A 143,218-nucleotide genomic window follows, 5' to 3' on the forward strand; every position below is an offset into this window, starting at 1 on the left:
CATTCCCAAAAGAGGAATTGCTGGGTCAAAAAAATGTGCATTTGTCATTTAGACAAATACTGTCCTCTGAGAGTATTAAAAAAAAAAATACCCTCTCATGGTTTCTTCCAGCACTTCACCAGTTTGGGGTTTGTTCCATTTCATTTGTGATCCACTTCAATTTATCCTAGCTTAATGGATACTTAGTAAGAGAAACAAATTATTTAAAATATTAAACTCCTCGCTTATAGTGGAAATTCAAGCGCTGGTTGTCCCCATCTGTTAGATCACAGGACCTCGATGCAGATAAGGACATCTTGCAAAGGTTCAGCTTACGCAGGGAATGAGTAACATAGCCAGACCTCTGCTCTGCTGTGTGCCGGTTTGCTTCCAGTGTCACACTGGAGGGAAGAGGGAAGCCCTGAGAGCTTCAGTTTCACCCGCAAGTGAAGTTTTCCCTTCAGAACTCCAGTCGCTGGGTCGATCTTCTTTCCAAAATCTTGTAAGTTGCTTTAGTGATCTAAATAAAAAGAAGCGGTCTCCCCTGTAGTGCTGGGCTGTGTGGGTATGGGCTGCATGCACTCGGGTACGACAGTATAGAGGAAGAGCACTGATTTTATTCTCGTAGAGGTTCTCTAGACCTGTTACTCACTGGCAGACCTCAGCAGCTGCGCTGAAATGTCAGATGGATTTGCACAGCTGACTCAAGTTGCCAAAATGAGAGCAGCACAGTACTTTCATAAACTGACCCTATCCAGCCAAACCCTGCTTAATATAGATACGGCGTGAGCTTAGCTGCAGTCCCCCCTAGCTGCTCAGCACACGCCACTGGGATCCTCAGGGGGGAAAATCTCTTTAAGTACTGTGAGCCTGGAATGCTTTTTCACTGGGGGAATTCCTTGAGAGTTTTTGATTATTCTGGGAGTCTTTGATTATTTCTCCTTTTCTAGTAACAGAGAAAACTATAGGAAAAAACAATCATGTCAGAACACAGCAGGAATTCAGATCAAGAAGAACTCTTTGATGAGGAGATTGATGAAGATGCAATCTTGGCCAACTTGTCCCCTGAAGAGCTGAGAAAACTGCAGTCGGAAATGGAAGTGATGGCCCCTGACCCCAGGCTTCCTGTAGGAATGATTCAGAAGGATCAGACGGACAAGCCGCCCACGGGAAACTTTGACCATAAGTCTCTTATGGATTACATGTATTGGCAAAAGGCATCCAGACGCATGCTGGAAGACGAACGTGTCCCTGTCACCTTTGTGCCGTCCCAGGTAATCAGGGATTTGTATACAGCAGAGAAACGGCTGCCTGGGCCCCAGCGACAGGAGTCCATGGGGCAACTGTCATTTCTCAAGACTTCGTGTTTGGCCTTGTTTTGTTGCCACTGCTAGATTAAATCATAGCATTTAATCTGGTGCCGGATTGGAACTTCCTGAAACACTTACATGGTATAACTGGGAAGGAAAAGTGGTAGTTTTCTTGTAAATATCTCTCTTAAAAAAAAAAAAATGGCTGTGGGGCTCACTGTATGGGAAAGCCTGATTCTACAGACGTGGTACTTAATGCATTAACTCATAAACTATTACCATTTGTCCTTAACTCCTTTTTTGAAGGCTTTTAAGGCTGCTCTGAAAAGCTGATGAAAGCTCTGTCCCCCTCCTTCTGCTTATACATTCATTGGCAGTATTTCACGTACAACTGCAAGGGCGTCCGAGCCCTTCTCAAGTCCTGCCACATAACCTGCAGTTCAACCAAGTTAAAACCAAAAAAAATTCCATATTAACACAGTTTATATGGTATCAGTAATACATTTAGAAATTGACAGCTATTAAACAGTTGTAAAAGTTCTTTCTGAAATATATTTCTTATACGAACACTAGAATTGTGGTTGAATCTATGAATCTATTGTATATCAGCATACTTTTTCTTGATGTTCCACTTAAAAATGACACAGCCAAAGAAGACCAAGATCCCCGCAGGTAAAGACTCTTTTACTTATGCCTGCGGATACAGGTATGTCTTGTCACATTGCTATCACGGGGGCTGTAATTAAGGAAACTTATAAACTGGTCTAAATGTGTACTAAACTTAAGAAATTGCTAGTTTGGTCAGGTTGGAGTTTAAGGTACAATCTGCGGATATTTGGAGTGAATATATTATACAGTTGGAGTAAAACCCAATTCTATCTGAATGCAAATTCCAGAAAAAGAAAAGTGGGTACTTTGAACACTTTGTCGTCCCTTGGTATAATTTAAACAACTTGATGGTTGGCTCCCCCTGCTGGGACAGATGAAAAATGCAGAGGGGAAGGCTTTAAGGTGGTTAGGATGACTGCTGTCAACCGTCACTTCCAACCTACATATGTTGTAAGCAAGAAGATCAAGTTCTTGCTTGAAAATGCTACGCCAGCTTTTGAAATGACACCTGTGAGGTACACATGCGGTATAGGAAAGCACACTAACTGACGGGCAAGAATCTAATAAACATCATTGTTTAGAGACTGCCGATTTCCTTTCTAGACTAGGCAATTGTTTCTAAATATCTGTATAATCCCGCCCTCTTTTGTAGCTGGCACTGCCCCCTAGACACTTTGTTTCAAAAGAAACTGGACTCATGATCCTGTTCTTGGGGTAGTCAGAGCTGTTGTCATAGAGCCAAGGAGACAAAAAATCCAAGTCTAGGTCTTTATTATATTTCAGAGTATCAAAGTGCTCTCATTTTCCCCATAATATGTTACATTTCCAGGGAAAGTTGACATACACATTGCACTAGATTATCAGGTATGCTGGGAATGTAAATTTTGTTTAGGGCAATAAGTAACTTGTGTAACCCAGAAGTATCGAACACAAAAATGCCTATTTGGCTATATGTAAAACAAAGACTTCAGTGTACTGATAGATAACTCCATAAGGTTTTCAAAGCAAATAATTTTTGGACCACTTCTAGAATTGAACACCATTTTAAAAAACAATACAGAATCCAAAAACAAAATTAGGTTTCATTTTACCATATGGAATGAGATAAACACAACCAAAAAAATGTGTGTTTGTAAGTATCTGTAGTATGACTATAAAAGTTCACCTTTATTTAGATTATACTTGCTTACAAAACTAATATGTGTATTTTGTTCTTAGAAAACACTCAAACACTTTAGAATTACATAATGTAAAAACAAAATCCCCCAAAATGCATCCTTTCTCCAGTTATGTTTTTTTTTTAAGATTTTATTTTTAAAGTAATCTCTACACCCAAAGTGGGGCTTGAACTCACAACCCTGAGATCAGGAGTCACATGCTGCACTGACTGAGCCTGCCAGGTCCCGCTCCCTTCCCAGTTATACCTTAATGGTTTCCTCTCTTCCTAAGAGAGAACTACTAATCGGGTAAACATTATAACAGACTTGTTTTTCCTGTACATTTATAAGCTCTTATATGTTGTATATGTGTTTTTATATATTTATATGCATACACACACAAATGGAATACTATACACACCATTTATTTTGCTTTACTTCCTGGTAAATCTCTTATTTCCGGTAGCAACTGCTCTGTTTCCTGTTTCTCCATTGCCACGTGTCCTAACCCTCATAAACCTCTTCTTTTAGGTGGACCCTCAAGAGCAGCATGAAGAAGTAGGCAAAAGTAACAAAAGTGTGTCCCAGTATTTAAAAGAAAAGCTCAACAATGAAATAGCTGCAAATAGAAGAGAATCAAAGGGCAGCAACAATGTCCAGAAAACCGACAATGCTGATGGTGAAGAAGATGAAGGAGAAGACGAGGATGATGAGGACGAGGATGACGAGGACGAAGATGATGAGGATGAAGATGACGAGGATGAAGATGAGGAAGGAGAAGACGACAGCGAAGAAAGCGTGGAGAAGCCACAAAGAGGAGTGCAAGGCAGGGTAAAGGAGCAGATCAGAAACGGTGAGAGCAGCTGCCCACAAGTAGCTAAGAAGCCAAGTGGAGAACAGAAAGACAGACCAGAGGCCCAAGGAAAAAGTGAGAAAAAAATATCAAAATTAGATCCCAAGAAGTTAGCCCTAGATACGAGTTTTCTAAAGGTAAGTGCAAGGCCTTCGGGAAACCAAACAGACCTGGACGGGAGCTTGAGGCGCGTTAGACAGAATGACCCTGACATGAAGGAGCTCAACCTGAACAACATTGAAAACATCCCCAAGGAGATGTTACTGGACTTTGTCAACGCAATGAAGAAAAACAAACACGTCAAAACCTTCAGTTTAGCCAACGTGGGCGCGGATGAGAACGTGGCGTTCGCCTTGGCCAACATGCTGCGGGAAAATAGGAGCATTACCACTCTCAACATCGAGTCCAATTTCATCACAGGTAAAGGAATCGTGGCCATCATGAGGTGCCTCCAGTTCAACGAGACGCTCACCGAACTTCGGTTTCACAATCAAAGACACATGCTGGGCCACCATGCCGAAATGGAAATATCCAGGCTGCTAAAGGCGAACACCACTCTCCTGAAGGTGGGCTACCATTTTGAGCTCCCGGGTCCCAGAATGGTGGTAACCAATCTGCTCACCAGGAATCAGGACAAGCAAAGGCAGAAAAGACACGAGGAACAAAAGCAGCAGCAGCTCAAGGAGCAGAGGAAGTTGATCGCCATGTTGGAGAACGGGTTGGGGCTGCCACCTGGAATGTGGGAGAGGTTGGGAGGACCCATGCCCGACCCCAGGATGCAGGAGTTCCTCCAGCCTCCTCTTCAGCCTCCCAACCCCCAAGCGGCCCCCTTCGGTCGACAGAATGAAATGAAGCAGCCGTCACAGCCCCCGAAGTACCGGACGGACCCTGACTCCTTCCGAGTGGTGAAGCTGAAGAGGATCCAGCGCAAATCTCGGATGCCCGAGGCCAGAGAACCACCGGAGAAGACCAACCTCAAAGATGTCATCAGAACGCTCAAACCGGTGCCGAGAAATAGGCCACCCCCGCTGGTGGAAATGACTCCCAGAGATCAGCTCTTGAATGACATTCGTCACAGCAATGTCGCCTATCTTAAGCCCGTAAGTAGAGGGATGGAGAAATGGTGAACAAGCCCCAGTCAGTGTGGCCCACCTCTACCCCCTGCTCATTTTAACACAAGGGGAGTCTCACTGGTGGTGACTAACTGCAGGAAGCCCATCAGCGTTACCAGGGGACCGAAATTCCTAGTTATCCCCTAGGACATGCATCCATCTAGACAGCTTTTAACAATAATAGTCACAGCTAATGTTTATTAAGCACTTACTATAGGCCAGATGCATTGTATGAATTAACTCGTCATCTTAACAACCCTAGGAGGTAAGTACTATTCTCCCCATTTTATAAAAGAGAAACTGAGGCTTAGGGAAGTGCAATACCATGTATGGGAGATAGAGCTAGAAAGTGGTAGAGTTGACACTGAAATTCAGCTCCAGGTCCAGGGTCAAGCGTTTATTCACCCCGGCTGCAGAGCTGACCTCCAGAGATCTCGAGGAACCTCCTACAGGAATAAGTAAGGGCGAAGCCTAAATTAGGCCCATCGTTTGGAAATAACGGAGTGCTTCCAAAATGTTTAAAAATAGTTGGTTCTTTTTTAGTAGATGAAGAGAGACTACCTGTAATTGCATTTATATACTCTTTACTTTCTAGGTGGCCAGACAAATGGTAAACTTCAGGTTAGCAACACCATGAATTAATGGAGTTTTGACTATTATTTCACTTTTAATGTTCACAGTGATTCATGATTAACTGCTGCTGATACGTGAAAATATGTTATTCCTTGCAGGTGAAGTTGAAGAAATAGGTTGGGTTTTTTTTTTGTTTTGTTTTGTTTTTTGTCATTACTATGATAGCATTTTTGGAATCTGAAAGGTGTGAGTCCAAAGGTCACAGGTAGTTGATAATGAACTGTATTGTTTTAATACAGTTATTTTACCTAGTGTAAAATTTAGCCAAAATAGTCCATCTATTATTTCACCATAGGCAGTCACAATTTCTTCAAGATGTGTTATATAGATGTATGTCCCTTATTTCCATCTCCTGGTAATGCAGAATTGACAGCATTCCCTTCTTCTAAATCAAAGATGACTTTCCACTGTGTTGTAGAGGGATTCTAATTCTTCCTAGGGTAGAAGCCAGGGTGAGAACACTAGAGGTCCCCTGAGGTCAGGCGAGAGTTCTTTGCCTGCCCTTGGGTACTGCATCAAGACTTTCTGCACCTGCTCTTCTCCAGGCAGCCAGACCCCTGTAGGGGGGTGGATTGGGGTGTTGATTTGAGAGAAACTAGCTCTGTCACTCTGTAACCAGTCATTGGTAAAGTACATCCAAGCTGCGTGGGAGGCTGTACCATCAGAAAATAACAGTCTGAAAAGACTGAAGAGGAGGTTTTTTTTTGTTTTTTTTTTTTAATCTATTTTTTAGAGCGGGGGGGCAGAGGGAGAAGGAGAGAGAGAATCTTAAGTAGGCTCCATGCCCAGTGCAGAGCCCGATGTTGGGCTCGATCTCATGATCCTGAGATCATAAGTCAGACATGTGGGACGCCTGGGTGAATCAAGAGTCAGACACATGGGGCGCCTGGGTGGCTCAGTCTGTTAAGCGTCTGCCTTTGGCTCAGGTCATGATCCCAAGATCCTGGGATTGAGACCTTCATGAGGCTCCTTGTTCGCCGGGGAGCCTGCCCTGCTTCTCCCTCTCCCTCTCCTCCACCCCCATTAGTGTGCACGCTCTCGCTCTCTTTCTCTCAAATAAATAAAATCTTAAAAAAAAAAAAAGAGTCGGACACTTAACTAACTGAACCACCCAGGTGCCCCAAGAGAACAAGGGAAGTCTTTTTAAAATCTACATTAGAGGTGGCCTGTGGATTCAGAGTAGAAGAAAGAATGAAGTTCAGATGATTATCTGACCCAATTCCCTTGCCTTCCGAGGGAGTGTTCTTCTGAGCCATCTGCTTATCCTGGAGTCTGTTTCGTTCTACCCATTCACGTATTCGTTAATGCAGCACATACGTACGTAGTACGCCTGCGTGTCAGGTACTGTCAGAGGAGACAGGGATACAGCCGTGAATACGACAGGCACAGGCTTGACCTCACAGAGCTTACGGTCTTGGTTTTGTAATTTCCACAGTCAGGACACTCTGCCTTTTATTTTAGTCAACTGAGAACACTTCAACTTTGAGTCCAGATTCTAGGACAAAAAACATGAAAATAAATTCCACGAAGATAACTACGAAAACACAACCCCTGGAGAACTGCTACCTTTTCTATTTTCAGTTAGTTCTAAACTGCTGTCCATTTCAAGCTGTATTTTGTTTGTACTTAATGTCCACTAAGAAAAAAACAACTTCAAAGCAAACTCTGACATGATTTTTTGAATGATGGTCTCTCATATCAGCCTCTGCTTTGAAATGTCTTTTATCTGTTCCAAGGGATTGGCAATTTCTCCTGCTTTCACCCGCCTGGCCTGTGAGAGGCAACTCTTTGCATGTGCCTAAGATAGAGACTGTCACACAACTTCATCCTCGTAGTCCTATAGGGTGCTCTGCAAAAAAAAAAAAAAAAAAAAAAAAAAATATATATATATATATATATATATATATATATATATGAAAACGCATCATCCCACTGACCAAAATTCACTCCACTAATGTCCCTTTGCTCCGCACTGATCAAATTGTGAGCCTTGCTACATACACAATAAATTTCTGCTCTCACGCTGAATCATATAGTGTGATCTTTCTAGAAGATAGTCTTTTTATTTTGAAGTCATTTTAGACTTGCAGAAGTTCAAAAATAATACAAAAAAATTGTTATGTACCCATCACATTTTGTCAAGTTGGTTTTGTCGTTCTTCAAAAAGTAAATGGCAAAACATCTGCGTGTGTAGTTAATGGAGACGCTGATAGTGTAGAAGGCTGTGGTGTGTTTGTGCTTGAGTCTGCAGTCAACTGTTGTAAAGCACCACGGACTGTAAGGTGCTTTCTGATTTTGGGGCTGTGGAAATGTCACACAATGTGCCTCTTAGACTGAGTGAAATATTGAAAACGCCATTGGTGGTGATATCGCAAAATCCCAGCAGAAAGGGATATTCTTAGCCTGTCAAATGAGACCTAACAGCACTGACTTTGGAAAAGTGAAACTAAAGGTTTTTAGGTTTTTCTCCCCCCTATTGCGCTGGTGGACAGAGATGCCCTCCAAACCCCTGGGTTTTCAAGTATGAGGTTGGAATTAAAGCATAATTTGAAATGTGATTTTTTAAAACATTTTTAAAATTTAAATTCAATTAACTAACATATAATGTATTATTGGTTTCAGAGATACAGGCCTGTGATTCATCAGTCTCATATAACTCCCAGTGCTCATTACATCAAGTGCTCTCCTTAATGCCCATCACCCTGTTACCCCATCCCCCCACCCCTCCCCCTCCAGCAACCCTCAGTTTGTTGTTGCCTATGATTGAGTCTTTTATGTTTTGTCTCCCTCACTGATTTCGTCTTGTTTTATTTTTTCCTCTCTTCCTCTATGCTCTGTTTTGTTTCTTAAATTCCACATATCAGTGAGATCGTATGGTATTTGTTTTTCTCTGACTTATTTCGCTTAGCATAATACCCTCTAGTTCTATCGACATCATTGCAAATGGCAAGATTTCATTTTTGTTGAGATTTTTGTTTTTAACTGAGGCTCCTACCTGGAATCTTGACTGTCCAAAAACACACTTACAAATTATTTCATCTTAGTCTTGTTTTCCTTTTTAAGTTTTCTATTTTCCTCTCATAGACTTGGAAATAGTATTTTTGCATTTGCAAAACATATCCAATCAAGCAATCCGTTTATATTTTTTAATTGTATTTTTTCATTTCAATGCCTGTTCTCTCCCCATGTCATGCTCTGGGCACGGGCTCCTTGAAATGAAGTTGATAGCAAAGAATAAAGGAAAATCTGTACACTTGCTTCACTTAAATGCTACCTCTTCCAAGAAGCTGCCCATTTAATCCGTTTAAGAGAGATGTATTCTGTGCGCCAAGTATGGAGAACTGGCAGACCATCAGCCCAATCTGCAGGCCTGTAGCGTTTGGCTTGGATATTGTTGTAAAAAATTTAAAATATCACCTAATACCATTTAGATATCTGGCACCACTTGAAACATCAGAGCTGGCCACAATGGGCTTGCATTTGTATGGCATTCATCAGCTGGCTCTGGCATTGGCTTCTCCCTTGAGATAGGTAATGGACTCTCCAGTTTCTCTCAGTCTCCACCATGCCCTAATGGCCAACACTTGGCCTGTTTCACTCGTTTGCATTACTTATTTGGCTCCTGTAGAATTTTTTAGTTTGTTTTGTTCTTGTTTTTAGGTGTTTTTAAACTCTCTGTCTTGTCTAACAAAGTAAATTCATTCGATAATCACGAATTCATTTCCTGGTAAGTTAATAACTGAGTCATTCTGAGGCTTACCCCTCCCTGGCAAATGTATGATTTCCTTTTATCTTGAAAAATTTTAACATTCACTCAATTTCACTTTGGGTTCACCTATGTTTATCTGGATTGTTTCCACTCAGTTGCTAAAAGCACAGCTAAATTTCTCCTTTGGAAAGACTTCAGTTTAATAATATTAAAAGCAGCCTTAGTTAGCCAAGGACTCCATGACATATCGGCAGTTGTTACAATTATGAAATGGGACATTATAGACTCAAGTCTTCATCTCCATCTCTGGCCATTTCTTCTTTGCCTCATTAACAAGATCATCTTTCTGTTTAGGATTTCTGGATTCTGTACTTTTGCAATTTCCTTCTCTTTCCCATTTTATCTTCTCCCTTTGTTTCAGTTGTCACATAATCTAGGACACTCCCCGGATCTCTCTTTCGGCTTAGATCACTGAAGTTTTCTTAGCACCTTCGTTCAGTCTTTCCCCAGCCAACCTCTTGAGTTGAGGTCTATTTATGTTTCTGGTTGCCTCTGTTCATTGTTCTTTCCCTTCTCTCACGCATTCAGGTCTAAAGCCCCAGAGTTGTCTTCAACAAGTTTTTTTCCCTGCCCTGTTTTTTTGTTCCTTATTTTATTTGTTCCATCAGTTCCTTATGAAGGAAGTCTCCATGGGTAAGAGTTATGTAACATTTCAAACTCCTCCTGAAAGAGCAGAGCACAGGTTGACCAGAATTACACAGCATAAGAACTGCCTTTTCCTAATACCTAGTGGGAAAAAGAGTTTATGGTGTACCACGTTTCTGAAGTCTGTGATAGTGATTCTTAAATTTTAGCATCCATCAGAATCACCTGGAAGGCTGAGTACAGATTCCCGAACCCATCTCTAGAGTTCCTGACTCAATAGGTTTTGGACGGCGCCTGAGAATTTGCATTTCTCTGCAGATCCTTGGTGATGCTGACACTGCCTATGTGAACACCACACGGACAGCCATAACTCTGTGACAGCCACAGCAAACCACATCCCCTGATATATCCCCCTGAACGGGGGAATTTGCTTGCCTCCGTACCCTCTGCTCGAATGACCTTAGTTCTATTTCTATCTGTTGAAAGCTATCCAAACAGGCGTGGCTCAAATAGGACTTCTTACCGCAAAAGAAACCAAACAAACCATCAGTAGTGAATACGCTCCCTTTGTATTTCCACGACCCTTCATCGGTACCCCTCTTAGAGCATCTCCCACATTCTGCTTCAGGTTGAGCACCCTTATGGGTACAGTGCGGGTCTCCTGGTAGATTCTGAAGTCCTCGGAGTAGGCCTTCCTCCTCTCTTCCTGGACACCCACCGAGGTGTTGACTGAGAGCAATTCAACTTGACATGCCCAGTGAACTAGCCCCTGCTGAGATGGCTCTTCTCTTCCTGCCCCGGTCTCCGTGAGTGTATGTATGTGCGCGCCCTGTGTAAGGCTAGCCACACATGCTTTTCTGAAACTAATTTTAACCAACAAATGAAGGGGGAACGGGGCCCCCTAACAATACGGCAAGCTGATTCTCATGTGTTTGTAAGTTTTATGTAACATTGAAGTTAGCTCTCTTTTCCTTTCTAGTTTCTGTCTTTCGTGTTCTGCTTAAAATGGCTTCTTTTGAAGTTTCCTAAAATATTTGCCCATCTTTTATTGCCGCTTTTATAGTTTATGGTTTTTAAAAAAATATTCCATAATACAGATGAATTAAATGCTTAAATTTAGAAGTAAGTAGGGAGCAAGAAACCCACTTTGTTATTTCTTTTCCAAATAGCTGACCAACGATAGCTAACCAGGGATTCTTTTTCAAAGTGATCTGAATTGCGAGCTTGGTTATATCTTGAATATGTCAATGTGTATCTGGGTTTACTATGTTGAGTCAGTGCTGCATTTTGCTTTTTAAAATATTTCTCTTAGGGGCGCCTGGGTGGCTCAGTCATTGAGCGTCTGCCTTCGGCTCAGGGCGTGATCCCAGCGTTCTGGGATCGAGCCCCACATCAGGCTCCTCCCCTGGGAGCCTGCTTCTTCCTCTCCCACTCCCCCTGCTTGTGTTCCCTCTCTCGCTGGCTGTCTCTCTGTCAAACAAATAAATAAAATCTTTAAAAAAAATAAAATAAAATAAAATATTTCTCTTAATTTGGATCCCTCCCCTGCATATAAACGTATACGTGGAATAGCATTATGTGAAATGCTTTTTTTCCATTCAACAATAGAAAGAACACAGTTTTAATTATTTGTTGCGGTGTTGTAGTTATTTTAACTACCTGGCATTGTATTTTGGGGTCACTGGTGTTCGTCACTGTCGGTGTTCTCCATGGTTGAGCCCTACAAAAGTGTAGTCACAACCCTCCCATCTTGAAAGTCTGGTACTAGGACGGAGAGGGTCAAAAGCACGTGGAGAACCCCTTGGTTTGAAGGCTGGGCAGGCAGCAGTAACACATCAGAAGTCTCCCTGGTGGGAAGGATATTGGGAAATCTTTCCAGCCAAAGGCTGTGAGCAGAGAACTGGCTGCAGAAGGGGCTGTAACAGATGGCCAAAATGGCTCATCACATTGGCAGGTGGATATGGGGAACAGGAGGAGAAAAATTATTAGTCATTATTATACAAACTCTGAGTGTCCTCTATACTTCTTTAGTGTCCTCTGGAAGGTTCCTGCATGATGAATAAGTCACTCTCCTAAGATGTAACACCACTTGAAACTGCCTCCGGGCAGGCAGACTTAGGCTACTCTTTTGTAATTCTTTTTTTTGCCCTTGGGGCTTCTCCAAATACTTTGTTTTTAAAATTAAAGTGAGCTTCAAATTAGGAATGTCCTTCAAAAAGAAAGGCCAGTTTATAAAACAGCATGTATTTTATACTCTTGTGGTGTTACTTTTTGTGGTTAAGGCTTGGGTACTGAAATCAGGCAGATTTCAGTGGATTCAAATCCTGCTCTGGCACTAACGAGCCGTGTGCGAAATCCCTTCTCCTCTCTGAGCCTGTCCCCTCTCTACAAGGCTATCGTAGAATAAAATGAGAAAATGTTTTTGAAGTGTGGTGTTGCTTACTAACTTGTTTTATATCATATAATCCTTAAAATAGCCTTGTCCGTTAGTCACATACTGTTACTGTCATTTTACAGCTGAGACAACGGACGCCCAGCACCACACAGCTAGTAATACTAGAACCAGGATTTTAACCGGGCAGACTCCAGCATCTGCCCTTTTGTAGTTACGATATGCTTCACCATGTGCTTAAAGCCCTTAGATCAGTTCCTGGCAGCACTGAACGCCCCAGGAATGGTAGATGTGGTTGTTACTGTTGTTCTATTTGGGGAGGCTTTCTGGCTCAAATTCCTCATCCATTCTCAACTTCTGAGGCATGTAAGTTTTATCATTTTGGCTGCCAAACTCTTGAATTTCCAGGATTAATATTTTTTCCCCTTTTCTTCAACTACTCCAATCCACAGGTGCAACTGCCAAAGGAACTGGCATAAGTGGCAACAGAATAATCTAGAAGAACAAGGAATTGAGACAACGACTTGGGTCAGAGCTTGGAGACCGTCTCAGCAGCATGCTTCTGGAGCCAGGTGGTGGAACTGGGAACAAGGCTGGCATCTGATGGGAGTATATTGCAAAGGCAGAAGCAAAATAAGGGGCTGACAAGGAAGGGGGAAGGAGATTAAAAAAATTACTGTTCTGGGACAACAGTTTCTACTTCCGATCCGTTTGAGTGACTTAGGTAAAATCTAGTCGTGCTTCAGGCAGCAGAAGTTTAAAAAGAAAAATTTTTTTCCCCATAAATGTTTGGTTTACTATTGCTTTCTTCTGGTAAATAACAATAAACACTATAGAAGTGTTAAATGTTTTTCCTCTATCTCCTGCTGTAATTCATGGCACAGTATCGGGAACACATTGTGTTTCACTCTGTGGAAATGTGAGGGGTGCACTGAGCTCCAGACCCCACTGATGCTCTGAAATGGAAGGACTGTTCGTTAGCTCTTCTCTGGAGAAGCAGTTGGGATTTTCAGTCTCCAACCGTTTAGCTTGCTCTCCTGGCCGTTCCCCTGGTGCGTCGTACTTCGGAAAGGGGTATGAATCTGTGAGGAGCAGAGCAAGGAGGCATAGGACAAGGAGAACACAGTGTTTGCAGGAAAAGTCCTGGGAAAAACAAACCCTGCAGGTATATATACATATATATATATATATGTATCTCCTTCTCTGTTTCCATGTAGAGAGGGACAAAGGCAGAGAGCGTGTTGGTTTCGTTTAAAAATTTTTTTGTATAAATAAGGTAGTTAATGACAAGTTTTTAGTTTTAGCTAACTAAATATATATATATATGTTCAGTTTGTGACTCAATTTGATCTTGTGAGTCTCCTCAGAAATCTTCTAAAGGAAACTTGCTATAGGATTAAATTCCCTAACATATTATTCGAGGTCCTCCATTATCTGTTCCCAATTTAGTATTTCAGTCTGCTTTGCCACAGACTCTTTGTACTTCTCTAGATAAGACATCCTCATACACACTGTGTGCCTTGCTCTCGTTGACCCTCCTTTTTTAAAATTTTTTTAAATTTTTTAATTTTTTTAAAGATTTTATTTGACAGAGAGACAGCCAGGTAGAGAGGGAACACAAGCAGGGTGAGTGGGAGAGGAAGAAGCAGGCTCACAGCGGAGGAGCCTGATGCGGGGCTCGATCCCAGGACGCCGGGATCACGCCCTGAGCCGAAGGCAGATGCTTAACCACTGCGCTACCCAGGCACCCCTCTCGTTGACCCTTCTGTAGAACACCTTCCAAAACACCTCCCTTCTGCTCTCCGTTACCAAAGTCCTACCCCATCTTTAAAGCCTGGGTTAGGTCCTAACCCTCCATAAAGATCTTCCAAACAACTCCAACCCCAGTGGTCTTTCCTCTTTCCAAGTTCCCAGAGCCCTTAATTATCCATTCGAGTCACTAGATGCCTAGAATCTGAAATTGTGTATAGACGTGGCACAAACATTAGAAATCAGGAGATCACACATTGGTGCCTTTTCTGTCTTCTCTACCCGAGTGAATAGTTGGCACCTGCTTTCTTTCTCCTTTTATATAATCATAGGTGGTACATTACAAGCAAAACAGGCTAGCAGAGAATAGACTTAATGGAGAAAGGCAAAAAATACATTATTTAGAAGGACAAGTCATGGGAAAGAAATAGGGTGTTTCCATTTCTTCAAGGATAATTTAGTGTGTAGTAAAGTATTCAAATTTGAAGACCTATAGTTTCAATCAGGTAACTGATTTTACAATAGCCTATGGCTGAGAGGATTTTTCCTCCTGCGTTACTGTTTCTATAAAACATCCTTGCGCGCCAAGCAGGATAGTTAAGAAAGCGCTGCTGTAAATGAAACTTTCTAAGTGTCTAGCATATTCTACATCAAGAGGCTAACCGCTGATGGAACACAGTGCTCTAAACATGTCTAAAAGCCTACACTGTATTAGTAGTTGAAGTTCTTGAAAGCCCTTCTGCGTTTACTTGCATAGCCACAGTATTTAAAGTCAGGAATTTCAAAACGTGCTAATAGTCCTAAAAGAGGGCTTTAATTTTAGATGAGCAAAGAGAAAAGTTGATCCAAATTTATAGCTTACTTCTTCACTACAGATTTTTGTCAAGAGACAGGTGAAGCAGCTTACTTATGCTTTTTCCATCTACCCACTCCTACCCTAAAAATGTTAGTTGAAGATTTTAAGGTGTTTTTAAATTTTTTTTTACAATTTTATTTTTACGTAATGTCTACACCCAACATGGGGCTTGAACTCACAACCCTGAGATCAAGAGTCACATGCTCTACTGACCGAGACAGCCAGGCGCCCCTTGTTTTTATAATGCAATAATTTACAGCTCTTACATGCTACATTTTTATATTATTTTCCTTCCAGAACTGACCACCAACCGTTAGTAATATAATGAGCATATTTTTTCTTTAAGTTGTCACTTTTCCCAAATAGATTGTACTCGGTCTACAGAATTCATGTAGAAAATGGAGAGGGCTCAAATATGTCAGGTTTAAAAAAGGATCCCATTAGAATTCAATTTTATTCTGGCTGGAAATTAATAAAGTATTAAAGTATTATTAAACAGTACCATAGTTTCCCCCACCCCTTATCCAGTGGGGATATGTTCCAAGAACCCCAGTGGATGCCTGAAACCACAGACAGTACCGAACCCCCTACATATACACTGTTTTTTCCTGTACGCGTCTACGACAAAGCTTGATTCATAAATTAGGCACAGAGATTAACCACGAGAACTAATAATAGACTAGAACAATAATAATATGCTGTAATAAAAGTTATGTGAATGTGGTCTCTCAAAATTATCTTGTACGTACTCACCCTTCTTCTGTGATGGCGTGAAATGAGAAAAATGCCTCCTGTGGAGATGAAATGAGGGGAATGGCGTAGGCATTGTGATGTAGTGTTTGTCTACCCTGGACCCCCTGATGATGTGTCAGAAGGAGGATCATCTGCGTCTGGACCGAGGCTGACTGCAGGTCACTGAAACCATGGAAAGCAAAAGCATGGATGGGGACCTGGGGGGCGGGGAGAGACTACTGTATTTGAAGCACCAGCGGAGTGCTTTTGGCCGTATAGCACGTCCTCGTCGTTTAGAGGGCTGTCACCACGTATCCCAGATAGTTAGCAACAGATGTGCATTAAACAAAGTCTCACAAATAAAAAATCTTTGATAAATTTTATTCTCCGTATTTGGGTAAGGTACAAACTTGACACCACGTCTACGAAGTCATGGTGCTATCACTGTGCTGGAGATGAAGGCTGCAGGTTGGCTGAGAAATTAAAACGCAAGACAAATCAGGAGCAGCATATGCTGTTGCCTCTTATTTTAGGGCGTACAGAGAGTCTTCAGTAAGTACTGCTCCAGTTGTCTTCATAATTCAGTGTTAGGGAAACCCAAATGTTTTCTGTTCATCTATGAAATCACTCAACTGGCAAGCAAAACATTGTGTATCTATTTCTAAATACATGAGAAATAAAAGGGAGAAAGTAACAGGATATATAAACTCATGCTATCTTGATTCTAATGCCTATCCATGGAAACATACGGTTGTAACCAGTGCTATCTAACATTTTTATGAAGTGCAGAAGCCACCGATGACTCCCATTTTCATAAGTCTTTTTGCTTGGTCATCTACAGATGCCTTTCAGATTTCAAAAGATCAACCATTATTGTTCTCTTTGTGCCCCTAAGAAATCAACACAATGTACATTGATTTCCTTCTTTCTAAACGTTCCAGTTAAAAACTAAACAGTGAAAAAAATATAGGAAACATTATCTTGGACACCTTTTTGTCAAGACAACACAAAATGTGCAATATAAACAGAACCCAAGTTTCATTTTTGTTGTTGCTTTTTTTAACAAGACTGTCAAGAATAATATAGGTTATGTAGCTATAACCTTAAGGAAGATGACATTTAGGTTGCAACAAATACCTGCTAGTGAAAAGGCATTACTAGCATTTTCAAAAATTTACAAAAATTGGACAAAGTATTCTCCTAAACAGCTATCTTTATATTCGTAAACAAAATAAAAACAACTGGTTTATCCAGTTTCCACTGCATGTCAAACAGGCGGCAAAATACAGATCATCTTTGATTCTAAAAGAAGAATAATAAAAGCTAAACTAGCTTAGACCGTACATATAGTCCCAGGAGTAGTTTTGGAGGAGGACGCTGGGGCGGGGTGGGGGGGGGATTAAAACAGGCCAACGTGTGACGTCTACTTTAACAGGTTTTTTTTCATTTACTCATATTGCATTGATACTTTACAATTAGTTTTTTCCTACAAGTTAACAGTACTGTTGCTGTACAATGCAGAATTCTGTTTATTTCTCTACAGAAATAAGTGTGATCCATTTCCTATCAGTTTGCATAAACACACTCGACACGTCAGGCATACTAGGAGGGTAGTTTTCTCATGGTTTCTGAGGGCTTCCCTCTGTCACGTCGGAGATGTGAACAGTTGGGCCTATACATGCATGCTGCCCCAGGGAGGTGGATGGTACAGGCACCTCCTATTTCGAGAACACAAATGGGAAGTAGGTCTGGATAAGGGCAAACCAACTTGACTTCTGCCGCAGCCCTGTCAGCAGGTCAGCGGTAGTTACTCCTTCACTTTGCTGATATAGTCAGCGATCCTGGAGACGTTTTCTTCCTGCTGTTCTAGGGCATCGAGGACAATGCCCATCGGTGTCCTCTTCAAGCCTATTCCCTCCATTTTATTCTCCAGTTTGTTCTTGAGGTTCCGAAGTCGCAAGGATGCGTGGATGAACATCACTGCGGGGAAGCGAGACCCGATTAGCACAGAAGCAACAACCTTATGCTCCCTGTCTTCACACTTTGGGGAAACCGCCTCAGTTAGCTGTAGAGCGGTCCGGTTCTCTAACGGGTTCAAGTCCTCAAATGGATCCTTGGACTTGGTCTGAAGCTCTTCTTCGTAAAGTCAGGTATTAAGTGTTCTTTGTGTGTGAAGGAAAAAGTATTCGGCAGGAAGGACCCGAATCTGGCAACCACACCCTCTCGCTTGATACCCCTGGATACCTTTCTGCTGCTACTTAAATGCCTTGAACGTCACAGTGAATCAACAGGATTCCAATGTACATAAAACCCGACTTACACCAAGTTTTCCAGAAAGGAACTCATGCTCTGCTCACAGATTATCTTCCTGCAGGAAGCATGCGGGTGAAGTCCACCTACGACGGGCCTCCGGAGGGGTAGTTTTCCAAAGTGCTGGGTATGGAGGTATAGATAAAAACTAACGGTTCTATAGATCTCAGGTACCCCAAGGCTCCCCAAATTCGCTTCATCACTTAGAATTACTCACGTTTGTTTACTAAGAAACATTCCCTGGCCCCTCTCCTGGACCTCCCGAACAGAACCATAAAGGGAGGGGCCTGGCAATCTGTATTTTAAACAGGCACAGCGGGTGATCTCCATCAGGGATTTTCAAACTTCTACGCACATATAATTCACCAAGAGAGCCTGTTAAAAAGAGGCAAATTCCAGGTCTCCACCACCCAAAATTCAGACCAGTAAGACTGAGGTAAAGTTCCCTGATGTAAAAAGCCAATATTCACTTGGGATGATTCTCACATATGTGACCTTGGACCCTCATTTTGAGAAATACTGATGAGCATTCTATCCGGAGACCCCCAGCCTAGACTGGCCTTTGCAAACCCCAGAGGAGCTTTCTAAAAATACAGGTTTGGGGAGCACCCCTGTCAACTCGCAGAATCAGCATCTCTAAGGGATATGGCTGGGTAATCTGTATTTTTTAAAAGTATCCTGTATGATTCTGACAATCATCAAGGACTAAGAGTCACTAATCCTGTCTAATTTCCTTATTTTATTTTTTTTTTAAGATTTTATTTTTTTATTCGACAGAGATAGAGATAGCCAGCGAGAGAGGGAACACAAGCGGGGGGGTGGGAGAGGAAGAAGCAGGCTCATAGTGGAGGAGCCTGATGTGGGGCTCGATCCCATAACGCCAGGATCACGCCCTGAGCCGAAGGCAGACGCTTAACCGCTGTGCCACCCAGGAGCTCCTAATTTCCTTATTTTATAGATGAGTGAACTGCATCCCATGTATGATACCTGATCCAAATCACATGGCTGGTTTCTAGCAGGTCTAGGAATAGAACTCTGGACCCTTCACTCTCTACCTATGATCTATTTCATTACACTGGCCTGTCTCAGGCCCTGATGTGGAAAGGTACTGAAGTTAACAAGCTGTGTGTCAAAGCAGAATCTTTAAAATACTAAGTCTCTAGCACATAAGGAAAACTTCATTTCAAAAAGTCTGAATTTGCTGAATCAAATATTTTGTCCAATAAGGAGCGCCTGGCTGGCTCAGTTGGAAGAGCATGGGACTATTAATCTCAGGGTCATGAGTTCGAGCCCCACATTGGGTACAGAGTTTACTTAAATATTTAAAAACAAAAACAAATATTTCGTCCAATAAGGTGTGGGATTCATCCATAAGTATTCTGGGCTTAATCTAACATCACCCCAAACAAGCAACTGATTTTATTTAATGAAATAAATGCACATGCGAAATGCTATTAAAAGTTAAAGGGATCTTCCTGTCACTTAGTACAATAGAATTTTAATTAGATTTCTGCTGATGAGACTGGGATTATATCTGTTCTCTATTGCAGGTTTCAAGTGTTTGGGATCTCAGTAAATGATGCATGTAAAATTTAAAAAACATCTAGTTCTTTCCACCAAAATCGGAGTATTTGGTAACTGTATTCTGGGCCAATTATTCTTACAGACTTAGGGCACTCTGACACTAAACATGATTTATGAGTAAGCAGAGACTAAATAGTTTACTTCCAAATGAAATACATTCATTCTGTGTCATGACAGTATGAATGGCACTTAAAGACTGAGAACAGACTCGAATATTCGACAAATCTGGAGGCTGTTGGAGGCTGTGCAAATTTCTTGCCATGGGACTTGGGACTTGTATTTCTTTTGTGCAATGTTGCATCCCCTGAAGAGTGTCTGGCAGAGAGCAGCCACTCAATATACACCTGCGGAATTAGTGAACCGTCAGGCCTTGATCTGCTGTGGCGGAAAATTCTGATACTTTTGCAGACATGCCAACACACATAAAGAACAGGTTAGGTAATTCCCAATGAACAACCTCTCCTACTTTTTTTTTTTAATGGCACAAGAAAAGAAGACTGAGGTTCACTTACGCAACAAAGGAAAAGTGATGCCAAACACGAAGACCATGACTCCCCCGAACATGGATATGAGGAAGTAGCTAGCCAACATGACCACCATGACAAATGTCGTGGGATACTGCTTCTTCATCCGGCGGAGGACGTCTTTGTTGTGGGCTGCCCACACGAACCCCGTGAACACGAGCACCACTACAATGCCTCCAAGGATCATGTTGAAGGGGCTCAGGAATCTGGAATAAGAAGAAAAGAGGGAGGCTAGGTCAGCACCGACAGCGGCAGGATGTGAAGATGAGGACGGTGAGGAGGAGTCAAGTCACACTCTGAGTACTTAGCATTTTATCTAAATTGTCTCATTTAATCCTCATAACACAATGAGGTAGATACTGTTAATTCATTTCTCAAATGAAGAAACTGAGGCATGGAGGTGAGAAAATAGTGGGAGCCAAGATTGACACTTGGGAAGTCGGACTCCCACCAAACTGGTCAGTCCATCTTACTGGAGGCCCACAATTTTCAAAGACATTTCCCCCCCACAAAATCCATACAGGGTTTTCATTGCATTTTAAAACATATCACAAATAAGTCTGAGGAATCATCTGGCATCTTGCTGATTCTATAGCTGGACAACTTCGGTCTTACTCATCACGGTGCTGAACGGTTCCTTTTTCATAAACACAGGTACCATCCAGACTTTTCGTTCGTATCTTTGTTTCCAACCGTTGCGGTTTGCTGAACCGGAGCAGCTGAACTTGATACATGTTCAATGTCGCTTCCTGCACGAATGAACTCATTCTCCCGAGCTTGGGACACTGACAAGCAAGGCCTGGCCTCCTCCGAACCCTGCGGATGTAGTTTTCACCCACGAGATTTTGGATTTCAGCATGAGAACCATTCTTCCGGATAACGACATTGCCGGGGAAGCCGCATAGGCGGAGATGCCCAGGGCAACGCCCTTGATCACGTTCTGTACGTGACCACAGATGGTGCGAACAGGAGCCTGTCCCTTTCTCCTCCCCCACGTTTGTCAACCCTGAGCCTCTTCTTTCTCCTTCCAAGGAGCCGGAGTGTCTACACTGATGTGACTGACGCCCCCCACAGGATCCTGTGGGGCCTTTCTCGATCACCGTGTGTCCCCGCAGAGCGATACTGACATTTGCTGGAACATCGACAGTCCGATTGCAGAGAACGTTCTTCATGCTCACAGCAAATGCGGCGAAGAGTTAAGCAACTTTTAAAATTTAAAAAGAGACCGCCTCTTTCGGAGGGGCTGTTTTGCTTCACTACATCACACACTCTGAACAGGACAGCGCTCACGTGTCTTCCCAGCTCTTCGGGTTTATTTAAATCCTCATAGAAGCTGCCACAACGGATCTATGTAGAGGTCCCATGATGGCCTCCATGGGCCAGACCCAGTCTATCGTCACATTGGTGTTTGGATGGTACAGTGTTTAAAAAAACTTTTATTTGAATCCCAACGTGTGGAAAAAATCCATACAACTTGGGATTTCTAGCTTCTCCTGTAAACGAGAAACTCTAACAACACTTTTCCACATGTCGACGACTGGCTGAAGCACCTTCTCTTCCAGATAGAACAGACGCTCTCCAATTAGCCCCGTGTCCCCACCCCCATCTACTGCATCGCTGACACAGAGGCCCTCACTGAGCCACCATTCATCACTGCCCGTCTCGCAGCTGCCCTGCACTGCTCTCTTACATAACCGGCCTGGCCCACGGAGGCAGCTGAGTCTACGACTCCTGGCACAGAGACTCCATTATAATTCTTTAAAAGGGCCGAAAGTGTCATTAGGAGGTGGGTCGTCACTGAGATTTCCAAGCACAGAGCCTCCGGCTTCACTGTTTCATAAGCCAAAGGTTACACTACTGTTGATAAGAAAGAGGAAAGCTACGGAGTATTTCGTAAGTGAGAAGGACTGGGTGTTGTGGCCTCCACTGCCACCCAAACCCACTGTGTACACAGAGACCTTAATATGACATTTGTGGTCAGCAAGTACCGTGAGTTACTAACCTTTTACCCTCACAACAGGCTTAACGAGCATTTTCCTTGGGAAGGACAATGAGGGTCAGGGTGTTTTCATCACACTCTGAATATCAACGTGACGGATTTGGAAATGAGGGATGGGGGAAAACGGGAATGGGAGGTGATGCCAAGAGCTTACTTTCTCTGAAATAGAACAGATGAAGGATTTACACTCATTGTAGGGTTCATATTCGGGATAACGAAGATTCTTCTTTAAAAACCCCTTTACCTTTTAGCTCTGATACTGCCTTCTGAAACACAAAAGCTATCTGAAATAGTTTCAAATAAGAGTAGAAGTATCAAGTACCTTCATGGGCAAAATCAGGGATACAATCCATGTGAAACTGCTTTGGAAAAGTTAGAAATTCCTATTACAGTGCATGGAATTAAACAGTGGTAAGAGTAGTATAGCAGGACATAATTTAGAGTTAAACCCTGTAATAGTAAGTTTCTTTAAGATTTTATTTATTTATTTGACAGAGAGAGAGACAGCCGGCGAGAGAGGGAACACAAGCAGAGGGAGTGGGAGAGGAAGAAGCAGGCTCCCAGCAGAGGAGCCCGATGCGGGGCTCGATCCCAGGACTCTGGGATCACACCCTGAGCCAAAGGCAGACGCTTAACGACTGAGCCACCCAGGCGCCCCAGTAAGTTTCTTATTTCATTCAAAACTCTTGCAAATATTCATCCCCTTCCAGGCAATAAATCTCCTCCTCAGAACAGAGTCGAAGGAAATAAATATACATGCAAAGACTGGGTTGTAACAATCTTCACGAGTGGTATTTATGATTAAAAACTTTTTGAAATAACGTATATAGCCACCAATTTGCTAGAGGTGGTATATGCAGCTCGGTACTCAATACTATGGAAAGATATTAGTAATATATCGAGTGGGTAAAAGTAATCAATCCATTTTCTGTTAGGTGGATTTATATATGTTATGTAGCCGAGAAGTGGAAATTTTTTATAATTCGTACATTATTTTGTAATCAGAAATAAACATATAAGGAAGGAAAATATAAAAATATAAAAGCAACTGCTCCCTAGTCTATGACCCAGGCTTGGCACAGGCCAGCTACAACCGCCCATCTTTACCTCCATCATCTCTCCAACAACATTAATGCAACTGCAATTCATATGCCACAGCGAAGCTTTTCCTTCTCCCACCCGAACCTTGGTTCCCTGCCAATTCTCCAGGTCCTCCTGTGGCAACGTGCACCACCCCCCTCCTGCAAGCCTTCCCAGCATCCAGCAATTGAACTATTCTGTCTGTCCTTCACCAGTTCTTTATCATCTAGGTCCACAGAGTCACTCTGTACTTTTTCTGTTTTAAAATTTTATCTGGGTTATGCCGTACCTTCTGCCAGATCTGGGAAAGACAATTATAGGCCTGGAGAAGGGAAGAACTGGACAGGGCAAAAGCAAAATCTTTTTTAGCAGGTGGTAAGGAAACTGAGTGGAGAGGCCCAGAAACTGTCACCGATTAATAAATCTCATTCCTAGCACTCAAAAGATTCCGAAAGAAGTTATACTGAAAGACTAGAGCAGTTATACTGGGTAGCAGCATCATGGGTAGTTTATTCCCATTTGCTTATTAGTTTCACCCAAATATTTTGAGCTGTAAAGAAAAGCAAAGATCAACATTAACGCAAAAAACTATAGAGTGGAAGGTTCAAGGTTAAGGAAACTGCTTTGCATAAACTGCAAATAAAAGATGGTTGATTGGTAGCAAACTAGCAAAGTATCCTACTCAGTTCTTTCTAGAATACCTATTAAAATAATTCGTGAGGTGAAGCATATATAATAAAAAGTATGCCAAGCTTTGTCTATTTTCCTCTGGACAAGCAAAGTAGGCATGTACGCTGAATGTCTAAATAAAACCCAGGACAAAGAACAACAAAAACTCCAGGCCTGACTCAAGCAACTCCAAATTTGCTTTTCACCTGTTCCTGTTGCTCATGCTCAAGGGAAAAGAACAGAGCACACAGCCCTATAGAACTGGTTTTAGCTTACAACATGCCCAGCCACAATCTATAATTAGAAAGTAACCAAGTTTCCAAGCTGGAAAAAATGAACAAAGTTACTCAGAGCAGAAATGGTTTTCTTCCTTATTCTTCTTAAGCGCCATTCCATTCTAACAAAGAGTAAAATTTGTACCACTCTAATGCCTTGGAACCTGCTGGCACTTGGAGGAAAATAAAACACATACACCACCCTCTAGAGCTTAATTTCATTTTCCAGTGAGTGCAGGAACTTGGGAGCCAGTTCTCGTCTGAGATGAGTGAAGTTTTTTAGGCAACAGCTGGGCTCTTAATCACGCCAGTCACAATAAAGCCCAGGAACTTTTAGGCAAAAACTCCCATATATATGCTACCCCAGCTATCGTGGGGACAATTGCCGCTGGGCTCTGATGGGTGGAGTTTCATATAGTGGTAGTCCCCGGATGAGAAAGGGTGGGAGGAAGGGAGGCAGGAAGAGAGAGGGAGGGGAGAAGGACAGAGAGGGGGAGAGGGGACAGAGGGAGAGAGGGAATGTAGTTTTCTATCCTTGATGGAAATAGGACCTAGTTTAACAAGTCAAAAGCATTCAATATGTTTTTCTATTGTGAGATAAAAACATATACCTACATACATATACATCCTATTCCGTAAGTAACTGAGTAAATAAATGTAATGGTTAAAAATTCTACTGGAAATATTGACAGTTGTGAAAAGGTTTACAACCCCATCACAGAATCCTGTAGCAGAGCGTTCAAAGATAAATAGCTTCCGTCCCATTGCACAGATGAATAAACTGAGGCCCGGAGAAGAAACACATTCAAAGGGGTCTAGGGGAGAGAAAAGGGTGACAGCTGATGTAAACGTGACAGTAATTCATAATATAGCTCCTTGTGTATTGTTAAGCAGCTTCAGGATTCCAACCCCCCCTCCCCCACACCCACTCATTCTCAATATTCTTCCAACTGGGGTCAGCAATGAAGGATCGTTCTGGGAGATCCCTTGGCATTCTGGTTTCTCTCCGAAGCAAGGTGGCTACCAGCAGGTGTGGACGTAGGAATGTGCCCGAATGTGCCAACATGATTCAGCTAGCTAGAGCTATAGTTTCAGCACAAGTTCCTGAAGGGAGGAGAAAAGCCAAAAAACTTGGCTGATCACAGAATTTTAGAGCTAGGACAGATCTTGAAAAATACATTTCAGTCTACACATAAGCAAGCTAGGGAATAGACAGGTTAGTAATTACGTCCAAACCCATCAACTGCAAGGTTGGCAATAGAAGTTCACCAAAACAGAGATCCTCAGATCGAGTCGAGGGCACCGTTGCCAATCCGGGCACCATGCAAGGCCCACAAGAGCCAAAAAGGCAGGGAAATACTTCCTGAGCAGCGGAAGCCGCTTTGCCCCGAGTTCCAGTCTTCTAACCCAAAAAAGGTATTTTCGTAGTTGGGTTCCTGAGGAAGCCTGACTCACCAAGAAAGGGGTGGGGGGACAATTAACTCACAGTGGATTTCTGTAAGTTGGTGATGTTTTTCTGTGGTCCGTAAACAGCCAGAGAGGTCACTGCAAATGTGAATCCGCCCATCCATTTTCTTGCTTCTCCTTGCTCTTACAATAAAAACACAGTTCGTTACACATGCTCCAAGGCCCCACAGGGTCTGGCCCCTGCCTGTGTGTAGCGCTAAGCCACCACACACCGCTGTGTAATTTGTACCTGGCACAGGAGGCCTGGCTGGGGTGGTAAGCGGGGGGGCTACAGTCCAGGCCACATTGGACTCACTCAACAATCTGGCTTAGGCTGCATCTGCTAGGAGTAAGGAGTGCTTTAAATAATCAGTCTGAGGGAGCCTGACGGCTAGCAGCAGTCCTGCCTGTGGTCTTTTCCTACACCGCCTCCCGATCCTACACCCCGTCCTTTGGGGTTTCAATCTCCCTGTAGACCTCGCCCTTTCTCTGGCCCCCACAGGCCTGTGCACAAGCCATTCTCTGCCTGACTCACTCCTACTTTCTTCAAAACCCAGCCTAATCAGCCCTTCTTGTGCCTCTCTGACCACATCAGAGCACCATATGCGTCTCTTTCCAAGCCTCATCACAGTGGTGGTGTTACATTTACTTGAATGAGGATTAGATGCGCGTCTGTCTCCTACTGGATTAGGCTCTATGAGGGCAGGGACTGTAACATTTTCTCCCCAGCATCTAGCACAGAGCCTGGTATGCAGTAGTTATTCAATATATGTGTGCTGAAAGAAAGAAAAAAGGTAGGCAAGGATCTAGCATATTTTTATATGACTTAAAGGAAGCTCAGCAACTTTCCATGGGTACGAATGAAGTGACAGGAGGTTTCTCTTGGACAAATCACTATTATTCTCATTGCACACTAAATATTACTGGAGAAATAGTCCCTGTCTTTGTACGTTCACAGAGTTGTGATGAAAAGAACAGAGGAAAAAGAAAAGTAGGAAATATCAGGCGCACGCCCGTGCAGATGTGAGGCAGAACGACTGGGACGTGGTCGGATGGGGAGAAAGGGCCCTTTGGCTGGCTGGCAGCAGGAACTTTGTAAGTCTTGCCGCTAGTACGTGCTGGGGGTCAGGAGGGAGAGTGTGGGAGCACTGGAGACTCATACTCCTGCAGACCTATCTATACAGGCCCCTCCTGCTCTTTGATTCCTCAGATAACCCCCTGGCCTTCCGGGGTTATTTTGGTTTCCCAGCAAGGCTTCCATCCTGGCAAGTACTATTTCTGACTATAGAGTAGAGATGTAAATGTACAAATCAGCTTTGAGTCAATATGATCAGGGTCACCTTGACCTCATAATCGCCAGATAAAGGAGACTTTGAGGCAGTTCGGGTGGGATGGGAGCCTGCCTCTTTTGTCACAGAAAGGGTGTAGTAACCTGACATCGAGATGTTTCTTAACCAAGTGAGTCAGGAAGACCCACAGTATTTATTGCATCCTTGCTGTACTGTCTGTTGCATCGTGTGCACTTGGCGCCATGAAACTAAACACTCAAATGACCCACGGTCTTGGCAGCAGTTGGCATGTTTAAAGTATTCACAGTAAGACATACCTTATGAACCTCCAAGTTTTCTTTTGTGTTTATGAAGCTAATCGCTTATTTTATTCTTAATAAACAGTGAGTTGGGCCTGGTTTAGAAGCCATCTATCTCAGACTTCCCATGACGATGGAGCTTCAAGTAACAGTGTGCTAGTATCTGATTAGCTTGCAACTGTTCCTTTTTAAAGTTTATATTCAGGCAAAGTTCTAACATACACGATGCGAGACAGAATGGTCTAATGGACCCTCATGTATACTCATCATTGCTTTCAGCAATTAGGAACCTATGGTCACTCTCATAACAGAAAATGTTTTGGAACCGAGGTGGAAAGATCCTTGTTTACAAACTGTTCTTTCTGAATTCTTTCGGTAAAGTAAATTCAATTGTTTTCCCATGCCAGGTTCTTACAGCACTGTGAAGGTGGGGGATGGGCAAATGCAAATGAGCCTGATGACACATAATCTTCCTTCTTACAAGGAGGCTCCTGTCTGCTTACCTCCCACCAACACCCAATTTCTGCATTCCCTTCTGTTTCTCTGAGACAGGGAGAAACCACGCTGATGGCGTACAGAAGCAGATGACAGAAGCAGGAACCAAAGCCTCGGGTTTCCACTTCAGATGGACTTTCTGCCCTCTCAGTGGTGTCTGCATTAGTGATTGCCCCACGGAAGGGCAGGCTGGGAAATCCTACCCGTTTATGGTAAATCCTTGCAGAAGGGAGAGGCAGCCTGCCGCTTTTGTCTGAGATCACAGGCATGAAAGTGTTCTCTGGAACAAGAAGCAAGCCCATTGCGACAGACAGAGGAGGGCGTTACAGGTATGTATTCTGAAGCTGAGTGATAAGGGATAGAATTCATTTGTCCAAAAAGAAAAGAATAAAAAATTTCCAGTAGCGCTGCACCATTTGGTATTAAGGTCAAGTTCATCTTTTAGAATTGGATTTCTTACACAGAGCTCTCAGCCCCTACTAAGTAGATTGAGAGCTTTTGCCTTCTAAGAAAGGGGCCAGGAATCCAAAATATTCTCATTTGCACACTTATCCAGAATAATTATAAATCCTAATGTGGGAGAAGGAGACAGAAACTACCACCCCCGGGCTGACGGTGGCAGGGCATGTTTTTTTTTAAAGTGTGTGGGGAGAAGGCGAGAACAAGGTTGCGTAAACGGTGTCCGGGGATTTAATGAAAGGCAATCCTTATTAGATGAAGAATGTTGAGATTAAAATTTTATTGAGTGTTGACAGACCTCTTAAAGTTCTGTACTCAGAAGCAGCACATAACCCATCAAGGAAAGACATATGCCCGCATTGCACGTGCCTGCCTCAAGCACAGATAAAGAGGGATGGGAGGGCAGGAAGCGATTAATTCTGGGAGGATTGGGAAGGCAGGGTGGAGCTGTATTCCTCCTTGTACCCTCTGTGCCTAGGAAGTATCTGATACACAGCAGGTGCTTAGCAAATACTTATTCAACTGAGTAAAAGACATCTGGGCTGCAGGGGAGGATGGGAAGGAAACATGTACTTATCCCCCCCACCCCCCTGTCCACATACTCAAGGCCTGTCCCATTTTCAACACCTGAGTTTTGAAATTTGGGATCATAATGTACAGGGGAAAGAAGGTAAGTCAGGTTGAAAAGATTGAAAAGAATGTGTTTGTAGGTGTGTATTTCCGTACACTCGCTATCCTTGTGTAAAAATTATGTCTGTAGTTTCATCTTGCTGCCCCTCTAGACTCCAAACACGACGAAAGTAGGAATCACAGCATCTTATTCCCCACAATATCTCTTAGCAGGGTGCCTGAGAAGTTCCTAAATGCTTCATAGTCTTTGTGTAATGAACGAGGCAAAAAAAAAAAAAAAAAAAAAGTAATATTGTAGCATTGGTGTGGAAATTGATTAATCTCAAAAACCTTTCCACTAGGTTTGGACATAAAAGCACTGCAATTAATCCCATCTGCAAGTGTGTTAATACATTCCCATCCACAGCATCCCAGGGCTCTCTTATCCTTTTCTTCCTGTATCAACTAGAAACTTGGGTTTTTCATCCTTGCAGCATTAAAAGGTAAAAACAATCTGACTATTTTTCAATACAAGGTACTGGCAGCCATAGCCTCAAACATATTATGGGACTACATTCATTCTGAAAAGACTGAAGTAATGCTCTTTTCAAACAGAAGTACTAGCCTTCCAGAAACGCCTTGCCATTTCAAGCAACTAGAAGCATAACGTGGCACCTGGAGTTTCCACCCTCTGGTATCACCTCCACAGGCCACGTGGTGAAGAAGCACTTTAAGACTATATGGGCTCATTCAGCAGCTACGCTGTGCTGTCTCAAAGGGGAGGCCTGAACATACACATAGGAAAACAAATGAGCCTTTTAGCTGGAGATGCACTGGAGGCATTTATAAGTTTGAAAATTCTGTGTGTGGTTGGTGCTTTCTGATGCCACGCCAGGAAATAAGACTCCTGATGGCAGGGAGGAATTTGTGAGCATAAGAAAGGCAAATAATACAAATGTGTGAGAGTCAGCGATGGAGCTGAATTTGGTTAATTAGGAACTTCAGAATATTTGCAATATGACTTCACAGCAAAAGTATTTTACTTCACAACAATAAAAGAGGCTACTACTTATTAGCAGTTTTTGCCCCCTAATTAGCCACATGAACTTCAGCCTTCACAATTGTGAACGTGGGAGTTTGATGGGATCAGTACTTCTCAACTTCAACCTGGAGGTGTATATCAGAATCACATGGGGTGTTAAGACCCTGGACCCACCCAAGAAGCATATGTTAAGAATTTCTGAAGTTAACACCTGGGCATACGGGTACATTTATTTAAATGTTCAAGTGGTTCTTTTGAACCAGACCAGACTAGTGCTTCTTAAATTTTAATGTGCCTATGAATCATCTCAGAGTCTTGTCAGAAAGCTGACTGTGATTCAGTAGGTCTGGGAGGGTGCCTGAAATTCTGCATTTCCAACAGGCTCCCAGGGTAAAAGATGCTGCTGTTTCATGGCCCATACTTTAGATTTCTCCAGCTCAAATCTTTTGGCATCTGTTAAGCCCAGAAATTTCTGTCCGCAACCAGAATGTATCACATACTGAGCACTTAAACTGTAATTGCAATTAGGTGTTGCCTTTGCTTTTCACTTTGAAAATAGAGGCAGAGACTTCTATTGCTGTGTCTGATATAAAAAGAATATCGAGGGGTGTCTGGCTGGAGCACATGACCCTTTATCTCAGGGTTGTGAGTTCGAGCCCCATGCTGGGGGTAGAGATTACTTAAAAAAAAAAAAAAAGAATATCTAGTGCCAAGATGTATTGTGTTAAGGATGGGGGAGGTAAGTCATATCTTCTTCAATCTTAGACATTTTTCCTTTCTTGATTTAAAAAATGCAAAGCCACTTTCAGCAAAACACACACTTCCCAGCTTGTTACTCATGCTGTTCCTTTGAAGTCACCCAATCTCTTCTGAAGTGATGCCTGAATCTCAAAAAGAAACTGAGGTCTTCAAGGGAAGCAATCCAAGTGTTTATAAGAAACACAAGTTACAATGATGACAAAACCACTAAAGTATATCCATCATCTCACACTTCTAAGAGAATACACAAGCTGTGAGAATTCCAAATATACCTGGAACCTAGGATTTAATAACAGCAGCTACTGTTTAAATATTATCACTTGCTGGGCCTTAATGTACTTTATATTAATTAAGTCACGTAATTCCAATTTTATGGTAGTGGAACGCCAGAGCATGTGAACTGGTAAGCAAAAACAAAGAAAAGCGATAGCCAGAATGCTGTCAAAAAACAGAAAGTGAGTCTATGGAATCCGTAGTCTTCCAGGCAGATTAATAAAAGAATGATAGCATAACAAATTTAATAAATCAAGGATAATGATCAAAGCCATGTAAGCTTCAAATCTGCTCCATTCTTATGTCTGAAAAGTCAGAAGCCAGGAGCTAAAATCAAATTGTTTTGCTAAGTAACTGCCAAGAACTCTGCTTTTGTAACTTGCTATAAACTAACTTGCATTTAGTGAAAGTGATCACTAAATTATCATGATTTTCTTGGCATCATAGCTGTGGTTCTCAACCAGGGGTGATTTTGACCCCCAGGGGACATGTAGCAATGTCTGAAGGCAGTTTTTTGAGGGCTTGGGTGCTACTCGCATTCAGGGGGTAGAGAGCAGGGATGTTGCTAATTCTCGTACAATTCACAGGACAGCCCTCTACAACAAAGAATTACATGATCCCGATTGTCCATAGTACTGATGTTGAGAAAGCTGGCAGGAGAGTATTTCCCCAAAATTCTACAAGGGCAATATGAATTAGTGAAGAGTTTGAGTTATAACCTTTTCTAAATTGAATTTTTACACAATAGTCATCTTAACCAATATGTAGCAAGTGCTGTCAGCAATGACCCAGTTAGAATCACTTTAGGAGCCTGCTGGTGCTATGTACTAGTGTGCTGCTATGTGCTTCAAAATAATTTGTTCCATTAGGTAGGTTAAAAGTTGCCCTCGTGATTACATTGAGGCCTCCTGTTCATTTATTTACTCTGCATTCACCAACTAAACATCTGCTGTATAGTAGGCCTCAGGGATACAGCGAATACAAGTAATGATAAGCACAACAGGAAAAAGAAAAAGCAATCACGAACAAAACCCACAGTCTCTGGCCTCGAGGCATTTATAGTCCGGAGTGGAGACAAGTAAACAGACAACTTAAAAGCCTGTGAGGTAACTACCGGGAAAGATATGGGCAGCCCAGTTAACACAAGGAAGGGAGGGACAAAGGGAAAAAACGCTTCCTCAAAAAGATGGTACCAAAGCTGAGTCTTGAGGTAGGAGCAGGAGTAGGTAAGTTGGCAACTGGAATCTGGGTGGATGGAGCTGTTGGGATCAAGACTCTGCCTTTAAAGACGCTGTTTCTCACAACAACAATGATAAAAAGTCATAATAATAAGTAACATTTGTGGAGCAAACACTAAGAGCTGGACGCTATTCTAAGAACCTTGCCTGTAGTAACTCGGGTAATCCTCACAGAAGCCCTGTGAGGCCGGTACTATAATTAGTCTCATTTATAGATGAGGAGGCTGAGGTACAGGCATAGTGGAAGTCCAAGGTTCCACAGCTGACGACCGGCAGTTGGGATTTAAAATTTACTTAATGTGGCTCTGGTGCCTGAACTCTTAACTACTACTTCATGCTATTTGAAGAGCCAGAAGATACGAGAACTACCTTCAACAAGGGCTGTTAGCTAAGAGACTTACTCAGAATTAATCTAAGAGGCATAGTAGACCTACTGAGTGGAAGTCACATGCCCGGTAAACCCTTTTAGGATGAAGCCCCAACTTCTCACCATGGATTACATGGTGATCAGGCCCTCGTCGAAAGATTTACCTCTATCGTCATCCCTCTTAATCTGCAACTTGGGAGAGGCAGCCCTTTCCCAAGTTGTTTCTGGAGCTAGATGATATCCACTTGGTCTTCCCTCTTCGCTCCTGTGAGCTGGAAAAGCAGGCTCTCTGCATCCTGACCCAAGCCAGTTTTCACCACAGAAGAATTCACAGTTGAGGCTAGAGCCCTCCAACAATGTCCTAGAGGCCCCTCCTCACTACTAGCGGACAGAACCAGTGAAGAACACCCTTTGAACATGGTCCCTTCCCCAGTAAACACCCAGGCCACATTTTCACACACACTCTGCCAAGATATGGGAAACTGTCAGCTGCTGTAGAAGATGCAGATAAACAGCCTCCAACACTGCTCTGACCCACTCACCCACTGACATCACCGAGAGAATTCTCTTTAGAATGAGAAATGTTCCACAGTCAACTAAGCTCTCTGACCCTGAAGGTATCTGGTTTCTTCCAGCTTTAAGAGACTGAACTTCATGACTCATAAGAAGATGGCACATTATGGCGCATTAGGGACGCCTGGGTGGCTCAGATGGTTAAGCATCTACCTTCGGCTCAGGTCACGATCCCAGACTCCGGGGATCAAGCCTGCCTGGCGTTGGGCTCCCTGCTCAGCCAGGAGCCTGCTTCACCCTCTTCCTCTGCCCCTCCTTCGACCCCTGGCTCGTGTTCTCTCTCTCTCTCTCAAATAAATAAATAAAATCTTAAAAAAAAAAAAAAAAAAGGATGGCACATTAGTTCAGAGCACAAGACTGCGTCTGTGACTTTGAGCAAGTCATTTATACTCTATATGAGCCTCAGGAATAATAATAACAACAATAATAATAATATCATCTCATCTCACTGGGTTGTATGAGATAATTCAGGTAAATTACCCAGCAAATACTTGGCACACAGAGCACTCAGTACTCAATAAATGTTTGCTTTTATTATTAGTAGATTATAAAGAAAGGAAAAAGTCGTTTGTGGAAAAATTACTGACTGTGTGTTTGTGGATGCGGAGAAAACAGTTAAAGGTCATACACCAAATTTTTACCGGGGTATGAAGGAAATCTCGTATTTTACACACATGTAATTTTCAAAACAATTTACTGCTGGCCTGTATCTTTTGTAAATTTTTTAAAATAAGAACAATAAAACGTAAAGATGGCTATTTTTTTCTTTTACCTTCAAAAAGTTCACTGCCAACCAACATTTCTTATTTGAAAAGGAGAATGGGAAGGGCCAACACTCCCAAAGTGCCTGAGTGAGTAGGCTAAGACACCATAATGAGGGAGCTATATTTAGTCAGGGGGCTGGACCCTGACCTTCACAGTGAAAAATGGATTCCATCAAAGCAGCTAGGCTGCCCAAGCCTGTGTCTAGTCTGGGCAGTACGCCTGTTTGAAAAGCAATCGTTTTCTCTGAACATTTGACTGGCCTGTATCAAACCTTGTTTGATATCTAAGTTTTGAGGGTTACCACAAAAAAGAAAAAAAAAAAAAGCCTCATATCTAGATCACCAGATAGTATGTCTGGCTTGCTTCTTTACTAAAAGGGAGAAAAGAAAAAGAAAGCAAACCAACAGATGCAATCCTATATACTATTTACTATCTTTAAAAGAAATTTTTTAGTGGTCCGGGAAATGAGCCTCAAGCATAAGGTTAGGGCAAGGTTCAGGAGGCAGCTGCCCCAGGCCTTAGGCCTGCCCTACCCTAACTAATTTTAACTTGGCTGCCACTCTAATTCAGAGTCGGCTCAGAGCCTGTGCCCTCCACACACCAAGTCATTCTCAGAGTTTGTGATTCCTTCAGCAACACCGAATGAGGATCTGAGCAACTATCTACTGAATCCCGCAAAGGAGCGTTGTCTTCTGCATGAGGGCTAGGACTCTGAACCACATCTGGAAATTGTGAACTCTCTCCTCTCTGCTGTGTTCCTGGTCCTATAGCTTCTCAACAACTGCCACACGCCCTTGGGCTAGAAGTCAGGTCTGATTGATCTTGGTGTTGTTTTGAGCTTGGCACAGAGAAGTGACTCAATAATAAAGAAGCCAAAGATCAGCAAATCAGCCTAAGAAACCACCCTGTTTGGCCTTTCCACACCCTCCAAGTTTGGATTTCTCCTCTTTCTCCCAGGCCAGCTTGTACTTTCCCTCTGTAATGACAAGCAAGTTACTTTATAAAATCTGAGGTTGGCTTTTTCTTTAAAGGTGCATAGAATCGGCAAGATCTAGAATACCACCATCCTGCAAAAGCGAGAGAAGCAGGTGTAGTTTACCCTTTAAGAAAAGGGTATCTCATACAACCTTTAAGAAAAGGGTAAACTACAAGAAAAGGTGCTTTCTAGAAGATCAGGTGTGTGTGCGGGAAGAGGGTGGAGTCCTATATAACAGAACACTTTATCTTACGATCTGTTATTGAGAAGGCCTTTAATACCATGAGACCACAGGCTAGGAAGTGAAGGAAATAAAGTTGCCACGCCTGACCACTCCTGGATGAAAAAGCAAGAGAACCCCGTTCCTAGAGACAGAGCAGCCTTTACCCCACACCGGGAGATGCGCCACCAGGAAACACCCACCCTCTTGCTCCCAAGCTCATCTTCCTCATATAGTGTGGCGGGCACTAGGCGGAGAAACCGACAAAGCGCGTCGCTTCTTGGGTGCCCTTTTTACCCTAAAACCCCCAGAATGCAGAGTTCGGATCCACACCCAGTCGCCCAAGTCTCCAAGGGCGGCGCCCGTTCCCGCCAGCCCCAGGATAGGGTTACACCGCTTCCCTCTTTCTTATTTTTAAAAGACTGGGACGCTTCAAATATCTACAGTAAGAGCCTAATCAGGGCACGGGGGGGGGGGAGTCATTTTTTTCTTGTCCGAAGCTGGCAAAATTTCCTCACCCCTAGAAATCCCCTCCCGTCTCCGCCCGAGGCACGGGAAGGAAAAGGGGACCCCAAGATTGCTGCGGCCTCGCCCTGACAAGTTTCCACTGGCTTGACCGCTTGCACTTGCCAGGGCGGAGGCTGGGCGTGGAGAGCGTTTCTACATCCCGGGATCCTGTACACCCGGAGCCCCACGGTACCGCCCTCGATCAGTGTCCGGGAGGGGAACCCCACTTACCCCACAACGGAAATCATCATGGCAGCCACCACCAGGTAGTTGGTCTGATAATAGAGCAGGTTGCTCACCACGCGATTGTTCCATTTGGAAATGTCCCTGAAGTCCGGTCGGGCGAAGCGGTCAGAGCCAGGGAAGAAATCGTCCCAGGCGCGGAGCGGGGCGAAATTCACGTCCATGTCTAGTCTCTCAGCTTCTTGTTCTTCCCCTCTGGAATCTGGCGGCGGCGGCAGCGGCAACCGATCAGCTGAGCTGGGTTGGAGGTGACAGCGGCTCAGGCTCAGCCGGCTCTGCGGTTGGTGAGCAGCGGAGCGAAGGAAATTGGGAGCGGGCGGGCGTTTTTCTCTTCTTTACTTCTTGATTGGCTCTAAGAGGTTGGTTACAGGAAAAGTGGGGCCTCGCGACAGAGCAAGGGGCAGAGTGCAAAATAGAGATGAAATGACAGAAAGAAACCAGCGGAAATCCCCAGTGTGAAGGGAGGTGGCAATGCCTTCCCTGAGAGTCCAAATACACACAGCCTCCTTTAAAATAACCCCTTTTGAGTGTTCACCATAAGAATGTGTTCTGGACTTTAGGGAACTTTTTTTGCAGCTGTTCAGATGCCAATCTAAGTGAATTGGAATGGAAGGCAACTATAGTGTTACTGGAAGATGAGCTGGTTTTGAAAACTAAGTAGTTACTAATCTCTGCACATCTGAATGCAATTTTCATGTTTTGTTTCACCATGAGTCACTATGAACGAAATCAGATTGGCAAAATGGGAAAGAAGGACGTGTAGAACGGAAGGGCTGGCTTGTTATTTCACTTCTCTTTTTTTGTTCTCCATCTCTGTCTTCTCCAGACAAAATATTGAACTACTGTGCTATTCTGAGGCAGTGGGCACTCTAGTCACATCAGCCTTGAGCTGGGATGTTGTTCACCTTAGAAAGCAAACAATGGTCTACAGTGACCAATAGTGTAGAGTAATTGCTTAGAGTTAGATATTACTGCTATGTTATTAATAATAGCACAGGCCATGATTCATCTGTATGGTATTAATAATAGTGCGTTAGCCTGATTTGTTTTCTGTGGTTTATAACGAACATCCACTGACTTTTCTCTATCTTGTAGCAATTTTATTGTTGTGGTTGTCTCTGAGTAGGCTTGATGGGGGACAAAAAGGGAGAAGATTTCAGTATGATGCCAATAGATATTTTAAATCCTTTCAAGGCTCTATGAAAGCACTCTGGGGGATAAAAAAAAAAAAGGTGAGAGGAATGCAGCCTTGCCCTATCTTCAAGAATCTTGCAATGCAGTGGAAACACTAACTTAAATATATTACAGTAAGAGGAGTGCTAGGTAGAGATGTGCCAGACCTTAGTGCTCAGTTACAGGAAGTTAGAGGGTGTGGAAGAATTCCCGGGGGCTTAAGAATTTCAAGAGGCATCACTGTGGGCAAGCTGAGAAAATGATCTTGGTCATGACCAGCATACCAGCGCCGGTAGGACTCCACACCTGTTGGAGAGATCAGTGAGCATTCGTAGCTGTGACCAAGAACCTTCCAATTGCTCAGGATTGCATGACAGTAAGCTGTCAGATGTCTGTTAGTAATAATATGATTCCTCATTGATCATAGGCAATTGATACCCAGTAAACATTTCTTCTGTATATTTTTATTTATTTGTTTAGGGGCACCTGGCTGGCTCAGTTGGTAGAGCATGTGATTCTTAATCTCAGAGTCTTTAGTTCAAGCCCCATGTTGGGCATGGAGCCTACTTAAAAAGAAAACAAAAACGAATGAATTTATTTGTTTAAACCTACAAAGAGGTTTAAAAATAAAGAAATGAAAAAAAGCCAGATATAACTGTATTTAGCATGATTTCTTTCTCCCTCTCTCACGAAATATTAACCATGCTTCTCTCTCTGGCTTCATTGGAGAGATTTTTTTTTCCCACTACACATTTCTATCTTCGTCAAAATGATTTTGAATAAAAATGGACACATCTGGAGTCCTTATTTGAGGCCTTCCTGTGGCTCTTACATCCACACTTGTACTTCTAGATAGACCCACCCCGAATATTGCTCTATGTACAAACCATAGTGGATAGTCTAATGGTTTATTATATATTCCTTTTGAAATAAAATAAATCTGTTGCATGTCTATTACTTTCATTGCTGGCAAGGGCAGGTGGCTATTTCTAATTGGTCTGTCTGAGCCAGTGGGGGTGTCTTGGTGTCATCTACCAAAACACCACCACAGGAGTCTAGGTGTTAGTCCCAAGGCACACAGATGAAGGAGTAGATGCCTTTGCAGGCCTCTTCATTGTCCATCAGCACCCTGTTCTCAGGCCTCAGCTTCCTCCCTATGAAATGGGTAAGTTTGGACTAGATGATCTCTAAGGCACCTGTGGGTCTTTATCCTCTGAGGGGGCTGTGGTGCTTGCTGCCACTAACCAGGTCTCCTGAAAGTTGCATTTCTGGGGCCCTGCCCACATGAGTTTTGAAATGCATGGGTTTAAACTCAGTGATTTCCATCTGCAGAGTAGTCTGGGCAAAATTAAAAAAAAAAAAAGTTTTCTGGATTGATACTGAGACATGTGACCCGAGAAAGTGGATGGTGTCTCCTGCTACAGACTGTGGACTGTGAACTCTGTCTTCTCCCATTTACTGCCTGGCACTGACTTTTAGCTCAATGAGTACTATTGAACTGAACCTGATTGGGGGATAATAAAAGACAAAGAGGAGACAACATCATAATTTATTAACAGCAGTTACATTTACTGAGTACCCATTAGGTAATTACGTACTCCATGTCAGTGGTTCTCAAGCTTTATTTTGCACAGGATCATCCAGGGCTTTGCAGAAGGTTGGGGATGGGGCCCGAAAACTTGCATTTATAACAGTTTCCCAAGTGATGCTAATATGGCTGATCAGGGATTATATTTGGAGAACCACTGTATTTCATTCAATTCTCAGTCTTGCAAGGCAAATATTTTACAAATGAAGACCCAGCAGTGCCCAAACTCTCATGGTTCCCAAATGGAGAGTTAAGAATTTAAACTGTTCTTCCTGACTCTAAATCTCACTTTTTTCCAGCTCCGAGAAAGGAGATAGATATATATATATATAAATATGATCTTTTGTATCCAGTCATCCAGACACCCCCCCCAACACACACACTTACATCTATCTATCTATCTATCTATCTATCTATCTATCTATCTATGTCTGAGTGTGGAAGAAAATAGCCCCAAATTTTATCATTTATCTTCAGATGCTGAGATTATAGGTGTTCTAAATTATTCTTTAATTTTTGTGTTTTTTTCTTTATAATTTTATCTAAATACATATTTTTCGGCAGAAAAAATGTTTGCTTCCATTCAGTTCTGCTGAACTTATCTGACAAAATCATGTGACATTAAAAGATTACCATTGATATTCACAAAGGAGGAAAATAATAATCTCTCCATCCCACCATTATAAACTGATTTAGATTTTGTTCTTAGAGTCCGTACTCTTAGGGAAAAGTATTTCCTGAAAAGTTAAAGGTGAAAACTACTCCGATGCTTTGCCTCAGAGAGACACCTCTGTAGCATTTGAGGATGGCTCTTCCAAGGATTTCTTTCACAGACTATACCATTTTTTATAATTATTAATTAGCACGTAAACTGTATAAACATACCAGGCATCATGTGTATATTTTCATGCAACATAACGTTATACACTGGATAAGATTTATGTAATTAAATGTAGTTAATCAAGATTATAATTACATGAAAAAGATATAAAGCCCAAGGGAGCATCGGCGCCGTCAGCTCCACCCCTTCCTCTGGCCCCGCCCCTTTGCCCCAATCCGCTCCTCCCCACCCCTTTCCAACTCTCCCTGTCGGCCCCGCCCCTTCGCTTCGTTCCGCCCCTCCGCCCCGCCCGCCGTGGGGGCACCTGGGAAGAGGCGGAGAACAATATGGCGGATGGCGAGGAGCCGTAAGTACTCGGGCTCTGCAGGCGTGCGGGGCCGGGCTGGGTTGTGAGAGAGCGCGGCGGTGGGCGGTCGCCGCCGCCACCCGGGGGCCCCCCACCCCCCGCCCCGTCCCCTCGCCCCCCATCCCCTCGCGGCGCCCAGTGTGTAGCGTGATGCTGACCCTTCTTTTATTCTCTCTTTCTTTTAGGGAGAAGAAAAGAAGGAGAATAGAGGAGCTGCTGGCTGAGAAGTTAGTGCTGCCGGGAGGCCGGGGCCCTCTCCGGGGACCCCCGCCTCCCCCCACCCCAGGCCTAGGGGACCAGCCGCAGCGGGCCCGGGGGGCTGGGAGGGGGGCACCCGGAGCGCAGGCCGCGCGGCCTCATCCCCTGACCCCCATCCCGGAGCCCCAGGGGCCCGGCGAGCCGCTCCTCGTCTTTATCTCGGGCGGGCGCCGGGCCCGAGGTCCACCGCAGCAGGCCCGGCACCGGCCCGCCAGGGTGGTACTTGACCCAAAGGTCTTGCGGAAGGACCCTTGAGCGCCACCCCCTCCTCCACCCCAAATTGTCATAGCCTTGACCTTGTGAAAAGGGAATCTTTCTTAAAACGTGAAACGGACAGTAGGCCGTTTTTGGCCTTTCGTAAACACTGAGACAATAGTATTAATTGCAAACTTTTTATGAGAACTTTATGTGTAAGGCATTGTACTAAGCACTTCAATCATTTTTGCAAAATATTTGGCTCTTAAGGGAGAATGTTGACTCCAAAGAACTTATTTGCCCCATTTATTCCACACCCCATATATATTTTTTTTTATCAGATGTTTAGTTTTGTGCTGGTGAGACAGATTTAAACAGTGTTTCCTAACCTGGCCCATGACACATAATTTTTCGCTCTTGCAGTGGGTGTGGTGAGTTAGTAATTTATGTGCCAGTTCCCAGTAGCGTCCATTAGAGTCTTTAAGTATCTCCCTCAGAAAGTTTAATTTCAATTGCAAAAGGATTGGAATGACAAGCTTATTAATTTCACATTCCTTCCCAACTTTCATTTCCTTTCCACTTTTGCTTAAAATGACAGCAAAGGTTTGAATGCTTACTATATGCCAGGTATTGTACTAAGGCCTCTGTGGATTATCTCCTTATCCTTGTTCTGACCTTAAATCATAGCTACAAACAACCTCCAAATGAGATTTATAGCCCTAAGTAATCAGCTCAAGGTTGCAATGTTGTTGTGGAACCAAACCCAGCTTGACATCAGATGCTATGGTCTTTATTGTTAGGCAATACTTTTTTGTCCCTTTTGTAAAAATTGGATATTACTAATCTATTTGGAGGTAGAAACTGTGGTATTACAGGAAATTTGAAAATTAAAAATAATCACAACTAAACATAAATCTTGCAGAGAGTAAAAAGTACATTTCTGTTAGAAAATACATTTTATGTTTTGTTAGAGGAGTCCCTCCTTATTCAGTTCTATGTTCTAAAAAGGTTTTAAATGATAATGCTATCTGCAGTGTCATTGTAACCCCAAACTTTTTTTGTGTTGAGTGGAAACAATACCTCATAGTATTAAAAGATTCTTTTTTGAAAATTACGATCTCTTTCAGGGAAAAATGTGTGAACGTACCTCTTATCAAAAATAATCATTAAATCACATCTTTCAAACTTGGATTCCGACACGAGTAATATTAGATTTGAAGCATCACTATTCTGAAAGTGGAGTTTCTTTTTTCTTTTCTTTCTTTTTTTTCTGATCCAAGTGTGTTGTTGGAACAAACTGGGAAAGTTTACAGTGATCTTTTATAAATTCCAAATGTAGAAAAGCCCATTTCTCACCAATTAACCAGTAATATCCCAAGTTTGATCTTGGGGTGCTTTTGTATCCCAGAAACATGGAAGCTGACTTATTTTATCAAACTTGTAGTTGTTAACATTAAATAAACTAGATAATAGCCAAGAGAAAAGTTAAAAGCATAAGCATAACCACATTGATATTTCCCTTTTTATTTGAGCCGGTCTGGTGTGGTTATTTTTTCATTTGGGGAAACCGTAATAGTTGTAGGTGTGGCTTTTTCCTACTGATCTTTGCAGCTGAATTTACTGTGTTCTGTGCAGAATGGCTGTTGATGGTGGGTGTGGGGACACTGGAGACTGGGAAGGTCGCTGGAACCATGTAAAGAAGTTCCTCGAGCGATCTGGACCCTTCACACACCCTGATTTCGAACCGAGCACTGAAGTGAGAAACGTTTATTTTTAAATAACTCCTCTAATAGTTTTATGTTTCAAAAATAATAAAATGCTTTCTTGAAACGTTTTTAAATAACTCCTAATAGTTTTATATTTCAAAAATAATAAAATGCTTTCTTTTTAGTTTGCTCTTTAATAAAACTAATAACAATTTTGTAAGTTACCTTGAAGTACTAAATTGAATATTTGCAACTGATTATATTTGAATGACAAATATTTGAGTCATTTTCACATTTCTCATGTAATATCCTCAAGAGTAAAATAACTTTATAATCTCATTTAAGATTCTAAGCTATACTTCACTGAAAATTAGAGTTTAAAATGACTTCTGAGACACATTCCCCTTTTTAACCCTACTATGAGAAATTAAATTTAATAGGAATATAGATGTGCTTGCTTAAAATTTTGAAATTTAGTTGAAATAAGCATCTTTACCTAGAATTGAAAATAATTAATTGCATGTTAAAAATTATGTGACTGCTATATAATAGAGGGATAGAATTTTGGACTGTTAGTGTTTGACATAAGACAAATGTTTAATTAGATACAATTTGTTTTTTACTGCAAGGTAGAAAATATATTCTTTATAGTTAATTCTTATGTCTTTTGTGTTTATAAAGAGATGTTGTTTTGAAGTAGTATTATGCTACTCATAAAACTAAGATACAGACTGTTGGGTTTCGTTCACTGTATCATCAGTATAACTTTTCTCTCCATTAATCTTGGACAGAATTGAAAGTATTTTGTGTTTCTTTGGATACTCTACCATATTTTTTTGTGCTTCTGAATTCTTTTTTTTTTTTTTTTTTTTGCCTAATAATTTAAGATACTGCTGTTAAATCATTGCTTTAAATTGTATTTCTGCTGATGTACAATTTTCTAAGAGTTTTACTCTATTTTTTTTCTTCCTGGCATCTCTTGTTTTGTAAGTTTCACTCACTGTGTTCAAAAGCAGCAATTACTCTGCTTACCTTTTACTTTAAGACCTTTAAAGACCTTGTGCAGTGTTTGAGCCTCTGTTCTTAAGGTTTTTATACTTTTCTCTTTTTAGCAAGTCAGTTTAATAAATTTGATGCTTTTCATCCCCTTTCAAAGTTTAATTAAAAGATGTCTTAATAACTAGGTATAGTAGTTTTTCTTGTTGGGAATAACCTTTTAATTTCATAAGATTAAAGTCAGTTTAAAAACATTAAAATTGAAACCCTCTGAAATCATTAGATTACAGAATTTCTGGTTGTACGTTGTTCATAAATTTAAAATAATTTATTAAATACAAAATCTGCTCTTTATCCTTAATTGCATTTTTCATGGAAACATCAGAAACTGTTTAATGGCTTATTGCTTTATTGATGGTACTTAATATCAACCAGATTTTAATATGCCTTTTCATTCTTTACAGTCTCTCCAGTTTTTGTTAGATACCTGTAAAGTTCTGGTCATTGGAGCTGGCGGCTTAGGATGTGAACTACTGAAAAATCTGGTAATAAATGTATATATATAGGTATAAAATGTATATTTTTTTCTCCTTGTGGTAATTAAAGCTTTCTCTTTTTCTGTTCTATTGCTAGGAAATTTCTTTATTATGATTGTTAACCTTGTTTCCTGTGAGCCTTTGTTAGATAAATTTAGCAGGTCAAATTCGAGATAGTAATTAAAATAATGATATAACTGTGAAAGTTTATACACTCTGAAGTCCTCAACTATAAAGTCACTGATAGAAAATCCTTCTGTTTTCTTCTCTGATCTTAATCAAACAAATCTTTGTGCTTCCTCTTGCATAGCAGTCATTAATTTCAGTGATGTAAATAACAAAACTGGTAATTCATATTTTAACATGTAATTTCAAAGAATTATTTCTTCTGTTCCTCAAAATAACCCAATTAGGTGGCTAGGTATTGTCTCACTTTATATAAAGGGAGAAACTGAGGTTTAGAGATGTTAAATCACTTGCCTAAGTTTTTCTGAATAGTGATGTCCCTAGAACCTAATCCGGGTCATTAGTTCTTAGTTATTAATGCTTTTCATTGAACCATTAGGTCATTACATGACTTAATCAAACATAAAATTTGGGGTAGCTAAACTTTTTTTTTTTTTTTTTTTGTCAATTTGTTTTGCTGAATATCATCTGAAGAGGAGGTACTCTTTAGAGAAGCTATTTCTCTATACTGGTTTGAAATCCATAATATGTGACTTAATAGTTTCACTGACTTCTCATAACCACAGATAACTTTTTATAAGGCTTTACTGGTTTATTTAATAAAAATGGATAGGAGAGGAATTGATGTAAAGGTGTTGTATGTCAGCCTTCTCACTGCTGTGTAGAAAATTGGAAATGATAGAGGAAGCTCCTTAGACAATGAATCAGGTCACATAGCCAGATGAATGACCTAAAAAGTTGGTCTTGTGACTATAGTTTAAATGTCAAGAGCTACATTCATTTTGCTAAGAAAACACTAATGTCAGTCTTAGTGAAATTGCAGAAACTTAATATGCTTCTTGGTACTTAACTGCTGTGCTCAGTTCTGAAGGGATTGTAGGTCATCATAGTCTATGTACTTAATGCATTTGAAATTTCATTGGAGAGACAAGGCTTACCCAAAACAAATAACATAATGTATGATATACTATGGGATGGAGTGCCAGAATGACCGAACTTTCTCAAATGTAAAAACCCTTGCAGTAGCAAAGAGTTCTAGGAGGGAAGGATTTATGGAAGATGGGTAGTGGTTTTGGTAGGCATTCTATGTAAAAATCCCCTAATGCTTAACTTTTTCTGTTATGAAGCTGTTACTTGCAAATGTGACATATAGTAATTTTAAATGTAAATTAATTGGAGATTAGATCTGAGGCTAGTCATCAAGCAACTTTAGGAATGGCCTTGTCATTTATTGCATTGTCATGTCTTGAAAGAGGAAAACTAAAGCTTTTTAATTACCACTTGTTACTTTGCTTGTTTCAGACATAAATATATGAGAGATATTACATGGTTTTTTAAATTGACTGTAAGTCCGCCCCAAGGGTCATTCTGAAAAAAGAATATGACATTAATATTATTAATTGAGCAAAGAGTTCCAGAACCTCCTCCCCCCTATATGCCAGGCACCATTTTGAAAGCTAAAGATAAAGCATTGAAAAATACTGACAGGTGTTTGTGTTTGTGGGGTTAGGGAAGGAAAAAGACAAGTAAAATACATAGTATGCCAGATGGTAATAAATGCTATGGGGAAAGGAATAATGCAAAATAGGTAGCCTGGTGGGAAGTGAAGTGGTTTACAAAAAGATGCTATTTGAGCAGAGAGGTGAGCAAGAATGTTCTAGGCAAAGGGAACATCAGGTGCAAAATCTGTGAAATGGGAGCATGACTTTTATGTTCTAGGAGGCAAGGAGATCATTATAGCTAAAGCAGAAGTGGGCAAGTGGAAGCAGTTGCCCACAGGATATCGAGAGGTGATGGAAAATGGAAGGGCTCAGAGTGAATATTACAAAGGGCTTTAGAGGCTACTGTAAAAACTTTGTCTTTTACTCTGAGTTAGGAAGTCATTGGAGAGATTTAAGCAGATGAGTTGATTTGATCTTTTAACCTGGCTTACTGTGCCTGATATACGGAGAAAAGACTCAAGGAAGAATAGAGCAGGAAGCTGAGAGGCTGGTTGGAAGGTTGTTGCAGTCATCTAGGCAAGTGGTGGCAATGACATGGAGCAAGATGGTAGCATTGGAGGTGGTGAGAGGCAGTCAGATGATGGATATGTTTTGAGGTTGGAGTCAACAGGATTCACTAGTGGATTAGTTGTGGGACATGAGAGAAAGAAGAGCCAAGGATGACTATGACAAGGTTTTTCCCCCGAACAACTGGAAAGATGGAGTTAGCATTCACTGAAATGGGAGACACTGGAAAAAGAATAGATTTAGTGGTGTTGGTGAGCAAGGATGATTGAGTTTGGTTTTGGAAACTGTTAAGTTTGAAATGTCTGTTAGATGACGCTTTATCTCACAAGAGTGTCAGAGATCACCAGCACCAACCAGAACTAAGCATAAGGGCACTCCAAATTCTGGCTAGTAAAGTAGGAGGTAAACTCCTGAGTAAGGTGAACTGGAAACCAATTTTTAATGTTCAGATTTCTCATGAGTGTAGTAACCAAGTGAAGAATGTATTTTAAGAAGAGGAATTGATCCACACCAGATACTTCAGGTAGGTAGTAAGATCAGAGAGACTGAAAATTGTCATTGGAAGTAGTAACATGGGAGTCACTGGTGACCCTGACGAGCAGTTTTCTGTGGAGTGGTGGGAGTGAAAGCTTGTGTAGTGTAAGTGTGAGACAGGAGTATGAGAAAGCAAGTATAGACAACTCTGGAGGATCTCTTGCTATAAGGAGGGGCTGAAAAGTAGGGAAATTATTGACACCTGATTTAATTTGACTTAACTGATCAAGACCAGAAAAGCATTGATTAATTATTGAGACTTGTTTTTTTTTAATCTTTTGCTTCTGCTGGTATATTTGAGCAGTAGTTGTACTGCAACAGTTTGTTGCTTTTCCCTAGCTTTTTTGATCGCTTGTTCTTGACTCAGTACTTTAATTCCTTTTACGTGTGCTGTGTACATATGTGTGTTGGTAATATACACCTTCTAGTAGTTATTTCTGAATTGTGACACACTTAAATGTTATGTAAACTAAGACAAAACTTGTAGGAATTGCTTTTTAACAGTATTCTGAAAAAGAATAGCAAATTCCGTTAATTAATAAGACTAGAAAAATTAAAATATCTGGCAGCAGCAAAGCAACAAACTTTATATATGTGTTTATGGGATATTAAAACAGCTGTAGAAATTTTGAGTTCTCTTTTGGTTATAGACTGTTTAAAGCTTAGTAGTTACACATTTTTGACCTTTACAAAGAACACTGAATTTATATACCTTGTAAGACTCTTTGACCATTGAATACAATTATGTAGAATTTATTATCGTGCATTTATAAATTTAGGACTACCTTGAAAACAAATCTTAAATTTCAAATGTGCGGAAACTTCTGCTTAATTGGATTTTTTTTATTCCCACAGGCATTGTCTGGTTTTAGACAGATTCATGTTATAGACATGGACACTATAGATGTTTCCAATCTAAATAGGCAGTTTTTATTTAGGTAAGTTTTAAGATCTTAGTTTAAAATTCTGATAATCACTTGAACTTGAGTACAATGCAGCTTAATAATTTTTAAAAACTATGAGAGGGTAACATTAATTTTATTTAAAAATAACTACCACTCCCTTTTTTCATAAAATTTTGCAAGAAAATTGTGAGAGTTCTGGTGAAACTAGTTTTATAAAACAAATATATGATTTTGTTATTTAAAGAGATTTCCAAATGGTTTATGTGATTGGGGGATGATGGTGCTCTGAAGACATGGAGTAGGGCTCTGTTCCTCCTGTTAATTTCGTAAGAGAACAGTAGCTGGAATATTAGGCCCTAGTGAGACATATTGGTGGGGACTTATGAGCCAAGATGGTGAGTTTGGTGCAATGAAGTTGTGAGAGTTTAAACTTTCTTACAGAAAAAAGTCAGGGAGAGAAAACCCAGGAGCAGTTGAAATGGAATAAAGGGATAATTACTGTAGACAAACATGAAATACAGAAAGCATCTAGGAATGGATTGTTAGAAATGACTTTAAAAACTGTGGGTGGGCCATATATGCAGACATAAAGAGAGGTAAGTGTCATTGGTCAAAGAATTATACATAGAGATAAGGACTTTTTATTTTTCTTTCTAGTGATAGGTTATTAGCAGAAAGTGCTCAGATAGTTGTAGGTATGCAGTATAAGATTAGGTTAGCAGAGAGGTAAATTTAAATTTTTGGATAGGCATGAAACCTCTCTTTGTGGAAGATATTAAAGAGGTTGAAGGATGGGTTAAACAAAGTCAAATTAAGGAAGTGTTGTAATAGCAGCGTGAACTCTCCATTTAATGTTTAGGCTTTATCTTTTGGTTGATTTAATTTTTTAACCCTTGAAAATACCCGCTTTGTGGATCTTGACACATTTTTAGTATATGAATGCTCTAACAGAGATAACAGGGAATTGATTGGTTGTTGGTAATAGGCCATGCCCTTTAGTTTGTAGCTAAAATAATGATTGAAGATCATAATGATGGTTAACATTTGTTGAATGCTTAGGTTGTAGTAAACATTTCCTAAACTCTTTATCTGTATTACCTCCTTTAATCTCAGAGCAGCCTTCAGGGTAGGTACTTGGTTTCAAGATTAAGCAATTAGGCTAGGGTGTCCTACAAAGATGATACCTGTGAAAGGCCTTTTTATTCAAAGTGCAGTTTTTAGGGGCGCCTGGGTGGCTCATTCGTTAAGCGTCTGCCTTCGGCTCAGGGCGTGATCCCGGCGTTCTGGGATCGAGCCCCACATCAGGCTCCTCTGCTGGGAGCCTACTTACTTCTTCCTTTCCCACTGCCCCTGCTTGTGTTCCCTCTCTCGCTGGCTGTCTCTCTCTCTGTCAAATAAATAAAATCTTTACAAAGTGCAGTTTTTAGGTGGAATCTGATCCCCTAATTCTGGAATGGTAAATTACCAGTCTCCACAGAAACCATCTAGGAGTTTTTTTTATTTGGGATCTACTGTGAAGGCACATACAATCCACAACATAAAAGAATTTCGAAAGTCTCCTTTCTTCCCTTTACCAAAAGAGCTCTGCCCAGAGTGGTTGAATGCAGTGCTGAAATCAGGTTCCTTGGTTTATAGCTAGAGCCTAGTTATAGGACAGTCAGAATAAAACTCTTATCAGAAGTTTTGAATCAAGAGAAGCACGCTGCTTCATTGGAAAGAAGAAAATTGACCTGTTAAATTACTTTTCTTTAAAATTCCAATTTTAAATAAAAAGTAATTTTTATTAGGAACATAGTTGTTTTTTTAATTTTCATTAATTTTTAAAGTAGTCTGTGCTTATATATGAAGGAATATAAAGATAAGAATATCGTTACTTTCTTCCAGGTGTTCGTAGTCTAGTGGGTGTGATAGACCACTGCATCTGTGTTGTGAAAAAGTAGTAATGAAGCACTTACTTTGTATGTGTGAGGGAGTGATTTACTCTGTGAGGAGTATGAGGAAGTACTACGAAAGAAAATACCATTTGTACTGAGGTTAGAAGAGAGACTTCCTTGTGTCCTTTTTTGTCTGTAGCTATGGTTCTTACCTAGGAATGATCTTTTGAGGTCTTCTGTTTTTAGTTTCTTAAGAATGTTGGCGTCATTTGCAATTTTAGATAACGCCTTCAGCATTATTTCTTCTTCACAAACATGCTTATGGCTTTGTCTGGGACATAAAATTTACTATTTAATCAGCACACATGGGAAGAAGAGGATAGATGAAGGTTCTTGTGTCCCTAGAATGAATTGTGTGTATATTTCAGCCAAGACCTCCATAGTAACACCTTGAGGTTCTGGGGTTCAGGGCAAATTTAGAAGGCTCTGGGTGTGGGATGATTTTTTACATTGGGAAATGCCACAGTGAGAAGTGGCCAGGAAACATGCCATTGTTAATGCTTTCCATGGGGGGGGAAGTCACTGTTTGTATTTTCATTTAAGAAATGATTAGACTTGTCAGTACTTCTAAATACTTCATTTGGAACCTCAGCAAGTGTTGACATTTGATGTTGAATGACTAATTACTCATCAAAAATATTTAGATAAAAGTGTTCCTTCTAAATAACCTCTAAGCTCACCATGAATATTTTTTATGTCTGAAAATACATAGATCATTTAGATTTATATTCATGAATGATAATTTAAATATAATTTTTCCTGTAGGCCTAAAGATGTTGGAAGACCTAAGGCTGAAGTTGCTGCAGAATTTCTAAATGACAGAGTTCCTAATTGCAATGTAGTTCCGTATCCTTTTGACAAAAAAGTTACTTAACTTTCTAAAGCTTTGTGTTTTCTTTATTATAAAAGAGGTGTTTAACAGAAAATACAGATAAGCCAAAAAAAAACAAAAAACAAAACCAACCATCAGCAGTAAGCTTATTCCTGAGGTACCTACTGGTGACATTTTGCTTTATATTCCTTCCAGTCTTTTCTTTAAGGTTATATAAATATTTTTTGACTTAATCTTTAAGCATTTACAGCCAGTGCAGTTGTTTATTTTGCATTATTTTCCTTAATTTTGGTTTGAGTTACGTATCTCTTCTGTTAGACTAGAAGTTCCTTGTCTGGCTATAGTTAATCTTTGTGTCTCCCTATAGTAGCAGACTGAATAGACCATATATATATTAACCAAATGGAACATGTGTCAGAGTAAATTTATTTTTCCCAAAAGTATGTTTTTAAAAAGGAGTGTTCTTCAGATCTGGAGAACTTCCAGTGTTTTATAGAAATTCAGGAGGTGAGCTTTGCTATTTGAGAAATGCCACAGAATAGAAAATAAACATACAAAAATCAATTGTATTTCTGTATACTAGCAATAGAGTGAAATTTAAAATACAACGAATGCCATTTACAACCTCTCAAAAAAAGGGGGGTAAATACTTAGGTGTAAATCTAATAAAATATATGACTTGTCTGCTAAATACTGTAAAATGCTGATGAAAGAAATCAAAGAATAAGTGGAAAGATACTGTGTTCAAGAATTGGGCAATTTGACATAGTAAGGATGTCATGTTTCCCCATATTTGTATACAAGTTTAATAACAATTTCTATCAAAATCCCTGCAATACTTTTTGTTGATATAGGCAAGATTATTCCAAAATTTATATGGAAAGGTGAAGGAATACCTAAAACAATTCTGAGGGGTGCCTGGGTGGCTTGGTCGGTTAAGTGTCTGCTTTCGGCTCAGGTCATGATCTCAGGGTCCTGGGATCGAGCCCTTCATGGGGCTCCTTGCTCAGTGGGGGGTCTGCTTCTCCTCCTCCTCCGCACCCCCCGCTTGTGCGTGCACGCACTCTCTCAATTAAAATCTTGAAAAAAATTAAAACAATTTTGATAAAGAATAAAGTGGGAGGAATCACTACATAATTTCAAGACTTACTATAGCTCCAATAATCAGGACTGTGTGGTATTAGCAGAGATAGAGACACATCAGTAAAACAGAAACCAGAAATAGCCACAGGCAAATATGGCCAATTGATATTTGACAAAAGTGCAAAAACGGTTCAGTGGAGGAAAGGATAATCTCTTTAATAAATTGTGGTGGAGTCATTGGATACCCATAGGCAAAAATAGGAATCCCAACTCAAACCTCAAAATTGTAAAAATTAAAGGGGATCATAGGTTTAAGTATAAAATGTAAAACTTTGAATGGCAGTGTAGAAAATCTTTGTGATTTAGGGCTTGGTGAAGAGTCCTTAGATTACATCAAAAAATGTGTGAAAAAGTGTGATCCTTAAAAGAAAAAAATTGATAAATTGGACTATATCAAAATAAAAACTTTGCTTTGTGGAGGGCCCTGTTAAGAGAATGAGATATAATGAAAATGGAATATAATTATGAAGAAGGGATCTGACAGAGGACTCATCCAGAATAAATAAAAGAATTCACAAAATTCAGCAGTAAAAAAACAATTCAATTAGGAAATGGACAGAAAATGTGAAAGGACATTTCACTAAAGAAGATATCAAAAAGCACATGAGAAGATGTTCATCATCAGTAGCTATAAGAGAAATCCAAATTATGACCACAATGAAATATTACTACATATTTCAAATAGCTAAAGTAATAAATAGTAATATAAAATCCTGGCAAAGCTACAGAAAAACTGGATCACTCATACATTGCTAGTAGGAAATGTAAAATGGTATAGTTATCTGGATAATAGGCTGTTCTAAAAACCTGAACGTATACTTTCCATGCAACTCAGCAATTTCATTCGTGGGCATTACCCCAGAGAAACAAATACTTAGGACTTCATAAAACTTGTTCTTGAATGTTCATAGCATCTTTATCTGCATTAGCCAAAAACTGGAAACAACCCAGACATCTGTCACTAGGTGAATTATTAAACTGTGGTACATCCATACTGTGGAGTAATGTTAAGCCGTAAAAAGGAATTAACAAAACACGCAACAAGTTGCATGGATATCAAAGACATGCTGAATGAAAAATGCCAGTCTCAGAAGGTCATATGTTGTATGTTTCTATTTATGTAATACTCTTCAAATGACAAAATTTGAGACAGAGAACAAATTAATGATTGCCGGGGATTAGACATCAGGGGACGGAGAGGTGTGACTCTAAAGGAGTAGCTGGAGGAAGAGCTTTGCTGTGATGGAATAGTTGTGTAACTATGGGGGTGGTTACACAGATCTATGCAAGTGTTTAAATCACAGAACTATACATACTCGTTTTATCAATGTCGGATATGTGGTTTTGATATTAATAGTCCTGTAAGATGTAACCACTGGGGGAAACTGGATGAAAGACACATGGGACTTCTTTATACTAGTTTTGCAACCTCCTCTGGATCTGTATTATTTCAAAATAAATGTTTAAAAAGGCAAATACAGCCTTTATAGGGAGAAAGAAAGAGAAGACTGCGCATACTTTAAAAGTTAGATCTGTGAATTTTGGGTATTTTATAGAAATCTAGGACGTGGGATTTCTTGGTATGGCTCTGGGGTCCTCCTATTGCTGTCTCTCTTTTTGCTCTGGTTCTCTCTCTCTCTCTCTCTCTCTGTCTCTTTTTTAAAATGTATTATTTGTTCCAGGGGTACAGGTCTGTGATTTCATCATTACAACACGTACCCTCCCCAATGTCCATCACCCAGTTACCCCATCCCGGCACCCCCCCCCCCCATCAACTCTCAGTTTCCTATGATTAAGAGTCACTTATGGTTTGTCTCCCTCTCTGGTTTTGTCTTGTTTCATTTTTTCTTCTCTTCCCCTATGATCTTCTGCCTTGTTTCTTAAATTCCACATATCAGTGAGATCATATGATAATTGTCTTTCTCTGATTGACTTATTTCGCTTAGCATAATACCCTCTAGTTCCATCCATGTTGCAAATGGCAAGATATCATATTTTTTTGGTGGCTGTGTAATATTCCATGGTGTGTGTGTGTGTGTACGTGTGTACATGCCACATCTTTATCCATTCATCTGTTGATGGACATCTGGGCTCTTTCCATCGTTTGGCTATTGTGGACGTTACTGCTATAAACATTGGGGTGCAGGTGCCCCTTCAGGTCACTACATTTGTATCTTTGGGGTAAATCCCTAGTAGTGCAATTGCTGGGTCGTAGGGTAGCTCTATTTTCAACTTTTTGAACAAACTCCATACTGTTCTCCAGAGTGGCTGCACCTGGTTCTCTTTTGACCTGCCTGTTCTAGCTGCAGCTTATGCCTCCTGTTGGCCTAGAATTCAAAAGGGGTGAGGGCAAGATTGAATTTATTTTTTATAGCTTTATTTGTAGGCCAGAATAAAAAATCTAGGACAAGCGTATTTTTATATTGTTCCTCTTTTCTCCATTTTGGTTTTTTAAAATATATGATGGATTATTTATTGTAATTTTAGAGAAGTATATATATTATTAAACAAAATTGCTCCATTAGAAAAATTAAAATTTTTTGTATACCTGTGCTGTTAAAATATTAAGTGCTATGATTGATGAACACCCATAGCCATTTTTGATGGGGTTCTCTTTGCAGCCTCCAGGCAAGGAAAGATTGCTGATTGGATTTGGTAGAGTAAAGAGAGATTTGGAAAACTGAGAGAAGAACAAAGAATTCATACCTCCCCTTACCCCCAAATAGCAAATCATATTTGTACATGAAAAAGCTATTGGAAACATTGTTTTTTTAAATTAGCTTTGCAGCAGTAACTCTTGTTTTTAATTGAAAATACTTGATATATAACGTTGTATAAATTTAAGGTGTACAAGGTGTTAATTTGTGTTTTGAGTCTTGCAGTCATCTGCCTAAATGGGAATTGTAATATGCTTGTTTCCTTCACTAAAATGCATTATTGCCTCTTTGCTTGGTGCTAATGGTTGAGGACACACAGTCTGCTTTCCCAGGACGTATGATTTTATATAAAAACTGAAGCAGAGTAGAGAGTATAACAGAGACGTAATTGTAACGTGGGGGTTCAGGGATGAGAGAAACTACTCTTAAGTAGTTAGGAGAGGAGTGTTTAGAAAAGAGGTTTTGTCACAAATTGGGGTTGTATTCATTTTGTCACATTCCCTGAATTCCACTGCTTTGAATATTGATGACTTATTTCTTGTTGTGTACATTCATAATTTGTTCCTTATGGCATTGTTAAATTCATTTATAAATTAAAAACTTAGCAGCTTAAGTTCCTTTACTTATATACAGACATTTCAACAAGATTCAGGATTTTAATGACACTTTCTATCGACGTAAGTTGTCCACTTGAAAGTAAATTCTCACTAAATTACTATATTGTAGTTGCTGGCTATTTGAAGGCTGTTTCTTCATTTGTTTTCATCTCTTGGTGTTTGAACAGAGAATGCCACTGTTTTAATTCTTAGCTAAATCATTAGCTGTATTTTTATATGCTGTCTTGAATAAGGATTACTCAAGGATTAGGAGCTCTGTGTGTTTGTGTTATAATAAAAGGTGGGGTTTTTTTGTTTGTTTCTTAGAAAGTGAATTATTTTGTGCAATGACATTTTTAAAAACTAAACTTGCTTTTTTCTTCCATAGAATTTCATATAATTGTGTGTGGACTGGACTCTATCATAGCCAGAAGATGGATAAATGGCATGCTGGTAAAGACTTTAGTGTTGTTACAGTTTTTTGAAATTCTTGCTGCTGCTTTTAACATACCCCAGATTAGAAAACCGTACCATATTTTTGACAAATCAGAGTTTAATTTTCAACTAAATAGATGTACATCATGATATATTGCCAGTCATTAATTTTCAGGTGAGACTATAAATTGCTAGTATAACAATCCCATGATTTGATAATCTAGTACTCAGTAGTGCAGTTGATTTGTGGAATTACTTGACAGCATGTTCCTTTTTTTTGAATTCTTACTCCCCTCTCTTACTTTTAAATAATTTTTCTAGATATCTCTTCTAAATTATGAAGACGGTGTATTAGATCCAAGCTCCATTGTCCCTTTGATAGATGGGGGGACAGAAGGTTTTAAAGGAAATGCCCGGGTGATTCTCCCTGGAATGACTGCTTGTATTGAATGCACACTAGAACTGTATCCTCCACAGGTAATCAAAGAAGCACCTGCATTTGTTTTATAGTCTCTTGGGGTAGAGTTAGGATTATCCTAATTATTAAGTCTAGTCAATATTTAGGATTTTTAATTAGGGGTAACCATATTTTAAAAATCATACTAAGAGAGAGAAAATACGAAATTCTGCTCTATTTGTGGAAAGATAGGAACTGAATATCATGGTACTGATACTGTTCTGTTCTCAATAATTCATTTGTATTTATTTTTTCATTTGGAGAGTAGGGATCAAGGGATCAATTACAAAGTTACATGTTGGGGTGGAGCTATAATCTATTTTCTTTGGTTTTTGCCTGTGGTGGTTTCAGGGAGATAAAGATACCAGGGATGAGAATGATCCTTCCAAAAATTAGACTCTTTAAGCTATATACCCACTTGAAGGAATAGTTAGAATTTTGATTTATAGATAATATTTTTAGTATTTACTTGGACCTGATTTAACTCTGTGAATTTGCTTTTGCTTTGGTTTATTTTATACCTTCAGATTTAAATACCATGTAAACATAATAAAATGCTCATGTTTGAGAACTTACTCAGCACTTCTCATGATCTTAAATTTATATACCCTGTAAATGTAGCACAAACCTACATTCCTGTGTGAATGTAAGTCAAGTGACTCAGATGCTGTCTTTTAATTTTAGAAACATTATTAGTGGTAAAAAATGTTTTGTTTTTGTAAGTGGAAAGCTAAGAATTCTAATCTACTATCTACTTTTACAAAGTAGTCCTAACTAGAAGTTACATTTTAAAATAATTTACTGTTTCAAATCCACTAAAAAACACGAACTGTGGTTTTAGGTTAATTTTCCCATGTGCACCATTGCATCTATGCCCAGGCTACCAGAACACTGTATTGAGTATGTAAGGATACTGCAGTGGCCTAAGGAGCAGCCTTTTGGAGGTAATAAACAGAATTTCATAATCTGGAATTATGTAAGATATATATTTATATTATTCATTTGTATAATTACAAGACAAGTTGATTTAGGTTGGCATGATTCTGTCTTACTCTTTTTGTTTTTTGTTTTTCCTAACAGAAGGAATTCCATTAGATGGAGATGATCCTGATCATATTCAGTGGATTTTCCAAAAGTCCCTCGAGAGAGCATCACAATATAATATTAGGGGTGTTACCTATAGACTCACTCAAGGTAAATTAGTGAATTGTCATGAATTATAACCTTGGGATAATCCCATTTTCAGGGGTTGGGATGCTCTGAAGGAAATAATGGATAAATGATTTCAGATAGTACCAGCCATTTGAGGTTCAGTCAGGGTACCATGGAAATGATAGTTTACAGGTGTCCTAAATTTGGTTAGAGGGAACAGAGTTTGACAGAGTCCATACTACTTAGGTAGGAGGAATTGTTTTTTTTAAAGATTTTATTTATTTATTTATTTATTTGAGAGAGAGCTTGTGCTTACGAGGCAAGGGAGGAGCAGAGGGGGAAGGAGTCTCAAACAGACTCGGCACTGAGCACAGAGAGCCCATTGCAGGGCTCAGTCTCACAACCCTGAGATCGTAACTTGAGCCGAAACCAAGAGTTGGATACTTAACTGCCTGAGCCACCCACGCATCCCAGCTAGGAGGAATTTAATAAAATCACTGAATCTTACTAGAATTGAAGAGGCCCTAAATTGTCTAAGTCAAACCATTCATTTTATCTTCCACTGAAGAGGAAGGTGTCACCTCCTGGGGCAGTCTATTTCACATTTGGATAAGACTGTTAAGACAATTATTTTATATATTGGGCAGAAGTCTCCATCTTTAGTTGGTTTGAGTACTGTCCCAGGGTACGTCATATATAAATCAAATTCCCTTTTAAGTAATAGCCTTTAGCATATACAGAACAGTAATCACATTCCCTCAATGTCACTGTCATCAATCTTTCTAGTTCCTTTAACCCTTTCACATGACGGTTGACATTAAGTTTCATCTTGTTGTTGTTGTTTTTTTTTTCTTTTTCTTTTTCTAACCATATTCCAGTTATCCATACTTCTCTTATCTAGGCTAGAATGCAGCATGCTAAGATTAAAATAGACTTCCGATAATTGATGCAGTTTTAGAGGAGAGCAGGGTTTGTTGTTTCTTTGTTTATGTTGATGCTATACTTCTGATTCAAGGTCACTGTCCACTAAAGTCTGGAAGTTCTCTCTGCGTGCAGTTGCTAAGCCCCATCTTCCCGTTATAGGTTTGGCAGTTTTTTGAGGTGGTAGTTTTGTCTTTTTATACTCGAGTATAGGTCTTTACAAGTTTATTCTTAAACCTGATGTATATACCCTGTTATGCTTTCCAGCTTATCTGTTCTTTCCAGCATCTTTTCCTCTGTTGTTTTGATAATCTTTACGTCCTTCCCAAATAATTAAAAATTTTAACAAGACTCAACTGCCTGAGAACAGACTTTGAATCATACTTCTGGTCAGGCCCTTTTAGGTTTATTTCATCCTCCTGACCAGGCCTTCTTGAATACTTCCTATTTCTTTGTCTTGTTCACAAGGATATCATAAAAGAATTTTCTGACTGCTCTCCTGAAGCCTGGATGTACTATCTTCCACATTTCCTTGGGTGGTCAAGTTACTAGTCACAGAAATGGAGTCCAATATGACTTGTCTCAGGGAACAATCATAATGCTCAGTCTAGTGATCAGTGCTTCCTAATCAAGGTACTCATAGTTCATCTTTCTAGAATTTTGTCCCAAGTTCATCACTGAACTCACCAGAAAAAAAGCTTTGTCTTCTTCTTGAAAATGTGCTGTTTTCTCTTCTGTGATTATTTTCTCATATTTACTGATTTCTGGTGATGTCATTTAAAAATTCTATTCTTACATGCTCCTTGTTGCTCCCTATAGTCCCCCTATTCCGACCTGCTTTGTTCTTGAACACATCAAACTCATTCCCACCTTAGAGCTTTAATACTCCTGATCCTTGTGCCAGGAATGTTCTTCCTTGGACCCCGTTAAGGCTGGCTGCTTATTGCTCAGGTATCAAGTTAACCAGTTTACTTGATCATTCAACTGAAAATGACTTCTGAGCTATCGATGTTTTTATAATTTTTCAGAAATAATAGTGGCCTCGTTTTTCTATGCAAAGAATATTTCATACTCAGCACTCTCATACATCCTTGCCCTGGGGCCTTTGCCCTCACTGTTTACAGAAATGCTCTTTCCCCGGGTCATTGTATGGCTGGGTCTTATGGTTTTAGGGTTCAGCTCAAATTACCTGCCTGAGGAGGTGTTCCCTGATCATCCATACCAATGGACTGCCTCCATCATTGTCAGCTCTACCATATACATTGTTTTACTTTCTTCAAAGAACTCTTCAGTATTTAAGTTTTGTTATTTACTTGCGTGTTATCTCCCTCAGCAGAAGGAAAGATCTGTCAGAGCAAATAGTTTTTTTCGCTGCTACTCTGCACAACACCTGGAACAATAGTCTAGCATACAGTGCACATGTAGTTACTGTTTGAATTAAATGATCTCAGTTTGTCCTGATCAGGAACTATAAACTCATTTCGATATGTAGTCTCATTCATCTTTCCATACTTTTTAGCAAGGTTTGGTGTGTACTTTCCAGCCCAATGATTGCGAGCCTTGACAAGGCGTACAGAAGCAAAATTGGAAGTGAAGTCCAGCTTTTTTAAGGCTAGGGGACAGGAGGACTCTTTTACCATTTTGGCTCTTATTGGGCACTGTGTCTTATACTCCTCACTGTGACTCCCTGTTCTTCCTTTCAGTACATCTTGCTCTGTGCGGTTCACCGGAGAGCTTCGGGTTTAACCATCATGAAGTTAGCTCCTGTTTCCCCTTCTCTGAAATTATCTGTGATCATATAGTCAGAATTAATATTTTAAAACAGCTTTCTAAACTTTTTCACTGTCTTCCTTTCTTGTCTTCTTAGATTATTTGGCTCTTTTCTGAAGTTTTGAAACCTGCCTACACCTGAAGCTATGACATGTCTTTAAGTGCTCCCCTACACCCCAAGATAATATGGCTACTTTTTTTCTGAAGTTTTTGTTTTCTAAAATGAACAATTCAAATATAGTTAGGGAATATTTATGTTTTACTTTACAAAACGCTGTAAGGTGGGGCTTTATTCATTCCTAATCTGTGAATACTGATATCGGAAAAGTGAGGTAGAAATAGAGAAATACAATTAATATTTCGTGCAGTCCATGTTACATAGTGAAACGAGGAGACGAGGGGCAGTTTTCCTGTTGTAAATTTTGGGGAATCAAATGGCTGAAACTATTTTATAAGGAAAGATAGTTAACTCTTATTCTCTATACTCTATTCACACCTCACTGAGTATAGTTCATATGTCATTCCTGTCACTTACTAGATACATTACTGTGGATATTAATTTGTCTCAATTTCATTTTCCTTATCTTTAAAATCAGAGTGAGGAGACTAACAAGGATGTTAGGAAAATTCTGTCCTACCTTATTTAATCTTCATACTGTGCCTGGGACATAATAAACATTCTAATTGTTAGCTATTATTATATTGTCTCATCTGTATTTGAAGCTTAGTGAAGAGTTTTCTATGCTACTGTAATTCGTTTAAGATTCTGAACATAAAACAAAATGATGGGAATGTGAAAGAAGATCATTTCTTTTTTTTTTTTTTTTAAGATTTTATTTATTTATTCGACAGAGATAGAGACAGCCAGCGAGAGAGAGAACACAAGCAGGGGGAGTGGGAGAGGAAGAAGCAGGCTCATAGCGGAGGAGCCTGATGTGGTGCTCGATCCCATAACGCCAGGATCACGCCCTGAGCCGGAGGCAGACGCTTAACCGCTGTGCCACCCAGGCGCCCCGAAGATCATTTCATTTTTAAACTTGAGTCTATTTTCTGACTTGAAAGCCTGAAAAATCAAGTTGCGAAAAATGATATTTAATAATCAGATTGTCTAATTTAAGATACCTTTTCTTTAAAAGAAGTGACCATATTTTAATCACTATATTTTTTTCAGGAGTAGTAAAACGAATCATTCCTGCAGTAGCTTCTACAAATGCAGTCATTGCAGGTAAGGAAAAATGGCCACTACTTAACTTTGGTTTCTTCCCTTAATTTTTGATTCACTATCTAAACTGACATTTCTGCAGCTACTTGGTTTCAGAAAACTGGTGTTCTAGGAATTTGATATTTTCTTTGGTGAGGGTGTAATTTTTAAGCTGTCCAAAAAAACAACAGTCTGTATATATTTTTGTCTTACATTGTGTCATAAAATGCACTGCAGTAAGGGGACATTTTAGTACCTTTTAATCAGTCTAACAGATTGCTCATTAATCTAAAGAAGAGGAAGGAAAAACATGTAATGCTATTCTATTACTTGGACTATACAAAACAAATATAAAATTTGTTACTTTTTCAGTGTTTAAGAGTATTTTCTTTATTTTTAATCAATCGCCTTATAAGTTTATCTTTAACTTCTAAAAAAACTTGAAATTTTAAATGTCTACTTTGCATTGAGTTGAAGCACCTTTATTTTCTTCCCCTGCAGCTGTGTGTGCCACTGAGGTTTTTAAAATAGCCACAAGGTAATGGATTTCATTTTTTAATATGTATATAAATTGATGTTTTGACTTGGCTGAATTATATAAAGATGAACCATTTTTCATTACAGTGCATATATTCCTCTTAATAATTACTTGGTATTCAATGATGTAGATGGACTGTACACGTACACATTTGAAGCAGAGAGAAAGGTTAGTAGTATTACACTAAAGAAGAATTTTTTGATCACGCATACTTAGATTTTTACATATTACTGATTAGAAATATGAATGAAATTGCCCACATCCTAAGTAGTTTCTAACTTCTAGAACCCTACTCACTATATATCTTTTGCACTATAGCCTGAAATAAATACTATGTAGCAAAATAATTTAGGAGATTTTAAAGCATAAAAATTTGTTCATAGGAAATATGCATGATTATAAAACAAGTTGATTCTCATTTCATCATTACAGATTATTGTTGGTTCATGTGCCACTGTGATTTGTTGTGTTTTATATATGTAGGAAAACTGCCCAGCTTGTAGCCAGCTTCCTCAGAATATTCAGTTTTCTCCATCTGCTAAACTGCAGGAGGTTTTGGATTATTTAACCAATAGTGCTTCTCTGTAAGTGTTACGGAGTTTTGTTCTGTTGTAGAAATATTTTTGTGATTTTAAAACTTTAAAAACTAGAATTGTTTTTTAAAAAGTGATCTTTGTTTCCTCTCTCATTCTTATATTTCAGGCAGATGAAATCTCCAGCCATCACAGCCACATTAGAGGGAAAAAATAGAACACTTTACTTACAGGTAGCCAGTGTTTGGTTGTTTTTTGTTTTTTAGGTTTTTTTTTTCCCCCACAAAATTATATTACAAGTTTAATTTCATTTAATGTGCTTTGCATTAAAATAATTTTGTTTTCTAGTCAGTAACCTCTATTGAAGAACGAACAAGGCCAAATCTCTCCAAGACATTGAAAGGTATTTTAAATGAGTATATTTACTAGTCCATTTCTTCTTCTTTTTCTCTTGGTAAAAGTAATAAATGCTTATTCTAGGTTTATTTTAATGCCTTTAAATGGTGATATCATTGTAATTATATTTTAGAAGCAATAATAGAATTGTTCTTTTAGTAGAATATTTAAAAATCTCTAAGAAATCAAATATAAATTACCTTCATTAAAGAGAACTAGATTTTGGGGCGCCTGGGTGGCTCAGCCGTTAAGCGTCTGCCTTCGGCTCAGGTCATGATCCCAGGGTCCTGGGATCGAGCCCCGCATTGGGCTCCCCGCTCAGCGGGAAGCCTGCTTCTCCCTCTCACACTCCCCTTGCTTGTGTTCCCTCTCTCACTGTCTCTCTCTGTCAAATAAATAAAATCTTTAAAAAAATAAAAAAATTTAAAAAAAGAGAACTAGATTTTGATGTTTATCTGGACATAAAACTGTATAGTTTGTGTATGTGTGTGTTATTGTGCTTTTTGTTGAAATTTTTTTGCTTGGGTTAATTATACTTTTTCTATTTTAGAATTAGGACTCGTTGATGGGCAAGAACTGGCAGTTGCTGATGTCACCACACCACAGACTGTACTATTCAAACTTCATTTTACTTCTTAAGGAGAATAAACCTGCACATAATAGAAAACTCATGGAAATATATTACGTGGATGCTAAGAAATTTAATGTCATTTTTAGCATTAGTGTTGCTGGAATTTGACTTTTTTTATATAATGAACCACTCTTTTTTAAATTTATAACTTCCCCTTGAAGACAGAATTTTTGGGTTGGTACTTGTAAGCATTTTCATTAATAATATGGTAAATGATGCCTGGAGAGAGAGATAATGAGCAAATGTATCACTTATTTCAGAGGAGGAGGCAAGCACTCTGTTGTGTCTGAATTTTGTTACTGTGGTCAAAGAATGCATTCCTCAGTTTTCATTTGAGCACCCACATACAGAAAAGATGTCCCTTTAAAGAAAAAAAGAAAGTTAAGTTTTAAATAACATTGAATATTACACCCTGACATCTAGAGCATATTGAACATAGCCTATTTCTTGCTTGATTTAATATTCATTTAATTGTGGTTGTCCAAATGAATATTAATTATTGCAAAGGTTACTTTGTCCATAATAATTTGTAAATGGTGTTACATAGCTGAATACCTGTGCATGGAAATGGAAACTATTTTCATGTTTACTTGTAGTGCCATAGAGGCCAGTATGCACAATATTAAAGCCAAGACATGTGGATGTTTAAAAGAATTTAATGTTCAGGCAGTTATCACTGATGCTTTCACACTATTTATTAATAAAATCATATATTGTCTACTTTTCTCAGTGTAATTTTTTGAAGAGTATATTAAGGATAATAATAAGTAGTTCCATAGTAATGTAGGGATACTTTTTAAATGTATAGCAGGATTACTAATACAAAGTTTTTATGGTACCTGAATTAATACTTTTACCACAGTAAATATCTCCTGATTTAATTCGCTCAAACATAATAATGTAATGAAATGGAATCTTTTTATATTAAGGTCTCTGAAAATGCCTTTTCCCCCCTAAAAAGCTAAGCCTTAAAAGAAAATTAAGTGTAAGTTTTGAAAAATGAGTTTTAGTATCTCAGTTTGGGAACATGCATTATGTATTTCAGTTTTTGACTTAGATGGCAATTTTCTATTCAAAAGCCTTGTGATTACATGTCACTGGGTTAAATTTTTATTTACTATTCTTTCTAGCTCCAAACTGGCAATTTGTTTCATTGTAGTCATATGAGATACATAGATATGCTTTATTTAAAAAGTTATAGATTCAGTTTAAATTTTTTAATATGAAGCAACTAACATTTAGCACCTCCTTTATACAAGTGCTCTTATTCTCAAAGTAGCCATGTGAGGTGATGGTATCTCCATCTGAGAGCTAGCTCAAAGGTCTTAGAAAGTTTAATCAGGAGCACCTGGGTGGCTGAGTCAGTGAAGGGACCAAACTTGATTTCAGCTCAGTTCATGAAATCGGGGTCCTGGGATTGAGCCCTGTGTCTGGTTTCCTGCTCAGTGGGGAGTCTGCTCTAGGATTCTCTCTCCTTCTCCCTCTGCCCCTGCCCCCTGCTCTCTCTCTCTCTCTCAAATAAATCTTAAAAAACAAAAAAGTTTACATCATTTACCCAAAACTGTACAATTAGAAATCTTGGAACAGGGATTCCAATCCCAATCTGCCCCCAACCTCTTCCGAGGTCTACTTATTTAAGCTTAATAAAGAGCCTACTACCTCATGGGTAATCGACTAACTACTTGTGTAGATTACTAAATATTAAGAATTTCAACACGCAAATTTTTATTGGTTAGATGAAATTATTGAAAGAACTTCTCAAGGGCAGAATTTAAATCTGATTTTGTTTTAAAGAAAAATAATTATCCTATGGCATAGTTGCTTACACTGGAGTAAAATACTCAAATATAGGGGACAGGCAGGTAATGTAAATAATCACAGCAGGGAGGTATAATAGGTTTAATAAGATTAGTGGAGTTTGTGGCAAATTGGAGTGAAAATTATCTGTCCAAAGGGGCAATGACCTCAGCTAACTGTTTTATGTTGGTATCCATATATTTCAAAATCATCTGGAAATGTCCATACAAAAGTATGGAATCCGGTTTTTAATGTTGACAGAATCTTGCGTTTAAGCTATGGAGTCCAAATCCCATAGCTACTGACCAGTTTAGGAAGGCCAGCAATTTGATTTTTTTCAAGTAGGGAAATGTTTGAAGAGTGAATGCAAAGTTGTATTTTATTTTATTTTATATTTTATTTTATTTTATTTTTAAAGATTTTATTTATTTGACAGAGAGACAGCCAGCGAGAGAAGGAACACAAGCAGGGGGAGTGGGAGAGGAAGAAGCAGGCTCATAGCGGAGGAGCCTGATGTGGGGATCGATCCCATAACGCCGGGATCACACCCTGAGCCTAAGGCAGACGCTTAACCGCTGTGCCACCCAGGCGCCCCCAAAGTTGTATTTTAAATAATGTGCACAACACACATTAATAGAGTAATAGTTATAGTGCTTCTCAGGTTTGTTTTGACTGGGGCCAAGAGTGGCCCTACACTGGTGAAGAGATGGTGCCTTCCGTACCCTTGTTCTAACTTTTAACACCTTGCGGAAGACGCCTTTTTAACACCGTCATGAGGTCGACTGGATCAGGCCTTTTATACAAATGCCAGTATTTTTAGGCAAACCCAAACCTAGGGTTCCTCTTTATGGCCACGTTAACACAGGACTGGTTAAATATTTGAAACAAAGCGCTAATAGGCGAGAGCCAAACTTCCTTTGTTTGCAATTCTTGCTGGCTAGGTGCTTAGTACCTGAGCTATTTTATAGGATGGAACTCACGTGAAAACTAGCTTTCCCACCCAGACGACTCTACCTCCGCTAGAAGCCACAGAGCTTCTCTGATGGCCAGGAATATGCGCGCTACGCTTGGAATCAGTATCAACAGAAATAGTTCCGCGTTCTCCGTAACTAATGGCAATCTTCGAGTCCCGGATGTGACGTCAGCGTTCCTGCTGTTCTTCCGTCTATTGACGGAACTCTGGGCTCCCGGATTTGGTGGTTGTGTACGTGGAAGAAGCCAGCTCATGCGCAGTCCGGGCCTTTCGTCTCAGCTGTGCGGGCAGGGCCGAGGGTAACATCCCCGTCTCGGGGGAGACTGTCGGGGTCATGGCCAGCCGCTGACAGGGTCCGCCGAGTGAAGACGGGGTAGAGGCCGTTCCGGTGCACCATTCCCCTGGCCTGTGGCCGGTCGGCCTGGCCCTCGGCCTTCCCGCTTGGTGCTGCCGCTGCCGCCGCCGCCGCCGCCGCCGGCTGGGGAGAGATGAGTTGGTTCAACGCCTCCCAGCTCTCCAGCTTCGCGAAGCAGGCCCTGTCCCAGGCCCAGAAGTCCATCGACAGGGTCCTGGATATCCAGGAAGAAGAGCCGAGCGCCTGGGCCGAGACCATTCCATACGGAGAGCCGGGTAAGGGAGAGAGGAGCGGGGGGCCCCGGGGGGCCCTGCGCTCGCGGAGGCAAACAGGCGAGAGGTGTAGACAGGCATTCCTTCCCCGCTGACAGAGTTCTGAGCAAGTTCTGTCTCCCCAGCCCGTCCACAAATGCTCGTTTTCTCTAAGTGGGTCTTCGCGGTTTTCCTGAGGGAAATCCCAGCCCCAGGGTCCTCCGTGCCTGTGGCCCCGGGTGCGGGTCCTGCCGGCCTCGAAAAACCCGGTCGCGATTTGTCGCGCTTGTGCCCCGCCCTCCCTCAACGTAGCTGCGAGCGCGAGCATCCAGAACCCGGAATCGCGGCGCGCTCCGGACGCTGTTGGGAGATCTGAAGTCTGTCGGCGGGGCAGGGGGAACAGTCCCTGACACTTAATGAGCACTCCGTGCTTGGTAGCGCGGAATGTGCTTTTTTTTTTTTTTTTTAATGGCTGTCTCTATCAGACAGCTCCTCCAGTTAGGTTCGTTATAGTCCGTGTTTTACAGAAGGGGGAAACCGAGGCTGAGTAACTTCCTCCAGGCTACACAGCAGTTGAGGGGCAGAATATGATGGAGGTATCACCCGTGGAAGCTGGCCCAGGAGTTTTGGGTTGCATCACATTGTATTTCAAAGAGCCGCGTCTTTGTGAGATTTCTTGAGCTGGATCTTTCAGGGATCTTCAGTTGCTTTGGCTGTAAGTCAAAGGAATAGTTCAGCATTTTGGTGTGAGGGGTAAACATTTGCATTGGGGCGGGGGCTCTGAACCTCTGTGAAAAAGAATAAGTGATTGTTGACTAATTCTTTCCGATTTCTTTTTAATTTTACATCTTGGGAAAGTCAGGACCTAAGTTGGAGGTACCTCGTTTTAAGATATTTTTGCCCCATGTCTGTATGTCAGGTTCTTACTACCTTATATAAGATGCTGTATGACCTTGTTGGAGTAGCTCAACTTCCTTTTTCACAGATACCCCACATTTTGAATTACTAAACTTTAAGAGAGAGTATAAACTTTAGATTTCATTTTATGAAATCTGGGGCTTGAATCCTCTATGATGTAGGGAAGATGTTAGGGTTTGGAGCCCACGGCCAAGAAAGAATTGAGACGCCTTTGGTACAAAAAGTTGTTTTTTTAATTATTTTTTTAAATTTTTAAAAGATTTTGTTTATTTGACAGAGACACAGCGAGAGAGGGAACACAAGCAGAGGGAATAGGAGAGGGAGAAACAGGCTTCCCGCTGAGAGGGAGCCCGATGCAGGGCTCGATCCCAGGTCCTGGGATCATGACCTGAGCCAAAGGCAGACGCTTAACACTGAGCCACCCAGGAGCCCCTCAAAAAGGTGGTTTTATTAAAGCACGGGGACAGGACCCATGGGCAGAAAGAGCTGCACTGGGGTCATGAGGAGTGGCCAATTTTATACTTTTAAGTGGGGCTAGCTATTGTTAGGAAAAGGTCATTTATTACTGTTTAGTAAAAACTCAGTCATGAAACTCTTCAGATGTATGTCGGTGGGTCATATCCTTGGGAGAGTGATTGCCAACATGTATCTCGGGGATAGAGATAAAGGAGGTTTACAAAGGAATTTTTATATGTTAAAGTAGACTTACAGGATCCTGGGGGGTCGGGCTAAGATTTCATTTTGCCCTTAGCAAAGTATTAACATTGAGGCAGCTGAGTTCCTAAAGGAATGTCACTCTCTCTGTTTCAAGGACTTGTCAATGGGCTGCAAGTAGTAAGGAAATTTAATAATTTTCTTCTGCCTTTGTTTCCCGTATCAGTCTGTATGATTCACTGTTCAAAGTAGGCTATACTGAATAGACTCAGATTTAGTGAAATGCCATGAATATTTATTGATCACCTGTGTTTTACATTGCCTTACTCAGAGATGACCAGTGGATATCAGATGACCCCTGGGATTTATAGAAAACATTCTTCAGGTTTTTCAAGAGGCAAATTTAACTTCTGTCATTCATTAAGATAACCTACTAAATTAAACTAATTAGCACACTTAATCTTGCTTGTTCATTTGCATCTTTATTTCTGCTTTTCTTTTTTTTCACTGTTTTCATATACTGAAACAATGGGTATAAAACTGTGTCCCCAAATTGAAGTTTCCTACATACTTCTGAAGTAGTGTTATAGGATAGACTTTAATTTAGGGCTTGATAGTTTTTAGGAGCTTTTTGGTGCTTGTTCTCTCCCCACCAACTTCTAATTGTGCAGAATTTGTGATAATTGTGCTCAGCCACTTTTGAATATAGAAAAAGAATTTGTTTTAAAACAAGTGCTTTAAATATTTTAGTAAATATGTCATTTTTTGTTTATCATTGGGTTTTTTAGTAGCATGTATTTCTGTGACTGAATTATCTTTTTTTACCCAGAATATAGTTATTTTCTCCTTAGTGTTTTTAAAAAGGTCTAGTGTAAACTACCATTTATATAAAAAAAATACTTTTTAAAAAATGCACATCTTTGAAATTCATATGTTTTTTTTTTTTTTTAGGTTTTATTTTATTTATTTATTTTTTTAAGTAGACTCCACTCTGGGCGTGGAGCCCAATGCGAGTCTGGAACTCAGGCCATGAGGTCAAGACCTGAGCTGAGATCAAGAGTTGGAAGCTTAATGAACTGAGCCACCAAGACACCCCTTTTAGATTTTACTTATAAGTAATCTCTACACCCAATGTGGGGCTTGAACCCCCAACCCTGAGACTGAGGTACATGCTCCACTGACTGAGCCAGCCAGATGCCCCTGAAATTCATAAGACCTTCTAAATTCCTCCTAAATTTGGAATTTAGAAAGGGAACAAAACTTTCATATAGAGTGGGTTTGTGACCTTGGAGAATGAGCTTGTCATTAAGTAGATAAAAATGAATTTGTCCTCTAGAAGGTACTGTTCCCATCAGTTTACTTTGATTTTTGGAAAAGAACAGTATGTTGGGTTTAGTTTTTGAATGTTACCCTCTGTCCAACTCATAACCATATTTTATTACTGATATTAGAAGAATAAAATTAATATGAAACTAACTGCATAGAAGGTCGGGTCAATTTGCTATGATTACGCATGCGTGATCTGTAAGTGAGGGTACTGCCTCTTGATGTGAGATGCATTGTGTGTGTCTTAGACTTAGCTTGAGTTATATAACATATACTGGTACTCTCTTAATTTGTTGTGTGAGGGAATAACATACTTGTTTCTGGTAGGCCGTGAAAAGAAAATAAACAATGATTTAATCTCTGGAAAGCATATTCCCAAATCCCCCAAATCTCTCATTTTGGTCTCTGATTTTTGCTCCTAGTTCCTTCTGGGTAGGTCCATACCAGTTTTCCTCTTTAAGACCCAAAGTTCAACAATGAACTAATTAGTTACACAGTAATCAGGGATCTTCACAGGTCCAAATTATAGGTTGTATTCCATAAGTTTCCTTATTTTAAAACTTTATTTATATTGACTTATAATGATTATAATATTAATGTAAAGTATATATAATTTTTTCTTTTAATTATATTGTTTTTTTCTTAATTTTTTTTTTTATTGGTCAAAGGAATAAGTACCCCTGTCAGTGGAGGATGGGATTCTTCAACCTGGGGATTAAAGTCAAACACTGAACCTCAGAGTCAGCCGGTAGCCTCTCCTAAAGCAATTACAAAGCCAGTTCGGAGAACTGTGGTAGATGAATCTGAAAATTTCTTCAGTGCCTTTCTCTCTCCAACGGATGTCCAGACCATTCAGAAGAGTCCAGTGGTATCAAAACCACCAGCTAAATCACAACGACCAGAAGAAGAAGTGAAAAGCACTTTACAGGAATCCTTGCACACTGGACAGTCAAGAACATCTGAAACAACTGAGTCAAAAGTAAAAGAGTCTACTCCATGTGTATCAGGGGAAACTCTGGCAGTGGATACTCTGTCGCCTAAAACTGAAGGCAAGCATGAAGAAACTGTTAATAAAGAATCTGATATGAAGGTATCAACTGTACGTTTGAAAGTGTCTGAAAGTGTAATTAATGTGAAAACAACTAGAGAAAACATATCTAATATGTCTACGGCAGAAGCAAAGGACATGGCTTTGGAACCTAAGGAACAAAAACATGAAGACAGACAGAGTAACACACCTTCTCCCCCTGTTAGTACCTTCTCATCCGGTACTTCTACCACCAGTGACATTGAAGTTTTAGATCATGAAAGTGTAATAAGTGAGAGCTCAGCAAGTTCGAGACAAGAGACTACAGATTCCAAATCAACTCTTCACTTGATGCAGACATCTTTTCAGCTTCTCTCAGCATCTGCCTGTCCTGAATATAATCGTTTAGATGATTTCCAAAAACTCACCGAGAGTTGCTGCTCATCTGATGCTTTTGAAAGAATAGACTCGTTTAGTGTACAGTCATTAGATAGCCGTAGTGTAAGTGAAATCAATTCAGATGATGAACTGTCAGGCAAGGGATATGCTTTAGTACCTATTATAGTTAATCCTTCAACTCCAAAAACTAAAATAAATGAATCTGTTGAAGGAAAATCTGAAGAAGTGAATGAAACATTAATCGTACCCACGGAGGAAACGGAAATGGAAGAAAGTGGACGAAGCGCAACACCTGTTAATTGTGAACAGCCTGATGTTTTGGTTTCTGTTACACCAATAAATGAAGGACATACTGTCATAGACAAGGTGGCTGAGCAGCGTGAAGCTGCTGAAAGTAAGCCAGAAGCACATTCTGAGAAGGAAGATGTTTGCAAGGTAACTCTAGAAACCGGAAGGGGTTTTGGGAATATGCTTTCCAGAGATTAAATCATTGTTTATTTTCTTTTCATTGTTTATTTTTAACATTTAGTATTGTATAATGATTTGTACTGATTAAAAAAAACAGGCATTTTGACACTTAAGTGTGGCATTAAGGATTTTAAAATTGATTTATTGATACTAAATTATTTGAAATTTCTCTGAGACAACTATGATAACATAAATCAACATTTCAATATAACTAAGCATAAAAAAGTTCCCATCTTGCGCCGTTACTGTTGAGTCCTTTCACCTTATAATTCTCGTATGCTGTGCTCACTAATTTGTCATTTTGCAAAGGATTGTCTAATGGTAACATATATCTTCAAATCCTTTGTAGGTAAAGGTGCTGAAATGAATATAAATATATGGTTTTTCTTACATCAAAAAAATTTTCGCATGTTCAAGTTATTGTAGCAGTTCTTAAATGAAAAATGTAGTCTTTAATTATTGATGTATTTCTGTTGTTATTAATTGTTTTCTCTTTTATGTTATTTTGATGTTTCCCTGATAGCTATCTTACATGAATAAGAATGGGAAATGTCCGAGGAACAATGGTATTGCTTAGGAATGATAAATTGCTTCTACCTAATACATATAAAAGGAAAGTGGTGTAAATTCTTTAACATGAAGTCACAGTTTTGGTTTTTCCTATGATTTTTAGATATAGAAATTGAGTTGGATTTGGCATCTTTAATAGACTCCTCTGAGATATAGGATGTCTTGAAGAAATGTCCTGTAAGTGCCATGTATTGAATTATTTAATCTAAAAAAAGTGTGCCAGATTCTGTTACCTAGGTTAAATATTGTTCACAAACGAAATGCCCTGCTCTAGCTATAATAGCAGTTTGAATTCCTGAAACCAACACTATTTAGTATCAGCAAGATATTTTTGAGTTACTTTCAGAAGGTAAGTGATTTCTAAATTAACCTAGACCTCAATCAGGTAAGACTATTTTTTTTAGTGCATTAAAAGCATCATTCCTCCTCTCATATACAAGTTTATCACTACTTCAGCAAGACCTATGGAGTAAGGTATTCTAACCATTCCTTTTTGTTTAGCTTTATGTTGGTATATTCTGGAGATTTTAAAGTTACATGCCTATGGATTTTCTAAAATTGCTTTTATTTTGTAAATGCAAAGTATCATATTAAAAAAATTATACGTTATGTATTTGGATTAAAGAATAAAATGGAATAACAGACATTTGTATATCCACTACCCAGCTAAGATACAGAATATTACTAGAGGCTTTAAAGCCCCTCTTTGATCTTTTTTTATTTTCTCTAGCTCCCTTCCTCTTTTGGGGGATGTGCACACCTTTCCTAGATTTTTGCTGTAACAAACTTGTAAATATTCTTGTATATTTATGCAAGAATTTTCTAAAGTATATCTAAAAGAATTTTCTATATTAAAGGGTGTGTAGATCTTCAACTAGATGTTGTCTAATTGTTTTCCAAAGTGGTTTACTTAATTTATACTCTTACCAGGTATGTGACTGTAATAATTTATACTCTCCTACCAGGTATGTATGAGTTCTTGTTCTGAATCCACTATGTTCTCAATATTGTTCTTCATTCTTTTTATGAGATAATGCTGTTTTATTTATTATAGTGATTCGGTTACCTTTACAACTCATCACCTGCATGTAGAAATGTTTTTCTAAGATTAAGTGTTTGAGTTTTGTGTATTCTCTTTATTCAGACAGTTGAATTTCTGAATGAGAAACTGGATAAAAGGGAGGCGCAGTTATTATCTCTTAGTAAAGAAAAAGCACTTCTAGAAGAAGCCTATGATAATCTGAAAGAGTAAGTATTTTACAAATGTGAATAATTTTAAATGTTTTGTAGAGGCCCAAATACTTGGTTATTATTTAAGAATGTTTTTTAAACTAAAATGTTTAAAATTTAACTTGTGTATAATTATTGAAAATGGAATAGTGGGACGTCTGGGTGGCTCAGCAGGTATCTGCCTTGGCTCAGGTCATGATTCCAGGGTTCTGGGATCAAGTCCCAGACTGGGCTTCTTACTCACTTGGGAGCCTGCTTCTCCTTCTGCCTGCCGCTCTCCATGCTTGTTCTCTCTCTCTGTCTTTGACAAATAAATAAAATCTTAAAAAAAAAAAAAAAAGAAAAGAAAGAAAATGAAATAGTTTTTCAATTCTCACCATAGAGATTTCTTTTCTCCTCAAATTATCTTTACCATATTACCTTTGGCATTGAAGAGAGGTATTTTGCAAAAACAAAACAAAAAACCAGTTTCCCTTTTAGTATTAGAGATTTAAAACGTGTATTCAAAGAAAACTATGATATTAAAAAAAAACACTGAATATTTGTTTGCTTTGGAGGTGATGAGTAAAATGTAACAGATTCAAAAATGAATAATTTTGTTTACCTTTATCTTATTTTTACACATCTCAAATATTGGTGACATTTTCGTTTTCTAATGAGTTTTTGTTTAGGTGTTTTAAAATAAATTAAGCAGGTTATTTTTCTCTTAAAAGTTAACAGGCCGAAAACTAACCTGTTTTAGTAAGGTATCTGTTGAAGACAATGTTATTTTCCTTTTTGCAAACTGCACTCATCTTGTTACCTTAAGAATATGTAAACAAGTATCTCTGTCTCTGTTGTTTTTAATTTAGTGAAATGTTTAGGGTGAAAGAAGAAAGCAGCAGCATTTCTTCCTTGAAAGATGAATTTACTCAAAGAATTGCAGAAGCAGAAAAGAAAGTTCAGCTAGCCTGCAAAGAGAGAGATGCTGCTAAAAAGGTAATGAAAGTTAAAAATAATATTAATTAAATTCTATACAGACACAGATTTTTGAGGGATGCATTCATAATATTTTGGTATGGAAAAAAGAGAAGTAAAAATAAAGGGATGCCATCTATATATTAACACTTAAATTTGTAGATTTTTTAATATCTTTAGACTTACAGATTTTTGATACTTTTAAAGAATCTAAGCCAGTATTTATGTAATTTATCTATAAGTCCTTGCAAGATACATAGCGAGGATCATTAGAATAATTTTTGTAAATGATAGTTTCATCAAAATAAATAATTAAATCTAAAAGGCACTGTGTAAATTTTTTTAAAAAATCATTACTCTCATTTGTTACTGTCTGACCATTTCAAACATATGTACTTCTTCAAGTCAAAGTAATTTTAAAATAAAAAAATTGTAAGGGTTAGTGACTCTTATGAGGCATAATATTGATTTATTCTAATATAGGATTTTCCTCAACACTATTCACATTTTGGGCTGGATAATTTTATGTTGCATGGGACTTTTCTGTGCATTGTAGGGTGTTTACCAGCATCCAGGCCCCTACCTGCAAGACACCAATGTCACCCTCACCTCCCCATCTCCCATTGCACATCCATCACCCCCTTCCTTGAGTTAAGGTAATTGAAAATGTTGGCAGAGTCCTCTTGAGAACACAGTCACTCCTGGTTGGGAACCATTGTTCTAATTCTTAAAATTTCTAGCAGTTTTATTTTCAGAAATTGGTAACCAGCTAAAGTTAGTAATTATTTCTTCTTTTTTGTTTTTTTTTTAAAGATTTTATTTATGTATTCGACAGAGATAGAGACAGCCAGCGAGAGAGGGAACACAAGCAGGGGGAGTGGGAGAGGAAGAAGCAGGCTCCTAGTGGAGGAGCCTGATGTGGGGCTCGATCCCATAACGCCGGGATCACGCCCTGAGCCGAAGGCAGACGCTTAACCGCTGTGCCACCCAGGCGCCCCAGTAATTATTTCTTCTATCCCAACTATTAGTAATAATGTTTCTCATCATTTGCCCTTCTCAGTTAAGTTGCTTTCCTTCTTGACCAGTGTTAATATTTATATATTTTCTTTGTATGCTCTTACAGAAGAGAAATAAGTCATAGACTTCCTTTTGCTTAGGTTGCTTTAATTAGCTAGCTCATTTCAGATACCGACAATAACCTGAGACTACCTAACCAGTTTACCTCTTCTTGTCCGTACTGTATTCTATCTGGACCAGTCTAATTGAGAAATTAGATTTTAAGTAATGCTTGTTTTCTGTAATGCACTTTGAATTGTAGGTCTAAAATAGACCTAAACCATTGACTATAGGTGGGGAAAGCTTGGGCCCTAATTTTTTAACACGTTTTTTGTGTACTGCTATATATGAACCTCCTACTTAGGATCCATAGGAAATTTAAGGTAAATTGAAGTACCTTAAGTGAAGAGTTTGATTTTCTAATGATGGAAAACAGATCGTGTCAACAACTACGTAGTACTAGGCAGAATGAAATAAATTACAGATGAAGATGAATAAGAAGTTTGGAATGGTATCACAGAGAATGAATTCTGACCAGGGGGTTGAGGAAAGTTTCATGGAAGGCAGGATAATCTTATTGGGCCTTGATGGATGAATCCAATTTTGACAGCTGGAAAATGCACAGCAGTGTTGTGGATGGTTCAGAGTATGGACTTTGTGGACTCATAAACTTGGTTTTAAGTTAAACTTTACCACTTAATAGCTCTCTGACCTTCAAAGTTTATTCAATCTTGTGGTGTCTTAGTTTTCTTATTTGTGTAGTTGGATAAAGTAACTCCCTCACAGGATTGTTGTGAGGATAAAATGATAATAGATACAAAGCATGGTTTAAATACCTAATGGTAGTTGTTTTTAGCTGTTGTTTGGTTTCAGATCATTGCTTAAAACCTAATTCTAAATCATAGAACACTTTTCACATCTCCATTGTAGTTTTAAGAGATAAACTGTCTTGACATGTTTGTGCTGAATCTCTGTTTTATTAAGGTAGATTGAACCTTATATAATTATGTTTTCCCTTATTTCACAATGCACTAGCAAGTGCAAGTTTTAGATGAGGAAAAGAAATACAGTGAAAAATGGAGATATATGTTGTTCCAAATACAATGTTTAACCTGAAAATATGTGTATAGAGATACTCAAGAAAGGTATTGAAAGTTAACTTATTCTCATTTGCATTTCCATATTAAAACCTGTTTCTATCTGAGTTGAGGTTTTCTATGTTGTTTCAAAGCTGTTTACTTAATTAACTGAGCTAATAAACTCAGTTTAACAGAATAAAACTTACAGATCTTTTTTGAGAATTTCATTATTGATGACTTCTTTGAATATGGAAAAAATTGAAAAATATGCCCAGAATGAAAGTAATTTTTTATGGTATTCGCGTTCCTTTTTTTTTTTTTTTTTTGATTAGGAAATTAAAAGTATAAAGGAAGAACTTGCTACTAGATTAAATAGTAGTGAGACTTCAGACCTTTTGAAAGAGAAAGATGAGCAGATCCGAGGGTTAATGGAAGAAGGTGAGTAAAGTATTTAGTTAACTATGAAAAATACTGTAAGAACAGGAGAAATGCTTGCTGCATGATTAGCTGCTACTTCCCAATAAAAAATAATTGGAAGCAAGAAAGATTTGTGCTTAAACCTCAGAAATGGTAGGTGACAATTAATGAAGAATGGGGAGCAATATATATAGAGGCAGAGATGCATGTATGTAGCCTTTTGTTTTTAGGGAGGTTAAAAAAATAAGAACTTGCTGAAAAATAAGTGTTTGTGCTTTCAGAAAAAGCTTTTAGCAGGTTTTAGAGCCTGTCATGTTACCCAATATATTTGAAGGCTATAATCCTGGAATTTTTATAGTATCTGAATCTCTAACTTGGGTACTATGTGGTATTATCATATTGTTTGGTCGTTTGATAGTGAACTTTTCATTATATTCTTGTTTTAATTTTTCAGTTATTTAGCAGTCTATGAAAAGATTTAAAATTAGTAAGGTTATAGAAATTAAATATCCTTCATGAGATAAATTATTGTAAATAGACGCCAGATTAATTTCTTTATGTATTATCATAGGAAAGAAGGAGGTTTTGGAAAAGGTGATTAAATGAATTTTTCTTTTCCTCTTAATTTCTTTTTTCTAGTTCTAAGAATAACACTTGCTACTTGCAGAAATTTTTGAAGTTTTAGGAGGTGTAGGAAGAAAAAAAGATCATAATCCAGTTTTATAAGGAACTATCAATTTCTTCTAGCTCTTTTTTAATGCATTTTTAATACATTCTTAAGCATAATTAAGGTCACATATTTAATTTGTAATCTTTTACATTTTCATAATTCTTTTACATTTCCCTATGCTATTAAATGCTTTGCTAGCATTATTAGTGGCTGTATTGAAGTCCATTATATGGCTATATATGCCATAATTTATTTTACTGTTTTCCCAATGTTGTACATTTATTTCTAAAATGTTAATATTACAAATAGTGGTGGGATGAACATTTCAAATCATTGAACTAAAGAGAATTTCCAGAGTAAGTGTTTGAAAAGAATTGGAAACAATTCCTGTATTTGAAAAAGTTAGTTTTACCCAGTTTTTCTTTTTCATTCCTTTATTCAGCTAATATTTAACAGTGTGTCATGTTTGACACAGTAATACATATGACACACTCCCTGTATTTAGGAACTTACAATTTAATGAGAGGGAAATATAAGTACACGGATATTATAAAGCACAGTCTAAGCACTGCAATAGAAGAATGAAGGGAGAATTGATAAAACACATAATCATTATCTCAAGACCTGTTGAGATCATGAACCGCCTGTGTTACAACACTAGAGACTAAGGAGAAGGCTGTGTGCATGGTTTCATAATTTTAAAAAATTATTTAAAGTTTTTTTTTTTTTTTAAGATTTTATTTATTCGACAGACATAGAGACAGCCAGCGAGAGAGGGAACAGAAGCAGGGGGAGTGGGAGAGGAAGAAGCAGGCTCATAGCGGAGGAGCCCGATGTGGGGCTCGATCCCATAACACCGGGATAACGCCCTGAGCCGAAGGCAGACGCTTAACCGCTGTGCTACCCAGACGCCCCTAAAAAAATTATTTAAAGTATTTATATCAAGTGTCACAATTTTGGTATTTATTAATTTAGGTAGGAGGTGGGTTGATGTTCTGTTTTGCTTAATGAACTTCTTTATACTGAAAATAGAATGGTTTCATATGGGATTATTTACTTATTGCTTCTGTATCCCCCAGAAGTATTTTTTTAAAAGATTTTATTGATTTATTTGAGAGAGAGTGAGCACACAAGTTGGGGGGGAGGAGGAGCAGAAGGAGAGAGAAGCCGACTCCCCACTGAGCAGGGAGCCTGATGTGGGGCTCCATCCCAGCACCCTGAAATCATGACCTGAGCCGAAGGCAGATGCTTAACTGACTGAGCCACCCAAGTGCCTCTCCCCCAGAAATATTTTTATATTCACAGCTGAAAATCTGAAAGACTGACAGCTGAAAGTACACTACAATGAATAGCTGATTACTTTATTACCTCACTTCGATTATTAACATCTAGGCACACCTGCTTAATATCTTTCTGCACACACATGCACTTCCCTTTTGCCAAACTGTTTGAATGTAGGTGACAGATATAACATTCCACTCCTAAATTCTTTTTTTTCAGCTTCATTGAGATATAATTGAGTAATAAAAATTGTATATATTTTTTGATACACATACACATTGTGAAATGATTACCGCAGTCAAGCTAATTAATATATCAGTCACCTCATGTAGTTAACATCTTTTTATGTGATGAGAACATCTGTGATCAATTCTCTTAGCAAATTTCAAGTGTATAATATAGTATTATTAACTGTAGTCATTTTGTACATTAGATCTGTAGAACTTATTCACCTGCATAACTGAAACTTTGACCAGTATCTCCACATTTCCCCCCATCCCTGGTAACCAGCATTCTATTCTATGCTTTTATGAGTTCAATTTTTTTATATTCCACATATAAGTAAGATCATGTAGTATCTGAGTCTGGCTTATTTCAGCCACCGGTTTCACCCACATTATCACAAATGGAAGGGTTTTCTTCTCTTTCAAGGCCAAATAATACTACTTTTTATACACACATGCCACTTTTTTCTTTTTTAGAATATTTAATGAATTTGGAAAATATTCAAAATTTTAGATAGCAAAAAAAGTTACACATTTGCATATATAATATAATTTTTTATTCAAGTATAATTATATACAATGTTATATTATTTTCAGGTGTACAAAATAGTGATTCAGTAATTCTGTACCTTACTCCATGCTCACCATAAATATAGTCACCATCTGTCACTATGTAACATTACTACAATATTGACTATATTGACTATACTGTAATTTTTATTTCTCTGACTTATTTTATAACTGGAAGTTTGTATCTCTTAATCTCTTTCAGCTATTTCAGTCCTCCACCCCGACTTCCCCATTGGCAACCACCTTTTTTGTTCTCTTTTTGAGTATTTCCTGTTTGCTTGTTTGTGTTTTTGTTTTGTGTTTTATATTCTGCATATGAGTGAAATCATATGGTATGGTTCCTTTAATGTATTGTTGAATTCAATTTGCTCAATATTTTGTTGAGGATTTTTACATCTCTGTTCATCAGGGATATTGGCCTATAGTTTAGTTTTGTGTGTGTGGCTTTGGTTTTGGTATCAGGATAATGCTGGCCTTGTAGAATAAATTTGAAGAATAGGTATTAATTCTTCTTTAAATGGTAGAATTCACCTGTGAAGACCTCCTGGTCTTTTGAGAGGAGTCTTTTGATTACCAATTCAGTTTTGTTAGTAGCAATTGGCCTGTTCAGATTTTCTTTTTCTTTCTGATTCAGTTTTGGGAGATTTTATGTTTCTAGGAATTTATCCATTTTTTTCCTAGGTTGTCCAGTTTGTCGGCATGTATAATCTTCATAGTATTCTCTTATAATTCTTTGTATTTCTGTGCACAACACATTTTTTCTTATCCATTTATCCATTGATGGACACTTAGGTTGTTTCCATAATTTGGCTATTGTGAATAAGGATGCGGAGTGCACATATCGCTGAGATACTGATTTTAGTTCCTTTGATATATACCTAGAAGTGGGATTGTTGCATCATATAGTAGTTCTATTTTTAATTTTTTGAGTGATCTCCAGGTTGTTTTCCATAGTGTCTGTACCAATTTGTATTCTTGCCAATAATATACCAAGGTTCCTTTTTCTCCACATTCTTGCCAATTCTTACCGTTTGTCTTGTTGATAATAGGTATCCTAACAGGTGTGAGGTGATATCTCATTATAGTTTTGATTTGCATTTCCCTGATGATTAGTGATGTTGAGCAGCTTTTCATATACATGTTGGCCATTCACATATCTTCTTTTGAGAAAAGTCTATTCATGTATTTTGCCCATTTCTTAATTGGCTTATTTGTTTTTTGCTGTTGAGTTGTGTGAGTTCTTTGTATATTTTGGCTATTAATCCCGTATCAGAAGTATGGCTTGCAAATACTTTCCTCCACTCTAGCAGATTATCTCTTCAGTCTATTGATTGTTTCCTTTGCTGTGCAGTATTTTTTTAGTTTGATGCAATCCCAATTGTCTGTTTTTGCTTTTGTAGCTTATGCTTTTGGGATCATACCCCCCCAAAAAATAATTGCCAAGACCAGTGTCAGAAGGTTTTTTCCCTGTTTTCTCCTAGTAATTTTACAATTTCAGGTATGTTAAGTCTTTAATCTATATTGAGTTGACTTTTGTATCTGGTGTGTGGTAGGGTCCAGTTTCATTTTGCATATGATTATCCAGTTTTCCCAGTACTATTTATTGATGAGACTGTCCTTTCCCCATTATGTGTTCTTGGCATCTTTGTTAAAGATTAGTTGGCTGTAAATTTATTTCTAAATTTTGTGTGGATTTTCTAGGCTCTGTATTTTGTTCCACTGGTCTGTATGTTTTTATGCCAGTACCATACTGTTTGGATTACTGTAGCTTTATAATATGTTTTAAAATTAGAAAATGTGATACTTTCAGTTTTGTTCTTGCTCAGGATTGCTTTGGCTGTTTGAGGTCTTCTGTGGTTCCACATGAATTTTAGGATTTTTAAAATTTTTTGTGAAATATGTCACTGGAATTTTGATAGATATTGCAGCGAATCTGTAGTTCACGCCTAAATTCATGAGTCTCCAACTCCCAATATTAAGTGCATTTTGCTTCACAAGCACATCATAATCAAACCTAAGAAAATCAGTATTAATTCAGAAGTGTACTCCAGCATATATTTCATTATTTATTTCCATTGTCTCTAAAAATGACTTTTATACCTTGTCATTTGTCCTGTCCCAAGATCTAGTCAAAGTTTGTATGTTGCATTTGACCATTATGTCCTTTTAGTCTTCCACCAATCTAGGATAGCTCTCTCTTAAGGACATAGAAGACTTTGTAGAGTCCAGGCCAGTTTTCCTACATATTCCCCATGTTTAGAAATTTATCCCTTTCTTCATGATTTGATTCAGATAAAATTTCTAGTAAGAAATACCATTGCTGATACTGTGTACCCACCTCTCCATTACATTAGTGGATGCATAATATACCACAATTGGTGATACCAAAACTGAATGTTTGGTTAAGGTGATAACAGCCAGATTTCTCCATTGTAAAAGCACATTTTTCTCTTTATAAGCCATAAGTAATATGTGGGAATGGTTTTTTAAGGTGTAAATATCCTATTGCCTACCATCCTTCCACCTAGTAATTTTAGAATTCATTGATGGTTCTTATCCAAATCAGTTTAACATCTGTGGTTATAATTTTGTGACTTTAAAAATATTCTATTGTTTATGTCACTGGTTAAACATTCTATCCAGATTCTTAAGGAATCATTGTTTGAATTTATTTATTTATTTATTTTCCATTGCCAGGAGAAAAACTTTCAAAACAGCAGCTGCATAATTCTAACATTATTAAGAAATTAAGAGCTAAAGACAAAGAAAATGAAAATACTATTGCAAAGCTGAACAAAAAAGTTAAAGACCTTGAAGAAGATTTGCAACATTTAAAACAGGTGAATGTTAACCATTCTCTAAATATATATATTATTACTTCCTATATGGCCATGGTTTATAAGACATTTAGAATAATCTATTGGGGTGGGAATTATCATGTGGGAAGAATTTATCAAGCAATTAATAAATGAGTGTTAAGATTTTTCTTCATTATTGTAACATTTAAGATTCCTGGAATACAATTATTTACCATGGTGTTACTAAAAAATACTTTTGTCTGTTTTTATAATATAGGTCCTTGATGGCAAAGAAGAAGTTGAGAAACAACATAGAGAAAACATTAAAAAACTAAATTCTGTGGTGGAACGCCAAGAGAAGGATCTTGGCCGACTTCAGGTAGACATGGATGAGCTTGAAGAAAAGAACCGAAGTATTCAGGCTGCTCTGGATAGTGCATACAAGTAAGAAAATTAACAAATATGCAACCCATTTAAAATTATCAGATCAGGTTATGAAAAAATACTTTTTCTGTTACCTAATCACTAACAATATTTATAAATTTAGCTATATATGAACTTGTAACTGGTCACAGCAAGTTCAAAAGAGAGTCGTTACCATAGTCAGTGTTTATTATGTGGTGAACTTTCCCTCATTGAGTAAGTCTTATGGAAGTCTACATGCAAACTTTACTAACTTGGCTGTGTAACTAACTATTTTAAATAGAAATTATCAATCTAATTTTTTAAGAGAACTTACTGATCTCCACAAAGCCAATGCTGCAAAGGACAGTGAAGCACAGGAAGCTGCTCTAAGTCGTGAAATAAAAGCTAAAGAAGAACTTTCTGCAGCACTAGAGAAGGCCCAAGAAGAAGCCCGTCAGCAGCAAGAAACATTAGCAATTCAAGTAAGCAATAGATAATGAGTTACATTAGTCTTTAAAAACTTTGTGCTTTTGCAAATTGAAGAATACATTAGTTATTTGAATCAAACTTCATGTAGTGGTACATGTGTTAAATTTCCTTTCTAATCTTATTGGACACTTCTCTAAGAGTACTTGATTGTGCCAATCTTAATTGTGTGTTTTTTGAATTGTTGTTACAGTGATGCTTACATTGTACTAGTATTGCTTATTTTTTGTGACTTTCAGGCTTATTTAAGAACATTATGAAAGGAAAGACTATGTTACTGCACATATGCAGATAAATACTAAGCATTGCTAATAATTTTAGGAACATCCATATAAGTCCTGAGCTTATTCATAACATGTGTGGGGGTCCATGTAGTTCAGATAGAAGAGGAAAACTGAAATTTGTCAGGCTCTTTCTTATAAAATCATCAGTTGATAGATATTTGGGTTATTTTCACTTTTTCATTATTATGATTAATGCTGCTATGAACATTGATTTGCAAGTTTTTGTGTGAACATTTATTTTAAGTTCTTCTAGACATACACTCTCAGATCAGTTTGGTAACCCTATATATAACTTTTTGAGGACCTGCCAAACTTTCCCATAGCAACTGCACCATTTTACATTCCCATCTGCAATATATGACAGTCTACATCTTGCCAGTATTTGTTTGTTATTGTCCTTTTTTTTTTTTTTCATTATAGCCCTTTTAGTGGGTGTGAAATGGTATCTGATTGTGGTGTCCTTGTTTACATTTCCTTAATGACTAATGATGTTGAGCATCTTTTTATGTGCTTACTGGCCGTATGTATCTTTTTTTTTTTTTTTTAAGATTTATTTGAGGGGGTGCAGAGGGAGAGGGGGAGAGGGAAACTCCAGCAGACTCCCCTGCTGAGTGAGGAGCCCAATGTGGGGCTTGACCCCACAACTCAGATCATGACCTGAGCAGAAATCAAGAGTAGGGCACTTAACCGACTGAGCCACCCAGGTGCCCCTGGCCATATATATCTTATTGCAACTTCTTTGGAGAAATGTATTCAAATACTCAAGTCCTTTGTCCGTTTTTAAATTGGGCTTTTTAAAAATTGTTTAATTGTGAGAGTTCTTTATTCTGCACATTAGGTACTCATCAGATGTAGGATTTGCAAATATTTTTTCCCATTTTTGGTTGTCTTTCATTTTCTTGATAATGTCCTTTGATGTACAAGTTTTTAAATTCTGATGAAGTCCAACTTACTTATTTTTTCTTTTGCTGCCTATGCTTTGGGCGTCATATGCTTAATCCAAGGTTTTGCAGGTTTTCACCTGTTTCCTTCTAAGAATTTTATAGTCTTAGCTCTCATATTTAGGTTTTTTGCACATGGATATCCAGCTGTCCAGTACCATTTGTTGAAAAGACTATTCTTTCCTCATTGACCCCAGTGCAGTTTTGATTTAATTTTACACAAATGTGTAAAACATTTATATGATTCCAAAGTGAGAGCTATATAACAATATATTTAGACAGCAGTTGCTTCCAACTTAGCTCCTCCCCATCCCCTTTCTTTGCCTGTAAGTAACCATTTTATCGGTGTTTGGTTTATTTTTTTGGTGTTTCTATTTGTAAATGCGAGAAAATATATAAATCTATACAGTTACTTATATACTTCCACACATATATACACAGTACATTTATACCCATATTTATTTGTATTTCCTTCATTGTTCTTACATACATATAATTTAATATTTATCCCATCTTACAGCTTACTTTCTTTAAATATTCTGGTGATCATTCATTCCATAATAGAACTTAGAGCTTTTTACAGAATTTCTTTTTACAGTTTTGTAATACTTCACTGTTACTATTTATACCGTTAATATATGGTTATTATACCACTGTTAATTCAGTCATTTTTTACTGATGGATATTTGGGTTGTTTCCAGTATTTTGTTATTGTAAATCACACCATGTCCATGTACCCCTTGTGTTCCTGACCACTGGGTTGGATAAAATCTTAATATTTTAAATTAAAAGTATTCTAGAATAATAATAAAAATTGAGGGAGTGGGAGACAGAGAGCATATGGGGCTACCATTTATAAATCATCACCTTTTAGGGGCACGTGGGTGGCTCGGTGGCTTAAGCATCTGACTCTTGGCTTTAGCTAAGGTCATGATCTCATGGTCGTGGGATTGAGCCCCACATTGGGCTTTGCACTCTGTGTGGAGTCTCCTTGGGATTCTCTCCCCTTCTCCCTCTGCCCCTCATTGGATAGTGTAAGTGTTATACATAAGCAGTAAGTCAGCACAACACAGTATGTAGTTAGGAAATTATAAGTAATGTTTTGATATTGTTTGTCGTAGCGTATTGGTTCTTCTCATACAGGTTGGAGACCTTAGGCTGGCACTGCAACGTGCAGAACAAGCAGCTGCCAGAAAAGAGGATTATTTACGCCATGAGATCAGTGAACTCCAGCAGGTACAGTCATAGTTTTGCTAAACACAAATCTAAGGTGTGTTTTCCTGGAAATAAAAAAAAAATCATGGTGGAGATAATGTTCGTGGAATTGAGAGGATTACTACCTTACTTTATCATTTGCTGTATTTTTGTGGCTTATATGAATAAAACCAGAGTGGACACCTTAAAAATAAACATGAAAAGTCTTAATTTTGTTTTATAGAAAATAATTTTATAATGATAGATTTATTTCGTGTTAGTATTGTTTTTTGATTTGTTATAGCTAGTTTATTAGTATCAGTCTTTGATTACTGTGGGGCAGATAATCAGTGCCAGTTTTTATACCACTACTCTATTAATTTTCAGTCAGTAAACATGCATGGGAAAGGGAGAGAAAATGCAACTCAGGTTGATCTTTCTGTTTTTGTAAATACTTAGAAATATTTGGATGATGAGGCAACTGCTAGGAGGTTTGGATGATAGTCTTTTTTACCTTAAGGTAATCAAAAGCTATCTTTATATTAGAAAAGCTTTGTAAAGAAGCACTTATTTAGATACTGTTATGCATTCTAACTCTAACTTAAGGATTGAATAATTAGAAAATAATGTAATTAAAAAACAAATAACTTTATCTTGGTGAAATAATATTTTCCAGAAATCTTTCATAAAGTTTGTTTGCTAGTATTTTTAGAGTTTTCATTGCTGTTAGTGGTAATGACTTAAGAATTTCATGATTCAGAGACTCCAGGAAGCAGAGAATCGAAACCAAGAGCTGAGTCAAAGTGTTTCATCAACAACAAGACCGTTGCTTCGACAGATAGAAAATTTGCAAGCAACTCTAGGGTCCCAGACATCATCGTGGGAGAAGTTAGAGAAGAATCTTTCTGATAGACTTGGTAACTGCTTTAGTTCTTAAGCTCAGTGCAGAAGCCCTTTCCTCTTGTTTATAGAATTAGAATAATGGTATGAAATTGAAATTCACTTGATTTGATAGTTATACATTATGTCTAACTCGTAGCATTTTACCTCTTCTCCTTTTTTACTTTTATTTTCTAATATCCTAATTGAGTCTTTCAGACCATTTGTTTTCCCTTACACCGTGTGTCAGATACTGTCCCATATACTTCCATGTCTTCCTTTCATATTTACAGACCACTGTACTCATTTTTTTCCATATCTTTTGCTACATCTGACCTCTTTATAGCTTGTCTGCAATAATGTAAGAGGTAGAGATCGGGTATGATTCTAGTCCTTGTTAGAATTCCAGGAGCAGAGATGGGTCTACGGAGGACCCCGATCAAACTCTACTAGACAGATTCTGTGGAGTCTTTAGAGTCTTCTATATAGAAGTGCCTCAGGTTGCCCTTATGTGCTGTTATTAAGAAAATAATTATTCCAAGATGTTTATGCAAGCACAGGTAAGTAGCATATATATATATGCATATATATATGCTATATAAATAGTATATGTATATATGTGTGTGTATATATATACACACACAAATACACACACACATATATACATACACACATATATAAGATATCCCAGAAGATGGCTATTTGATGAAAAATTCATGTGTCCTTTCTGTACCTAAAACTATTGTAATTTGAGAGACACCGTGGTACAGTGATAAAAGCAGGCCTGAATGGGTGTCCCTGTAAATCATAAGGGGTAGACTAGATTAGAGGTTTTCAAACAGTGTTCAGTGGATCCCTTAGATGTTTTAGGACTAGCTGTCATTGTGAGAGGGCAGGTCTATAATTAAGGTGCTTGGTATATCCCTTCAGGCTGCTTTAATGAAAGTAGTGCCTCCTTTTCGATCTTTTTAAATTTTTCGGTTCCATGTGAGATGATGTCTGGAAAACGATTCATCTGCTTAAAAAATGACTGAGCTAGATGAACCTTTTTATATTGTTTAATTTATAGGTATAAATTTTAGGTCTGTCATTTGTTATTAAGACCCATTTGCTGTGAAAATGAGACATCTGAAAATGACACCTTCTGAAATGAATATTTTTTTAGCAGTAAATGAAAAGTAGAAGCTGTTATTCTTGTGGTTTTTACATCCTTTTAGGGATATGTGGTATTGTGCTGGAATATAAGCAAAGCCATGGGACACACATACCAAATAATGCTTTTAATAGGAGCACAAATACATTACATAACAATATAAAGTGAAAAATAGAGATAGTATTAGGTCTACGTTGATGGGGAAAAAATAAATCTCAGAGTTTTATCCACTAATCTTTTTTTAACTGAAATTTTTTATTGAGATAATTGTAGATTTACATGCAGTTATGAGAAATAATACAGGTGGATCCTTTCATGCTTTACCCAATATCCCCAAATGTTAACACTGAAAAATTGTAGTGTAATATCACAACCAGGGTATTGACATTGATACAATGTACTAGTTTTATTCAGATTTCCCCAGTTTTACTGGTGCTTATTTGTGTGTGTGTGTGTCTGTCTGTATTAAGTTCTGCACAATTTAACATTTGTGTAGGTTCATGTACCCACTCAAGATGTTGAACAGTTTCAACACCACAAACATCCTTCATGTTGTCCTTTTAGAACCTCACTTTGTCACCGTCGTGGCCCTGCTTTTGTGTTCCAAATCTTGGCAACCACTAATCTGTCCTCCATCTAAAATTATGGAATTTCAAAATGTTATATAAATAGAATCATATACTGTGTGACAATTTGGGATTCGCTTTTTCTCTTGCAGCATAATTCCCTGGAGGTTCATCTAAGTTATTGTGTGTATCAGTGATTTAGTCTTTTTATTGCTGAGTGTGTTTCCGTGGTATGTGCTTACCACGTTTTCTTTAACCGTCTACCTGATGAATGATACCTGGGCTTATTTCTAGATTTTTTTCCATACAGATAAAGCCGTTGTGAACATTCTTGTCCAGGTTTTAGTGTGAACATGTTTTCATTTCTCTGGCTGAATGCCTAAGTGTGCAGTTGCTGGGTTGTGTGGGTAGTTGTATGCTTAGTTCTTCAGGAAAACGCCAAATTGTTTTTCCAGAGTCGCTATAGGTATGACAGTATACCTTGCCAGCATTTTGTGTGGTGTCTGTTTTTTCTTCTAGTCAAACAGACAGGCATGTAGTGATATCTTACTGTGATTTTCATTTGTATTTCCCTAATGACCAATGTTGCACATCATTTCATGTGCTTATTTTCTGTTTGTACATCCTCTTCAGTGAAATACCTTTTCATGTCTTTTTTTTTTTTTTTTTTAAGATTTTATTTATTTATTTGAGAGAACGAGAGAACAGCATCAGGGAGGAGGGGCAGTGGGAGGGAAGAAGCAGGCTCCCTTGCTGAGTCAGGAGGCCGACACAGGGCTTGATCTCAGGACCCCAAGATCACGACCTGAGCCGAAGGCAGACACTTAACCAATTGAGCCACCCAGGCAACCCACCTTTTCATGTCTTTCACCCATTTTCTAATTGGATTCTCTTTATTTTCATTGGTGAGTTTTCATTGGTGAGAAATTCTTCTTTATATATTCTAGACACCGGATAATGTGAATTGCATTTTTTTCCTCCAGGTCTGTAGCTTGTCTTTTTATCCTGTTCACAAAAGCAATAAGTCCAATTTATCAGTTTTTCTTTTTCTTTTTATGGCTCTGCTTATCAGACCAAGTACTCTTTGCCTGTCCCTAGATCCTGAAGATTTCTCCTATGTCCTTTGGTTTTTTTCTTATAAGTTTTATAGTTTTTTGTTTTGCACTTAAGTTTATGATCTATTTTGAGTTAAATTTCATATACGCTGTAAATTTAGTTTGATTTTTTTTTTTTGTCTGTAGATATCCAGTTGCTCCAACAGCATTTGTTGACCCATGACTCTTTTAATATTTGCCTCCATGTTCAAATTAAAATATTTTAGGAAGAAAATAATAAAGCAGATAGAAGTTAAGATTTTTTTTTTTTTTTGTCTATGTAGGCAGTCCTGCGTTAGGCAATAAGCAGTTACAGATTTCAGTGTGGCTACTTGAATCATTAACCGTTTGAAGTCAGAATATACTTGATATCTTGGCCTTTTTGGATGTAAGTATATGTGATTTTTCTTTTTTATCCTACTATCAGGTGAATCCCAGACTTTGTTGGCAGCAGCAGTTGAAAGAGAACGTGCAGCTACAGAAGAACTCCTTGCCAACAAAATTCAGATGTCCTCCACGGAGTCACAGAATTCTCTCTTAAGACAGGAAAACAGTAGATTTCAGGCCCAGTTAGAATCAGAGAAAAATAAGCTAAGAAAACTTGAGGATGAAAATAATAGGTGAGCATGTTTCTTGAGTGTTATTCTTGGTAGTTTCGAGACATCTTAAAGCACTTAAAAAAAAGATGTTACAGTGTTTAAAGTCAGAGTCATTGATAATAGGATATTATAGCAGGATGGTTTTGGGATTCATCGAACTTTACATAGGCTCGTGAAATTGTGTGGCATGTTCTGTATTTGCATTTTCCAGGGAAAGGATCCATTACTTTAATCAGGTTTTTTAAAGGAATCTGTAACTACAAAATAGTTTGGAGACCACTCATTGGAGTTATTTTTAGATTTTACAGGGGTCTTAGCAGTGTTCCAGTCTTTCTAAATAAATGTCTGGGTTCTTTGGAACTACAGGCTATAAAATCCATCTATCTGAAATTATATTAAGGCTGTGATTAGTGTGATTTTGCTCCCTGAGTTCTTCCTTAGAAATTTTAGTTTAAAAATAAATGGCCAAGTAAAAATGATTTATGAAGTAAAATACCAGTATCTCTACAAATATATTCGTAGGACTCCCTAATAAGCTTTTGCAGAATCTGAACCTATTCCAGAATGGTGGTATTCAAATTCTTTTTAGAAAGTGTCTTTTTAAATTAAAGCCTAGCTCAGAGCAGCAATGTAATAAAATGCACAAAAGTAGTAGCTCGACTTCTGAGTATAAACCCCCTGTCATCTGGAAAATACATTTGGAAAATCAAGCTGATAGTAGAAATGTCTATTAAAGAGTTAATAAAGTCGTGAGTTTTCAGTAGCACGTACTATCATCTTTGTAGGTACCAGGTTGAATTAGAAAACCTAAAAGATGAATATGCAAGAACACTTGAAGAGACAAGGAAAGAAAAGGTATTTACCAGTGTTCACTTGCCTCTTTGGGCTTCCACTAGAGAATGGTTGGGGATGGTAGCCAACTAATGAGATGCCATGGCGAAGTGGGCAATGTGACTACTTTCGGAAGTTGGTCTTTAGTAGTAGAACAAATAGGAATATATACTTTATGTTCCTGACTTTGGAATGGACTTAGAAGGATAATTTAACACAGAAGTTATCTAACTGTACCTCTCTCCACTAGACACTACTGAATAGTCAGTTAGAAATGGAGAAAATGAAAGTTGAACAAGAAAGGAAGAAAGCCGTTTTCACCCAAGAAGCAATAAAAGAAAAGGTATTCACCTTGGGTTTTGTTTTGTTTTTGGTGTAACCAGTTAGTAGCTGTTGTGATTAAGCATTGTTTGTAATTTTAGCTATACCTTGTAAATATCCTCTTATGTCTAAAATCAATAGAGTGGTGAGTTCTAGTATCATAATCAGTATCCTGTTAGAATGGGCCCAAAGCAATTTGAGTTTATCCAAAGAGATCTGTAATATCTAGGATTTGAATGATAGAATCTGTTGCCCATTTTTAAATGAATTTTGTGGTCTTTCACAGAAACTAATGCACTTCATTGGGCCTCTAGGCACTTTGGGAATAAAACTGGTTTATTCACTTTATTTCTGGTTAAGGAAGGTAATTTTTCTAAAGTGAGTTTTCTGTATTTGAAGGATTGGAGTATACCTGGCAGTTAGCATGTTATAGTAAAACTGCCTGTATATACATGGAAATCACCTTTTAAATTTATTTGGAATTTTAAAAATACATATTAAAAATAAAATGAATAAGCCAGAAACTTGATGGCTTATAAAACTCATTAGTAATCTTACTCTGAAGAATAGGTTTAATTGGTGATATGTTATATAATATATAATAATATGAAGAAGTTAGTTCATATACTTGTTAGAACAAAAACATTCTCATTCCATTAAAAATAAATTATATTGTTAATATAAATGAGTCCTGAGATGATTTGACCAAGTCTGTCTACAATTTTAAATTACTATTGTGCCTTTAATAAGACTTCAGAAATCCTATCTGTAACATTTCATGAGGAAATGAAAATGAGTCTTTGTTGTCATTTGTCCTAGAAAAGTTTCTTTTTTTATTTACCATTTTAGTCTTTAATGTGACCTGAATGTTTTTTTTAACTCCTTAAGGAACGGAAGCCATTTTCTGTTTCTAGCACTCCCACCATGTCCCGTTCGAGTTCAATAAGTGGAGTTGATATGGCAGGGCTACAAACATCTTTTCTGTCTCAGGTGATATTTTATTTCTTACATGTGCCTAGTTGTTAAACTCAATGATGATAAAGGAAATATGCAGGTAGCATTTTGGCTGTCAGCCATGACCTTGCCATTCCATAGGCAATTCATCTGTATATTCATGAAGGAGTGCTAATTGCCCTGAGGAAGTAGAGAAGATTTTCTGCCTTTGAGAAAGTCACAGACATTTTAAAGCAAGAATTAGCAGAACCATTTTGTTTGACCCTTAATCATGGAACTCGGTTTATAATAACTGAATAACTGTATATGGTTTGTTTAATATAGGATGAGTCTCATGATCACTCATTTGGACCAATGTCTGTATCAGCAAATGGCAATAATCTTTATGATGCTGTGAGAATGGGAGCAGGATCCAGCATTATTGAAAATCTACAGTCTCAGCTAAAGCTAAGGGAAGGAGAGATTACTCATTTACAGGTATTGGAAAAATGAAATGTGCTACAGAAGTAAATGAAATTTTGGGCCCAGTAAGTAGCACCCTACATCTCCACTTCACTTCTGAGCAAATTGAGAAATAAAGTGAAATAATGGCATGTGAAGTTTAAAATATATCACATACATTAATGATAAAGACTAGTTGGAGAAAATAGCCAAAGATGAGAGACAGATGAGCCTGCTAACTGACTGCCAGAATTAGGGTGACTTATCTACCCTGTCACAGTGAATGTGGGGCTGGAGTGGGCCTCCCTATGTGTTGTAGCCTGCCAGCTAAAACTTGCAAGCATCTAGGAGCAGAGAACTGGCAGGCATCTTTTCCCAAACATTAAAAAAAGGGACGTCGCTAATCTGAATAGTCATTTTATTATTCTCAGATTTACCACTTAGATAAGTCACTCCCCCTTGTGAGGAAGGAATGAAGGAGATAAGAGAGATTAGAACTAGAACATCCTGCACGTGAAAGGAAGCAGCATGAGTAGGGAGACAGCACCCTCCCATCTTTTACCTTATTTTTTAAAAACTGGATGTGGTAAGATGTTAAAACATTTTACCTATTTTCATTGTTGCACTTGATATGCTCAGAGGTAAATCTTCCTTTTATTCTCATTATATGATTTTAGTTAGTTGAAATATTACTCTAAAAGAACAAGCCTTTGAATTGGAAAATAAGATCAGAATAATCTTCATACGTGTTTCATGTAGCCCAGGGTGCTGTACTTGAGGGCCCAGATTAACTTCTTGGGTAGTAATGATAGATCCTATCAATACGACCAGCAGAGGTGGGGCTGTGTTAAAGTATGTTTTTATTTCTCTGAATTTCTGTAGTAATTTAGAATGACTGAAATATATGCTCTTTCTCTAGAGAAAAATATAGGGCTGGGTATTTCAAACAGATGATTGAATTTTCTTTAGTTCTTTTTCTTTCATAGTAAGCCCTGTAAACAGTAACCTCTGAAGAGAGCAGAAACTCTTGTTTTTGCCACCATTTCCTTAAGAAAGAGTTAGCTCATGGCTATATGCTGACATACTATTTCTCCAAAAATAATATTGCATATATTTATATTAGTAGAAGTAGTAATAAGATATATTTTTATTTAAATTACTTTCTGGTAATACTTCTTAGCTAGAAATTGGCAACCTAGAAAAAACACGTGCAATAATGGCTGAAGAGCTAGTTAAATTAACAAATCAAAATGATGACCTCGAAGAGAAGGTGAAGGAAATACCCAGACTTCGAACTCAGCTAAGAGTAAGTATTCTTCGTTTAAGGATGAATCCAGGGGGGCACCTGGGTGGCTTAGTTGGTTGGGCGGCTGACTCTTGATTTCAGCTCAGGTCATGATCTCAGGGTCACAGAATCGAGCCCTTTGTCGGGCTCCAGGTCAGGCTCCACACTTCGCAGGGAGTCTGTTTCAGGATTCTCTCTCTCCCTCTGCCTCTTCCCCTGCTCACTCACATGCACGCTCTCTCTCTCTCTCTAAAATGAATAACTTCTTTAAAAAAGAGGATGAGTCCAAGGTATTTTTATCCAGTTACATTAAATTTCATATTGTTAGTTTATATAAAATGCATAAGTTTTAATGATTTCTTTGAAAACGGTATTAATATTTCAGTAAGGAAGTTTCAGGAATTTTCTTCTTGTCACATTACACAAAGTATTTTTCATAATCATGTGTCATCCCCAAAATAGGAAAATAAGTGGATTTTATTTGGCCAAGGCTCATTTATAATACTGCTTTTTTACATGGTCTTATTAGCATTTTGTTCATTGATGGTTCTATGTGTCATCACAATTTGTGTATTTGGTGTTAGGAGTCACTGTTAAGCCATATATGAGAATGTATTTTCTTTCAACTTTTTTTATGGGGTAAATGCCAGGTAATACTTAAACCACAATGAACCAGAGAGATTAAAATTTGATCACGTGTGTTTTAATGAATGGGGAAAAAAGACAGATTAAGCTTTATATAGGGAGAATTGTAGATTAGTGGAGAGATATAATAAAATTGATAGCCATCTGGCTTGGGTTTTTTTGTTTTTGTTTTTTTTATAATTCCTTTATTGCTATTTATTCCATCAGATTGGAATATCATTTTAATTTTTATAAGGGATGACTAGGTACTTTTATTTAGATTGTAATGTGTTTACTCTTGACTCATTTCTAATATAAATATAATATTAAAGATGTTTTGTACAGTTATTTTAAAAATTATGAACACATGTTTTGTAGGATTTGGATCAAAGATACAACACTATTCTGCAGATGTATGGAGAAAAAGCAGAAGAGGCAGAAGAACTTCGATTAGATCTTGAAGATGTAAAAAATATGTACAAGACTCAAATAGATGAACTTTTAAGACAAAGGCTTAGTTAACTTCTGAAAATTACATTCCTGTCAAACTGAATGTAAACACTTAATAGCTAAATGTAGACTTCCAATAAATTCTTTTATAGAATTAGAAAGTGGAATTTACTGTAGAGTTCAAAAACTGAAAAAAATTGTTTTATAGTACATAGTAATATTTGCAGTTAAATTATTTTGTGCAATATTTGAACTTTATTTTTGAAACTATTCTTTAAAGATTTATTTTTTAAAGCATCAGTTGTTTTTTGTTTTTGTTTTTGTTTTGGTCTTGAATAGCACAGAGATTACTTTTCCTCTTATCAATATGGTTAGGGAAGGAGAGTAGGGTTCATATGTTGTATTGTAAATATATAATTAATTGTATCTGTAATTTATATGTGTTTGTATATATTAAGGACATTTAAAGAATGATATTAACATATTGAAACTTTGAAATCTTTCACATTTCAACATATCTAATTACTACTTCATGAAAATGGACATTAAGTGTTCTAGTAAAAAAAATTATTAAACCTGCAGTTACTAAATTTTGAACTTTTTTTTCTTTTAAAGTAGAAGTCATACTGACACTGTCTGAAGTTTAAAGGGCAAATGATTTAAACTTTAAAATTTGTGGTCTTAGAATTTCTTTCACCCAGATTCTGCAGTTAAGTCTGTACAAATTTTGGTACCTCTCTGGTGAAAGCTCTAGCTATTCAGTTAGTTATATAGGCATGATTGGATAGTGGAAAAATTTTACTTACAATGATTTTGTTCATCTTAAAAGTTCATCAGTGACATTTGAGTGATTTTGAAGAGGTATTGTTTTACTACCCTATAAAATTAAAAGTGAAAATAATACCGTGATTTTCTCTTAAAAAATAATTGTTCACATTTTGTAAAGCCTTATTTTTTGGCACATTAAAAATCAATGTTTGATATTATAGTATATTCATAACAGTGTAGAGAAATTATTGGAGTTAATTTAAATTTGGCATTCTGCAGTTCTGTATAATTTATTTTTTATTTTTTCTCAAAACTTTACACACGAAAATAGTGTGGAATAGCTTTAAAAAACAGCTATGCTTTCTTCCAAGTGTTATTTTGTTTAAAAGTTAACCAGGCCGTGTTTTGGATTTGTGAAATATTTTGATACATTTTATTACTGAAAGTCATTTAGCTGACTTTACTTGCAAATAAAAATTCTCATATAATTTTTAGTTGAATTTTAAACACTAGAACTTTGGAGTGTAACTACAAGCAAGCCATGTTGAAGAATTTGGAATGCTTTTCAGGGCAATTCAAGTGACCTCATTTTTGTTCTTTTTTATTCCAGATGGTATTTCTGTCATTGGATCTCTGATTTGTAGCACTAATAAATATTCTTTCAGTGCGAACCAAATTCATAAAATTAATTTTCTATATTTTAGTGGTAAAAAACAGTGTAATAGCTTTTTGTCAGCTTGAACTTTTTGGGGGGGGATTTTTTTTTTTAATATTCAGGGGCTGACAAGGAATGACAAGACTAATAGCAATAAGAAATGTACAAAATTAGAAAATATAGGAGACTTAGGTTGCAAAATTGTCGAGCGTTTGAAACTAGAAGTTCAGGAATTATGAAATTATTCTTTTAAACTATCCATTAGCAAGAGAATAAAACCTTCAGTTGTCGAGAAAAGATTGAAATAAAACTCATACCTTTCAATTTCATAATATTAAACATTCTCTTTTCTTAATTCTTATTAACATTAATAAAATCAGTTCAATTTAAAATTTTAAAGTGTCTTCAATTTATTTAACTTAAAAATGATAAGCAGTTATTTAGGGCTCTGGCTGTATATTATTACCATATGTTCTTTATCCAAAAATTAATAATGGATATTCACATAGATTTATTGTACACTTGGATCTCTCAATACATTTATAAGTTGAGAAGGTGTAGTGAATAAGTTTCTTGAAAAACTCCACTAAGTGGCAGAATACCTATTGAAACATTGATTGCTATATTTTACTGTTGGTCATTAAAACTTCTCTATCCATATTTTATAAAATAATGTTTATATTTTAATGGTTAAGAGAATAGTTTGCAGTCAGATGTTTCTCTTGAAAAGAAAATAGATAACTAAGAATCATAACAATTTTAGAAATATAAAAAAAGAGTAAAAGAGGTGTGAGCCTTGTTAATATATAAACAAGTGAGCACAGACAGTAGGTGTTTTTCCAACTCTTGGGAAGCTAGATTGAGACTACAAGTGTTTCTTTTCCTTTGACTCTTTGTTGAGAAGTTTCAGTTGTACACTGTTTAGCATATGGGAATGTATTGAATGTGTCTATATTGTGATTTAAGGTATTCTAAATACAGATAATTTCTGATCTAGGGAAACATGAGTTTCTGTAGTTAAGCAAGTGAAATTTTTTTTTCTCATGATTCCTCAATTGGCATTTGATTTCTGAATTGAAAATTTTATTCAGATGCTTATTAAAAGTATATGATTTGTAGTATTTAGAAAAAAGCTGGGGCGCCTGGGTGGCACAGCAGTTAAGCGTCTGCCTTCGGCTCAGGGCGTGATCCCGGCGTTCCGGGATCAAGCCCCACATCAGGCTCCTCTGCTATGAGCCTGCTTCTTCCTCTCCCACTCCCCCTGCCTGTGTTCCCTCTCTCGCTGGCTGTCTCTATCTCTGTCAAATAAATAAATAAAAATCTTAAAAAAAAAAAAGTAAAAAGAAAAAAGCCACAAGGGAAAAGAGAAAATGACTATAGATATCTTTATCTTGTTTTTCTATTTCCTGGTGTGTATACATTTTCTTCTAGTGTATCATAATTTTTTATTTCCCTTTAAAATTCTAATCTCCCCTATTCCATTCAGTTTTACACTATAACTTTAATTTCATATTTTGTAGAAGGCTAAAAGTATGATTTCAACTACAGATTGATAAAATATTTCTAAATGAAAGGTAATGTAAATAAGCATGGATCTGATTTGAATAAAGATTTTAAAATAGTATTAATGTATTTCAGTGTTACCATAATTTAGACTGGCTGGTACCAATGAATGAAGGTAGTATTGTTTTATGAAGGTAATAAGACTTGTATAACTTTGGAATTCATGTTTTAAAATGAGGATAAGCCCAAATTTTCTATGAGTTATATTATGAAGAGTATTAGTAGTATTAGGCATAGTTTTTCTAAAAGAAGACATGGTTTTGGAAAACAATTCTGAGAATTTACTTATTGCAACTAAATTACTGTAGGGATGATTTGTGTGTTTTAAAAATCTTAAACACTATCAGGATACTCTTCTAAAAGTCATAACAGTTCTGTATTCAAATAATAACAATAGATAAAATAAATTGTCCTCTATTCATAAGTTATTCTGAGTTCATATTGCTTTTAATATTGAACTCTGCAACTTTGATCCTTAAAAGTTCTTGTAAACTTTGCCTTTATACATAGCCATTTTACCTTTAGCAAATCAAGATCCTTTAATAAGATAGAATGGAAATTGTTTCTTTCTTCCTAATACTAAATGGTTCTTGAAACAAAAAACCCAAAATACTTTAGTAGTCCACAATTGTGGTACAGAGGATTTGCTGTTAGTGCTACCAGAAATTATTCTTCATTTTGCCCTGTTCCTAAGTAAGGTAAATGTAATTTTAGAATCTTCAAATAATACTAAGCAAGGGGTAATAAGAGCTATTCCTGTTTGCTTAATATTAAACTCTTGTTGCTTTTATAGGTAGTGGTGGACAGAGGTGTTTCTTTCAGTTTTACACAATGCCATATCCATTTGTCTCTTAAAATTACAACCTTAATTTTTAAAAAACATATTGTTCAAAAATCTGTGGTCATGTTGATTATAGGAAACACAGTGCTTGCTTTGTTGCTATGGAAAGAATTCACTTAAATAGGATCATAATCCCTTACCACTCTTCTGAAGTCTAAAAAGCTCTGAAAGCTGACAGGTGATGTTTTTATTAGTTTGCTGCTGAATCTGCTTTGGTGGTAAAACCTGGGGCTAGTTAGAGGCTTTATCTCACTCAGTGTGAATATTCATACATTTTGCTGCAGAAATATTGTGTGACCCAGGGCACATTGAAGGTGTTAAGTAGTAAACTATGCGCATACCCTATTGTATACAAAAAAATTCAGGAACACATATGGTCCCAAGGATTTTGGAAAAGGGATTGTATACCTGCACTGTTACCTTCAAATCAGCTTTTTAAAATGAAGAATGGTTTAGTTGCTTAAGGTCATAGGGTAAGTGGCAAAGATGAGATTGTAATTTGTGCAGTTTGGCTCCAGAGAACATGCTCTGAACCATTAACTATGCAGTGCTGCCTCTCTTACTCCTTTTCTGTGAAACCATAAATGTATAGATCAACCGTGGGATAAGGTCAACTTTTGTCAAAATTTATTCGCTTAAAACTTCAGAACCGTTGAATTACATTTTAAACATTTGGATATACCAGATAACCAATAATCTATATTCTGATAGTTCAGCATTTTGCTAACACTGTGAGCTCTCCAAATGTCAACATATGTGCAACAAGCTTAAAACGCATCGTAGATTGTAATGCACTGTAAAAATGATTATATAACATTTCAAACTTGTACAAAAGAGAGAACAGATTATGAATCCCCATATACTCATTAACATAAACTCTAACAGTGTTCAACAGTCCATGGCCCATTTTGTTTCATTTCTAGTTCACTTGTGCTTCATCTCAATCTGCACTGTTTTGAAGAAAATTGCAGACATAAGACTTGATTATTATATTTAAGTATGGAATGTTTTTGTAAAAAGTACCTCATCAACTATTTGGTTACTTGCATCATGATTCATATAGGAAAGATGGGATAAATATGCTTGAACCATTTTCTTCGTTTACCAGTTTTCACGTTGGGGGGGGTTGTTGGTTTCTTTTTTTCTTTTCTTTTCTTTTTTTACCAGTTTTCACATTAAGAGTTGGTTCCCTTTTGCCATCAGAGATGAACAATGAGGTTTTGGCTTGTGCATTTGGTTGATTGGTTGGGTCTTTTTGAATATAAGATTGAAGTATATGTGTGCTTCAATCCATTACAGTTACCTTTATTGATGCTTTAAATTATCCTATCTTTGGCCAGAGAAAGCCTTCTCAGATTGGTTCCTGAGTCCTTTAGATATGGCCCTCATTATCTTTGATTGCTTCCTGCCTCCTCATGAAAGAATTTTCAGCTTCTGCTTGTACATTACCTGCCCCATATTTAAGATGATCCATTTTTCTATGGAACACATGTTCCTTTTAATGGGAAATGTTTGCAGACCATAGTCTGGGCACAACTGGTGCTTCTTGCTATAGGGATGGTTGTTTCTAGGCCTTTTCAATGGATAATGGAGGAGAGATCCATTTTTAGCACTAAAATGTTAATTTATATTATTACCTCCAAATGCATAACTGTAGGTTTTTTATATAACTTCATCAGGCTTACATCTATACCACATGTCAGAAAATTCAGCTTCAACGATGCCATCTTATTTACTCCTATTTGATGTATCCCAACCAATATACCCACTAACAGTTTGGTTCCTGAAAACAGTTTGTGATTTTTTAAAATTCTTTTAGTCCTGAGTCCACCAGGATGTGTTAATTATTATGTTTCAAAGTCACTTGGGATAGTTCCTTCATTGTGGTATATGCCACAACTGATAGCATTTAAATTTAGTTTCATTTTACTTTCAATTTTTAAGGATTACTTTTTAAAAATTTTGTCTTATAACATGCAATATTTGCATGATTCTAAAGCCACTTCTATATAATGTACATCCAGAGAAGTTACCTTCTTTGTCCCTATACCCATAATTCCTTCCTTCTCCCTACAGGCAATCATTTTAAATGTTATTCTATTTGTAAAATAACATATATATCCCCTTTCCTAGATGAATAATAGGATATTACACATCCTTTGCCCACTCAATAATAAACCCTGCAGTGTATAGAGATATTTCTCAGTTCTTTTTTTTACACCTGCGTAGTTCTACATTGTGTGGACATACCGCAGTTTATTCAGTCAACCTCCTAGTAATGGACATTTGAGTTTATTTTAATGTCAGTTTGAAGAAACTTTAAATTTTAAGATTGGTATTTTGGGTGGAAATTCTATGTTGCAAATGGCTGCTGCAATATGTTAGAACTGGATCCGATGTTCTTAAAGTTCTGTCATGTTTCCTCTGAGCCTGAATGACCGCAACTTAATATTTAGCCATTTAACATAGGACCATGTGTATGTCACACCAATTTAACTGGTTTCTTGTCCTTGCAATGAGACTAACCTCTTTTAAGAAACTTTTCTCATGTATTAGGTCTAAAATACATAAATACAAATATAAATATAAATACATATCACCGCTCAGGGACAAAAATTTATTTTAAATGACTGCAATTAATTTTAAATCAACTAACAGGAAAACTACATTTCCTGTACATGACAAAAATAGGATGGTGACAAGTAAGCTGAGAAAGCACTTTTATTTTTTTTATTATTATTTTTTTTTGTATAAAAAGCTGCCTTTATTGTCAAACATAGCAGAGCTAGTTTGATGGCATTTTTATTAAAGTATAATTGATACATAATGTTATATAAGTTTCACGTGTACATCATAAATATTTGTTATTTGTATATATCGAAACATAATCACCACAATAATTTTAAAGAATTTCAAGTATGCATACAGTATTATTAACTGTACTCATGCTGTACATTACATCTTCATGACTTATGTATTTTAAAACTTTTTACCTTTTTTTTTTTTTAATGATTTTTTATTATGTTAGTCACCATACAGTACATCCCCGGTTTCCGATGTAAGGCTCGATGATTCATTAGTTGCGTATAACACCCAGTGCACCATGCAATACGTGCCCTCCTTACTACCCATCACCGGTCTATCCCATTCCCCCACCCCGCTCCCCTCTGAGGCCCTCAGTTTGTTTCTCATAGTCCATAGTCTCTCATGTTTCATTCCCCCTTCTGATTACCCCCCCTTTCTTTATCCCTTTCTTCTCCTACCGATCTTCCTAGTTCTTATGTTCCATAGATGAGAGAAATCATGATAGTTGTCTTTCTCTGCTTGACTTATTTCACTTAGCATTATCTCCTCCAGTGCCGTCCATGTTGCAGCAAATGTTGAGAACTCGTTCTTTCTGATAGCTGAGTAATATTCCATTGTATATATGGACCACAACTTCTTAATCCAGTCATCTGTTGAAGGGCATCTCGGCTCCTTCCACGATTTAGCTATGGTGGTCATTGCTGCTATGAACATTGGGGTGCATATGGCCCTTCTCTTTACGACGTCTGTATCTTTGGGGTAGATATCCAGTAGTGCAATGGCTGGATCATAGGGTAGCTCAATTTTTAACTTTTTAAGGGACCTCCACACTGTTTTCCAGAGTGGCTGTACCAACTTGCATTCCCACCAACAATGTAGGAGGGATCCCCTTTCTCCACATCCTCTCCAACAATTGTTGTTTCTTGCCTTGTCTATTTTTGCCATTCTAACTGGCGTAAGGTGGTATCTCAGTGTGGTTTTGATTTGAATTTCCTTGATGGCTAATGATTTTGAACATTTTTTCATGTGTCTGTTAGCCATTTGTATGTCTTCATTGGAAAAGTGTCTGTTCATATCTTCTGCCCATTTTTTGATTTGTTTATTTGTTTCTCGTGTATTGAGTTTGAGAAGTTCTTTGTAGATCTTGGATACCAGTCCTTTATCTGTAGTGTCATTTGCAAATATATTCTCCCATTCCGTGGGCTGCCTCTTAGTTTTTCTGACTGTTTCCTTGGCTGTGCAGAAACTTTTAATCTTGATGAAGTCCCATAAATTCCTCGGCTCTTTGGGCAACTAATATTTGATAAAGCAGGAAAAAACATCCGGTGGGAAAAAGACAGTCTCTTCAATAAATGGTGCTGGGAAAATTGGACAGCTACATGCAAAAGAATGAAACTTGACCACTATCTCACACCATACACAAAAAATAAACTCCAAATGGATGAAAGACCTCGATGTGAGACAGGAATCCATCAAAATCCTAGAGGAGAACATAGGCAGCAACCTCTACGACATCGGCCAAAGCAACCTTTTTCATGATACATCCCCAAAGGCAAGAGAAACAAAAGATAAAATGAATTTATGGGACTTCATCAAGATTAAAAGTTTCTGCACAGCCAAGGAAACAGTCAGAAAAACTAAGAGGCAGCGCACGGAATGGGAGAATATATTTGCAAATGACACTACAGATAAAGGACTGGTATCCAAGATCTACAAAGAACTTCTCAAACTCAACACACGAGAAACAAATAAATCAAAAAATGGGCAGAAGATATGAACAGACACTTTTCCAATGAAGACATACAAATGGCTAACAGACACATGAAAAAATGTTCAAAATCATTAGCCATCAAGGAGAAAGCACTTTTAAAATTATTGCACTTATTGGTATGGGGTGGGCAAAATATGACATAATAGAGCAGTAGTTAGTTCCCTTAGATGCAGTCTTTTACATGAAGGATAAATGAGTTAATACTGTAAAGTGCTTTAGAATTATGTCTGGGACATGTCAAATACCATATGTGTCTTTGCAGTGTTGTTATTTGAAAAAATAAATCCAGATAACATTCCTTATTTAGGAGATTACTAATGGAATTTGTAACACTTCTCTTAACAGCATCTTTAAAAAGTATTTAAAAGGCATTTAAGCCTTCGGAAACAAACTGTTATTTCTTTATGATCATATGAATAGTGGTGACTTTATGTTTGTGAGCATGTTTATTTTGATGGTATCAACCTTCCTTTAATCAGTTCAAGTTGAATCCGTAATGATCAACCCTACTATGCTCTATTGTAGATAGCGTATACTAGAACCAAGGGTGTCAAGATTGAAGACAGTGTGGGAGACGGGCGTTCAAATAACTATGATAAAATAATCAATATAATTATAAAGGAATTCAAGTAATTATAAAATAATACAACGATAAAACTTTACGCAGAGCAGCATTTGAGCTTGTCGAGTTTTCGGGTAAGTACGGAGAGGGCAAGTATATGCTGTATAATGTGCGAGGAGTCAGAGCAGCCCCACCACCAGCAAGTGCTGCCGACTACGTTCGCACCACACACTGTAAAGTTAGGGCGGCAACTTCTGCTCTGATCAAGAAAACGGTAACCTTCCGTGTCAGTGCGACGCAATCAGAATGGAGATGAGAAGCAGAGGCAGGTGTCCTAGTGTCCTCTAAGCGCCTTAGCTCCTTCCCCCCCAGGGGGCCAGTCCAGCCGGGTGACCCCGCTTCCGTCGCCTGCTCTGCTCAGGAGGCCGGCTCAGACGCTCCGTCACTGCCCTTGGCTGGGAAGCGCGACCTAGAGCGGACGGAGCCCCCGCCCCTCCCTGCCGCCCCGCGTCCGGCCGCGCGCGCCGAGCCCAGGCGCCTGCCTCTGCCCCTCTGCGGGGCTCGGGCCCGCCTCCCGGCGCAGGCCGCCTCGGAGTGCCGGCGGCTCCCTGGCGCCCCCTGGCCCTGCTCCCGCGCCCGAGGTTTCCGGTGAGCCGCAGCAGCCGGTTATGACGACTCCGAGCTCTGGAGCGGCGGCTGTCTCCTCCTCCTCCGCAGCTCTGGCTCCCCCGGCTCCAGGTGGGACTCGCTCGGCGATCCGCGGAGCCCTCCCCCGCCGCCCTCCCGCGGCGGCCCGGCTGCGCGCGCCTCTCCCGCTGGGGCTCCCGGCGTGCCTTCCCCGCGGGCTGCCGCCTCTCTGCGGACTGCGTCCGCGCCTTCCACCGCCCGCGAGCCGGGGAGGCGGGCGCTCGGCCCCTTCACGGGGCCCGCCGCGGCGCGCGGGGCTCCCGGGAGCCCGCCGACCACGGGGAAGGATGCCCTTCTCCCCCTCCGGCGCCGCGTGGGTCGGCGTGCCAGACCTGGGCGAAGCCGCTCCCCCGGGTCCCTCCCAGGCGCCGGGGACTGGGTGGAGGTGGGGAGGGGGTGCAGTGCAGGGTGGCGGGCGACGTGCGGGGACCTCGCGACCCCGCGGCAGCCCCGCTGGCGCCTGGGGTGAAGAACCCGAGCGCGGCGGGGTGTCTGCGGAAGCGCCGTCGCCGCAGCCCCGGCCCCGCTTCCCCGATTGACGCCCTGGCACACAGCTGGTGGACCTCCCATCGGCATCTCAGGCCGCCGAGCCCTTTCTGACCCCTGCCTCTACCGACCTTGAGACCCGTGGCCCCAGTGCGGGCGAGCCGTTTAGGAGTCCTTGTGAGTCGCCGATGCGTTCAACTTTTCTTTACACTTCCCAAGCTCTGTCACCGGCCACTGCCCCATCTCACCCACTGTGGTCCCTGTCAGCCTCAGGCTCTCATCTCTCATCATCTTTCAGGCTCTTCCTTTTTTTCCTCCTCCACCTTTTAGGCCTGAGGAAATCCGGCGAAGGAATACAGAAGAGGAAGGAACCGCCTGCTTTGTACTGAAGGAAAAGAAAGGAGCGCAGCGCTCAAGCTTCCATCTGCTGGAGAAAGTGCGTTCACCCATCCCTGGGGGGGCCTTGCAAGAGGACTGCGCACCAGAACGGCTTTCTGCCAGGCCCCGGGGCTGTGCTTTCATGCTCCAGCAGCAACCCCCTTCTAGCTTATGCAAGTAGGTACGTGCCCTTTGCCAAAGCCTGATTTCTTTTTTTTTAAAGATTTTATTTATTTATTTGACAGAGACAGCCAGCGAGAGAGGGAACACAAGCAGGGGGAGTGGGAGAGGAAGAAGCAGGCTCCCAGCGGAGGAGCCCGATGTGGGACTCGATCCCACAACGCCGGGATCACGCCCTGAGCCGAAGGCAGACGCCCAACCAGGCAGACGCCCAACCGCTGTGCCACCCAGGCGCCCCAAAGCCTGATTTCTGATCCAAGACCTCAGATTTTTCCCATGACTTAAATGTTACTCCTTCTTCATGGATCAGTGGGTTTAGTTGTAGCGAGAACTCAGTGAAGGACAGTGGACTTGAAGAACTGAAGGTCGGGACTTAGTCGTAACAGTGACTTTGTTACTGGAAAGAATGAGTCAAAAAAAAAAAAAAAAATAGGCCATCCTGCCTGTTGAATGGTCAGGCTGGAGTAGTAAATAGGAAAGCTCAAGTACCAGTACCATTCAGTGAGTAGGCTTGGTAGGGTGAGAACCAGGAACATGGTTTCTTCTAGAAGGTTTTATCTGCAGTGTCCCTCTGGCCTGTACCAGCTGATGCCTATATAAAGTGGACCATAACCTTCTGTGTACCATTAGAATCTAGTTTAAGTGACAGTGTTGAGAGTGGTACCTGTAACTTTGCTTTTCACAGTCTGGTGTTTACGGAAAAGCACACTATGAGTCAGGCCTTTTGCTTACCGAATGTCTCGCCAGGTGCCAGGCCTTGTGCTTAGAGGTTCTCTCATTACATTTTTTCCTCTCTTAATATTTCTTTTAATCCAAAATATCACCTGAATGATAAAGTGTACTTCGGCATCTTTTTAAGGTAATATGTTTCATTTCTGACAGATTTCCGATACCTGAAGCATCACAACAGCTTCTGCGTGGTTCTGATAATTAAAGAGGTAAATATTTCCATTAAAAGTACACTGTTACTATTAATAGGTATTTTTAAATTTTGTAAAATCACTGTCAACTCACCGTTGGATGAAAGTCCTCACTGGAAGTATGAATTCAGATCACCTTTCCAACAGTTGATAATATACTCTTCAGAGCCATGGAAGAGAGAAGCCACTATATTTACCACTCCAGAGGGGGAAAGGATTTCTTTTCAGTGTCCACAATCTTTGTTATGAAGCCCAGGCCTTGGGACTTCAGGCTGGATTGAACATAGCAGTTTGTTTCTAAAGGCCCCATCTTCGTTATGTGTAGTCAGTGAGGGCTGATTCTGAAAGTTGGTTTTTCCAACCTGCCCCAGTGACTGCAGATCTCGCTGGGGAGTAGCTCATTTATAATATGGTCCTATCATTCTGTGGGAAGAGCATCTTTTTTTTTTTTTTTTTTCATAGAACAAAATATTCTAAAGTGAACCAAGAATGGCACAATTATTGCCTGGGTTACATAGGAGAATTCTAGTCCATGAGGTTTAATACTTTCGGGGTGAGTTAGACATGCAGTAAGGCCCATGATGGTTATTACCTCTTTTCACATTGCTAATGCAGGATGGGGATGGATTAATGGCACAGTCTCTGAGTTTTCTGAGTTGTAGTTACTATTATCATAGACTCTTATAACACCTCCTGGAAGGTGAGCTTCACAAGGGTAGGGAGTTTTAGCACGTTCACTGCTGCATCCTCAGTACTTAGAATAGTCCCTCGCACATAGTAGGAACCTGTATATGATTGTGATTATCAGTTTGTTTTTTGTTTTTTAGTAGGCTCATGGACCCCAGTGCAGGGCTTGAACTCAAGACCCTGAGATCAAGACTCAGACACTTAACCAACTGAGACCCCAGGCACCCCGTCATTATTAATTTTTATTCAGCAGATACATATTTGCTCAGAACTTTGCACTTTCTTTTCTTCTCTCTCCCTCCCTGGCATGATTTCCCTGACCCTCATCATTCAGGTCTCAGCTCAAAAACTATTTAGTAGGGACGCCTGGGTGGCTCAGTCGTTAAGCGTCTGCCTTGGGCTCAGGGCGTGATCCCAGAGTCCCAGGATAGAGCCCCGCATCAGGCTCCCTGCTTAGCGGGAAGCCTGCTTCTCCCTCTCCCACTCCCCCTGCTTGTGTTCCCTCTCTTGCTGCCTCTCTCTCTCTGTCAAATAAATAAATAAAATCTTAAAAAAAAAAATGAAGTATTTAGCAACCTCTTCCTTCCCCCACCCTCCCATGTGGCTTTAAACATTTACTCAATAAACACTTGTACAGGATTTAATGTGCCAGGTACATTAAATTTTTACCAATATTTAAGTCACAGCAGCGCTATGACAAAGGTTTATGATTATTTCCATTTTACAGATATAAGGTTAAATAGCTCAAGATCGTACAGTCGGGAAACTGTAGCTAGATTCAAACCCAGGTGGTCTCACTTCCGAGTTCATGTTCTAAACCACCATGTTATATTGCCTCTCCTATTACCTACTTTATTTCCGGCATCAGTAATAGGCAACTGGGGTCACATCAAGGCCTTTGCCCCATTTTTTTTTATTTTTTTTTATTTTTTTATTTTTATTTATTTATTTTTTTTTTTTAAGATTTTATTTATTTATTTGATAGAGAGAGACAGCCAGCGAGAGAGGGAACACAAGCAGGGGGAGTGGGAGAGGAAGAAGCAGGCTCCCAGTGGAGGAGCCTGATGTGGGGCTCGATCCCAGAATGCCGGGATCACGCCCTGAGCCGAAGGCAGACACTTAACCACTGCGCTACCCAGGCACCCCTTATTTTTTTATTTTTAAAGATTTTATTTATTTATTTGACAGAGATAGAGACAACCAGCGAGAGAGGGAACACAAACAGGGGGAGTGGGAGAGGAAGAAGCAGGCTCATAGCGGAGGAGCCTGATGTGGGGCTCGATCCCATAACGCCGGGATCACGCCCTGAGCCGAAGGCAGACGCCTAACCGCTGTGCCACCCAGGCGCCCCATGCCCCATTTTTATAAATAAAGTTTTATTAGAACACAACCACCCCCGTTCCTTAGGATAGGCTGTGGCTGTTTTCATGGCAAAGGTAATGTCGAGTAGTTGCCGCTGAGATTGTATGGCCTCCAAAAACAAAAATATTCACTATCTGACTCTTGACCGAGAACGTTTGAAAAAGGTTGTAAGCTCCATCAGAACAAGGGCCTGGTTGCGTTCACCCCCTGTGTGCCTAGCTCCTCACACAGTGCCTGGAGCAGAGCGGGCGCACAGTGACTGTTGGTTGAACAAAGGAGCGTTATTCGGTGATGTGGCAAGGGTCCGTGTCGTTATACTGAGCCCTTGATCCCTTTGATTTTTAAAGGTATGTCTTCACAAAAACCTTTTCAATATGATCTCTAGGTGTGGAGGTTGCTATGTTAAAGCTGCTTGTGCTTGGAGTCTTGCTTCATGGTGTTTCCCTGAGTGGCCACGATGAGGCTCCTCCCAAGGCCGAGGGCATTCCAGGCGAACCTCTGTTTGACTATGCCAGTATCCGCTTGCCGGAGGAGCACATTCCCTTCTTTTTGCACAATAATAGGCATATTGCCACGGTCTGTAAGAAAGATGCACGTTGTCCTTATAAGGTAGGTATTCGTTTTTCTTCTCTTATTTCTTTTTAAAAGGATGTTGCTTCTGCTTTATCACCTGAACTTGAAGGTAGCATTCTGTAAGGTAGCTGTAAGACTGTGCATTTGTCTGGTGCTTCTAAGTGCCTAAACTTTGCTTAAAATTATATCGCATTCACAAGAGTGAGATTTAAAATCGGAATCACCACTAAAACTTAAAATCACAATCACTCATGAAATAAATAGTCAGCCAATACTATTTGGATACTCTGTAAACAAAGGGAATTAGATTTTATCCAGACAAGAATGGCTAGTTAAAAGTAACTAGAGGATTTCACACCTCTTTTTTTCTTCTTCAGCTGCCCTTGAGAGGGTCTCTTAGCATTTAATTTCGGTAATAACACCTCCGCCCAATTATGACGGTGACTATGGCCTTCCCTCTGTTTTAGAGTTGTTGGAAAGGCCTCAAATTGGAGCCCATTAAGACGTCTCACGAGGTCTCAGAGATCAAAGCTGGGCCTTGTGAGAAACTTCCTTTCCCATGGTGCTGGCTCAGGAAGCATATGGAAAAGCAGGCCTGGGAATCAGACCAGTGTTGCCCCTGGGCCTTGCAGAAGAGCAGCCTTGGCCAGCAGCCGCTGCCGTGTCCAGTCTCGTGGCGTTTCTGCTGCTCTGGATTGATGCGTAAAGTTGCTAATCCATTTAATTTCCCTGTGATTCTTTGGATCATAGAAATTTCATTTTATGTGACTCTTTAGGGACTGATACTAGAATCGCTTTGCTCACTGAGAAAGTTTCATTAAGCTCCTTCAGCAAATTCCAATCCAAGTGTTCTTTGGTGGCGTATAGGGAAAACCTGTGCTTTTGCTTGGGGCCCAGATGTCGTGGTGAGGGAGTGACGATTAAGGATCACCACGGTTGAGCCCTTGGAGACTGTTCTTAGGATTTATTGTAATTCTTTTCATTACATGAATATACATTATAAGATGTGAGAGTGAAAGTCCTATGGAGGTTTGTTTTCTTCATGCAGAAGTCTGAAGAGTCATCTCTAAATGTCAGAGGAAGGGAGACTGGTCTAAACATACACGTTTTATGTTCTAGAAACACCTGGAGAATCTAAAATACTGCTGGGGTTATGAGAAATCCTGCAAACCAGAGTTCAGGTTTGGCTACCCTGTCTGCACCTACGTCGACGTGGGATGGTAAGCTTCTAGACGGACTCCTCCTCCCTTTGAAATCATCTTTCTTTGCACTTTATGCTGGTGCTCCACCTCCCAGCTTAGTTAATTTGCTTACGCAGTCATGAATTCAAGTTGACTTGTCTCCCCACCCTCCTGCCACCCCATCCAGGAGTATCTGTTACTTCCTCTGCCATAGAGAGAGAAAACAGCATGGATCACCAGAAACGATTTCCCCCCAACAAACACTAAAAAGATAACTTGATGGTTTCCTCTTGATTCCGGAGGGGAGTGTGAAGTATAGTTAGTATTTCCAGTACATGCGAGGTTAGTGGAGTAAAGGAACTACAGTAGTTAGTAGCTCATTCTCTCTCATTTTCTTCAGTTCCAGATGACCCTAACCTCATACATTCCCGTTGTGTATTTTTAGTAGAAGAAAGTAAGTCTGTGAATAATGTATCTTGGTATCTTGTAGTAGCAAGGGAGTTGTAAGAAGATTATGACGGTCAAAAGACTTAATGACAGACTTCCGGCAATTTAACCTTTAGAAAGGAAATTCAAGGCTCAGAAAAGGTAAATAGAGAAAAATCATGGAATCTTTTTTTTTTTTTTTTCCCCATGGAATCTTTTTGATTGTGAATAGGACAGATACCCTTGAATCCGCCCAAGACATATTCTGGAAACAAGCTGACTTTGGATATGCGGGCGAGCGGCTGGAGGAAATGCATGTGCTCTGCCAGCCTAAGGAAGCGGTGGGTGTTTCTTTTCAAATGCTCCTAGAATTTAGATTGTCATGTAAAAACAAGATAGATGGCTCCAGGAAAGAGATCCTGGCTCACGTGTTTGTGGGCTTTGACTTTTATTTAACTTTCTAAAACAAGTCTTTCTGTTTTGTTTGGAAGCTGTGTTGTCATTTTCACAGATATATCAGATGGTCCTATTTTGAGGCAGTTAAAAATATTACTAGGATTAGAATCCCCCCCCCCCCACATTACTCTAAAGAAGATAAATTGACAAACTGCATCTTTCCAAATTCCCTTGCAAATTGTTGCGGACAGATGATACCCAGCCTCCTCCCAGACCCCTCTGTGTTTGCTTAGGACCTTACAGTTTGCAAACAGCTTTTCTCTCTGTCAGCTAGCTTGATTTTCACAAGCCTTACAGCAGATAGACAGGGGAGATATTACTGATGCCACTAGACCACAGAGGAAAACAAGGTCCTCAGAAGGGTGAAGTGACTTCTGCAGGACCACACAGCTGCTGGGTAGCCTCGTCCATCTAGAAACACGATACAGATCTTTTTCTGTGTGCTTTCCACCATAGTGTATTGCGCTCAGTGTGTAAGCCGAGCGCGTCGCCGAGAGCCCATTTTGGGTGGTCAGGAAAAGAGCAAGCTCCACACTGTAGGGATCAAAACCGGATCCTTAGAGCACCCAACCCTTCCATGTTTCCGTTTCTTTTCCTTTCAAGCTATACCAGTGTCGTAGCTTGTGTCTGGGAAGAAATGAGCTTATAAAAATGCTTATTCTGCTTATAAAAATGCTCAGTGCAGGACCGGGCTCTCGGCAAAGGGCTCAGTGTTAATTTTTAAAGGTCCGTGGGGTTGTAAGCACTTGCTGTTAAGGTCTCCTCTCTGTCAGTGTTCTTGAGCTCTGGCCAAGCCTCTGACCTCTCGGGGTCTCTAGTATCTCCAGACAATCTAGAAAATTAAAAATTTTTTTTCTTAATTCATTTTCATTAAGAAACTAAATATATGCTCTATACTTTTTTTTCAAGTATTTTTATTTATTTTATTTATTTTTTGAGTGAGAGAGGACACGAGTGGGGTGGGGAAGGGCAGAGAGAGAAGCTGGCTCCCTGCTGAGCAGGGAGCCCTATGCCAGACTGGGTCCCAGGACCCTGGGATCATGACCTGAGCAGAATGCAGACGCTTAACTGACAGTCACCCAGGCGCCCATGCTATAGTGCTTCTGGAGAGATCACATAATAGAAATTGAAACCATTGTAGGGAGAGGGATGAGCCCCAAAGGAGGGAGGTGTGGCTTTAGTCCACACTACGGCTGGGCACCCTTAACATACGCTGTTTTTTGTGTGTTGCGTAGTCTGGCTGGAGTCCACCTGTTGATGTGGAAGGGGCAAGGGGAGAGCCACAACCCCACCCCGCACACCTCGTCCAAGGCAGTAGGTAGACTCTTCCCGGGCCAAGATGTACTTTGATAGGTTTTGTGCAGTCAGACCATGACCCCTTACCAGCTACCAATTCCAAAACCCCATGTAGTTAAGGTGAAGGCCTTATTGGGCATTATGGGAAAACAATAAAATGGCATTTAAACCTATAAATAAAATCCAGGTGGATAAAAGTTTTTGAAACCGTCTCTATTTTGGAACAAACCAGACTGGAAAAAAGAGAAGCAGGCTCTGGTAGTTGACTCTTAAGCTCTTGTACTTCAGTGATTTAAAAACCATCGCTCTCTTATTGCTGTTGAGACAGGGACTCCCAGAAGCTTTCTGGTTTGTAGAAAGCACGTCTTATTAAAATTGACAAAGTGCCTTTCCAGCCTTCGTTTTAACCTCTCTTAACGTGTGCATTCTTCTTTGTTTCATTTGGCTTGGCTTTGAAAAATGCTTTTTCACATAGCGACGAGGTTAGTGATGGCTCTGAGTGCCTTTTTTTAAAAGAGCATTGAACAGAACCACACATAAAGCCTTAAAGTTTGAGATGATATAAATAGAACCTTTGGGAGTTCTTCGTAATAACCTAAAAGTATGCATGCACGCTGGCAAAACTAGGCTTGACCAGAGTCTGCTGGGGAGGGGAAAAATCCGTCCACGGATGCAGCCTTTCAGAAGCTATTCTGATGAGTCGCTGAACTCTACCTCTGAAACTAATAATACACTGTATGTGAATTAATTGAATTTAAATAAAATAAAATTGAAAAAAAAAAAAAGAAGCTGTTCTCCTCACGTTGTGTGATTTCAACCTGATAGTGTTCATGCTGTGAACTTGTCTGGCACGTCTGAGAATGTCCTCAAAATGTTAGTACCCAGAGTTATTTTTTTTTTCTTTTTTCTCAACCTCAATTCAGCACGACTCAAGCCTGGTGTGTTCCCGTTATCTGCAATACTGCAGAGCCGTCAATCTCTATCTCGATTTAAGAAACATCAAGAGAAACCATGACAGGTACGGAAGTGGTTGGTGTTAAAACCTAATGGAAATTCTGAAATAGTTCCAGGTCCAGGGATATGCCTTGAATTTGCTTCATAAGACTATGGCGACGAGGTTGGGGAAGGGGTGGAGGATGGAAGACGTGGTCCGGCCCCAGGCTGATTATCGCAAAGCTGGATTATGGGTCCATCGGGCTTCTGTACCATTCTGCTACTTTTGTGTATGTTTGAAACATTCTCTTGTAATAGAGTTAAATTCTAACAACACACTGATTTTGGAAATTGGTAAACCACCTTTGTTACACCCCATGTGCTTGCATAGTGCTAAAATTTTTCAAACTGAGCTTAATTTTTGGTCGTCCACCAGATTTAAGGAAGATTTTCTCCAGAGTGGTGAAATCGGAGGACACTGTGCACTGGACGCTCGGGCGTTGATGTCTCAAGGTCAGCGCAAAAGCCCTCTGCAGTCTTGGTAAGATTATTTCTTTAAAAATATGTTTCTAAAATATTTGCTTTTGTGTCTGGCACCTGCAGACGTTGGAAAGGACTTTCCACTGGAAAATGTTACTTCATTTGTAGAGAATTTCTCATGAGCTACAAAGTAAATCTATCAGTTGTATTTGAATTAAATATATGTTTATTAAATATGAGGAAGTACGATATAGGATTTATTTACTGGTTGCTAATGAAAGAAAAAAATCAGTTCAAAAATGAATTTTTATTAACTCTTTGTAATTGTCCATGTGTTTGAGGAACACCTTTTTTTAAAGAGATACACATTTAGGGGCGCCTGGGGGGCTCAGTCAGTTAAGTGTCTGCCTTCGGCTCAGGTCATGATCTCAGGGTCCTGGGATGAGCCCCGCATTGGGCTCCACCAGCACCCCAGGCTCCTCTTCAAAGTTGTAAACCCTACCCTGACCCTCAACACCTCTGATCAGCTTTTTGAACTTTATATAAATTGGGGAACACATTTTGATTTAAAACATTTTTAATAATGGGGGCCTGGGTGGCTCAGTCGTTAAGCGTCTGCCTTCGGCTCAGGGCGTGATCCCAGGGTGCTGGGATCGAGCCCCACATCAGGCTTGAATGCTGGGAGCCTGCTTCTTCCTCTCCCACTCCCCCTGCTTGTGGTCCCTCTCTTGCTGGCTGTCTCCCTCTCTGTCAAAAAAGTAAATAAAATCTTTAAAAAAAAAAACCAAAACATTTTTAATAATGAACTAGTTCTGTGGTCTGACAGGTTATCTCTAGAAATTAAGAAATTTGGGTACTTTAAAAAACTTTTATTTAAAAATAATTTTAGGCTTACAGAAGTTTAAAAATAATGCAAGGAGTTCCCGTTGTACCCTTCCCCCAGCTTCCTCTAATGATGACATCTTACATAACCATAGCACAATGGTCAAAATCAGGAAATTGACATTGGTACAATATTATTCACTAAACACATTTGAATTTCACCAGTGTTTCTATGCATTCTTTTTTATTTTTTATCGTGGATACATAGTTCTATGAAATTTATGTCACATGGCCACATGCATGCAACTACACCCACAATCAGGATACAGAACTGTTCTCTCTTCCCAAAGAAACTCTCATGCTGCCCCTTTATTTGAAACTGAGCACTCAGTTCCAACCTGCGGGTCAGGTTTTGCACACACCACCAGGCAGTTCGCCAACAGCTTCAACTCAATTCTGACACCACCTACCCAGACACAGCCTCAGATCCCACAGGGTAAGGGCTCAACCCCGAAGTTAGACCCCAGGTGCAAGCCCAGGTGATCACCTCTGCTTCTGACTGATCAGCTGTAGATTGGGTTAGATTCATTGGCTAGAGTGGCTCAAATAACTTTGAGATACATTTTGATTCCTGGTACCTTTCGATACCTGATTCCACGTGGTGGAAGTTCTCTAAGGTGTATTTATATTAGTTATTAAATGCCATGTAACAGATTACTCCAAAATATAACCTAGGGTAGATTTTTATTCATTATCTGTGTGGTAACAAATTACTTCAAAATTTAACAGCTGAAGACAGCACAGTGTATTAGCTTACCAAGTTTCTGACGGTCAGGATTTGGAGGCAGCCTAGCTGGGTGACCCTGGCTCAGCAGCAGCTATATTGACGAGGGCTGGAACCATCTCTAGGCCCAACCCCACCTGGAGAGACTGCTTCTTCTTCTTCTTTTTTTTTTTTTTAAAGATTTTATTTATCCATTTGACAGAGAGAGAGACAGCTAGCGAGAGAGGGAACACAAGCAGGGGGAGTGGGAGAGGAAGAAGCAAGCTCCCAGCATTCGAGCCTGATGTGGGGCTCGATCCCAGAACTCCGGGATCACGCCCTGAGCCGAAGGCAGACGCTGAACGACTGAGCCACCCAGGCACCCGTGGAGAGCCTGCTTCTAGGCTCACTCATGTTGTCACTTTCAGTTTGCCTCTGGCTATGGGCTAGAGGTGTCATCTTTTTGCCACGTGGGCCTCTCCCTTAGTGCTACTCACAGCCTGGCCTCCCTGAGAGAGAGAGAGAGAGAGAGAGAAGACACATGCACGCATGCAAGAGACTTAGCACCTGCCTGAGGAGGGAGGCTTCAGTCTTCCTATACCCTAATCTCAGAAGTCACCATCATTTCTGCCACAGTCTGCTCATTAGAAGTGAATCACTAAGTCCAGCCCACGTTTAAGGCGAGGCAATTAGTCTCTACCTCTTAAAGGGAGAAGTATTGAAGAATGTGTGGACATATTTTGAATCTAACACAATAATTCCGTGTTGTGTGTATTTTAAAAGGATTTGGTTGATATTTATTTTATATCAGTTGTGGTCTCAAAGTTGAAGAGTGACAAACAGTCTTTAGGTTAACTCCAAATATCTCTTGGCAATGCTTGTGATTGCCTTCTTTTATATGGAAGAAGACTGCCATGTGGTCTCTCCAAAGACATTTTCTGAGGAAAAGGCTTTGCTTTCTTCTGGGAAGCTTAGCTGGGTGCTGTCTTTCCAAGGCACTCCATAATTTTTGGACTGTCATCTGTCCGAGCATCCAAGAAGTCTTATCACAAGATCCGAGGAAGCCTTCTTGAACCTTCCCACTTTACTGGTGGATTATGTAGCCAATTCTATGTGTAAATTTCTTCTTCGTCTAGAAAATTCCCAGTTGATCTCGCACCTACGGCTGAAATTTGAAGTCATTTTTATTCCTTGTCTCAGCACTAACATTTGGTACCAAGTTATAGAAATGTTAGTGTGTTTGAGAAGTTCCACCTGTCTTCATAAGAGTAAATTCTAGAAAGAAAATCCCCCCAGTGAGCGGATCCTAAGTTACAGTGTTGCCATCGAAAGTTCAGGAGGACCCCCTTGAAACTGTCTTCCAATTCATGATTGCAGGTTTGCTGAGCTGCAGAGCTATACACAGCTCAGCTTCAGACCTCTAGAAGATGCTAAATGTGACATTGTCATTGAAAAACCAGCCTACTTCATGAAACTGGATGCAGGTGAGAAGTTAAGTTTATCTGTTATTAGTTATTGGTGAGTGAGGCTTTGTTCCTTTTTTGGTATGTGTATGTAGTGATTTCCTGTGACTTTCGAGGATGCCGTGTGACATGAAGTACTGAGTTTGGGTTTTGCTTTCTTCTCTGAAGAAGTGAGCTAGTTTGAACTTCCCATGATACGATACCTTTGGTATCTTAGAGGGAACCTTCAGGTTTGTATCGAATGACTCACTCAGAATCAAAAGATGAGAGAAAAAGCTATATATATGGGTACCTTCTGTAACTAAATTGACCCCACCCGGTTTCTCTAATCACTTGATTTGCATTGTGCTTCATTAGAAAAAAATTTATAAGTAAAAACCATGTGTGTACCGTGGGTGGGTGGAAAAGGAATGCCCCCTGAGCTCTTCTGGCAAACTTCCTGACATCGTTTCCATGACTGAAGTGAACTTAAAGTTCCTCTGGAAGTCAGCACATCAGTATATTCTTGGCAGGGGGGGGGGGGGAATAGTTAAATTTAGAATTATTTTTCCATTTATACTTACAGCCTGTGACTGGGAAATATAGAGAGCCCTCTGTCACAAATAGTTCAGAACTACCATAATTTATTGATTGTATTTTTAATGTGCCCTGCCTCCTGCAGCCGTAATTCTTCTGTAACAACGTATGAGGTTCAGAAACCAGACAAGTTGAGCTTTTTGAAATAAGAGCCAGTAAGAATGCTGCATGCGAGGTCCTGACTCATTTTTTAAATATGCAAATTGGAAGGGGGGCCAAGCACATGCTGTGATCTGCCTGTGAAAGAGGTAGACGTCTGTGAGCTGCTACGTGGATGCCGGTACGCAGGCAGGAAAGGGTGTAAAGTGGGAATAATAGGCCAGCGTAGACCCAGGCCGTTTCTTACCTATATTCGGAACTCTCCTTTTTTCTTCTGACTTACGCCCTTATCCCATTTCCCTTTCCACGTCGACTCCTCACCATGAGAGAATGAGGGTTTTACAGAACATGACTCACTTGGGGGCGCATTCTCAAGCATGGAACCTGCATTTTCTCCCTCCTTGATAAGTCCTTGCGTCACCGAGCGCCAATCTCGGCTGCGTTCCCCAGTCCGTGTTAAGAACTTGCTGGATGACGCATGAGGGAGCTCAGGTGTGCTGTGTGCTCACCCAGAAATAAAGTTGCGTTGTCACAGAACTGTCTATTTCTCATTAACTTGAAAATACGCTCTTTGCCAAATGGTTCTGAATGATGAAAGGAGCTGTCTCCAAATATTCCTCTAAGATACCAGCCTATAAAGGGTTTTTTTTTCTCTTTTTTCTTTCTGTTCCACTGAGGTGTAATTGACCTGGAGCCCCGTACAGCTCAAGGGTATACAGCAGAGTGACCTGACTGACATAAACTGAAGATGTTTTACTCTTATTTTCGGGCGCACACCATTATTATTCACTGTGGGAGTGAAGTCACAATATGTTGTGATTTCTGCTTTTGAGAGTCACTGTTTTTCGTTCAGTCAACATTTTCTGCCCTTTTAAAGTGCATGTTTCACGCGTCAGTTCTTGGAATTTCATGCCGTTTAGATTTGCATATTGCCAGGTTGGCCCTAAGTCGCAAGAGCACATGTTCGACGGACTTGCCAGCTTCAAAATAGCTGCACCCACACTCCCCTGCCCCCTGTTCGACCCAGCAGGACCTGGGTAGTCTTCATTACGGTTTCACTGTGTGCCACACGCGGGGCCGGGTGCTTTGAGGTACAAGGTCTTTGGGTGTCTCCCAAAAAAGCTGCCACCTAAGTATAAGGATTTCCTATTTCTCGTAGAGAAGCTAAAGCTTAGGGACGTTACCAACTCATCTGAGAACATTGCTCATGAATGGCTGATTTGGGTTCAGCCTGGTTCTTCTGACTCCAAAGTTCATCCTCTTTCAATGAGAACATGAGATACGGAGCCCTTTTAAATGATAGTTGATTAGTATTTTCCCAAGAAGCAATGCCATAAATCATGATGAAAAAGGAGAAAAAAGACAGAAATGAAAAATATCAAAATGTTAATAGTGCCATCATTGTTGATACTTCTGTGATAAATAGATATTGCTTAATTGATTTTTTAAAAGTAAGTGATTATAAAAAACAAACTTAGTCTTCATGGCCTTATAGTTCTATTCCATTTTGAGCTAAATAGACTTCTGTTATTTTTTTCTTGGAACTTCCTGATCACTTGTTGTTTAGTGTATATGGGAAAATGCATTCCTGATTTCTAAATAGCCAATTTTAAAGTGAATTTTTGAGCCAAATCATCTGTTAATTGAGGACTACCCGAGTACAGATCCTTTTGTGTTTGGAAAAAAACTCTTATTTTTTTTCCTCCCAGTTATTTTCAGCTTAAAGTCTATCACACTATAAATAGGTGGGGTAGAATAAAAATTGTTGGATCCTTTGCCCTCCAGGTTTAATTAACATAGATTTCTTTTCTCCAATACCAGGTGTTAACATGTATCACCACTTCTGTGACTTTATCAATCTTTACATTACTCAGCACGTTAATAATTCATTCGGCACAGATGTATACATCGTGATGTGGGACACCGTAAGTAAGAATGTCCTCTCTGCTTCGGCTTTGTCTTTGCCTGGCTCAGCGAACGTGTGGCTCTGATGTGGGGAAATGCAGTTTTCTGAGACACGCACATGTAAGTACACACACGCACACCCCCGTGCAGATGGGTGTGAACGTGTCTCTGCACGTACACTCTACACGTACATGTCCATGTACATACGGGCAGATGCGTGTGCGTGCGTATACCTTTGTTCTTTGAATTTTCGAATGAAGCAGTGGAAGATTTCTTTCCCCCTTCGGGCAGGCGGAGCTCCAGAGACCTGTGCTCAGTGTTGCTCTGAGACAGATGTGTGAAGACTGTCATTTGCTTAGCCTCTCTGACCCCCACCTGACCCACGTGGGGAGAGCTTGCCTCTGTTGTGCGGTGTGGCCGCCTGTAATTGCCCTCGGCCTTCCCTTCGCTATTCGCTCGGTGACACATTGTGCCGTGCTTGTCAGCTCACACCCGAGGGTGAGTCTTAGGCATAAACGTAAAGATAGGTGTTGAATTATACGTGCTCTTTGTTTAGTTGTTTTCAGCACAGTCTTTTCCCCCTTCTCTTTCTTTGCCTGCCTTTTCCCTGCTTCTTCCCATATCCTGCTGCCCCCGCCGGGGTAATCCCCGGAGCTGCCTCAGTCCACCCAACTGTGAAATGGGATGATTGTGGTATCTAGCTCAGTGTCATTTTGTGGGTGAACCGTAGGGTGTGCGACCAGTCACGGCGCCTGGGACATGGTGCTCGGCATGTTGACTGGGACGATGACGGTGACAGGGAGAGCACGGGGCTTATGGTATGCACGGCAGGCTGCCTAAACTGGACAGCCACCAAGAGACCCTCTACCGTTCACCTGGATGTTGCAGCTCACAAGATGCTCACAGCACCCCCTCTTGGCAGGAACGTTCCTGCCGGGGGACCACAGCTTGCTGGCAGGGCGGTTTCAGACATTTCTTCCCAGGGGCAGTCCTTCTAGAAGCCTGAACAGCACAGCTCAGAGGTGAGGGGCCGGGATCCCCGTAGGGCAGGTACCGACACCTCATGTCCCACAAAGGCCAGTGTCTCCTGCACCAGCCGCTCTGGCGGAGTCCCCAGGATTCCCGTAAGAGACAGCCAGTTCCGAGAGTCGCCGCACCCTTTCCCAGTCCAGATGCAACATACCCATCAAGCCTCTTTTTAAATCACACGCATTGTTACCTAAGAACACAGTTGATGCGTGTCATCTTCATTTCCAGGGAGCAGAGCCAGCCAGTTCGCTGAAGGTCACGTTCTCGTGCAGAAGGCGAAATGGTTTCATGAATGTCTTTTTTTCACAGATAGGAGGCTCATAGTAAGGCTGCGTGGAAAGGTTTTCCTTATCACTGCTCCATAGACCTGAAGTCTGAGGAAACTGGTTTATGACACGTTAACACTCTCTTGACTTTCTTCTTTGCAAGGATTTCCATTACCCTCTCATGAGCCGGTTTGGCGACCAGTGCAGATTCCGTTCTTGAACATGTTTCTGTGAACAAAGGGCACAACAGTCCCTTTCTCCTCTTCTCTCTGTACAAGTGCTTCTAGGCCACAGTCACTAGCTGTCAGGAGCTCTGAATGATTAACTCAGGGTTATTGTGCCTTTTTAAAAAAAATTACACCCCGTGTTATCTCATTTAATGCTTATAAGCCTCCGTGAAGTAGGTTTTTTATTAGCTTGTTTTACAGATGAGGAAGCTGAGGCTCTGAGCCTCCGGCGGGTGTTCTAAGAGAGGGCAGCCAGGGAGGGGTGGAGTCGGGGCTCCAGGTCAGGCAGTCAGACCCCAGTCCTGTGCCCTGAAACCACAGTGCTCTGTCTCCTCCCTCTAGTTCTCTTCAGATCCTATTACGCTGATGGGAAGTTTTCTAGACACTTCCAGAAGCTTCCTTATATCTTGTTGCATGTTTTTCCATTCTTCCTCAAGCGGACTAAGTTAAACTGAGCCAACTTTACAACCCTCTCCTTCTCTGCACCTGCTCGGAGGGCATAGATAGGGTTCATGGCTACCATGAAGTCCCAGGTTACTCAGTTCACTGGATACATGATGTGAGGGTGTTCTGGCCATGATAGGCAGGCATGGGCAGGATGAATATAGCCTAGTGGGTTGGCCTCCCTGCTATGACCTCCCTCCTTTGTTCTTTGTGTGCATACACTTTAAACCTGCATACTTGGTCAGAGAGGTCTTTAATTTATTTTATTTTTAAAGATTTTATTTATTTATTTGTCAGAGAGAGAGCGAGCACAAGCAGGGGGAGCAGCAGGCAGAGGGAGGAGCAGACTCCCTGCTGAGCAGGGAGCCCAACACGGGGCTCCATCCCAGGACCCTGGGATCATGACCTGAGCCGAAGGCAGACGCTTCACCGACTGAGCCACCCAGGCGTCCCGGTCAGGGAGATCTTTACTAGTTGCTCATTCAGGTTCTCGGGACAAGTCCGTCTGCCAGGTTGCTCCAGAATTGAGGCCCAGAGGACACTGTGGGTTGGATGAGCACAGCGTTAAGGTGTTATATGGACACTCACCTTTTTCTTTTGCTGGTAAAGCCTTGGATGAAGCCCCCTGCAGCCCCCAGGAAGATGGTGATGCAAACTTCCCACAGTGAGTGGTGGAGCCTCCAAGCCGGGGCTGAGCAGCTGGGCGAAGGGCAGCAGGTGGCCGTGGCCGCTGGTCACATCTTAGTGACATTTTATGAACTGTCCCGTCTAGGAAGCTTCCCTGGCATCCTCTCCAGCCTGAGCAGTTTGGCTACTCCTCAGGCACATGGCTTCCTTGGTGAGATGGGCACCCCCGCCTCCAGAGATGCACGGAGGGACCCTCCTGCAGGTGCGTTTCTGGCCACCGCAGGGCTGCTCTTACTAAGCAGAATGAATTAAAGGGGACTTTCTGCAGGCTTTCCCCATTTTCCTGTGCTGAGTAGTAGCATAGCTCCATTCTGATTACTTTTAATTATGCAAGTAATGCCTGTTTATAATGAGTTCAAACAACACAGAAGTATGTGAGGTTAAGAAAAGTCTCCTGTCAGGGCACTGGGTGCGTCAGTCGGTGAAGCAGCTGCCTTCAGTTCCGGTCCTGATCCCGGGGTCCTGGGATCGAGCCCCACGTCAGGCTCCCTGCTCGGTGGGGAGTCTGCTTCTCCCTCTCCCTCTGCTCCTTGCCCCCCGCTCATACTTTCTTTCTCTCTCAAATAAATAAAATCTTAAAAAAAAAAAAAAAAAAAGGAAGGGGCGCCTGGGTGACACAGCGGTTAAGCGTCTGCCTTCGGCTCAGGGCGTGATCCCGGCGTTGTGGGATCGAGCCCCACATCAGGCTCCTCCACTATGAGCCTGCTTCTTCCTCTCCCGTGCCCCCTGCTTGTGTTCCCTCTCTCGCTGGCTGTCTCTATCTCTGTCAAATAAATAAATAAAATCTTAAGAAAAGAAAAGAAAAGAAAAGAAAAGAAAAGAAAAGAAAAGAAAAGAAAAGAAAAGAAAAGAAAAAAGTCTCCTGTTCCTGGAGGGGAGGAAGTTGGAAGGTGGGCAAAATGGGTGAAAGGGATCAAGAAGTACAAACTTCCAATTATAAAATAAATAAGTCATGGGGGTGTGGGGAAAAAAAAGAAAAAAAATGCCTCCTTCTTCCTCATCTCCAACTTCATTTCCCTCAAAAGTGACTAACTACAGTTCAAGACTTTACTTCAGCAAATATAAATATATCCTTATCCAAAATGTATGTAAGGATTTGTACAAGGATATAATAAAATTTGTGTAAGGGTGTGTTTCTATTGTATCCTTACAGAAAATATGCTCTCTCGTATTTGCTAACTTAATACTATATCAGGGCACCTTTCCAGGTGGGTACATTTGGGGTTACTGTTTTTCTTCGTGGTTACATGGTACTCAGTTCGGTGAATGTAGAGATGTTCGCATATTCATGCGTGCCCCAGTGGGTGCATGATCTGCTGGCCCCACCCCAGTCTCGTTTTGTTTGTTTCCATTTTTGTGCTATTTCTGGAAATGCAGTGAACGTCCTTTCCATAGACATGTGTCTATACCCTCGTCCCAGCATTTCTGTAGGACGCATTCCTAGAGGTAGAATTTCTAAGTCATAGGTTAGGAGTATGTTTAAGTTGGAGACAGACACAGGAGGAAGTTTTATGTCATCTCTAAGAATATCCAAATATTCTTCAGCGTGAGACTAGAAAGAAGGTCCTCCTTCCCCTGTGGCAGATAATTTGAAATTGAGGGACGTGGATAAGAAGCTTCTGGAGGTGGTTGTTACTGAGTAATACATGATTTCCCTGGAAAGGGATCAGTCAGAATTGCTGTATTTTATTATTAAATTTTCCTTTCAAAGGTATCTTATTTTATCTGAAGTATTTTATCTCAAGAAACTGTCTAGAATCACTTCTTTTAATTGCCCTTTATTTATTATTGAGCCAGAATAGGGACATTTCATTTTCGATGGTGTTGAGAAGGGCCTTTATTAGAATGGCACTGGGGAAACATCGAAGGGGGAAAATTTTTTTTCATCACTACATCTAACAGTTCTCAATAACTTTGAAATAACTCTAATATGTGCAACATAAAAATTTCAAAATCTGAAAAAAAGAATGCTATAATGATAAAAAGACACGAACATAGTGGATAAACCCGTTGTAGACCTTGAATGTCATCCTACAGTACATAGTTCCTATTTCTTTTGGCTGAATTTTTCAATCTAAGTGATACCATTTTTAAATAAGTCGATCTCTTTCCTTTAGCTGATGGAACACGTAATTAATTTCTACTTTTCAAAAATGAAATGCATTCAGTAAATGTACTAGAAAGAACTACTTCCTGGTGTGAGGCAAACTGCTGTACAGAGATTAGGAGCTTGGAGTCTGGAAGCAAACAGACTGGATTTAATCTCAGCCCTGCAAACACACCAGCACGACCCTTTATGCAAAGTACTTAAATTTGTATCTCAGTTTCCTCGTCTGTAAAAGGGGATAATGATGTCACCTAGCTCATTAAGTTTGTGGGGTGTTAATTTTAAGTGCTAGCAATATAGGAAATATGCAAGATGCTATAATAATAATTATTATTAATGTTAATGGAGAGTTATCACATGTTAGTCTTTAGTCAATGGGGAGATCATTTCATAGGATAATGTTTACCATATTTTAGTATTAGGACTTTCCAGGCATTTTCTTACTTTGAAATTTCTTTTCAAAAGCATATTCCATTTACCCTGATAATTTTTGCTCACGGAGAATATCCAAGTGTGTAAAATAGTGGTGTCTGTATATGTTGTATATGTGTGATATTGATGGAAGATTCACAGGGAAAGAAACCCCACCAACTATCGTTCAGAGATATGAGCATAGGGTAGACAAACAAAATGTTTTTAACAGACTAAGATTATAATTGTGGTGATTATTTCTGACGACATTACATTGTATCATTGTATTAGGTCCTTGCTCAGGCCTAAGTTGAAAATCCGTTTTTCTTCCATGAATTTTTTGAGCTTGTTTAAGATCATTAGTTCTTAACATGGACAAGCAGATTCAGATGTTTTGTTGCACTTTCGAAAAGACACGTTGTAGACTTTTGTTGCCCTAACCTCTTTGGTTTCCACTTTCAGAGCTCCTACGGATATGGTGACCTGTTCTCAGACACCTGGAAAGCGTTTACTGATTATGATGTTATACATTTGAAAACTTACGATTCCAAGAGGGTACTGGAAACTTTCCTTTAATGTCTGTAAATAACAGTCGTTGCAGATGACTCACTCATCAAATAAATATTTAATATGAGTTTCTATTAGCTATTACCATTGATTTCTGACTTTGGAGTTTCTTTTTTTTTATAACCTTGAATCATTCTTAATTATTAACCCTGTAGCATTAAAAAACTTTTTCCTTTAGATTTTCCAAAATTACGAATTTCGCTTGAGTGAAATAGTTTGCTATTCGAAACATTTCAGTGTAAAAAAGGGATTAGTTAAAATTTATTTTCTGTAATTATAAATGCTGTTTTGATGTGGTATAAATTGTGTTCTCTTACCTTGTACAATACCTTCATCCTTAGGTATGTTTTAAAGAAGCTGTTTTTTCCTTACTCCCCCGGATGCGATATGGGCTCTTCTATAATACCCCTTTGGTAAGCGTATCTGTTGTTCGTATTCATATTTATACATTTTTTCTTGATAGGTTTTTTTTTAAGATTTATTTATTTATTTTAGACAGAGGGAGAGAGAGAGAGAGAGAGAGAAAGAGAGAGCGAGAGCGCCTGCAGGGGGAGGGGCAAAGGGAAAGAGAAAGAGAACCCTCAGGCAGACTCCCCACTGAACGTGGAGCTGGACTCAGGGTTTGATCCCAGGACTGCGAGATGATGACCTGACCTGAAATCAAGAGTTGGCCCCTTAACCAACTGAGCTATCCAGGCGTCCCTAATCTTGATAGGTGTTAAGATAACACTTATGTATAACTTGAGGACATCTTCAGTAGTAATGCGCGATTATTCACTGTAATATCAATTGTTGTTTTCATGGCAGATATCCGGCTGTCAAAACACGGGATTATTCAGGGCATTTTCTCAGCATGTGCTACACAGACTGAATGTCACACAGGAAGGACCGAAGGTAAGGGCTACCTTGTGGCTTCTCACCTGGGCCTGGCTGTTCACCCGAAATAAAAATGAGTGCCACCTTTACAGAAGAATCAGAAGACAGTGTTTTCTGGGTTAACAGTTTCTCACCTGAAGTGATCCAGAAATAGATGTCACCAACCCTGTGACCAATAAAGGGACAGTGGAAGTATGTGCGTTTTTTTTCTCCTTTTCCTTTTCCCCGTCTTGCCCCATGTCACCTGGCTCTCCCCCAAATCCCCACCTAACCCACAAACCCCTGCCAAAAATTCCACCCAGCCAACCAAACAGAAGTGTAATAAACAGGTTTTGCCTTCTGTGGCTAAAGTGGATGCATTTTCGTTTCCTGAGAGAACGCTGAAGGAATCAGGCTAAAAACATCATCGTTCCCTAACTGTATCCTGATTGAGTTTCATCTCTTCGTGAAAACCACATTTTAGGTTCTAGCACTCACTCATCTGTGCAGGCATCTACAGCACGATTTTGCCTTTTTCTTTTGATTGCAGGATGGAAAAATCCGAGTCACCATCCTTGCACGGAGCACAGAGTACCGGAAAATACTAAACCAAAATGAGGTTAGTTTTTGGTATGCATTTTTAATATCATCATATTGAATTTAACTTCCTGTGACTGATGTGCTTAATTTTTTTTCACATTGCATTAAATGCTTTGATTTGAAATTATTAGCTTTTAGAAAAGTTTGATGGCTATGCCCAGTTCATTTATTGGACTTCTCCTGGGAGTCAGCAAACCACCCGTTGCCCAGACTAGCTTTGCCTCGCTGGAAACGTGCATCTGCCTCCACTCAGAGGGGAAACTGAAGCAGAAACTCTCTGATTCCTGCCTTTACTGCCATAGATTGCCAAACATTCGTCTTCTGGACAGACTAGCAGCAGAAATGCAAAAGTAGCTCTTGAGAGGTGATTGATGGAGCACGGTGATATGGTGGCATCCGGGGGCTAAGTTGGAAGAGTCTCCAGTCTTTTCATGACTGTGTCTTAGAAACTATTCACCTCTTTTTTTTTTTTTTTAAGATTTTATTTATTTATTTGACAGAGAGAGACAGCCAGCGAGAGAGGGAACACAAGCAGGGGGAGTGGGAGAGGAAGAAGCAGGCTTCTAGCAGGGGAGCCTGATGTGGGGCTCGATCCCAGAATGCCGGGATCACACCCTGAGCCAAAGGCAGACGCTTAATGACTGAGCCACCCAGGTGCCCCAGAAACTATTCACCTCTTAGGTTCTCTAATTCATTTCGATAGTATCAACTCATACATTATACTTAAATACGATCACCCTGTAAGGCCCCTGCCCACAACAGCATGGCTGGAAGATGTTCTCCCAGTAGTCTGATTGATTGCACAGCATCGCGTTGACACCTGCTATATCCTGGGCCGTATTCTAGGCCCTGGCGCTAAAGTAGAGGACAAGACAGGTAAGGCCCCTGTCCTCGTGGATCTTATGCTCTCAAGGTGGGACGGACAAGGAATAAGTAAACAAGTCCCTAAGTAAGGTGATTTCAGATAGTGGGCAAATGCTGCAAAGGGAGTAAAACAAGGTGATGGCTGGGCAGCAGATGCAGGAGGAAGAGGGGAGCAGTCAGGCGAGGTGTTTAAAGAGGTGCTTTTGGGGCACCTGGGTGGCTCAGTCGCTAGGCATCTGCCTTTGGCTCAGGTCGTGATCCCAGGGTCCTGGGATCGAGCCCCGCATCGGACTCCCCACTCAGCGGGAAGCCTGCTTCTCCCTCTCCCACTCCCCCTGCTTGTGTTCCCTCTCTCGCTGTGTCTCTGTCAAATAAATAAAATCTTTAAAAAAAAAAAAAATAAAATAAAATAAATAAAGAGGTGCTGTTGGGCAGAGACCTGATCAGTAAGAAGCGAGCCAAAGAGAGAGTCTCCCAGGCAGAGGCAAATGGCCTGCGGTGTCCGGAGCTTTGGGTGCTCCAGGAATGGAGAGGTCACCAGCGTGACTTTGGCACAGTGGAAGAGGTGAGGGTGACCCCACAAGACGTCAGAGAAGTCTGGCAGGGTGTGAGGAGGTCCCCTATCTTACCAGTCTCATAGGCCATGAGACAGGCGGGTTTTATTCTGGTGGGAGGGAAGCCACTGTGAAGTTTTCAGCAGGGTGTGGTAGGCAGAATCATGGGCCGCCACCAAAAAAAGTCCACGTCCTAATCCCTGGAACCCATGACTGGTTAGGTTACATGCAAAGGCACGCTAAGCTTGCAGCTGAAATTAAGAGGGCCTGAAAACAGATTAACCTGGATGACCCAGGAGGGCCTGATGGAATCAGTGGGCTCTCAACGGTCTCCACCAGAGAACTTTTGCCTCTGCCTGGAAAGCTCTTTGCTTAGCTGGATTCTTCTCACTGACCGGATTTCCGTTCAACACCTCCTGGAAGGTGGAAGAGGAAGACAGAATCCAGGAAGGAGACATGAGGGTAGAAGCAGGGCCAGAGAGAAGCTGCATTCCTGGCTTTGAAGGTGGAGGTCGGGCCCCGAGCCAAGGAATGCGATGGCTTCTAGAAGCTGGAAATGGGTTCTCCCCTGGAGCCCCCAGGAGGAGCACAGCCCTGCGGACAGCTGTCTGTCTCACTGTTGGCCTGCTGTCCTGCAGAACAGGGAGAGGGCCAGTTGTGTTCTTGTGAGCTGTGGACTCTGGTAATTTGCTGTGGCAGCTCGTCGAGAACAAATACACAGGCAGAGACATGAACCGGCTTATTTATTTATTTGTAAACCACTCTGGCTGCAAGAGTAGGAGCGGGGGGATTCATTCAGAGCCGTCACTGTGGCCCCGGGAAGAGTTTGGATGAGGGTGAGGACAGCAGAGATGACAAAGTAAGTGGATTCAAGATCGGTCTCAGAGGCTGAGTCTCGGACACTCCCTGTCCGAATATACAGATACACATTAGGTCAGGCCACGAAAGTCACTGAGAATCGGAGGTGAACTCCCGGGCCTTTAGCTTGAGCAGGTCAGTGGAACTGAGATGGGAGAAGCTCAGCAGGAGGGGACTGGAGGCAGGTTTGGATGGGTAAAACGTTTTACACAGATTAATTTGGATGCCTAACAGGCTGATCAAAATGATGTAATTAGTGTCTTGAGATCCATATGGATTATGGAGGACATGAACATATGGTGCAACGAGACATTGATTGGAAGCCATGGGTGGAAGGAATGAGGTGTGTGTGTGTGTGTGTGTGTGTTTGTGTGTGTTTGTGTGTGTTAAAGACCTGGAAATAAAAATGTATCCAGTGATGCGGTGCTGGGGTAGACGGATGGGAAGCCTCACGGACAGGCAGACCACTAGTGTATATTGGTGGACTTAACACAGATCCAGTGCTAATTATGGGCCAAGCACATTACTGTACGCTCCCCATGCGTGTTCTCCAACGCTTCCAGCAAACCCATGAGGTACGGATTTTATTATTACTCTGTTTTAGACAAGAACACGGAGGCTTAGAGATTGAAAAACATGCTTAAGGTCACCCAGCTAGTGAGCAGAATATTGCGGGGTGAGCCGACGTCGTCGGCGTCTGAGGCCGCTTCTTAACCAGAGAGCTCTACTGCTCCAACACAAATAAATGTGTGAGGAGGTGACCACCTTGGCTCCCCGTCCGCCAGGAAGGCTGGCCAGGGAGCAGCGTCCAGCCCTGGCAAGCGGTCCAGCACAAAGGGGTAGCGCCACTGGGTGCGCAGTAGAACTATTGACATGTTCACGTCGGGTCCCACAGATTGTGCAAATGAGGTTGCCCCCAGGTGAGATTCGGCAGTTCGGATCTGAACTCTGAGCTAAAGAGCGCCCCCTGGCGGCTTTTCTCCCAGTGATTGGCGTCCCTTGAACAGGCAGCTACCGAGCAGAGAAGAAAACACCTTTGACTCTACCTTGTTTCATGAATAGAGAATAAAGGCCAGGGCTGCCTGGGTGGCTCAGTCAGTTAAGCATCTGCCTTGGACTCAGGTCATGATCTCAGGGTCCTGGGATCGAGCCCCATGTTGGGCTCCCTGCTCAGTGGGGAGTTGGCTTCTCTCTCTCCCTTTGTCCCTGCCCCTGCTTTTGAGCGCGCGTGCGCGCTCTCTCTCTCTCAAATGAATAAATAAAATCTTAAAAAAAAAAAAACCCAGATGCGCTCATTAAATGATAGTTCCTGCAATCCTGCCCAACCTCAGGGTTGGATAATCATGTCAGAGGGCTGTGGCCACCTCCACAGTGTGACTAGTAATTGTAAAAAAAAAAAAAAAAAGCAAAAAGCCTGTTTGCTTGAGGACCCTCTGAAACAGGAGATTCGTTTTGTGTGTTTCCATCTCATTGCAAGACCAGGGCTCATGCCCTGAGATTAATTCACTCCTGGAAAACAGAATTCTAATGTATTCTCACTCCTTCAACTCCCTGACATAAACAGTATATTCAGGGGAGTTCAGGGGCTGTCTAGAGAGAGAAACTTCCATTCTGTAACTGTGTGTATATGTGTAACAGAGGAGGCGATTGGATGTAAGTCCCTGCCTGTTGCTTTTTCCGGGGCACTGCCTAAAAACACAGGTTCTGGGGTCAGAGGACCTAGATTTAATTTTGGCTCTGCCCTTTGCTAGCTGCGAGACCCTGGGAAAGTTCCTTAACATCTCTAAGCCTCCGTTGTATCATTTAAAAATAGGCATATGGGGGGGCGCCTGGGTGGCTCAGTCATTAAGCGTCTGCCTTTGGCTCAGGGCGGGATCCTGGCGTCCTGGGATCGAGCCCCACATCAGGCTCCTCCACTGGGAGCCTGCTTCTTCCTCTCCCACTCCCCGTGCTTGTGTTCCCTCTCTCGCTGGCTGTCTCTCTGTCTGCCAAATAAATAAATAAAATTTAAAAAAAATAGGCATATGGGAGGGGAGTGCCTGGGTGGTTCATTTGGTTAACTGGTTAAGCATCTGACTCTTAGTTTCAGCCCAGGTCATGATCAGGGTCATGAGATCGAGCCCCACGTAGGGCTCCCCATTCTCAGCGCAAAGTCTGCTTGAGATTCTCTCCCCCTCTGCCCCTCCCCTTGCTCACACGTGTGGCCCTCTCCCTCTCTCAAGTAAATAAATAAATAAACTGTTTTTTAAAAAGGTAGGCATATGCGGGTGCCTGAGGCTGGCTCAGTCTGAGGAGCATGTGACTCTTGATCTTGGGGTTGTGAGTTCAAGCCCCACATTGAGTATAGAGATTACTTAAAATCTTAAGAAAAAAAAGTAGGTGTAATAATAATATTTACTTGGTATGAGACTCTTATGAGGATTAAGTGACTAACACCTAAAGCACTGAGCATTGCCAGCACAACTCAGGTGATACTTTTGCTCCCATTGCTGTTGTATAGTGCACACCACAGGCAACAGGATACAAAAGGAAAAATTTCTGAATAGCAGTGACCCACAGTGTTGTGTTAAGACGGCTAATTGTGAGGGACATAGAGAACTGTGGCTGTATTTCTGATACTAAGGTTAATTGCGCTTTGTTACTTTCTGTTTGCCAAAAGAATAACTGTTTTTCTGTGTAGAAATATTGAGAACATTTTTCTGCCAAAAATTTAATGATTTCAGAGGTTAAGGCCGAAAGCACAAGTAGTTTGTCTGACATGAGATAAGGGATAGGGAGAAAACTCTAAACATAAAGCCTGGAACAAGGTAGGTGCCCAGCAAATCTATGTTGAAAAATCAAGGGAATAACTAGCAAGTAGTTCTCCAGCAAACACGTAATGGTCTCTCTGTGTCGAGCACTTCGCTCCCATGAGTTTCCTGCTCTCAGTCTTCATGACGACCCAAGGCGGTGGGATTTTAGGGAGTGCATCTGACCAAGGGGTGGAGTCTGCATTTGAACTCAGTTAAAGGTTACGACAGTAGACCTGAGTGTTACGGAATACCTGAAAAATATTATGTAGGAAAATAAGAAATTTTAGGACTCAAAGGAAAGTAAAACAGAAGAGAAGGAAGGAAAAGACATTCTAAATGTTTTTTTTCCCCCCTAGCTGGTAAACGCACTGAAAACAGTATCTACGCTTGAGGTTCAGATTGTCGATTACAAATATAAGTAAGTAATCTCGCACTCTTGGGCAGACGCTGTCATCTTTGGCTTGTGGATAAGTTAGTGGGGGATCAAAAGGACTTTTCTAACGGTAGCTGTTGGCGCCGATAGCCCGGGGAGGGACAGGCAGATGCCTCCGTGAGTGAAGTGAGCAGGTGAGGACCCTGGGTGCACAGGGGCAGTTGCTCTTCCGCTGTGTGGGGTCTGATGTTTTGACACCATCTCATCGTTCAAGAGAAGTGGTGCATCCAGATTTCTTTTTTTGAATCCACATTTTCAGTTGAAATTTCTGCATTTTTAAAAGTTGCCCCCCCCAAAAAATAGGGGTGCCTAGGGTGGCACAGTCAATTAAGCATCTGACACTTGGTTTCAGCTCCGGTCGTGATCTCAGGGTTCTGAGATCGAGCCCACATCAGGCTCTGCACTCCGCGGAGAGTCTGCTTGGGATTCTCTCTCCCCTCTTCCTCTGTCCCTCCCCCAGGGCTCATGCTGTCTCTCTCGCGCGCTCAAAAATAAATAAATCTATAAAAAAAAAATTTGGCAACTAATTCTGAATTTTAAAAAAATATAAAAATGTTCCTGGCATAATTTGTCCTGCTAGCTGCTGGGTCTCAGTTCCTGTCCTAAAATTAGTTCTATGGGAATAATTTGAGAGTCACAGAGTAATATGAGGTTTCTAAAAATACTACAAAGTATTTGTGTTTCTTTTAAAGCTCCAGCACAAGCAAAAGGCTTAGAAAGACAGAATATGCCTAACATTTACTGTCTAGGTAAGCCCTGTGGATGTAAAAACAACAATGCTGTAAAATAGTGCCTGCTGCTGGTTGAAAAAGTCATGCGGTGTAGAAAAAGAGCTCAAAAGGAAAGGCGAAAACTTTTCTGTCCTCCGCTTGCCCACCTACAATCATTGTCTTGTTTCCCAAATTTAACACTATGAACTGTTTCTATATTACAAAAGAAAAAGTATCCATATTCCAGCGTATGGCTATCTTTTACTGATAGGTTAGAACTTACCAGGAAGAAGGGCATCTGGCTGGCTTAGTCAGCAGACTGTGTGACTCTAGATCTCAGGGTTGTGAGTTCGAGCCCCACACTGGCTATGGAGCCTACTTAAAAACCAAAACCAAAACCAAAAAAAACAACAGTAAGCAGGGGAGTTCCGCACCTTATTTGTCATATATCCATGCATTTATACAATAAATCTTTATCGTGTACCTGCCAGCCAGTCACAGGCTTTGAAGTAGGAATCCAGTTATGGAGGATGGCTTGGCTCTGGGCTTGAGGACCACAGACCCGGAATACAAATAGAAATAGCAGTCGTAAGAACAGCTACCATTTGTTGGGACTTACTCTTATGCTTTATCTCATCTCACTCTTCTTACAGTCTTATGAGGTTGGCGAAACTATTCCTGTCTTACGGATTACACTGTGCAATGGTGGCTACCATCATTGCCACAGGAAGACATGGAGGAAGAAGAGGGCCCGAGGTCAGGCTGACAGAACTGGGGAGGGCACCTCAGACGCTCTGGCGTTGACTGGCTTTTAGGATGTATAGGTTTTTTTCAGATGAAGGAGGAGTCCCAATAAATTCAGACCTTGCCCATCTGAGGGAAACGTTACTATTACAGTCGATGGAGCTTTCCTCCTTATCCTCAGACTCCAGGGTTCTGTCCATCTGGGCACATACTCATCCTTCCCCCAGCGTCAGTTGGCGTTCCTGGAGAAACCAAGGCATGTGCACCTCTTGTGAGACACGCACATGGTGCCCCCTGTCTTCCTTTCCCTGGGTGGGGTTTGTGTTGTACTTCAGGAGGAAGCTCTTTTTAAAAACAACCGAAAAAAGATTTTATTTATTTATTTGGCAGAGAGAGAGAGTGCGTGCGCAAGCAGGGGAGCGGGAGAGGGAGAAGCAGACTCCCCACTGAGCAAGGAGCCCAGTGCAGGGCTTGATCCCAGGACTCTGGGATCATGACCTGAGCCGAAGGCAGACACTTAACCAACTGAGCCCCCCAGGCGCCCCCCAGAGGAAGCTCTTTAAAGTTAAGGAGGAGCTGGGACGCCCCTGGGTGGCTCAGACAGTTAGGTGTCTGACTCTTGATTTCAGCTCAGGTCATGATCTCAGGGTTGTAAGATTGAGCCTTGCCTCGGGCTCTACACTCAACATGGGGTCTGCTTGTCCCTCTTCCTCTGCACCCCCCCCCCCGCCCACTGCTTACTCATTCTCTCTCTCTCTCTCTCTCTCAGATAGATAAATAAATAAATAAATAAATAAATAAATAAATAAATAAATAAATAGAATCTTAAAAAAAAATAGGAGAAGCTGGGAATTCTCATTCTCTTCTTAAATCCCAAATAATCTTGGTCATTTTTGTTTTCCTTTAGGTAAGCGGGCCTGGGAGATCTAATTCCATTATGTGTATTCAGAGGGCTATACTTACTCCAGTGTTTCTTGCCAGCCTCATTTCAGTGGACTTTTTTGGCGTTGACTTTGTGTTCAGAGTTTGCGTATCTTTTAGGGTCTTGAATTCGGAGGACACTTTTATGGTCTTAATGTGCATAAAATGGTGGATTAGTCTGTTGCAAAGGCAAGACAATGCCCTGGTTGTATCTGAGCTAATTTTAGGTGTACCCAGATGGCATTAAATAAACTCCAATCACACAAGGAGAATTTATTTTATTAAAAAAATTCCTTTATTATCTTAAGGAACTAGTTTTCAGTTTAATGCTAGCGTATCATAACATCTTTTTAGTGCCTGCTAGTTACCCTGTTTCATAAAGAAACAGCAGTCCTCAGGCTCAGAGCTTTGCCTTGCTGTGGGATCTACCTAGATTTGAATCTTTTTCCTTTGATTGTATGTTTTTACAGTGTTGTTTGATCTGTGTTACTGGTTTTTCATTTAAGACAGCTCTAAAAGTTTCCTTCTAAAATAAAGGCATTTAGGGGCATCCGGCTGGGTAGACCTTGCAGCTGTTGATCTTGGGTTCATGAGTTCGAGCCCCACATTGTGTAGCGATTACTTTAAAATGACATCTTAAAAAAAAAATAAATACATCTAAGTTTTTTTAAAATGTGAGCTTACTTAGAAAACAATGTTAAATTATTTAGTTATTAAGTTATTAATTACTGGAGGAGGCTTGAAATTGGCCAAAAGCCATAGCGGAATGTGCTTTAAATTGGGAAAGACACTTGTATAACTATTGTTACCATGAGTCATGAGCTAAGTCATCTTAACAGTTTCTCTCTTCTCCCCATCTGTCTTCTGTTGTTCTCTGTGCTCGCAGGGAACTTGGGTTTTTGGACCAGCTGCAGATCACTCATAACACGGACATATTCATCGGCATGCATGGAGCTGGGCTTACCCACTTACTTTTCCTTCCAGACTGGGCCGCTGTATTTGAACTGTAAGTGTTTGGAGATGGTTTTACATCGAGGCAGCGAATAATGCTTTTCTGCACGCCCAGACTGTCATTCCGAGCTTCACCAGGCGTGATATTTACTCATTACAGGAAAGTCACGTCGTATAGGCTTCTAGAAAGAAAACAGACCTCAAGCTAAAAATGTGAAGTCAGCGGCCACCAGTCACTTAGCAAGCCAATTCCGCTTTCTCTCTCCATCTCATGATGATGTCCTGTTTGTTTTTTTTTTAATTAAGGTAGCTTAGTTATGAGGATATTTAAAAAATAATCTCCATCAAGCTCGTGTACTAGTTACACACCCTTTTGCGGGCCCGGATGTGGGAGGTGGGTTATTTCCCAGAGAAGTGTTGATTTGGCAAAACCCCTGGACACAGGGCTCACGTGTGGGGCCCTTGCGTGCTTAGGTACAACTGTGAAGACGAGCGCTGTTACTTAGACCTGGCCAGGCTGAGAGGCGTCCACTACGTCACTTGGCGAAGGCAGAACAAAGTCTTTCCTCAGGATAAGGTAAAGTTCAGTGATGAAACTCACCTTGTTTTGTGTTTTTTTTTTTTTTTTGCCTTTTCGCCTCATTTTGCTTTTCAATTAGTTGTTTAAAGTATCTAATTAATATATCATCTCCCAAATTAATATGATATTAATATGATATCTCCCAAAGATAAATTGTTCTTCTCCGGAACAGTGAGTTGTATTATATATTTGCAAGTTGAGGGGAAAAGGGAAATTCGTCACTCCATATCTGTATGTTGAGAAGACAACTTTGGGAACTTTGGGTCTAGGAGGATCTATTAAGGAGGGATCAGCAAACTATAGACCAGTAGGCCAAATCTGGCCCCCCACCTGTTTTTATAAATAAAGTTTTATTGGGACAGTTGCCTTGGCCAAAGTAAAATAATGTTATTCCTGTTCAGAAAACCACGTCCTCAGTGACTTACAGATTTAAGTTTTGGTTTGGTTTTGCAGGGCCACCACCCAACTCTGGGGGAACATCCGAAATTTACCAACTACTCTTTTGATGTAGAAGAATTCATGTACCTTGTCCTTCAGGCTGCAGACCACGTATTGCAACACCCAAAGTGGCCTTTTAAGAAAAAACATGATGAGCTATAAATGTGCTGAATCTGTCTGCAAAAGTCTGCTTAAACATTCCACCACCGAGACTCAGAGTTAAGTCAGTAAAACACCTTGTTATTTCCTAGCCCCAGATTACCTTTTCTATACCAAAACATGCCTTCAGGATAGTACTTAAGTGTTTTAGAGTCTTTAGCTATTTCCTGTGATTTTTGTGTCATAGCTATTTATCAAGATACCTGTTTTTACACTGAAAACGTTACTCTTTACAGTTCAAAAATAAGGCTGTACTAGGCTCACAAGTGCACTTGAGCTTCTTAGGTCGACCAAAGTTTTCACCTTTCTTGGCTTTAGAATTTGTAAATGTTTTTGTAGACTACCACGGGATTGTAATTCTAGAGGCTTCCAACTTGTTTGTGTTACATTTGAGTAAATTCACAGCTTTTTTATTTGCCAAAATCTGTTCATAACACTATTTGTGGTAGGAAAGGAAAACATACAACACACACACACACACACACACACACACACACACACGCACAGAGTGTTGTGATTCTCAGTACCGAGCTACCCCGTGTTAGAGATCAAACAGTGTTACAAACAGGTCTCTCTTACCCTCTCAGAGTCCACACTAACGCCCACAGAATTCTCCGCTGTGTCTTCTAAGTCAACTCCAGGTTATACGCACCAAGAATTTGTATAAACCATCCTGCTGCATTCATTTATACTAACGGATTTCATATGCAAATCATATTTTCCCAAAACGTTTAACAACTACATGTGATAAAAACAAATTAGAACATCCCTTAGGGCGTCTTTGGATACCTTCTGGCTGGTTTCCGCCAATTCCTTCTTAGCCCTGGAGAGCATTTATGTCGAACTTATGTATCGGAGGGTCGTGTCCAGTGTGCACGGACCTGTGACGGCACACCCCTGCGTGTGTACACCTACCTCTTTTACTCGGACGTGTTCGCCTTTGAGTTGGCAGGCTTCACATCAGCTACACGAAGAGCGTTTTTCCTCTATCAAAAATAAAGACCAAAAAAAAAGTAAAGACACACGTGAATTATCCATTTCAAAATGAAAAGGAAGCCATGAGAAAGTACCATTGATTAAAAAGGATATCTGAAATGCAGACCCACTCTTCGGGATTAATTTCTCAGCGTTGATGAACTCTCAATCCAGGGGTCAGAAACCATGGATTTCCTTTACCGGGAAACGTGAAGTTTACATGTTATTAACACTTGAGAAATCTAATTTAGAGATGAATGACTTCTATTTTTTCAAGTAGAGGATTAGCAGAGCTGAGAATTTTTTTAAAAAACGTTTTAGCATTGCAAAAAAAAAAAGGGAGAGAGAATATGCAACAGAGAGGTAACCTGAGAAACCCCAAATAGTTGTTACTTGGAGCTTTACAGAACAAGTTCGCTGACCCCTGCTTTAAAGGATTATGAACAGTCTTCTAGAGTTTAGGGATATTTATTAAAATCTCTGTAAAGAAAGTAGTGCATCACTGTAGGAATAGCTTTGATTTGGGTGTTAAAACTGCGTGAAAAGAATGACAACCTATGAAGTTTTCAATGAGCGGTGTGGCTACTCTTAGTGCCGAATAGCGAGTCGCCCCTGGGGAAAGATTTCCCTTGAAAAGCAGTGTGAAGGCAGTTTCACACTTCCCATCAGAGAGGTATAAACATCCGGAAAAAGCGTCTGAAAAAATGTCAACGTCTACATTCTTACCTCATTTTAAGAAGTATGTAGAAATGCGATTCTATAGACTAGCAAGAATTCCAGAAACCGGACAGTTGCATAATACACCTATTATATTTGAATATTTTGCATTTATGGAAAGAATGCTTTTTATATAAATGAGTACATTTGACACTTTATGGAATTAACTTTTATCAGACTTTGTATATGGGAGCAAAAAGATCTTTAAATGGTTATAAAATTTAAATGTAAAGAGTGCTTTTTTAAATCAAGTCTTGAGATGCATTTCATTGTTTATACATATTGGGTATGACTTTGGAATAAATCTTTTTATATTTTATTTGAATACCAGAACAATTTTCAAGGTTTTCTGTGTCCGACTGTTATACACTGACTCCTTGGCAGTCTGGTAGCTTTAGGTTAGAAAAATTAAGTAGCTCACTGATGAAGAATTCATTTTCAGGAAAAATTATGCCTTACGTTTGTTTAGCAGTTTGTTATATTATGCTTTCACACATGGTATAGTGTGTAACTTTTACAAAAACGACATAAGACGTATTGTTCTCATTTTTCACATGAAAAAAACCAGATGCTGTTTAAGCGACTTCCCTAAAAATCACAGTTCTTCTCGTTCCACATCCATAGTCTTCCATCGTGTTACTCACTTGCTTGTTCAATAAATGCTGAGTGACTGCTGTGTACCAGCTACTATTTTAGGTTCTGGGAATACAGCCGTGGGAAGAACAGAAAAACGTCCTTGCCCTCATGGAGCTTGCGTTCTGGTGGAGGACACAGATGCAAAACTATATAAATAAGTAAAATATACTGTGTGCCAGATGCTGATACATGCTAGAGAGAAAGCTAAAGCAGGAGCAAGGGATGTGGATTCCTGGGGTGAGGTGGAGTCAGGTAAACCTAAGCAGAGGTCGAGGGAAGTCTTCAATGAGGTGACATTTGAGTCAAGATTTGGTGTAGGCGACCGAGGAAGCAGCGGCAGATAACTGGGTGAAAAGCATTCCAAGAGACAAAACAGTACATGCAAAGGCCCTGAGGCAGGAGCATGCCTGGCACATTTGAGGAAAAGCCAGTGCAGCTGGAGTGATGGAGGGGCAGAGGAGTAAGGGATGACAGGTTCTGGGACTGGGATACAGATGGCAAGACTCTTGTCTTTTGTTTCTGATAAAATGGAGTTGTTGAACTGCAGAAAGGAGTAATGATCTGACTGACTTTGAACAGGATAACTCTAGCTGTTGTGTTGGGAACAGACTGCAGAGGGATCCCTTAGGTTGTGTTCTCTGGGAGACAGATTCTGGGATGGAGATGTGTGTGTTGTGTACTTCATATTGTTGAAGGCTATGTGGACCCTTTGTGACCTCTGTCTCCTCTTATTTGTTGGTTCCCCCTCAAGCTTTTAAAAATGTAAAGACCATTCTTTAGATGTTTAAACAGAGAGCAGAGAGGTTAAGCAACTCACTCAAAGGTACACAGCTAGGAAGTAACAGATAGATTGGATATAGGGCTTTCCTTGTGAAGGAATTTAAACAAGAAAGTTTACAGGTAATAAAGGGAGAGAGGGCGGGGGAGGGAAGGAGGAGGAAGGGGAAGAATGAAGGAAGAGGAAGAGAAAAATTAGTTGGGGAAATAGAGAATAGAGAAAACACTCCTGGAGTTAGGCGCTTTCTCGTGGTTACAAAATAGTTTTCTTTGAAACACAGTCAACGGAGAGAATTTGAAAAATACGTGCTTTTTCAAAACTAGGAGCATTTAAAGCAAATCAACTCAGGTATGATCGCCTTAGGTTTAAAATAACCTATTCCAAACCAAGGATGATTGCCAGACACTTTAATACCTTTCTTCTCTTTTAGCTTATTGGGGCATGTCAAAAGATGTCAGAAGCATTCTTGTCATAAAAGAAGTGGCTTAGAGCAGTGCACAGGTGACCTGGGCCCTTGCCTTGGACGGTAATGCACACTTTGACCACGAGGTGGCAGTCAAGCCTTTCCAAATGGTCTCTGCAGCCTGAAGCCCCGTGTGGATTCTGGACACGGGAGCGCCAGGAGTGAAGAGCTTGCTTCTGTGTAGTGATGGATTTTTTTTTTTTTTTTCAGTCCTGATTTAAGGGAAAGTGGGAAAATTTTCACGGACAGTTTCACATTTAAGTGTGGAATTTCTTAGTTGTAGCCAACACCCGAATCCTGTGTGATAACTCCCGATCATCTTGTGCAAAAAGCATTTGGCCCCGGGAAGATGACGTCTAGTGACAGAAATTCTTAGTGGAAAGCGTTCTCAACGATGCGCGCGGGAGTTTACTTGGGACGTGAGCTCTGTTTTACGATCCATAGCTAGCACCTTAGCTCTTCAATTCTTCTCAGGGGCTAATTTCTTTCTCCTCTAGGCTTTCTGGGTTATCACATGGGCAATCGCTGTAATGTTTCGTTTGAGCAGAACCAGACCGTAAGCAGAGAGTTCCTTGAAGGCCACACGCGGAAGGCTAGTGGGGCATTAATTAAGCAGTGCTTTCAGCACAAACAAGAGGGTGTTGACCATGGAGTCTTGATGTGGGTGTGGTGTAACGGCGATTCTCAAAGTGTTGAGTATCCTCCATTCTTCGCAACCTCGAGTTGCAGACTTTGGGGGTGCTTGGCCAAGAGGGACCTTGGAGGTCCCTCCTGGCATTTGTTCATGCCACCATGGTCTGTTGACTGCCCACCAGTAACAGGCAACAGTAGCGGACCAAGAAAGGTGGGTTCTGGCAAGTTGTATAGACCAAAGGACTCAGACATAGAAGTCGGAAGACCCAGGGGTGCCTGGGTGGTTCAGCCGGTTAAGCGTCTGCCTTCAGCTCAAGTCAGGATCCTAGGGTCCTGGGATCGAGCCCTGCATTGGGCTCCATGCTGAGCAGGGAGTCTGCTTCTCCCTCTGCCCCTTCCCCACGCGCATTCTCTCTCACACACACTCAAATAAATAAATAAAATCTTAAAAAAAAAAAATCTTAAAAAAAGTCAGAAGACTCTGACTTCTCAGGCTTGCAACACATAAGCCGGTTTGATCATGTCGCCTAGCCATGTGGAGCTTCGATTTTCTTATTTACAAATTGGCGGTAATATCTAGGAGGCCAAGTAGATTTAAGGATAAAATGTTTTAAATGCAGGCACACTTGTTTCGTCCCTGGTGCCATAGCATATGTCCATTAAATGCGATTGTTACGCGATGACGTATAGAACGTGATCGTGTGGAGCTCTCGTATCTGGGGAGCATTTGCAATCTGATCTCCAAGCTTCTCCCCAGACCTAGTAAATCAGACTCTCGGGAGGTACAGCGGACCGACTCTATGTAGTCCAATGTCCCCAGGTGATTCCAATGCACAGGAGTTGGGGGCTGCTGGTTTAGGAGACAGTGACAAAGCTGGTGACACTGTACAGTTCATGAGGACTAAGCCAGCCCTTGTCCAAGTCTCTTGCAGTGGGTATCAGTAAGATGTTACATAAAAAATGGTTTTCTTGGGACATGTTGCCACCAGCTACATTAACTGGAATTATTTATCGCAGGGCTACTCCAAACCTTTGATACACAAATGCGCATTGTGAGTCTTGAGACAGGACGATCTAATACTCACTCTTTCAAACTTATTTGACCACTGGACCTTTTTCTCAAGGAGCGCGAGAATCAGCATTGCAAGAATACCTCTCCAGGCACCTGTAAGCATTTGCTAGGGCCCCAGCCCCCTTCTGGAGAAAGGGTACCTGGCGGTGCTTTGGGGATGAAATTGCTTTGGTCAGTTGCTCCTAGTATGTAGGTTAAGTCAATGGTGCTACCTGGTCCCAGTTGATTGGACCAGAGATCAGTCACTGTGCAAAAGTCTATCCAGTCAGGCTGTAAGACAAAGGGTAAATAAGTAACCCGGCCATTCAGAGGGGACACTTGGATGTGAGATGCGAAGAGAATGCCCCATCGTCCCTGATACCAAGTCACCAGATCTGAGCTACCGGTGCTTGTCTTGAATCAAGTTCAATTAGGAGCCGCCTTCCAGTCGCCCACAAGGCCGCTTGTCCATTTGGGTCATGAATTGGATGCTTAGTTCCTGAAGGTCCGGAAGAACCTATCTAATGCAGCCATGCCCCCCCCCCCCCCAGATATGGTTCTCCCCACACTACACCCCGGGGTTGGAAGCTAACAGAACTTGAGGGACTTGGACCCAGGTCTTCCTACTCCTAGTTTAACGCTGTCCAGCTACGCTGACCTAGAGTTGCCTCTCACATTGAGGTCATGCAATCTGCAGGACTAATGTTGGTAAAGAGCAATCGTAGTTTCCAGAAATAATCTGGAAAGTAAATTGCGAGGACACAAGTCTGTTGAAGTACCTACTGCTTTGCGTGGAAATCTAAGCTGGCCCGAGTGGTAAGTCAAGGTGCCAGAGAAATCAGGCCAGTGTGAGAGGAGGCATTGGGGTGAGGAATCAGCAAGTAGGATATGAAGCTAAAAAGGGCTGTTGCCGGTGCCAGAAACAAACCAGCAGTTAACGTGTTGTGGGCCTGGAAAGAAAGCAAGGACCAGAGTCCGACGAGGGAAGTACTAGACACACGGTGAACAGACTGAGGAGAGACACAGAGAGGCCGGGATGAACATCGGGAAGCCGGCTCGAAAGTGATGAGGGAACGGAAGGCAAGCTGAGGACAAAGCAGAAACTGACGCCCCGCAACCCCCCACCCCCCAAGGGATGTATGTGACATTCCTCAGGCACCCCTGGCTTCCCTGAAGGACAAAGAAATAGTTAACCTATAGATACCACAATCCTGCAAGACTTGAGTCTCCCTCAGTTTGCAAATGTCTTAGCAGTTTACAAGAACGAAGCATTTCTATCCATAACCTAGCTTCCGGAAGGGAATGTAGATACAATTAAATGTCCTTGTAATCTGCAGGCTCCAGGAAGTTCCCAACCATCTTAATGTTAATGCCTTGCTAGAGGGAAAAACCACCTTAACTTGACAATGGCAAGGCCTCTGGTATCTTGTGAGTCTTCTTTAACATATGAAAGTATTTCTCAACCTCCCTTTTGGTATATAATCAGCCACCCCTCACAACCCCGGTGCCCCAGCTCTTTCTGCCCACGGGTCCTGTCCCTGTGCTTTAATAAACCACCAATTTTGCACCAAAGACGCCTCAAGAATTCTTTCTTGGTCGTCGGCTCAGGACTCCACCCCACTGAACCTCACATATATTCCCGAACCTCATCAGAAAGGAAGCAGCAGGAGGCAGGAAGAGGAAAAACTAAAATAACAAGCACACGTCACACACAACCCTTCTGACTCTCAGGGCAGGTGGGAAATGGGAAGAAGAGCAAGAAAGCCCTGATTCACAGGAGGAGCCGTTCTAGGCTGAGAGAAAAACGCCAATCCTCTAGAGAGATGTCCTTGTCTACGTATCATTTTTCAAAAATGCAGGGGACATTCAGCCACTCCAGGGAGAGAATTTACACCAGTTGCTTTTAGAAGTGTTTATGGTTCACCTTGTAGGAATGGGTCCCCGAGTTTTTCCTCCTCTGGTTTACAAGGATGTCCCCCCATCTGCTTTTCTGGGAAATTGAAAGCACGGTGTGGTGATGGAGCTCAGAGCACCGTCACCAAACCAAAGCAGGGAGCAGAGATGGACCGCTGATTCCACCTGTCGGGATTCACTGTGCACATCAACGCCTTTCGGAAATCGCTTTGTAATACTATCATTTTACTTTTTACTAGGTTGTATTTTCTTCGAGAGTCTTGCTTTTGTAATTCAAATAGCGGTCTATTGAAAAGAAGAGTTTTATGGTGGCAGCTACTGGGTGCTAGCAATAAATCCGGAGGACAAGGGAGTAAAAGTAATACTCAGGAAGGGGGCCCATTCTTTCACAGCTTTGCTTTTAAACTAGTGAAACAGACCCACAGCTAGGAGCTGGGAATGATGTGTTCTGCTTTTGCCATTTTTTCTTCTTCTCTTTCCTGT

At 40.1% G+C, this 143,218-nt stretch overlaps 5 protein-coding genes and 1 non-coding gene across 10 annotated transcripts; 5 read left to right on the forward strand and 1 right to left on the reverse strand.

The window, feature by feature from the left end:
* The first annotated feature begins 324 nt into the window (after positions 1-324).
* On the forward strand, positions 325-13,250 carry LMOD3 (leiomodin 3). 2 transcript variants are annotated; one of them, XM_045808063.2, is made up of 4 exons: positions 325-481; positions 930-1,253; positions 3,587-5,008; positions 12,852-13,250. In XM_045808063.2, the coding sequence occupies exons 2-4, from the start codon at positions 960-962 to the stop codon at positions 12,876-12,878; spliced, it is 1,743 nt and encodes a 580-aa protein (XP_045664019.1). In that variant the 5' UTR covers positions 325-481; positions 930-959; the 3' UTR covers positions 12,879-13,250. The 2 variants fall into 2 exon arrangements, with proteins under 2 accessions (XP_045664019.1, XP_045664018.1); XM_045808062.2 differs by lacking the exon at positions 325-481 and having other exon boundaries at positions 755-1,253.
* Positions 13,251-16,100: 2,850 nt separating this feature from the next.
* On the reverse strand, positions 16,101-35,998 carry ARL6IP5 (ARF like GTPase 6 interacting protein 5). Its single transcript, XM_045808064.2, has 3 exons — positions 35,726-35,998; positions 20,143-20,360; positions 16,101-17,716 (listed from the first exon to the last, which is right to left on the reverse strand). Exons 1-3 carry the CDS (start codon positions 35,899-35,901, stop codon positions 17,544-17,546), a joined length of 567 nt encoding a protein of 188 aa, XP_045664020.1. The 5' UTR covers positions 35,902-35,998; the 3' UTR covers positions 16,101-17,543.
* TRNAN-AUU (transfer RNA asparagine (anticodon AUU)) lies at positions 19,278-19,350 on the forward strand. The gene has a single exon. It is a non-coding gene; the product is annotated as a tRNA-Asn (tRNA).
* A 3,594-nt stretch (positions 35,999-39,592) lies between the features above and the next one.
* On the forward strand, positions 39,593-62,929 carry UBA3 (ubiquitin like modifier activating enzyme 3). Of its 2 annotated transcripts, XM_045808060.2 has the most exons (18): positions 39,593-39,685; positions 39,871-39,912; positions 41,774-41,894; positions 43,305-43,385; positions 46,961-47,043; positions 49,710-49,790; positions 54,210-54,253; positions 54,561-54,625; positions 54,929-55,084; positions 55,906-56,008; positions 56,145-56,258; positions 60,079-60,132; positions 60,610-60,646; positions 60,733-60,814; positions 61,130-61,230; positions 61,349-61,412; positions 61,528-61,582; positions 62,126-62,929. In XM_045808060.2, the coding sequence occupies exons 1-18, from the start codon at positions 39,666-39,668 to the stop codon at positions 62,212-62,214; spliced, it is 1,392 nt and encodes a 463-aa protein (XP_045664016.1). In that variant the 5' UTR covers positions 39,593-39,665; the 3' UTR covers positions 62,215-62,929. The 2 variants fall into 2 exon arrangements, with proteins under 2 accessions (XP_045664016.1, XP_045664017.1); XM_045808061.2 differs by lacking the exon at positions 39,871-39,912 and having other exon boundaries at positions 39,606-39,685.
* Positions 62,930-65,043: 2,114 nt separating this feature from the next.
* Positions 65,044-95,555, forward strand: TMF1 (TATA element modulatory factor 1). Its single transcript, XM_045808059.2, has 17 exons — positions 65,044-65,606; positions 69,149-70,341; positions 72,089-72,192; positions 73,026-73,152; positions 75,599-75,704; positions 81,126-81,268; positions 81,504-81,670; positions 81,957-82,113; positions 84,486-84,578; positions 85,297-85,453; positions 88,656-88,848; positions 89,613-89,682; positions 89,909-90,001; positions 90,868-90,969; positions 91,258-91,410; positions 92,555-92,680; positions 93,662-95,555. The coding sequence occupies exons 1-17, from the start codon at positions 65,465-65,467 to the stop codon at positions 93,803-93,805; spliced, it is 3,270 nt and encodes a 1,089-aa protein (XP_045664015.2). The 5' UTR covers positions 65,044-65,464; the 3' UTR covers positions 93,806-95,555.
* Positions 95,556-103,101: 7,546 nt separating this feature from the next.
* On the forward strand, positions 103,102-137,936 carry EOGT (EGF domain specific O-linked N-acetylglucosamine transferase). Of its 3 annotated transcripts, none has more exons than XM_045808055.2 (18): positions 103,102-103,436; positions 104,202-104,430; positions 105,312-105,367; positions 107,784-108,007; positions 109,091-109,191; positions 109,811-109,919; positions 112,254-112,348; positions 112,700-112,804; positions 115,706-115,812; positions 118,288-118,391; positions 124,005-124,097; positions 124,451-124,522; positions 124,917-125,003; positions 125,515-125,583; positions 130,989-131,050; positions 134,327-134,446; positions 134,866-134,968; positions 135,425-137,936. In XM_045808055.2, the coding sequence occupies exons 4-18, from the start codon at positions 107,798-107,800 to the stop codon at positions 135,569-135,571; spliced, it is 1,584 nt and encodes a 527-aa protein (XP_045664011.2). In that variant the 5' UTR covers positions 103,102-103,436; positions 104,202-104,430; positions 105,312-105,367; positions 107,784-107,797; the 3' UTR covers positions 135,572-137,936. The 3 variants fall into 3 exon arrangements, with proteins under 3 accessions (XP_045664011.2, XP_045664013.2, XP_045664012.2); XM_045808057.2 differs by having other exon boundaries at positions 104,202-104,426; XM_045808056.2 differs by lacking the exon at positions 103,102-103,436 and adding an exon at positions 103,885-104,048.
* Positions 137,937-143,218: the final 5,282 nt, after the last annotated feature.

This window comes from Ursus americanus, chromosome 14 (genome assembly GCF_024610735.1).
Source record: "Ursus americanus isolate L20-20 chromosome 14, mUrsAme1.1.p, whole genome shotgun sequence".
In the NCBI taxonomy this organism is placed as follows: Eukaryota; Metazoa; Chordata; class Mammalia; order Carnivora; family Ursidae; genus Ursus; species Ursus americanus.

Bases quoted from the DNA above. Each gene is read 5' to 3' on its own strand.
- LMOD3 (XM_045808063.2), top strand. From the start codon at position 960: ATGTCAGAACACAGCAGGAATTCAGATCAAGAAGAACTCTTTGATGAG. The intron at 1,254-3,586 runs GTAATCAGGGAT...CTCTTCTTTTAG, and splicing joins TCACCTTTGTGCCGTCCCAG to GTGGACCCTCAAGAGCAGCA. The intron at 5,009-12,851 runs GTAAGTAGAGGG...TCCAATCCACAG, and splicing joins ATGTCGCCTATCTTAAGCCC to GTGCAACTGCCAAAGGAACT.
- ARL6IP5 (XM_045808064.2), bottom strand. From the start codon at position 35,901: ATGGACGTGAATTTCGCCCCGCTCCGCGCCTGGGACGATTTCTTCCCT. The intron at 20,361-35,725 runs GTAAGTGGGGTT...TTCTTATTCCAG, and splicing joins ATGATGATTTCCGTTGTGGG to ATTCCTGAGCCCCTTCAACA. The intron at 17,717-20,142 runs GTAAGTGAACCT...GCTTCCCCGCAG, and splicing joins CATCACTTTTCCTTTGTTGC to TGATGTTCATCCACGCATCC.
- UBA3 (XM_045808060.2), top strand. From the start codon at position 39,666: ATGGCGGATGGCGAGGAGCC. The intron at 43,386-46,960 runs GTAATAAATGTA...TTATTCCCACAG, and splicing joins GTGAACTACTGAAAAATCTG to GCATTGTCTGGTTTTAGACA. The intron at 61,413-61,527 runs GTAGCCAGTGTT...TTTGTTTTCTAG, and splicing joins ATAGAACACTTTACTTACAG to TCAGTAACCTCTATTGAAGA.
- TMF1 (XM_045808059.2), top strand. From the start codon at position 65,465: ATGAGTTGGTTCAACGCCTCCCAGCTCTCCAGCTTCGCGAAGCAGGCC. The intron at 85,454-88,655 runs GTAACTGCTTTA...TCCTACTATCAG, and splicing joins GAATCTTTCTGATAGACTTG to GTGAATCCCAGACTTTGTTG. The intron at 88,849-89,612 runs GTGAGCATGTTT...TCATCTTTGTAG, and splicing joins CTTGAGGATGAAAATAATAG to GTACCAGGTTGAATTAGAAA.
- EOGT (XM_045808055.2), top strand. From the start codon at position 107,798: ATGTTAAAGCTGCTTGTGCTTGGAGTCTTGCTTCATGGTGTTTCCCTG. The intron at 112,805-115,705 runs GTAAGATTATTT...TCATGATTGCAG, and splicing joins AAAAGCCCTCTGCAGTCTTG to GTTTGCTGAGCTGCAGAGCT. The intron at 124,523-124,916 runs GTAAGCGTATCT...TTTTCATGGCAG, and splicing joins TCTTCTATAATACCCCTTTG to ATATCCGGCTGTCAAAACAC.